Here is a 144179-nt window from a genome sequence, read left to right as displayed (position 1 = left end):
AGTGAATCTTGAGTTTCTCACTGATAATTACAACTGTGGTGGCATTTATTTGTGCTCATCTTGTAAATAAGATCATTGCGACATGACTTGAATGCACCAATAATGTTGTGTATGTCTGAAGCTATATATGTTAGAGGAAGGACGACACCTCATAAAATAATGTTTTAATGAAAACAATTTTTTTAATTTTTTATTAGTAGGTAGTAACTGTTTAATAAACAGTTGTGAATGCAGTCATGGCTGAAGGGGTTGTAGGCACCAATAATGTGCTTTAACCAATTACATTCACCCAGTATATACACTCACCGGCCACTTTATTAGGAACACCTCTACATCCATGAGATTATCTATTCAGCCAATCATGTGGCAGCACTGCAGTGCATAAAATCATGCAGATACAGATCAGGAGCTTCAGTTAATGTTCACATCAACCATTAGAATGGGGAAAAATGTGATCTCAGTGATTTGGACCGTGGCATGATTATTGGTGCCAGACGGGCTGGTTTGAGTATTTCTGTAACTGCTGGTCTCCTGGGATTTTCACACACAACAGTCTCTAGAATTTACTCAGAATGGTGCCAAAAACAACAAACATCCAGTGTGCAGCAGTTCTGTGGATGGAAATGTCTTGTTGATGAGAGAGGTCAACGGAGAATGACCAGACTGGTTTGAACTGACGAAGTCTACGGTAACTCAGATAAACTATGGGGATCATGATTCAGAGGTTGCATTTTTGCTTTAAAATTACACTTTTACTCCACTGATGGTTAGGTTTAGGGTTTGAGGATAAAGTTTTTAAATTAATTAATTTACTTTTATTTTTTGGATTTTCTCCCCTTTTCTCCCCAATTTGGAATGCCCAATTCCCAATGCGCTCTAAGTCCTTGTGGTGGTGTAGTGACTCGCCTCAATCCGGGTGGCGGAGGACGAATCTCAGTTGCCTCCGCGTCTGAGACCGTCAATCCACGCATCTTATCACGTGGCTTGTTGAGCGCATTACCATGGAGACCTTGCGCGTGTGGAGGCTTCACGCTATTCTCCACGGCATCCACGCACAACTCACCACGTGCCCCACCGAGAGCGAGAGCCACATTATAGCGACCACGAGGAGGTTACCCCATGTGACTCTACCCTCCCTAGCAACCGGGCCAGTTTGGTTGCTTAGGAGACCTGGCTGGAGTCACTCAGCACGCCCTGGATTCAAACATGCGACTCCAGGAGGATTTGAGGATAAAGTTAATAAAATATGCATTCCTGTTGATTGTCTTTCATCATTTACAACTTAAAATACAGCTTGCTTTTGGCGCCACTCTCTGGACATTTCATGGTAAGCACAGACCGATTTGAGCAACAGAAATTTTTACCTCCTGTCGCCAAATTCACAGAGAGATTTTTAGTGAAATGTTACAGACAACTAAGGCCACGTCCACACACACTTATATGTTTAGTTAAAAAACGCATTAGTTTGACTATGTTAACACCTCTCTTTGACACTAAAATCCTCCACTCAATATGGAGAACTTCGAAAAAACCCATTACTGCATACTTTGGAAAACGTTGATGTTAGGAAACTGATTTACATAAATGATCTTTTGGAGTAATTAGATCTTATGTTTTTACGCAATAAAATGTATATCTAGGCCTACAATTTGAAGAAATATATCAGATGTTACACATAAAACACAGAAGAATTTATTATGGGGGCATTTTTGCCCCCAAATTTAGCATTTCGGAGGCATTTTTGTCACTTTTGGTGGTATTTTTCCTTCAAGCCCCTGTTAATTTCCACCCCTGGTGTGGATGTGGTTTAATTGTCCTGTGCGGTTTCATTCACATAGCACAGTTTAACAAACTCACTCTCAAAATGCAAGTGTGAGTCCTGAAAATTCACTTCAGTTACAGAAATGAATGTATGTGTGAATGTAACCGTATTCAACACTCTCAACCTCTTGTACCTGATTGCTTTATAGTGAGGCATCATTTTTTACTGTGGAATTGTGAATGAGAAGTAAAAAAACACAGAATTCAACATCAAACCCTATTTTCACCCCCTCAGTCATCTTTTTATCCCTGTATGCATTATAAATATTAAGTCTTTCACTCTGAATATTCACTCCAGTGTGTCTTTCACTCTCTGGTTTCTCTCAGTCTTTTTCTCTTCTCAGTGTGTTCTGTACCTCAATCATTGTGTTCCCTCTCAGGGTTATTAATAGAAGCTCTGTTCTCCTCCTCTCTCTCTCTCTCTCTTTTATTTTCTCCCTCTGTCTCTCCACCCCCACGTAACAGCACTTTACGCCGCTGCTGCGAGCACACACACATTCTCATCCCCTCACATCCTGTGCGATGTATTCTTTAGGAGTACACTTACACATAACCCCTTATGTCACCTAATTTCTCCCCTCACGCTATCTTTCTCGTTTTCACTAACACCCACTATCTGTTCAGAAAAGAACATACAGTCGAGATTTGTCATGACATCATGTTGAGTCACACAGCTGCTCCAAACTGTACAGAAAACCTGCAAGTAAAGATAATAAAGAAAAAGAAAAGGGGTGTCTTCAGTTTTATAATTCAACAATAATTCTTGGAAAACACTTCTGAATATAACACTACTTATTGCTTTCATAAAATAGTTGCTATAAAATTATTATGACATTTTACTAAGCTAATTCATTAAGTGCCATCCTTCCACTAGAAGATACTGTCTGTGACATGTACACTAAAACAGGATGTTGTTCCTACATTAAAAACAGCTACTGTACAGAACTGAACAGAAGGCCCATTTACAGGCGTTTTAACTCCCATACATACACCACTGCTAATATTAACACAATCATCTTAGATTCTGCTAGATTAATCTGATCAGTCCATTGTTTAAAAAACTGACATTGATCTACTGCATGAATAAGGAACTAAACTTCGCAACCACTCGAGTCGCATTCTGATATTCTTCTCACCGCAATTGTACAGAGTGGTTATCTGAGTTACTGTAGACTTTGTCAGTTCAAACCAGTCTGGTCATTCTCTGTTGACCTCTCTCATCAACAAGGTGTTTCCATCCACAGAACTGCCACTCACTGGATGCTTTTTGTTTTTGGCACCATTCAGAGTAAATTCTAGAGACTGTTGTGTGTGAAAATCCCAGAAATACTCAAACCAGCCCATCTGGCACCAACAATCATGCCACGCTCCAAATCACTGAGATCACATTTTTCCCCATTCTGATGGTTGATGTGAACATTAACTGAAGCTCCTGACCCATATCTGCATGATTTTATACATTACACTGCTGCCACACTATTGGCTAATTAGATAATCGCATGAATATGTAGGTGTACAGGTGTTCTTAATAAAGTGCTCAGTGAGGGTATGTATCTCAAATATTTCACTTTACTATAGTAGATTTTTTTTACCAGTGCCCAGTCTACTGTCTTTGATATCACAGTTCAGGACAGTCTCTAGAGAAGGACTGGGCATGTTCTGGTTGTGCCATAAGCCAATCAGCATTGATATTACGTAATTTTCCAGCATCTGAAAAGTAATTAGTCACATGGCATTTTACTCTAGTGTTTGGCTCAAAAACACCTGGATGTGGAACTGCATGCCAATGAGCAAAGCAACCGCTATTAAGGTGACAAGGCAAATACACGGCACTCATGACACAAGAAGCACCATAATGGTCTGTGTAGTGCATGTTTACATTTCCAATAATTAAAAATAGTGCAGATGGAATGCAAGAACACTTTAGTGTCTGATACACTCTTTCTTCATTCTCCACTCATAGCTGGAAAGAAGGTCGAAATAGTGTACTATTTGTGAACATTCTGACACTGGCCTATGACTTCATGCCTCCTTCTATGAATATTCAACATGAGATCAGTAAAACAAGCTGTTTTAACTGCTCAATGATGATTGAAACTAAGAAATATGTCTTTCTATTCCTTCAGCCAAAAGTTACACAAATGCAGGTATTTCCACACCTCCTCACACACTCATTCTCGATGTGCACATCAACTGTTGTTGTTTCCACCTTCGTTTTCTGTTGTTTAGCAGCGATTACATCTTGCACCTCTTCGTGACAGCAACGGTGCAACGGTGTGTTGCCACCTTGTGTAGTGTAAATAATTTCAGGCACATGCACATACTGCACATTTAGGGTACGAGTGGTTATTAAAATCGGGCCGCACACGTTCATTGCTCGAGCGCTCTGCTGATGACTACATTTGTGTCACGCGTCCTGAACGCAGACACTGAAAGTTGAAACATACTCTACACGTGCTTTGAATTGAGCTTGGGTGCAAAATGCATCTGCATGCACGTACTTACATAGAGAATGTTTCGGCCTTTAGTGTTCGTGTCTAGTTTATACTTTGGGTTTACATTGTGTTTCATTGTGATTAGGCATGTGCCGGTATCAAATTTTCATATTGTAATAATTGCTGAAGCTTTTTTTTTTTTTTTGGCTGTATATGGTATTATCATAGTATTGTATTACATTTGTTTATTATACCATTTCAAATTTTATTAATGTCCTTATTGAAAAGTTTAATTGCTTTTAAAACACCAAATTGTGATTTACATTTAAAAGATCACAAAGAAAGTAACTTTAAAAAGAATCCTGCACATTAAAGAAACTAAATGAACAGTTCAATAAATACACAAATAAATAAAATAAAAATTTAATACATTAATATTTGAAAATAAGTATAAAATGAAGTGGTCACTATGTCTTAAAATAATTCCACACTTAATAAATATATAAAGGGATAAAGGGTCAGAAGATGAAGACATAATTTTGTTCCTAATATTTCCCACTACATTTAAGCAGGCTCGAATAACCCCACTGCTGAAGAAACCCGCACTTAATCCCACACAAATAGAACACTACAGACCAGTCTCTCTCATCCCATTCATGGCAAAAGCACTTGAAAGGGCAGTTTTCAATCAAATCTCTGCCTATCTCTCACAGAACAAGCTGCTGGATGACAGTCAGTCAGGCTTCAAAAATGGACACTCCACTGAGACTGCCCTGCTGTCCGTCACGGAGTCGCTGAGACGGGCGAAAGCTGAATCCAGATCATCCGTCCTGATTCTGCTGGACCTTTCTGCAGCCTCTGACACAGTCAACCATCAGATCTTACTCTCTACCTTCTCCTCGCTGGGCATCACAGGAACAGTGCTTGACTGGTTTAATTCCTATCTCTCAGGTAGGTCCTTCAAGGTAGCCTGGAGAGGTGAGGTATCCAAGCCACATCAGCTACTTACTGGGGTACCTCAGGGATCAGTGCTTGGGCCACTTCACTTCGCTATTTACACAACATCACTGGGACCCATCATTCAGGCACATGGTTTCTCTTTCCACTGCTACACTGATGACACGCAACTCCACTTGTCTTTCCAGCCCAATGACACCACAGTGACTGCTCAAATATCTGCCTGTTTGGCAGACATCTCGGCCTGGATGAAGGAGCACCACCTGCAACTCAACCCAACCAAGACTGAACTCCTTGTCTTTCCAGCCAACCCTGCTGTTGAACACAACATCACTGTGCAGCTGGGTGCAACTACAGTAACGCCTTCCAAAACGGTCAGAAATCTAGGGGTAGCCATCGTTAACAGATTAAATTTCACAGACCACATCTCAAAGATTTACACTCTACAATATCAGGAAGATAAGACCCTTCCTCTCTGAACATGCTACACAACTGCTTGTCCAGTCATTTGTCATAACTAGACTGGACTACTGTAACGCTCTCATTGCAGGCCTCCCTGCATGTGCAATTAGACCCCTGCAAATGATCCAGAATGCAGCAGCACGTCTGGTCTTTAATGAACCAAAGAGAGCTCCAGCATACCTAAAATCATTTCTGCAGAGCTTCGCGCCCATTAAAGCCAGCGGTCAGCTAAGGAATGTCGCCCCTTGTACCAACACAAAGAGGCACCAAAACACTTTCACGGACTTTCGGCTTCATTGTGCCACGTTGGTGGAATGACCTTCCCAACTCCATCCGTGAAGCTGAATCACTTTCTGCCTTAAAAAAAACTGCTAAAAACACATCTTTTCCATGAGCACTTAACCAGTCACTAAAAAAAAAAAAAAAAAAAAAAAAAAAGGAATTCTTGTTGCACTTTAATCTGTTTTGAATACTACTATTCTGATGCTAGTGAAACTTTGCCTAGATACCTTTGATAATCTTGTTACGATAAATTTTCCACTGAGCCAAGCTGTTAGAAGACACACCACTTGCAATAGATGTTTTCTTTAATAAACAGTTTTAATGTCTATATTTTAATTGCTTGTGTCACTTATAGAACATCAGCGAGGGTCAAAAGAGAGGGATGTAAATTCTGTTGATTATGTTACTGCCCATTATGGAGTATAATATGCCTGGTTACTTTCTAAGGTTTGTATGTCTTTGAGTTGAATTGCTCGCAAACACATTAGCGAGTGTTTGACTGACGTTCTTACAATTTCACTTGCATAGTATGCTACAGTATAAAACTGGTCACTTAGGAATAACTTTCCAAAGCAAATAATTACTTGCATTTGGTGCTTAACGTGTGTTATTTTTGGTCCCTGGCTGTGAATCTCGTGGATGAAAGCTACTGAAAGATTTTAACAACTGTGCTAATAGATCATCTAGATTTTTTTCATGGTATTTTTAAATATCCACAATAACAGAACTGTGCATGTTAATTATCATGGTATACCATATTACCAAATACCGGCACATGTGTGATTACGATTTGTCACGAGACACGTGAGAACCAATGCTGTTTGGCATCACTGATGTCAAATTTGGTGCTTCTGGAGGCATGTGAATGAACTGTGAATTAGATCTGAGAGCTACCAATATGACACACAGGAAATCGGCGTGTTAATTGTACGTTTTTCTACCTAAAATCGGACTCAATGTGGGAAATTCAATGTTGAAAAATGCCGCCATGTGGCAAATGTTCATGTCCTGAAAATGATGTGCCCGTACCATGCCTTTGATGTCACATGCCTTTTGATCTCCAGCTAGCGAAATACTGCATTGGTTTCAGTAATGTCATGGTTAAGCCCAAAGTACACTTCGATCAGACGCAAATGCTAGGCATCTGCGTTCAGGGTGATTTTGGTCATCAATGAGTGCTCGAGCACTGAGCATGGCAGCCCAATTTTTCTAACCGCGAGTACTCTGAATCCACAGTATGCGCCTGGAGTTATTTGCACTAATTAGTGGGTCCACAAGGTGGCAACACTCACATTTGAATCATTGCTGTCACAAAGAAGTGCTAGAAGAAGATGTAATCACTGCTAAACATCAGGAGATGAAGGTAAAAACAACAACTGTGGATGTGCAAGTCAAGAGTGTGCATGGAAGGAGGTCAGGAGATACTGTACCTGCATTTGTATAACTCAAATCTGAAGTACTATAAAGACATATTTATGGGTCAAAACTCCAGAAGAGAAATAGTCCAGTATCTCACAACAATCGTAGCATGCATGCGCCAACCCTGCCTGTGTATGAGCTTACAGTCAAATGAAGTATACTCTGAAAGGCTAGCATTCGAATATACGCAGAAGCTAAGTGTTTGCGTCAAAACCAAAGTATAGTTTGGGCTTTAGGTTTAACGTTAGGCTTAGGAGCATATTTATGCAAAATCTTACACGCTGTGCCTTTCACGTCACATAGTTGCAAAGGTGCATATGACTGTAGTTTCATCTTCAGCCACTTGGGGGAAGTTCGTAAAATTCCGACAGCATCAACATATTTTTGTAGACTAATAGGACGAAACAATCGACCCCTTCGCAGATTTTCCCTCTGATCAGTCTGGAACTACGACAGAAAGGAATTGTTTTTTAGCAAATACCAACATAAATGTCTAGCTGTTCCTTACTCAAAGCTATTGTATGGAAGATAAAGTCATACAGGTTTGAAATAGCATCAGGTTAAGGAAATTAAGGCAGAATTTTCGTTTTTGGTTTATTTCTTCAAGATAACTATGCGTTCAAATCTATTCTTTGGTGGAATTGTAAGCTTCAAGTTTATTTCTATTAGGGGGAAACTGGTATATTGGTTTCATCTTGAACTTAAACAGGATGATATGAGACATTCAAGAAAAATCACCTGTTATATTAATTGCAGCTAGGCACAGACAATGTCCAGGAAATGGAAACCTAATTGCAATTGCTCTTTATATCCCTTGCTTCCTTGGTGTTGTACATCAGTTTCCATACTGTTACCCAATCATCCTCTTTGTCTTCCCTCCCATGTACTACTTTGTAAGTGAAGATAGAGACTCACAGCGGGTGTACTCTAGAGACAGCAGTTAATGAAGCTGAAGTCTATACTCATCAGCCGTGAAGCCAAGCACTCCCACACAAGGGACGGAGAGATGGAAACAAACCTCCGCCGGGAATAACCAAATGAACGAGATGGAAGTTTGTCTTCAGCACTGATCTGGGACCATCTTGCTCTGTTCAGACCAGAGATGTAACTGTTATAGGAACCAAATTACTGGCTGCGGATCAGTTGGAAAAAATTACAGAGGGTAGTTGATGGAAGGGAAAATGTTTGCACATGGACGTCACAACATGGATTAATGAGGTCAACAATCTAACATGTAAGCACCATGGGTAATTAGTGTAATATTATCCTCTTTCCCGTATGTTATCTGTGGTTTGCACTTTCTGTGAATAGGGTACAAAATACACCACAATTGGTAAGAGGGTTGCAAGTAACATGGTTTCAGATTTAGCCTAAATTAATCACTAACCAAATGTTGGTTTGTAGCAATTGGTAACTTTTTTGTTCCATAAATTAAATAAAAAATATTTAATCATTTTCTTATAGTAACTTTGGTAATGGTGTTGAGCTTGACAGATGGATTCAACATTAAAAACTGATAAATGTAATGTGATTCATTACTTGTCTTCTTGTGTTGTTACTTTCTGGGTCTCAGTATTTTAAAGCACAACAGTCTGGTTCCGGAAGTAAAAATCCCTTTAATTTTTTTCTATAGGCAAACTGATTTTAACGCATAAACCAATAAAGACAGAACTAACGAGAGCTCTGAGGTTTGCATTCTATGTTATATGCTTCTGCTGAGGCCATCAGTCTGCATTATTTAAATTTCATTGTTCAAAAATTGTGTTAAATAGCAGAATTCCTGGTGAAGAACTACACGACCCGTAATCCTGAAGAGAGATCCACCAATCAGCAAATTGTGACAAACAAATTGCGGCAAAAGATCTCTGCAGCGACCGCCCACTCACATGATGCACTGGAGTCGCTCTCCATACACTCATATATTTGTATGTATCTAAATGTTTTACAATAAAAGTAAGATATATTGTTTCTATACTTCTAATAAAATACTTTTAATCAATAGTTTTATATGTTTCCATCAGTTTTAATTTGATTACGTCATTTGCAATGCTTCACGGGATTGTAGTTCCCATTCCCTCATTAAAGACGTTTAGTACACACTCTTGTACCTTTGTCTTTTTGTCAGACTTTCGAAGTTTGTATTATTGTGATTCCCCCTTTGGAGCTGGTTGGTTATATGGTTGCTTTTACGAAAACACTATGGAAAACATAAATGGGAAAAATGCTTTACGAACCAGGACGGCTGAAAAAATTAGTGAAAAAGTTCTCTATCTGCTCTATATTACATTTTGGTAATTTAAATAAAGTTCATACATTTGTTTCTACAATAATTAATTATCAACATATGTTAAATGACATTGTATAATTGTAATTGTCAGACAAACCTGTTTGAACTAAAAAAGAACAACAACAACAAAAAAAAACACGTTGGTAGCAGTTTTGTAAGCAAGTTGCAGCAAGTTTTATTTGTGCAGATTGAAAAGAACACAGGGCTTTTTAAATGCTGTAGCTCTCACTCCTCCACACATAGAGTACAGTAGTTTAAAACACAAAATACAGGGTTCAGCACCTCAAAAAGATAATTTGTCACACGCATTTCCACATCCCTCTCCAGTCAACAAGAATATACAGTGAAAGCAGCTACATAAACCCCAAAAGTAGACATGTCCCCATCTTCACCCTTGAACAACCTCACTATGAACCCAAAACAGAAACTTATTTTTTCATTGCAGATACTCAGTCAAATTTAAACATGACAAATGAGGGCAGATTACAATGTGAATGACGTCTATCTTGTTCAATCTGATCAGCCTAATGAGTACATTTAATTAAGAAAAGTCATATACACTGCAGCCAAATTCAGACCCTGTTGAAAAGACCACCTTGCAAGCAAAGACCACACTGTCGAAAAGGTCACCAGTATATGTTGTGTTTTGGGCCACATCCACACTAATACGTTTTTGTTTGAAAACTCATGACATTTCCACACTTCATTGTTTTCCCAAGTATGCAATAATGGAGAGCGTTTTCGAAAGACTTTTCAGTAGAAAGGAAACCGATCTAGCATGGATGAGTGGTGTAAAACTGGCGAAATTAATTGCTTATTAAACATAAGCATATTAGTGTTAACGTGGCCTTGGATGTTGAAATAGTCAGATCCCTACCAGGCTTCTTAACTAGATTTGTCAGCAAGCCACCCTTGGTCAACAATGCTTGGTTGACCAGCATTGTTTGCTAGTGAACAACATGGCTTTGCTGGTCCAAAAGCTAAATCAGCACTTAACCAGCATATCCCAGCTTTGACCAGCACTGAAATTCAAGATGGTCTAAATTGGTCTTTTCAGCAGCAGAGTGCGTAATCCCGTTTGGTTATGTACAGGAGTGGCAACCAAATTCATTCCTGAAAAATTCATGAATTTGAATCAAATCTGTGACATGAACTTTGAACCGAATAACTAGTTGTTAATGCATCAACATCACTTAAACAGTTGACATACTGTAAGTCATGTTTCCAGCCAAGTTCCAAATTAAATTTCAGAGAAAAATTTGAATATCGCAAAAACGTTTTGCGAAAAACGCAGCGTTTCCATCCCATGTGTTCAAGAGAACAAAATCAAACAAAATTACTTGTGGATTAGAACCTCATATTTGCTTGCAATCAGCAGCAGATGCTTTTTATCTGGTAATGAAAGTGTGTCAAGGAAGTTCTGGGAGGTAACTTTAGCAAATCACTTTCAAGATGTGTTTCCATCATAGTTTATGTGCATGTCTTCTTATCAAATGTATGCATCTTTTGGAGATTTTATTCGCATCTTGACATTTTCATCCACAATTGTTTATGTGAAAAATATGTAGATGGAAACCCAGCTACAGTCATATCAATTGAGGCTTCAATCATTTACATGTGGTTGTCACTCCTGAAACTGCAGTGTGTACATGGCCAAAGAACAAAAGTTATTTAGGTATTATATTTGTCATACAAACAATAAAAGATACTGAAAAAGTTGCAACCTGGTTTGTTTACAAGGTTCGGCTGATGTTTAGGGAGCAGGACTGGATTAGGGATGCATTCGATGGCGTTTCTGGACTAGTGAACTGTGAACAGTGAATTCCCTGCAGTGGAAGCGGAGGTCTGTTGCTGTCTCTGGCACTTTGCCGATGCTCTCGTCTTCTCGCAGCATCACCGTTATTGCTAAAGTTTCTAGCAGAAAATGAGCAAACACTAGCTTGTCTCCTCTGCGAGCCCTTCTCTAACCTAAAGCTGTAGAGGTTTAGACACATGCAAAATGTGGCTGTAGTACTACTTGCACTCAATGAATGGCGAGGCTCTTTTCTCGGTCAGCCAAATTCGATCACGGTTCATTTCTGAGCACTTAACCGGATTAGCTTGCGATGAAGAGTGCGAGGGAGGAAGCAGACCGTTGAAGAATTGGAACAAGACCGATGTCAATCACTTGGGTGTTGAAAAGAATCACACTTTCAATGGCTATTGAAGGGTTTCTGAAAACACTTACACTGAGATATGTCATATAGTAGGTTATTAGTGTATCATGTTTTAAGTAGATATACAGCTGCATGCTATCAGCTCCAATATATAATACTCTGTTCATTTGTCTCTAATATTGAGTTATATAATTTTCTATTTGTAATACATGATCTATGACATCAGTACAGACCACAGCTGCATCATATACTCCATCAAATTCTAAAACAGGCTTTGAAGTCTCAGTGAAGTTGACATGCCATACAAGAGAGATTGAGGATCGAAATGCCTTAAGGGGACACAAAATGAGGCCATGCTTAAAATGGGCCACAAAGAAGGATAGAGAACTAAAAAGAGTTAATGACAGGCAGAATCAAAAGGAAAAAGGTGTGACTTGACAAATGATTTAAGGGAAGAGGTGATGATGACTTTTCCTGAACGACCAAAATATAGTTCTCAGCTCTTTTGGATTTATTCCAAATCATTACACTAATACATTTGTTGATGACAGGGTATAGCAGTCTTTGACTATGTAAATCAGCCCAATGAGTTTTGAATAATGAATAAACTTTCATACCAAAGCTGAGTTTAAGCAATGAGACTTTCTCCTTTAAATAGAAAAGAGGTTACATTCCAATGATAATTAATAGAGCATTAATTAGTTTGAGACAAGAGATTGAAGTGCGGATAGAGGGCTGGCTTTTCAGAGCAGGTCAGTGTGTCACATGCGAGGGGAGGGATGCCTGAAATTTGTGCAAAGTGGATTTAAATTACTATTAATGGCTAATTATCTTGTGCATTTTTGTTTCCTCCTCACATCTTGCCAAATATTTCTCTTCTTTGATCTCTCCATGTGTCTCTCTTGAAATCAGAATTGGAGTTCTGTGGCTTTTAGTTCATGTCTGTTAGCTTTCACGCCATCTGCCATACTAGCGTACTCCTAAAAGTCGACAAAACAAACCTTAAGCAGATATTCACATTTAAAAAGTACAGTGTTTCTCTTCTGGGAAAACAGATCACAAATATTGATGACATCATCTTGCACTCAGGGGCGTATCCAATTTTTTCATCTAATCAAATGCTCTTTAGAATGATAATGCTCTCTAGAAAGACGTGGTTGCTAATACCACCTGCTTCTGGCTAGCAACAGCAAGTAGCAAATTCCAGTTAATGGCTATAATGAAAACTATATGCTATTGGCTATTTTAAATTAGCCACTTCTTCAGTCGCTTGGTTCTGGAAGTATTTTTCCCATTTATTTTTTCCATACGGATTTCAGAAAACCTGTCATAAAAGAGTTGTAAGCCATGAACCAAACCAACCAGCTCCGAGGTGAATCACAATATAACAAATTTTGATTTGAAGCAAAACATATATTTGAAAATTGGACAAAAAGACAAAGATACAACATTGTGTACTTGCCGTCAATCATCAGGGAATGAACTACAACTGCGAATAACCTATTCAAGTTAAAAACTGGGGAAAATATAAAGCAATTTATTAAAGTCATTGTTTATAAGTATAGAAGCAATGTATTTTAAGTTCACTGCAAAATATTCAGGTATCTCCTAATAGGTTAATAGCAGTCGCTGCTGAGCTCTTGTTTGTCGTGATTCTCTAATTGGTAAACCTTTTCTTCAGCATCAAAGGTGGTGCAATTTCGCAATGAAACACACATTAAAAAAAAGTTTAAATAATGCGGACAGAAGCATATACCATCGATTAGCAAATTTACGGTAGATCTGTCTTCAAAGGTTTATAAGTTATCGTCAAGAATCAATTCTCCTATAGAGAAAATGAATGGGATTTTAACTTGAGGAAGAACATTTTTGCATATGTCAACACTGGAAAGAAAACTGTGCTAATCATGCGACGTCATAGGCTCTTGAAATCTGTAGTTACACATCTACATTCGCAGGAAGTCAGTCATTACCGCATTTTCACCTTTGCGCCAGTAATCTCACATTACCACCGCTGTAACACTATAATGTACTCTGATCCTGTCAGATGACTGCTTGAAACTGATCAATGATTTCATTGCAATGGCCACTCAGCATTTGCTCTACCGATTATTTTGAACAGATGTGCCGAGGAGATCGAGATCGATCACATTTCATCTTTGGCCTGAAGACAAGGACAAGGTCAAAGTTTCTTGCTAAAGACTACATTATGTTTAGATATTCCCTCCATTAACAGCAGCATTTATCCTTCGCTGCAGACTCATCTGTCATTTAAAGAATTGTTTTCCATCAGGTTCTCTTTACTCTTGTTCTCTCTGCTGTTGTTGTGGCCACAGGTGCATCAATAATTCAATTTGGTAAGGAAATTGTATCCCTTTAAGGTTAAGGTTATTTTGACTATAACTGGGCACCAGGCACTTGTCTGGATTAATTGATTGTACTAGTGATTGTAAGTTGTTAGGTACAGAGATGTCCCAGAGGAAAACTGTTTTGCTTGGAGGTCACTTGTCCATAGTTTTCAGAAATGTTTCATTTACAGTAAGTTTTAACTTGATCTCAGATGATTATCTAAAAGTAGACTCAAATGGCACAATTGTTGAAATACAGTTAGAATACTGAATTATAAAATCAATGTGGATAGTGTAGTGTTAATAATTTGGTTTTGGGAGAATTTGAGGAGAAAACTTTGTGTTTACATTGAGATCTCTGATTTTGATGGCAGACTTTGGTACGAGGGCAAATCTGAGCAAAGTTTGAGACATTGTTGAGGTCTCTTCTGAAACTCTAGAAGAGACGCATGTGAGAATACTCAGGTCTTTTTCTCTGGAGATACAGGTTTTCTATCATGATTGACACAAGACCAAACCGGAAAACCCAAATTTGGCCCATACTACAGTCAAAGCCACAAAGAGAAACAGACAAAAAGAGACGAGGAGAGCCAAAGAAGAGAAGATGTGATCAGAAATTTGCAATGTGCTTTTCTTATCTGGTCATGTGCTGTGTTAATTTAACGGTGGTGCTGTGCTTACTCTATGTGTGAGAGAAGAAGATATTTTCTCAGAATGGCTTTTTAAATGGGACATAGATAAAGCAGGAAGGTTTGGGCTGTAGATACATGGTTTTAGGAGCAGCAGAGGGGAGACTAGATATGTTTCATGCTTGATTAAAGGTTATGCTTCTCTCTCTTTCTACCCCTTTTCACACTTTCTTCCTAAATCATGTGTAAGATGTCCTAGTTGTTCAAGTATGTCTACTTCTTCTTCTTTTGAAAGCGTCTGAACTGATTCTGAATGGCGAGGGCTGCTTTCTCCGTCTCGGGGGCCTCCAGGTCGATATCGACCTCTTCCTCCTGCTCAGGTTTTCCTGCAGAGTCAGACACTTTCTCTAAAACAAAACAAGCAAACCGCCAAATTAATCAACAAAAATCAAGAAACCAATTTATAAACAGGATTTATACATGTTCTGAAGGAAAAGTCACCACCATGGTGCTAGGGTGTTGTGGGTTGTTGCAAGGGCATTGCTAGATGGTTGCTAGTGGATTGATATGGTTTTTTGGAAGGTTGTTAGGGTATTTCCAGGCAGTTGTGGGTGGTTGTCATTGTGTTGATATGTGGTTACTGGGGTGTTCGGGATGGCTGAAAGGGCATTGCTAGGTGTTTTCTAGGGTGGTTGCTAGGGAGTTACTAGGCAGTTGCTAGTGAATTGCTAGGGTGTTTTCGAATGTTGCCATTGCAGTTTTTAAAGCTTTGCTTAATGGGTACTGGGGTGGTCTGGGTGGTTGCTAGGGCAATGCTAGGTGGATACTAGTGCATTGCTAATGTGTTCTGGGTGGTTTCTAGTGTATTATTTTGTGGGTGTCAATTGCGTTGATATGCATGAGCATATTAGGTTTTCTAAATGTTTTTAGAGAAGTGCTATTGTATGCCGAAACTAGTTAATTGCTTGAGTGTACAGGATGGTTGCCATTGCAATGCCATGCGGTTACTATGGTGTTCTGAGTGGTTGTTAGAGCGTTGCTGTGCATTGCTAGGGTGTTTTGCGTGGTTGCCATTGTGTTGCTTTGTGGTTACTGGGGTGTTCCTTGTGGTTGCTGTGGCATTTCTAGGGTGTTCTGGGTGGTTGTCATTTCATTTCTATGCAGTTGTTAAGTGTTCTGAGTGTTATAGGAGCTTTACTTGATGGTTACTGGAGTGTTCTAGATGCATGCTTGGGCAGTGCTACTATAAGCCGATACTAGTACTTTGCTAGGATGTTCTGGATGGTTGTCATTGTGTTGCTATGTGGTTGTTAAGGAGTTCTGAGTGGTTATTACAGCTTTGCTTTTTGGTTACTGGAACATTCTGGGTGGTTACTAGGGCAGTGCTACTGTAGGCTGCTATTTGTGCATTGCTAGAGTGTTCTGAAAGGGAGCAAATGTATTGCTAAAATATTCCGGGTTGTTGTCATTGCATTGCTATGCGGATGTTTTTGTGTTCAGGGATGTTTTTAGAGTGTTGCTCTGTGGTTACTGGGGTTTCATGGTGGTTTCTAGAGCAGTGGGTGGTTGCCAGGGCACTGGTGGTTTCTTGTACAATGCAATAGTGTTCTGGAGGGTTGCTAGGGTATTCCTACTATTTTCTGGGTGGTTGCCATTACGTTGCTTTGTGGTTACTGGTGTGTTCATGGTGGTTGCTATAACATTTCTAAGGTGTTCTTGGTGGTTGCCATTGCATTGCTATGTGGAAGTTAAGATGTTCTGAGTGGTTATTAGAGCTTTGCTTTGTGGTTACTGGGGTGTTCTGGGTGGTTACAAGGTCAGTGCTACTGTAGGCCGAAACTTGTTCATTGCTAGAGTGTTCTGAATGGTTGCTAATGTATTGTTAAGGTGTTCTGGGTTGTTGTCATTGTGTTGCTATGTGATTGTTAATGTGTTCTAGGATGTTTTTAGAGTGTTGCTTTATGGTTACTGGGGTTTTCTAGGTGGTTACTAGAGCAGTAGGTGGTTGCCAGAGCACTGGTGGTTCCTTGTACATTGCAATGGTGTTCTGGAGGGTTGCTAGGGCATTTCTACGGTCTTCTGGGTGGTTGCAATTGTGTTGCTATGGTGTTCTGAGTGGTTTTTAGAGTGTTGCTCTGTGGATACTTGGGTGTTCAGGGTGGTTGATAGGGCATTGTTAGGTGGTTGCTAGTGCATTGCCAGGGTCTTCTGGGTTGTTGTCATTGCGTTCCTATGTGGTCGCTAAGGTGTTCTGAGAGTGTTTTTTAGAGCATTGCTTTGTCAATACTTGGGTGTTCTGGATTGTTGCTTGGGCATTACTAGGATATTCTGGGAGATTTCTAGTGTATTGTTTTGCGGGTGCTAGGGTGTTCTGGGTGGTTGCCATTGCATTGCTATTCAGGTTGCTAAGGTGTTCTGAGTGATTTTTAGAGTGTTGCTTTTGTGGCTAATGAGGTGCTGTGGGTGGTTGCCAGGGCACTGCTGGGTGGTTGCACTTGCATTGCTATGGTCATCTTGGTGGTTGTCATTACATTGATATGTGGTTGCTGAGGTTTTCTGAATGGATTTTACATTACTGGGATGTTCTGGGTGGTTTCATATGCATTGTTTTGTGGTTGCTAGGGTCGTTTGGATGGTTACTAAGGTATTACTAGGATGTACTGTGTGGTTGCTTGGACAGTGGTAAGATATTGAGTGGTTTCTAGTGCATTGCTTTGTTGTTGCTTGGGTGTTTTTGAATGATTGATAATGTATTGCTAAGGTGTTCTGGGTGGTTTCCAGTGCAAGGCTATGCAGTTACCAAGGTGTTCTGAATGGTTGTTAGAGTGCTGCTGTGCAGTTGCTAGGGTGTTCTGGGCATTTGCCATTGCATTGTTATGTGGCTGCTAAAGTATTATGATATGTTTATTAGAGCGTTGCTTTGTGGTTACTGGGTTGTTCTGTGTTGTTGCTAGGGCAGTGCTACATGGATACTAGTGCATTGCTATAGGGTGTTCTGGATGGTTGTTAGTGCATTGTTTGGCAGTTGCTAGGGTATTCTGAATGGCTGATAAGGTATTGCTAGGGTGTTCTGGATGGTTTGTAGGTAGTTGCTAGCTGAAGTCAACAGAGCCCACCCCTATGTCTCTATGATATTTTGGTCTTTAAGGGGTGTTATGGGTTACTCTTTCAATGTAAGTTGATGGTATTTTGTGGGAATTGTGTTGATTTTTGTGAGTTATACACCAAAGATAAATAATTAGGGGTTGAAATTTATTTAAATAGCTAAACCTAAGTATAGCAAACAGGAATAGTGATCCTTAGCAAACACTGCTGGACTTAAAATGAACAGTAATATAAGTGTGAGTCAAAGCCAATACATCACTCCACATGTGCAGAGGGACAAGTTGAGAGGCAGACAAACCTTTGTTGTCTGTGGCGGGCGTTTGGCTGCTTTTGGGCTCCCCTGTGTGTCCACGCTGGAGGAGAGAGAGAGAAGGTCAGAATATCACACACCAGCAATTTACTGTCTGCTTTGTGCTACACACGTTTGTTTGAGAGAGAACAGCAAACACACCCAAGTGTTGCCCTCTCGATGCTCAATAATGCCATTGGTTCTGCAGAACGTTTTTTGACATACAATCAATAATTGAGCAAACACAGCCCGCAGAGCCATGTTTAAATGAATAGTTCACCCAAAGATGAACATTCTGCAATCATTTATGCACCCTTGTGTTGTTCCAAACCTTGTGTTGATATTTCTTATCATATATTAAATCATATTTGTATCATAGCAGTGAGTTTGTGAGTCTTGAGAAAGAAGTTGAGCTGATTGTTCCGAATTGTGTGTATTACATAAGTACACACACTTTAAAGTTTGCATGTTTAAACATATAGCATGGTCATACAAAAACACACACATAAATCTAGACATGCACACAGAAACACACACACGCAAACATGAAAACACATATCATGATGGCAAACGCTTTGTGACAAGTGACCTAATTTGACGATCTCCGTTCTTCTCTCTCTTCTCGTCTGCCTGACTACATAATGCTACAGCATAAGATAAGACCATGTTTCAGTCTTGGAATGATAGTTAAGGTCATGATTACATGACACATCCCATAATAGGGATCAATGGACTAGTTGATTAGTGAGATCAACTAGTACCACCAGTGGTATGTGGAGTGCTCCCATTTGGGCCCTATGATTTCCATTATGCATAAAAACAGAATTAACTAGTAAATGCGGAATGTCATGGAATTTAACATTTTTGGGATAAAATGAAATTACGAATGCACAATTAATTACATTTAAATTTGTGATATGTCTTAGTGTGATGATTAAACCAAACTAAAAAGGCTGCAATTAAATACAATAAATAAACAGTCTGTATGTGCTGCACACTACAAAGTGAATGTGTAAAGCCAGCCGCTCATACTCAAACACGCATTTTAAGCATCAATAGCGCTGTGTGCATAATAAATGACAGAGAGCAGAGCGCTTATTAACTATGACAACTATGTTGTCACGGTACCAAATTTTCAGTAGTCAATACCAGTGAAATTTCACGGTTCTCGATACCAATTTCAATACCACAGAAAACATGTGCTAATATGATTATTGAACACACTCCTTTAGCCTAAAGTTAAATTTCAATGCAGTGCTTGAAGTGGAAGAAAAAAAGTGCAGGTACTCTCCTTGTTAATATTAAACTTGATTTTTTTTTGGGGGGGGGGTTAATATATATAACATTTTCAAGGTCTGGCCGTAAATTTCTTCTTAAGATATGGCTGAAGAACAAATATGACCATACATCCTCAACTAACAAATAGGTTTTGATTAGCTTTACTTTGAAAATAAAAACAAATGAAGTAGGGTTATAGTTTATGAAAGCTGAGAAAGATTATTTAGATCTGCTAAAGTCTGTATCTTTGACAGTATCAACACACATAAGAGAACAATGGCAATCTAATGTAGAACTGTCTTTTTAAACAAAATAAATGTAGCCTAAAACTGAAAAAGAGCATTATGTCTGTTTTTCCTTTTTAAAATGTTTATTATCCTCCTATTCAATAAGGGCAAAATTTGCCTTCCTTATCCTGCACACATGAATTTGCACACAGGAGCCAGATACTTGTGCAGATAATAATCAACAGAAACGGTGAACAAACTGATATGATGATGTTCAGGATTGTGAACGCTAACACACATCAGTATTCAACTAAACACTGTAAGGATTTATGCATAGGCAAGTTCAGTGACACTTTACAATCTATTTACGAGCACTACAGAAAAGATGGAGAATAAAAGCACATTTTCCTATGTATTTTCTTTCAAGGTTCGTGTTTCATCATCGTTTTGCCTCTTGTGAAAAAAGGTTGTGCATATGAGCTGACATTACCTCTGTAACAGCTTTTTTTTAAGTCTGTAGTTTTGACCCAGCAGCTAAGCAATTTGCCTAAATACATTTGAGTGAATAAGATGCGATAAAATGTTCTCACTCAAAAGTTGCTGGTTCATGTTTTGGAGAAGTGTTCCACGTGTTGAGTGTTGTTAAACTCACTGCTGAGTTTTGCTCGGAGAGCATTTGGAAGTTTACTGCGATTTTATCAAAATAATTGGAAGGTCAGATAAAAGTGATTGGCGGGCCGCATCAAATCAATGACTTACATTAAATAAAGACATTACATCGTACCGGGAGACTCAGAGAAGTGGTGGTACACAAGAAAAACAGCCAGTACTCTGTAGAGTAAATTATAGAATTTAGAAGTGCCGCCCCACTTCAAGCACTGTTTCAGTGTAAATAATAAATGAAAAGATATGCATGTTTCCTTCAAGTGTTTCTAACACTTGTTTGTTTTTAAGCAGGGCCCTACTGAAATCTGTTTTATTTTTTTCCCCAAATCCTTTTTTCCTTTTTTTATTATTATTATTATTATTATTATTATTATTTTCCAGAATTCCATGTTTTAAAGTTGTTTCATTTCAGTTTCCTTAAACTTTTAAAAACATTTAACAAGTAAAAAATAGAACAATTACTTATCAACATACCATTGCATTTTTTAACAAAATTTTATTCAGTACAAAAGCACTCTTGCTTGTGATATATTGCTTAATTTTGTTATTATTACAATCATTATTCTTTAATCATTATTTATTATTATTATTATTATTATTTCTACAGTGGGTATTACATTTTACTATACAGTTATAATATATTTCTGTTGCCATTTCTTCAATTTCAGGCGTTTAACTTTTATTATGAATCATACTTTTATTTTGACATGTATTTTTGACGGAAGTTTAACATCTCCAGATAAACAGTTCGCTACATGGCCCAGTGTGATCGTTAAAGCACAAATACTGATTTAATTATATAAAAATAATGCTTCAGAGTGGATTAGTGCTCTGCTCTGTCATCTTATACAATGTGAATGATTCTCATAGTCTGTGGAGTTTCCAGTGTATGAGCAGTCTGCTTCACACATTCATTTAAAGCTCATGCAGCTCATACAGACTAAGATTGCAGCATTTCACGGTTTAATAATCACACTAGGACATATCACGGTTTTAATTTGATTAGTTGTGCATTTCAGTGTTAAAGGAGCAACAGAACACACGCACAAATAAGCCTGTGAGCATTTGAAAGCAGTCGAGTGTCAGTAAGACCGAATCAAGTCGGTGCTCGGTACTACCAGTGCTGTAGAATCACTGGTATCGTTACATCTTTTTTATTTTAGTATCGACTTGGTACCAAAGTATCGGTACATTTGACAACACTACTATGAAGTGCTCAGCATATGGAGACTATATATCTGTAGAATTAAACTGCAGCCTTTTGCGGTTAAATAAGCACATTAGGCCATATAATAATAATGAAATGGTATGTTGAAAAATAATTGTTCTGTTTTTATTTTATTAAAATTCTATTAATTCATTTGATTAGACAGTATTTTGATGATAAAAATTTTATTAAACTTTAAAACACGGAATTTGGACAAATAAAATGTCATAGCATGACATAGCATATATATTTATAACATCATAGCATGACGCCATCCACTGCGGCATCCACACTCAACTCACCACACGCCCCACCGAGAACGAACCACATTATAGCAACCACGAGGAGGTTACCCCATGTGACTCTACCCACCCTAGCAACCGGGCCAATTTGGTTGCTTAGGAGACCTGGCTGGAGTCACTCAGCACTCCCTGGGATTCAAACTAGTGAACTCCAGGTGTGGTAGTTAGCATCTTTATTCACTGTGCTACCCCAGTCCCCCACTTCAATGTGTTATTGATAATTATCTGAATAAACTATTTTTACATCAAGTAATACAGTATAGTTCATATTATTAATTAAAGGCTGTTTGTGGTTACTAGGCAACATAGGAATTTTTCACATTAAAGGAACATTCTGGGTTCAGTTCAATCGAATAAAGAAAATGCAAAAATCTGTGTTCCAGTGAGACACTTACAATGGAAGTTAAGGGCCATCCTGTAAACATTAAAATACTTCAAAAGTATAGCCATAAGATGTAAACAATATGTGTTATCATGATTTTAGTGTGATAAAATTGCTTACTTGCTTTTCTGTGTAAAGTTATATGTAATTTTAAAACGTTGTTGCCATGACAACACAATGCCGTAAACCTTTAAACTATCGTTAAAATGCTTATTTCAAAACTTTAAACTTTACAACTCAAATAATACACATTTTAATAGAAGAATGAATGTAAAAAAAAGTGATTTTATAAAATTATAAGCTTCACAGTAAGGACGCACGAGTCAAAAAAAATTTGTAGTAATGAACATAATGTCGCAAATGCTGTCAACTGAGCTTAACTTGTATTAAACCCAGAATATTCATTTAATACAGAATATGCTATGCCAGGTGTGTCTCTATAGACACTTAACAACAGCTTCAAACACAGATCATCCAATCAGAATTCACGGTCAGTATAATCTGTTTTATAATCAGTGATTTACAGCATTTCAGCATTTTACTAGATTACAGAGTTTCCTAATGAAACGTCGTCATGATAACAAAGTTGTAACATATGGATATAACTTACACACTAAAACGATATTATCACACTAAAATCAAGTTAACACGTATAATGTTTACGTCTTGTTGCTATACTTTTGACACTGTATATTTGAACATATATATGGGCTGGTTGTTTTCACTTCCATTGTAAGTCCCTTACTTTTAAACGCAAGTTTTATTATTTCAAATAAATTAGGGACGAGTTAAAATTATATATATATCTACTGTATAAATTTTATGGTAATGTTGTTGAAGTGAAAGCAACAGTGCCCTCCCACTTTTTCAGCCGTCTCTGTTTCGGACGTATTTTTCCGATTCTTTTTTTCTCTCCATAGTGTTTTCATAAAATTCTTCACAAAAGAGTTCTAAGCCACAAACCAAACCAACCAGCTCTGAGGTGATTAGTACTATTACAAGCTTTGATTTGAAGCAAAAAAGACAACATTTTGAAAATAGGACAAAACAACAAAGGTACAAGATTGTGTACTTAATATACTTACACTATATTGCCAAAAGTATTCGCTCACCCATCCAAATAATTGAATTCAGGTGTTCCAATCACTTCCATGGCCACAGGTGTATAAACTGAAGCACCTAGGCATGCAGACTGCTTCTACAAACATTTGTGAAAGAATGGGCCGCTCTCAGGAGCTCAGTGAATTCCAGCGTGGTACTGTGATAGGATGCCACCTGTGCAACAAATCCAGTTGTGAAATTTCCTCGCTACTAAATATTCCACAGTCAACTGTCAGTGGTATTATAACAAAGTGGAAGCGATTGGGAATGACAGCAACTCAGCCACGAAGTGGTAGGCCACGTAAAATGACAGAGCGTGGTCAGCGGATGCTGAGGCGCATAGTGCGCAGAGGTCGCCAACTTTCTGCAGAGTCAATCGCTACAGACCTCCAAAGTTCATGTGGCCTTCAGATTAGCTCAAGAACAGTGCGTAGAGAGCTTCATGGAATGGGTTTCCATGGCCGAGCAGCTGCATCCAAGCCATACATCACCAAGTGCAATGCAAAGCGTCGGATGCAGTGGTGTAAAGCACTCCGCCACTGGACTCTAGAGCAGTGGAGACGCGTTCTCTGGAGTGACGAATCACGCTTCTCCATCTGGCAATCTGATGGACGAGTCTGGGTTTGGCGGTTGCCAGGAGAACGGTACTTGTCTGACTGCATTGTGCCAACTGTGAAGTTTGGTGGAGGGGGGATTATGGTGTGGGGTTGTTTTTCAGGAGCTGGGCTTGGCCCCTTAGTTCCAGTGAAAGGAACTCTGAATGCTTCAGCATACCAAGAGATTTTGGACAATTCCATGCTCCCAACTTTGTGGGAACAGTTTGGGGATGGCCCCTTCCTGTTCCAACATGACTGCGCACCAGTGCACAAAGCAAGGTCCATAAAGACATGGATGAGCGAGTTTGGTGTGGAAGAACTTGACTGGCCTGCACAGAGTCCTGACCTCAACCCGATAGAGCACCTTTGGGATGAATTAGAGTGAAGACTGCGAGCCAGGCCTTCTCGTCCAACATCAGTGTCTGACCTCACAAATGCGCTTCTGGAAGAATGGTCAAAAATTCCCATAAACACACTCCTAAACCTTGTGGAAAGCCTTCCCAGAAGAGTTGAAGCTGTTATAGCTGCAAAGGGTGGGCCGACGTCATATTAAACCCTATGGATTAAGAATGGGATGTCACTTAAGTTCATATGCGTCTAAAGGCAGATGAGCGAATACTTTTGGCAATATAGTGTATATTACTTAATGTCTTTAATGATTGAATAAACTACAATCTCATGAAGTACTGTGCATGACATAATCACATTAAAAATTATGGAAAAATATACAACTATAGATTTGAAGTTATTGATTGTAAGTATAGAAACAATATATTTAAATTTTAATGCAAAATATTTACATATTCGCTCACGTCATGTGAGCGGTCGGTCGCTGCAGATCTCTCTGGGCGCGCTTTGTTGGAACTGCGTTTTTCTCCACCGAAAATGAAGACTTTCAAAAACACTTTCCATAACTGCATACTTTTGGACAACGATGACATTAGGAAACTGAAAACAGAGTTTTCAAACAAAAACTGGTTAATGTGGACGTTGCCTTTGATGTTCTAATTTGATCGAAGGTGGTACTTGGCATGAAAAGTTTGAGAACCCCTGAACTACTTCATCTAGATTATTTATATTTTTTTGCAGCTTTGTGTTTTGCATTTTTAAGATGCTGTGTCCAGTTACAATTAGCCCAACTTTTAAAAACGCATCTTGAGTTCTGCTGATTGACATCTAGAACATCCCCTAATAAGCATGTATGATCTGTGAATATATACTGGGCTTCCTTAAGCCTTCGGCATATTTCTGTTTTGGTGTGAACGCTTAGCCTGTCAAAGGATACTCCATATAACTGTGCACATAAAGAGGTGGTTGGCGCATGCACGTTACAGCTGCTTTGAGACACCAGACTTTCTCTTCACAAGTTTAGACCAAAAAAGATGTCTTTAAATTCCTTCAGACTCCAGTTATACAAATGCAGGTTTTTCCAGACCTCCTCACACACACGCTCTTCACTTGCACATCCACTGTTGTTGTTTTTACCTTCATCTCCAGATGTTTAGCACCGATTACATCTTCTTCTAGAGCTTCTTTGTGAGAGCAACGGCTCAAAATGTAAGTGTTGCCACCTTGTGGACCCACTAATTAGTGCAAATAACTCCAGGCGCATGCACATTCTGCGCATTCAAAGATGGGCGGTTATAAAAATCTGGCTGCATATGTTCAGTGCTCGAGCACTCTGCTGATGACAAGATTTACATCACACTAAGCGTTCACGTCTGACCGAAGTATACTCTGGGCTTCAACCTTGTTCAACTCTGTGTACACATGCTTGGACATTGTATTTTGGCTTTGCTATATGCAACGAATAATTCCATTTCATTTAAACCTACTGATCTCTGTTCAGGAGACTCTGTGCTGTCAGTAAAGAGTTAAACTTTCGTGACAAAACAACATGGCGCCGATCACAACGGAGTTTGTCTTTGGGAGAAATGCCAACAAAACTACATCTGTTAAGAAACCTCATTAAGTTTTTATATTGAATCCTGTCTGGGTCAAAAGATTAGAGTCTCTGATATGTCATTTTTAAAATTCGAGCGATTAATGGAGGATTTAGCTGGATTTAATGGAGGAAGTTCGGGAATTGAAGCTCATAATAAAAGAAAAAGATCGGAAGATCTAGGATCTGGAGAGGAGGGTGGATGAGTTGGAAGGATGTAATTATAAGTGGATTAGAAACGAGACATCAGACATATGCTTGGGCTACAGCTGGACATCATAATACAGAGGACGCAACAAGAGAGTTGATTTCTCTGGAGCAACAAGTAACTCAGTTTTTTGAAGGACATAAGCACTGAAAGCAGCACAATAGCTGCCTGTCACACGCTTCCAAGGAAGAACAGAATAACAAAGCCAGATATAGTAATCAGATTTACAAACAGAAAGAACAAAGTGGATTTACTGAAACACAGGACTGCCGTTTATCTTAATGAGCACCTCACAAAAAAGATTGCGGACATTACAAGGCAGGCACGTATCCTAAACAAAATTATATTCAAGGAACATGGACATGGAATTGTAGAGTATGGATACGTCCGATTGGAGCAACAGTGCATGCACATGCGATTATGGTAAAAGAATCAAAAGATTTGGACCCATACAGATAAGCTGAAGATGTCTGTCATTGCCCACATCACAAGGGGAAAAGGGCGATTGGAACATGAACAATGGTTGATGGTGAACCCATATGCTTCTGATATTGAGCACAATAATAATAATTATTATTTTTTTCTCCTCTTTTTCTCCCCAATTTGGAATGCCCAATTCCCAATGCACTCTAAGTCCTCGTGGTGGTGTAGTGATTCGCCTCGATCCGGGTGGCGGAGGACGAATCTCAGTTGCCTCCGCGTCTGAGACCGTCAATCCGTGCATCTTATCACGTGGCTTGTTGAGCACGTTACCGCGGAGAAAAAGCTCGTGTGGAGGCTTCACGCTATTCTCCGGCATCCACGCACAACTCACCATGCGCCCCACCGCGAGCGAACCACATCATAGCGACCACGAGTAGGTTACCCCAACGTGACTCTACCCTCCCTAGCAACCAGGCCAATTTGGTTGCTTAGGAGACCTGGCTGGAGTCACTCAGCACACCCTGGATTCAAACTCGCGACTCCAGGGGTGGTAGTCAGCGTCAATTCTCGCTGAGATACCCAGGCCCCCCGAGCACAATAATTATTTTGAATACTTTAATATGACACTTGAAGATAGGTATCACATGGAGGGACACAGTGTACTATATAGACAAAAGGAAGAAGATAATAAAATAGAAGCATTCAAATGTCTAAACTGCACGATATGGACAATAAAAACCATTAGAAAAACCATTAGAAATGTCGAGATGGCAAAAAGGATGTATGAAACAGAAAATGATTGAGAGCTTGAAGAAAACTTCTTTAAGTTTAACAACAGTGACTGTAAGTACTATACAGAAGATCAATTTAATGATGAATTTAATGTGGACGGATTTTTGTCTGTCATTCATTTCAATTGTAGGGGTTTCTATATGAATTTCTCAAGGGTAAATGATTATTTGAATCAACTAAAAAAAAAAAAATGTTTTAGAGTAATAGCAGGATTAATATAGTAAATTATTACAATTAAATCAAAGTGATATGAAAGGCACATGTAGTGATAAGTAATGCAGGAAAATTCGCTTACCCAAATTATTTTGTTAAAGATGACAATACAATAATATATGATTTGAAAGAGATAGCAAATGATTTTAATGAATTTTTTGTGAATATTGGGCCAAAGCTGGCAGAACATATACCTAAACAAATGGCAGAGGATGAAATAGAGAATCATATTGCTGATAATATTAATTCTATGTTTCTTAGAGGGGTAGAAGAATCAGAATGTATGAATTTAGTAAAAAAATTGTAAAGAAAAAAAATCAAGAGACTATAATGAGATAGATATGTCACTTATAAAGAGTATAATAGAATTTATAGCAAAACCATTTACGTACATATGTCATTTATCATTTCAAACAGTAACGTTTCCAGATCTAATGAAAACTGCAAAAATTGTTGGTCGGGTGACACCCATGTTTTTTCAAATTACAGACCTGTGTCTTTGCTACCCCAATTTTTCAAAGTACTAGAGAAATTATATGTTGTAAGGCTGGATGAATTTATAGAAAAATATAAAATCTTAAGCGATGGACAGTATGGTTTTCAAGCCAAACATTCAACTGAAATGGCATTAATGGAATCGGTAGAGGAAACAGCTACTGCAATTGCTAAAAAGGAATATGTGGCAGGAATATTCGTTGATCTAAAGAAAGCATTTGATACCATAAATCTTGAATTATTACTATAGAAATTATATAATTATGGTATTAGAAGTATAGCTCATTCATGGATATCAAGTTATTTAAAAAAAACAACAACAACAAAAAAAAAAAAAACAGGTACCAATACGTTAGTTTAAATAACACTGTTAAACAGTTAATGCAGATAAAATGTGGAGTGCCGCAGGGATCAGTTTTAGGTCCAAAACTATTTAAAAATGAGTAGCCATGCAAACCCTAAACCAAACAGCTATTGTTGCCAAATAATTTGAAAAGAACTGAAAAAATGGTTTGATATAAAAAAAATATCCTTAAATCTTAGAAAAACAAAATACATGATATTTAGTAATAAAGAGATCAATAGAGATAAAAAAATATTAACTGAAAAAAAAATTGAATAAGTAAAATAAATATAATTTTTAGGAGTTATAATTGATGAAAAACTATGTTGGAAATCGCATATTAATTTAGTAAAATCTAAGGTAGCAAAATCGATTGCACTTCTGCATAAAATGATGGATACACTCATCAAATTTGTATTCTTCAAAAGAAAGCAATACGAATTATTTATAGAAGTAGTTATAGAGAATCATCAAATCAATTATTTGTAAAATTACATACATGTGCATCTCAATAAATTAGAATGTCGTGGAAAAGTTCATTTATTTCAGTAATTCAACTCAAATTGTGAAACTCGTGTATTAAATAAATTCAGTGCACACAGACTGAAGTAGTTTAAGTCTTTGGTTCTTTTAATTGTGATGATTTTGGCTCACATTTAACAAAAACCCACCAATTCACTATCTCAACAAATTAGAATACATCATAAGACCAATAAAAAAAACATTTTTAGTGAATTGTTGGCCTTCTGGAAAGTATGTTCATTTACTGTACATGTACTCAATACTTGGTAGGGGCTCCTTTTGCTTTAATTACTGCCTCAATTCGGCGTGGCATGGAGGTGATCAGTTTGTGGCACTGCTGAGGTGGTGTGGAAGCCCAGGTTTCTTTGACAGTGGCCTTCAGCTCATCTGCATTTTTTGGTCTCTTGTTTCTCATTTTCCTCTTGACAATACCCCATAGATTCTCTATGGGGTTCAGGTCTGGTGAGTTTGCTGGCCAGTCAAGCACACCAACACCATGGTCATTTAACCAACTTTTGGTGCTTTTGGCAGTGTGGGCAGGTGCCAAATCCTGCTGGAAAATGAAATCAGCATCTTTAAAAAGCTGGTCAGCAGAAGGAAGCATGAACTGCTCCAAAATTTCTTGGTAAACGGGTGCAGTGACTTTGGTTTTCAAAAAACACAATGGACCAACACCAGCAGATGACATTGCACCCCAAATCATCACAGACTGTGGAAACGTAACACTGGACTTCAAGCAACTTGGGCTATGAGCTTCTCCACCCTTCCTCCAGACCTTAGTTTCCAAATGAAATACAAAACTTGCTCTCATCTGAAAAGAGGACTTTGGACCACTGGGCAACAGTCCAGTTCTTCTTCTCCTTAGCCCAGGTAAGACGCCTCTGACGTTGTCTGTGGTTCAGGAGTGGCTTTACAAGAGGAATACGACAACTGTAGCCAAATTCCTTGACACGTCTGTGTGTGGTGGCTCTTGATGCCTTGACCCCAGCCTCAGTCCATTCCTTGTGAAGTTCACCCAAATTCTTGAATCGATTTTGCTTGACAATCCTCATAAGGCTGCGGTTCTCTCGGTTGGTTGTGCATCTTTTTCTTCAACACTCTTTCCTTCCACTCAACTTTCTGTTAACATGCTTGGATACAGCACTCTGTGAACAGCCAGCTTCTTTGGCAATGAATGTTTGTGGCTTACCCTCCTTGTGAAGGGTGTCAATGATTGTCTTCTGGACAACTGTCAGATCAGCAGTCTTCCCCATGATTGTGTAGCCTAGTGAACCAAACTGAGAGACCATTTTGAAGGCTCAGGAAATCTTTGCAGGTGTTTTGAGTTGATTAGCTGATTGGCATGTCACCGTATTCTAATTTTTTGAGATAGTGAATTGGTGGGTTTTTGTTAAATGTGAGCCAAAATCATCACAATTAAAAGAACCAAAGACTTAAACTACTTCAGTCTGTGTGCATTGAATTTATTTAATACATGAGTTTCACAATTTGAGTTGAATTACTGAAATAAATGAACTTTTCCACGACATTCTAATTTATTGAGATGCACCTGTACATTGAAATGTAATAACCTTGTAGAATATAAAATTGTTCAGATTATGTATAAAGCTAATAATTGTTTATTACCAAACAATGTACAAATAAGGTTGGTTAAGAGACAGAGTCATTCAATAAAGGGGGTGGTGAAATTAGGTGTTTAAAGACTAGATTGTGAAGTATTTTTGGACTAGAAATGGATTAAAGTGCATTACTAAGCGGTGTTATGTGTCTAGGTTTAGGTTGCTTAAGTGAAGGTATATGTGGTATATGTTGTTTGCATTAATTAATTAAGTTGACGTTGTTCAGGTACTGTTAAATAGTCACCTTGCTCATTAATTTCTGGATTTTTAAAAGGACTGTAAATGTGGACAATAAAATAAGATCACAAGATTGTATAATTTTAAGGTAAGTAGGGAAGGTATAGTAAGCACTGGCTTCAGCCTTTCACTTGTTCAGTACAGACAGACAGCACACTGGAGGTTCAGTCATTCACTAAATAGGGAGCAAGGGATCATCCTATAGCTCTCTATGTAGCTAAGTGCATTCAATCCAAACTTCCTATTTAAAGTTCAGTTTCAGACTGCAGATGATGTTTGGATCACTCAACATGTTTGACAGACATGAGACAATGATAATCAGTACATAGATTCAGAATTTATAATGTATCATTTTATTTTAACATGGTTGGCAGTGATTGGATGATGCTGGACATTACTTTGAATCAGAATTAATTATGCTAATTTCTGATTGGTAGAATGCTTCAGCACTGGCTATCACTTGTTTGTTTGACAGTGCAAAGAAAGAACATTGAGATTTCATTGCCAAGTATTTGTGCTTTTCCCAATACACATTGTTCTAAAGCAGCTTCACAGAAAATCCGCTGCAAACTCTGTAACGTCTCAAAAACATGAATAACAAACACTCCTGGAGACATAATTTATAGACTTTCTATAGTTTGGTATTATTTAAAATGTCACAAATGAGTCCAGCTGTTCACATATGCGGACATCAGTTATTGGGAAAACGATTTGTTCTAGAATTATTTTTTATTTTTTTCATGTTTATTAGGTTCTACTAGTTACAAATCAAAAAGGGAAATGGAAAATGCACACAGCAGTCACGCTCGGGTCTCCGGAGGTTAAAAACACATTTGTTGTTTAACAGATCCCTAGTGTTTAAGTGTGTGCGCATGTGTTCTGCTCCGCAGGCAAAATAGACCAAGCCTAAAACCACCTCTATTAAAGCATCACTCAGAAACATGAGTCCTAGTCTGCCATAGTGTTATGGAGGGTAAAAGAAAGAAAGAGAGAGAGGTAAAGACAGAGAAGAAGAGATATACAGACATTGGCCTCAGGGGATTTAACTGGCCTTTCCAAGTTCATCTTCCTTAAAGCATGCGAGAGTCTATTCCTCTCTTGACTCTCAACTAGGGCTGAGCGATATTTATATCAAATATTCCCATTATATTTGCAATGATTTTGCTGCAAGTATAAAATTAAACAACAATGTGAATTGATTATAGTAATGGGCTTTTAATTTCAATGATTTGTTTGCGTCATCTCTCAAAAATGTTCACGGACATCCCTGCGTGCATCGAAACTAAATTGTTCCCATTATAATCAATGAAACTGTGGAAGTGCCACCATGTAAGCTACATAGCACAATCTATACCATTGCACGAGATGTATCATGTATATGTAGCCCTAGTTGAAAATACGGTTCTTCTGAAAAACATAAATAAATCAAAAAGCACCATTTTAAACCATTTCAGAGCAAAAGGCTGAACAACATCAAGCCCTTCTCTCAAGCCATCGTGGTCAGTTCTATAGAGGAATATCACGGGAAAGAGGAACAGAATGTACAGAACTTAGAGACTGAGTCAGTGATGTATGTTGCCAGTCCTCATCAACGTCTCTGCAACATTGCCAAAACGTTGCTCTAGTGTAATGTGACTGCAGTCATACTCTGTAGGAAGCAGTAAACCCCTCTAATGTGTTTGTTTTTCATTCTTCCCCTCTATCTTCCCCCCTCTCTTTCTTAGCCTGGAGGGACGGGAGTTTATTCGCCACTTTTTCCTTCCTATTTAGAAGCAAGACAGCGGAAGAGACATCTATGGAGCAGCTGCACTGGAACGAAGAAGCAGACATCTGTGTTTGGGGTGAAATGTGGCTGAAAGACGAGATGAATTAAATGAAGAGTGAGGGAGAAGTCTCAAGGGATGGAGGAGGGGAAAAAAGACAGAAAGAAAGAGAGCAAGGTCACAGACAGAGTGAAAGAGAGACAGGAATGAAAAAGCAGCCCACGCAATTAGTGCCTTCGCACCTTGCCTCATATCCATTCACTCTTTTCACCTGAATGTCTAAAGCTTCACAACTTTATATTCAGATATTCAGTAAATATTCACCAAATATCACTATGATTTTAATGCATTTTTTTATTTGTTGCCTAAAGAGCGTGCTATTGCTTTGGGATCCTCTCTAGTCTCGCAACTTGCGAGTATGAGAGCTTTAAGACAAAAATGTTTTGATTGTGTCTCTGAGTTAACCTACAGTAGCAAAAACAGAGCTAGGGTTGATAAGTTCAATTCCAGTGAATCAGTTCAAATTGTTCATTTCAATGAATTGGAAAATCTGAGACAAAATCAACACTAATCTGTTTTAGTTTGAAATCTCCGTTTTCAGTTTCCTAACATCATCGTTTTCCGAAGTATACGGTTATGGAGAGCATTCGGCGAGGAAAACGTCCATCTAGTGTAGCTGAGAGATGTAAACGTAGCAAAATTAATACGTTTTTAAATGAAAACGTACTAGCATAGATGTGGCCTAATTCAGCAATTCGTTTGCGTCATCACTCAATGAGTCTCCACATGACATTTTCATACAATAAAACGTTATCGTAAATATTGCTGTTAATTACTATGTGTTGTTATATTGGTGCATATAAATGAAAATTAATAAATAGAATTCTTCCTGAACTAAAAATTTTTACTGTTTTAGTTCTTTTCAAATTATTTGGCAACAATAGCTGTTTGGTTTAGGGTTTGCACGGCTACTCATTTTTACTAGTTGAGTAACAGCCCAGAAAAGTAGCTTAGTACTTGGTTACTTTGTGGGTCAGTGTTCACCTTATGTAAATGACTCAAAGGTTACATTAACCTGTTGTGGGGGTTTTTCGCTGTTTTCCACATCTTAAATCCATTAATGGATCATTCCAAATGATCATCATTTTTGAAGGTAAAAAAAAAGAATGAAAACCATTCAAACCATAATGCATCAATTTTCATTTTAAACATCTTCTACCGAGTAATTCATCTAACGATAGTCGATAAATGGTTCCTCCGATTGAAAAAAAAAATCTAAATTTTTGGCCATTTCAGAGAAAATGTCATGGCTTATTGTCTTGATTTTTAATACATATATATCAAGACATATACTGTATTGAACATCATCAAAAGGCTAAAAATAGGGCTGTCAATTTAAAGTGTTAATTCATTGTGATTAATTATATAAAAATAACTATATAAATTATAATTAGTGCTGACAGTCGATTAACATTTTTAATCACAATTAAATCATTAAATCACACGTAATTTTTTTGTAGTTAATTGCGATTAACCGCAGATTTTGAAAATGTTGAAATATGATACCATATGGTACTTCTTTTCCTGTCGAGTGTAAATATTTCCATCTTAGGAAAGAAAACAAAACAATATGCAACAGAGTATTGCTTTATTAACATTTTCCAAACAAAGCATTCCACAGTATAAAGATAGAAATTAGTGCCCGACCGATATATCAGTCGGCCAATATAATAAGAAAACTTTATTTTAGAACATATAATGCAGAAAACAATGCTTTAGAATTGGTGTCATAGTGTACTTTGTCCATCAGAGCGCGATTGTTTACAGAGCTGAGCCGACGGTGGCAGAGTTCAGCGGTGTCATCACGGTAAATTGTTAACTAGTCTGTTAAATACATACTGGAAACTTAATAAACAATGACCCCATCATTTTCCCATTTCAGTATTACTAATATAACGTTAACCCTGTCCCTGACAACCATGTTACTCATGTCTGTTTGTCAGTGCAGTCAGTAATGTAACAGATTGAAAGGTAAACATCAGAGCATCTTTTTACAGCTCATCAGACAACGGTGCGGTGGTGGATTGTGTCTGTTGAGTGTTGATTTCATGATATGTTGTTACCTAGTTGGTGAGACGCAATGCTGGAAATTAAATAAAGTCCATCTTTTACTCTCCGTGACAACGAGCTTATAGCTAACTAGCTAACCACGTAGCTACTTTCATTGTTGTCAGCTGAGTGGAAGCTAATGTGTAAACATGTATTCACCAGACTGTTTTGTTCAGGATTCACAGTTTGGTACCCCCTACAACCGAACAATTCCAGTCGTTGGCATTTATATAATGTAATATTTAAAAGTCTGGTTTTCCACCGTTGAAAGTTTCCCCTGAACTTGTATTGCAGAATACGGTATAACACCGCTGCCACTGTTTATCTTGACTCGGCAGTATTAATATAGTCAGCATTTGACTGATACTAAACATATAGTACTGATGTTTATTAAGCTATTTATTGTATTTGTATCTATTCTTTATTTTAATGGTCAGCATTTGACTGATACTAAACATACAGTTTAGCGTCAAACGGCACTCTAAACTCCACGCTTGCAGACAAAAATGTCTCATTCTGCATTTTGGTGATAATTAAGACTTGGTGTGCTTCTGTGGTAATTAAAATGAGCCTTACATAGGTTCCATCTGGGCTTATTTATTATTTCTCCATCATTTTATCACTAACAGGGAAGCGCTGTTTGTGGTGTGCACATCAGTGTTATGACTCCAGGCGGAAACATTACAAAGGTTCCGCCCTCCCACAAAGTGTTTATACTGGTTTATGTTGTATTAACGGTAAATGCGTTAATTGCGATTAAGAAAAATTAACATGTTAAATTTTTTTAATTAATCGTATACGTTAACGCATTAATTGTGACTACTCTAAAAATAAAATAACATAATAATCATGTCCCCGGACATACCATTCCTACCATCGGAGCAATTGAAGTTTGATGTACCACCTGTTTTCAGTAGGGGGCAGTAAGTGAAACTCAAGCTGTTTAGGCAACGTGCAGTAGTGATGGGAAGATCGGATCATTTTACTGACTTGAATCTTTGAGTCTCGTTCAGCAAAATGAACAAATCTTTTTTCAAGCCATTTAGTTCATTTCATTCATTTGAGCAGAATTTAATGAAAATGTTACATTTTCAACAGCCAAATCCCCCCAACACATCTACTTACACAAACTTTGATTATAGTCACAATAAGGAAAAATTGATAATGCAGCCAAGGACAAATTATGAGAAACAAATGATTAGTTCACCTCTGGAATCTTCTTGTCGGAGTCGTTTGTTCTTTTGTCACGTGACAGCCATATGTGCATATATAGTGCTGTATAGTGCTGTCACGTGACAAAAGAACGAACAACTCGGACCAGAAGAGTTGAAAGGTGAACTAATCATGTCTGTTTCCTGTACAGCGCCTATGCGGTTTTCACAAAACAAACGAACAGAGGTTGCGCAATGCACATGCACTGCCAACACAAAATGAACGAATCACTCTCTGAGACTACTCGTTCTTCTGAGTCACATAAATGATTTGTTCAAAATGAACGAATTGTTCATGAACGACCCATCACTAACGTGCAGCAGCTGTACAGACAACAAACCACACTCAAGCTTGCTTGACACTAGCGACAGCACAAGATGTGTACGCATTCCTGCGTTCAAACACAGCTGGACGGAGCACAATGCAGGGATCTCGTTTTTCTAAGTTTCAATCTACAGTACGTTCAACTTATGTTCGACCTAAAAACTTTGTGTATACAATGCGATGCGACCAAAGTGAGACAGTCCAAAATCATCCGTCTGACGCAAGTGTACATTTAAGCATCCTAAGAAAAGCCCCTATAATAAATCTGTCTCGGACAGATTGACAAATTCAAATGCAAAATGGATTGCATTGGACTGTAGACCAATGATAGGCTTATGATGAATGATATGGAAAATAAAAAATGCATTGCCTTCTAAAGCCACTTTTTGTATTGTCTTATCAATGCTTTACTCGTCTGCCACATTAATGTAATGCAATAATGATAATTATCTGCATTATTATATTTATAATATATTACATTTACTGTATAATTATATAATCATTCTTTTTATTTGCGGGCCTTTCTCAGCAAATATTTATATATGCGATTAATCGCTAATAATTTGATGAATTAATTGGCATATCATGTAATTAATTTGATGAAAAATGTTATTTGATTAAAAAATATCAAGATGTAGTTTTTAGTTATATTGCCCAGCCTTAATTCAGTCCTGCTTCTCGCTTTCAGTGCACGGTTTACCTTTCATTCTCTTTCTGCGACTCAGCTGATTCGGTAATAAAAATCTGTCTTGTTTTATTCTGTGAGAACTGCAGTTGGAGAACAGGTGAATTGATGGAGGGAGCGTGGAACAGAGAGCGAGAGAGAGAGAGAGAGAGAGAGAGAGAGAGAAGCCTATGAGACAGAGACAGATTGCAGCATTTAAGTGCCGCCCCAGGGAGCTGCTGTAGGTGGAGGGGGGCGGGGGGCAGAGGGAGATCGAGCAAGAGAGAGACAGAAAGAGAGGGAGACAGAAAGAGAGATCAGGAAAACCTGCAGAAGTTACAGTTGATACAAGCACTATGTGTGTTTTTTACCACCATGTGCTTTACATTTCTGCACCATGTCACATTCTCTCTCTCTTTCTCTGTTTGTCTCTATCCATCTCAGTTGCCACACAACACGTTTAATCTGAGCTTTAATTATTTAATAATATAATCTATTAGTGATTGACCGAAGTGGGCAGTATGACCAAAATCTTAGCCTATTTCATGGTATGATTATCATATACTGTATATTACAATATATTTATTTTTGGTTGTAAATGAACCCTAAAAATAATGGGATGGACACAAAACAAAGGATAAGATTATTCATAAATTGAAATATATATTAATGCACTAAGTTGTGACAATCTACAACATGCCTACATTGGACGTGAGCATTGCAACAACTAAACTGCTCCCATTATAATCAATAAAGCTGATGACACATTTCTACCATCGTGCAGTATATACCTTCATACCGCCGAGCTGAAAATGGTTTTGCATTGGCTGATACCGATAACTAGAGAGCTGGATGACTGATGGCCTAGAGGTCTGCTATCTGACCCAAGCACAACACCTGAAAACCGCCGGGTTCGGGTCGTTTTTTTTTTAAGTTACTTTGTACATTTTACGTAACCCAACTTTGGGTTGGGTTTGTAATTAATGAAAACGATGCATGCAAACAGATGTGTTAGAGGCTATTCACATCGAACAAGTTTTTGATTGTGTCTGCGCTTTTGTTGTTTTTCTATGTAAACACATGTTGGAGGGTCAATTTTTTAAAACATATTGAAAAGACACCTGCGTTCTGTTTCATTCGTTGCGCTGAGTCTAGCTTTTTCAGCGAATGTGTCACAAAGATATATTGTTCTGAAGAAGTTCAGGGTGCAAAGAGGACTTGATGTGACTTTTACACATGATTCCAGATAGTTCTTCAACTTGTTAAGTTTCAGCATTTGATAAATGATAGCCAATGCTTTTTTTGCCTTTTGCTCTGGTGTGCTGAGAGGCTGCCATGCCTTGTTAAAAAGGTGCATGTTTACAGTCACTATACTGTTGCGAATTTTGCCTGCTAAGACAAGAATATGTATAGTGGCCAGACTGATTAATTCGCCAATTTAAGATTATCCGATGTCCAGTTGTACCCGATAATCTTGACCGTTTGATTTCAGCTCTTCTGTTTACGTCTCATTGTTTTCTTTATATTGTATTACATATCCTATCTATCAGCATTATATCGGCCACCATGCTCCCTAGATATCAGCTCCATCCATTTAATTATAATAGTCCACTACTAGTAAGAACGTAAATGTAGACTTAGTGTCTTCTTCAGGATCAAACCTCGAATGAACTGTAGATCTATGGATCTGTACCCACACGAGACCAGGGGTAGTGATTTGTGCCACCTGTCATCTCCGTTATTCTCTTCTACTTTTACACTCTACTCATTTTACAAAACATGGATTGTCTTACTGCATGTATCACACATGAGAATCTGTACTTACATGTTGACAATGGTATTCTGGGTCATATACACTTATGCAAAGTCACATGTTCTTGAGGTGGCTGACCATCATAAATAGCTTTGAGCTGGTGTCACTTTGGAATGGCACATCAATGTCATGCTTACAGCCATGGAGCCAAGCTGGGAACTCACGAAGCAATATGCCAAGTGTTCGTCAATCAAAATTGTTTCGTTGATGCGATTGGTGTATGTTGTCAAAATATGACCAATTCATCATTAAGATAGCGCTCATACAACACACCTCTAGAGTATATGAATGGTAAGACATTCAGCTTTATGCGGATCTATATACCCAAGGTTCAAATCAAGTTTCAGTTGTAGAAAACAGGAAAATCACTTCAGAGAAAATGTGCAGTTGTAAGCTACACTGATAGCATCACCCAGACGTCTATTTGATGTGTGTGTTTACATCTGGAAGACCTATATTTTAGTTTGTTCATGCTCAACATGTCTAAAAGACGTTTCCTCCCGGATGTTAGTAAGACATTCATCAGATGTCTTTGAGACGTTTCTGTTGGACCCTTTTCACATTTCCGCGATTGTGAAGCAGAAGTCGTTATAGTTGGGTAAACTATGGCAGCGATCGGGAACTACAGTAACAACCAGTGCCACTACAGTGTTCCTATTTGCACAAATTCTAAAAGAAAACATCCGGATTTGTGTTTCCATGAATTTCCAAAAGATGCTGAACTTTGTACGGGCTCGGTGGGCTCAGGCAATTAAGTGTGAAAGAGATTACTTCTGGAACTGTAAAACGCTTTGAAATCTGAGCTGTACCGTCACGGCTTCATTGGAATGATTTCACATCACCGACACGAGAGTTTGTGTTTGACAGGGTTAGAAGTCAGATGGAGCGGGATATGGGTCTCTCCACTCCTTCACATCCTGCGTCACCCTCCATCAGGTATTAGTTTCACCAAGTACAACTCATAACAGATTTGATAACTGTGCCCTCCTTTTTGCATTTTTGACAGATTTGTGCCTGCTGATTTAACACACAACCTCGTACAATAGTTTATTTTTATCGACTTACCTTCGTATTCATGCAGATAACCCTTGAAAAACAACTTGTAACCTTTTGTTGAGTTTAAATTTAACTATTGATGGACGTTACAGTCAACTTCTCCAGATGTAAATGACTGTGAAAACACATACACCTCTGCAGCGACCACAGCTGCACTTAACCAAATATGACGACTTCCGCTTCGCTAACGCGGAAGTGTGAAAAGAGTCCATTTAGGATGTTTGTAAATCTGATGTTTAGCAGATGTTAATTAGAATTAGGGCTGCACGATATATCGCATTTATCAAAATTTACATATATATGCATATCGCAAGGGCTTGTGATAATACTTAAAAAAGTAATCTTTAGGGGCCTGGGTATCTCAGCGAGTACTGACGCTGACTACCATGCCTGGAGTCGTGAGTTTGAATCCAGGGTGTGCTGAGTGGCTCCAGCCAGGTCTCCTAAGCAACCAAATTGGCCCGGTTGCTAGGGAGGGTAGAGTCACATGGGGTAACCTCCTCGTGGTCGTGATTAGTGGTTCTCGCTCTCAATGGGTTGCGTGGTAAGCTGTGCGTGGATCACGGACAGTAGCATGAGCCTCCACATGCTGTGAGTCTCTGCGGTGTCATGCACAACGAGCCACGTGATAAGATTGACAGTCTCAGAAGCGGCTTGCGATAATACTTAAAAAAGTAATGTTTATGGCAATGCAGATTGCTGAGAATAAACTTTGAGCGTGATTGTCACTTGGTGTGCGTGCCCGCAGTGTGCATAGGCACTGATACAAAGCACAAAATATTACCTGTTCATTTTCTCCATGTCATTTCAACATTAACAGATTGGGCGATTACATTAGAGTTGACACATTTTATTAAGTTGGATTGTATCTTTCAAGATACCCTTTTTTTCATGCTATAAGTTGGACAGAGAGAGCGCTGTGCCCCACTCCATTTAAATGGGTCGTTACCGTGATCTGTCACACATCACTAAAGAGCCTCAAAACAACATTTATTGTTGTATTTTGTGATAAAATTGACATAATGCGATAGCTGAGACTAAAATGTTTCTCGAAAAGCCACTTCTGACTCAAATGACGGGAGCGCATCACAGTTGTGGAAATGCAGCTAATGGTAAAACAGTGTACACGTCTGGAACAAAAGACAACTATAACTGTGATCTCTGGGATAGAAGTCCTTCTCCCCCTCCCAATAAACTTCAGTATATTTGGGTGGTGGGGGTTCCAATGTTTCTGTGCTCCGATGACATCATCATGGGATTATTGCATGGCATATCGAATTATCCAATTACTTATTATTGCACATCACATTTTTCCTCCATATCCTGCAGCCCTAATTAGAATGTGATGCTTACCAGATGAAAAGATCTAAAACAGACGAGTCTGAGATGTTAATGTGCTATATGGGAAATGTTCGACTGTCAAATTAAATATGTGTGACTAATTAAACCAGTAAAAAAAAAAAAAAAAATGTAACTGACAAATGATGTTAAAGAGAGTTTTTCTTTTATTTTTAATAAATGTAAACTTTTTCCCTGACTAGGTTGTCAGAGCTAACGGCTGACTTGAGTCAGCAGATACCCTAGGTGACACTGCTATCAGTTTACTCCATTTAATGCATCATTTACATTACCACACACCTTTCTGAACATAGTAGAGTGAAGTGTCTCCAGAGACTTCTTGAATTACTGTTGATGAGCAAAAGTTTACCAAAGCCAGCAGAATGGTGGCAGTAATAATGTGTATTTTGGTTTATTGTGCACATGTTTTCTTTGTGTTACAGTGATAAAAAGACTCCTGAAAGAGGTGATGAGTTGTGTAACAGCAGCGATCAGACGCGTTCATCCCGCACAGCTCCTTCACAGATGCGGAGGATGGGGGTGGGGATGTGAAGTGCAAGGCAGCACTGCTATATTGAGTGTAAAGATCACTTATACAAAAACCTTCTTATTTTTTCTTTATATTGTATGAATTGTCGCACCTGAGGACACATTTTCCCGTAAACTAGACAGACACAAAGAACCCTACAGGAGACTTACCTGCAGTCACTGATGCATCTCCTGCAAAGACAAGCCCTGTAAGTCATTCACACTCACCTCGCTCATCTTGACAAAGGTGCAGTGGAGTTTAAAAACGCTTTCTCTTTCTCTCTGGCACTGGCTGCCCTCCGTCTCCCTCTCCCGCTCTGTTCGTGGGTGCGAGTATTAAACGCGGCGCGATGCGCAGTGAACGGACTGATGTAAGAAATCCAGCGGCTCCGAGCGACGCGGCGCGTGCAGTGGAGAGCAGTGCGGCAGTGTGTGTGTGTGTGTGTGTGTGTGTGTGTGTGAACCCCCTCCTTCCTCACCCTCCTCTCTCTCTTCCCCACTCGCCCACTCACACTGTATAGAATATAGACTACATATTTAATCAATCACTTGGTCCAACAGAGCAACTTAGTCTGAGAAAATGTATGCTATTTACTTTCTCTATGCATGGTCCTGACCTTATTGTGCACGATTCATTGGTGCACCATATTCCAAATAATAATACAAATGTATATCTTTGTTAACTTTATCAAAATGTCTTACACCATTTTGGTAAGCTGCCTCACTTTTCCTGATCTAGTCCTGTTCTACATTTGTTCTTGTTGAATATCCCGTTTCACTTGAAAACATGTCACTTTAAGGAAGTAAAATGGATTGCAAGCAGCGTTTCGTGACTTTATTACAGCGTAACAGTATGGTTCCGGAAGTAAAAATCCCAGTCATTTTATTCTATAGGCGAACTCATTTTTAACGATAACTTATAAAGCTTTAAAGACAGACCTACCGTGAGCAATGAGGTTGCTAAATGATGATGTATGCTTCTGTTGAAGCCCCCAGTCTGTGTTGTTTCAACGTAATTTTTTAGTTATTGTGATTAATAGCAGAGTTCATGGTGAAGAACTACACTATTCATGATCCTAAATAGAGATCCACCAATCAGAGAATAGCAGCGAACAAAGTGCATCAAAAGAGCTCTGTAGCGACCGCCCACTTCCAAGAAGTATTGTGAATGATGCAATCGAGCCGGTCTCCCTACAATCTCAAACTGCTTATATATTTGTATATATCTAAATATGTTGTGATATACCTATAATCAGCCAGTTTAAATCAATCGTTTGTATTTTTCCATTGTTTTTCATTCATTACATCATTCGCAATACTTCATGGGATTTTTAGTTCATTCCCTCATTAAAGATTTTAAGTACACAGTCTTATACCTTCTTCATTTTGTCAAAATTGTAAAAACTGTTTTGCTATATATATATATATATATATATATATATATATATATATATATATATATATATTATTATTATTATTATTATTATTATTATTATTATTTATTTATTTATTTTTGCAAAGATGTTTAAATCTGCAAACATCAGCATATGATGAAATACAAGATTTGTAGCACCTCTGTATAGTCTCTAGAATAACTGAGTTGGTCTATATAAAGCAAATGCATCAGGCAGCTCTCACAGTCCTTTTGCTTGACACAACACTCAAATGTGGGATCCCAGTTTACCAGTTCTTTGAGAGTAAACGCCCTCCTCTGGTCAAAACAAGTCAAGTCATTTTTATATGTATGGCGCTTTTCATAACACACATCATTTCAAAGCAGCTTTGCAGAAAATTATGCTGTAACAGAAATTGAAGCCGTAATGTCTTAAAGTCATCTGAAACAAAAAGAATTTTTTGGTCTTTAGACCCCATTGAGCAAGCCAAAGGTGACTGTGGAAAGGAACATAAAACTCCGTAAGATGAAACTGATGATGCAGTAAAAAGACATTGGAAACTCATGAAATGCTTCTGAAAGGAATTTTATTCTGCTTAGATTGGAAGTTCAGTGCCCCCCGGCCCTGCATACACACACATTTGGTTACAGCAACAACTCATCGCTTGGCAATTATGTAAAACATGACACAAACACTGCATTATTTCAATGTTTTTATTACCTGTTAGTTAGTTAGTATGTTTCAAGAGCTCACTCTTCCACATATGTCAGTTATGCGGTTCTAAACGAGAAGAATGTCCAGATGGGCTGGCTTTGTAGCAGAATCTAGAGGGGGGCTAGGGTGGACATTGCCCCCCTAAATTTTCCCTCTGTTACCATTTCGCAGATTAACTGTATTTTTTATTAACTGCACTAATTACAGTTTGTGAGCTCGCAGTTGCTCTCTGATTACACAGGTAGAGAGAGAGAGAGAGAGAGAGAGACTCAGCACTGCATTGGTCTTACATAGGGGTGTAACGTTACACAGAAGTCACGGTTCGGTACGTACCTCGGTTTTGGGGTCACGGTTCGAAACGAGTTCGGTACAAAAGGAAAAAGCAACAAATCCCAAATGGTAGGTTTCTTTTAAAGTGCAAATTAAAGTTTGTTCCACCTAGCGGCATTTAGTCCCCCTTGAGGTAGTTGGTACAGTACAGCCTCCTTTAGTGTATTAAGCACTAAGCAGTAAACAGAATGCACTTTTGCATAGGCCATATTTTTTTCTAAGGTTGATAAAAAACAAAAGGTATTTGGTCACAATCAGCTACAAAACTGAAAAGCATCTCTTGTGTTATAAAAGTACAAAATAAATAGAATAATGAAAAATAAAACTTGCGCATTAGGAGAAGCCATTCTTGTTTTGGGTTGGTGCATAGATGGTCTCTTCTTCTTCTGCTCTTCTTCCTGTTGTGGCGGTTAGCAAACAGCATTGCATTACCGCCCACGCCCCCTTCTGGATTGGAGTGGATCGCCTGTGACTGACTCAGATGTGTTCTTCATCTGACTGCATGCACCGAACCGTGACATCACTACCATGACGGTTCGGGACAAATACACGTATCGTTACACCCCTAGTCTTAAAGGAACATACCCACAAAGCATTACAAGTGGTCATGTCCTCTGACATGAGACATGAGGGACTATGCAGTTGAGACTGTCCTCATGTCATGTCTGTTGGAGGCTGTTGACAGAAACTCTGACATGGAAAGGGATCTCCATTCCTTGATGTTGTTGAAACAAGATTTTCATTGTCATCCACAGTTTCACCTAGCTTCCACTGTTCCCTGGAGGACTGTTTTTTAAAGGCTTTTGTGGCAGGTGACATGCCCAAACCAGGCCAACTTGAGTCTTTTCACAGTTGCCAGAAGCGGTTCCTGAGGGCCGACCAGGGTGTTCATTCTGCTCTGCACAAATTCATTTGTCTTGTGTTAAATAAGAGATGAGGAGCAGCTTCCTTAGGCACTTGGTCTCGAAAGTCGGGTTTGTCTTCTTGGTGTCTGCCAGGAGGGTCCATTTCTCGTACCCGAAAAGAAGGATGGAAACAACGAGTGACTTGAAGAGCTTGTACTTGGTCAGAAAGCCGATGGAGTTGCTTTTCCACACTCTGTCTAGTCTGGCCATTGCTGCCATAGCTTTGCTGATTCTCATTCGTATCCACCACCCATAAGGTCAATGTCATCAGCGAAACATAAGTTGCAGATGGGCCTGCCATTAATAGAGATGGAAGTATGATGGTCGTAGAGGGTTTCCAGCATGAGTTTCTCCAGAACAGCTTGAAGATGACAGGGGACAGTAAGCATCCTTGGCGAACACTGACTGTTGTCCTAAAGAAATCCCCCAGCTGGTTATTTTGGAAGACGGCACTTCTATCTCATACAGTGCTTGAATCAGTTGTACTAGTCTTTCTTCGATGTTAAAGTCTGTCATTTCCAGCCACAATCCATCATGCCAGACTCTATCAAATGCCTTCTTGAAGTCTATGAAGTTGTGGAAGAGTTCTCGCAGATACATGTGGTAAAACTGTGTTATTCTTTGAAGTACCTTGGAGTACCATGATAAAATAGTATATGAATACAAAGTGACTATTTGCATTAAGTGTAAACAGCACCTGCCACACAGCGCAGCTATTTGCACTCTCAATAGTCTGGTGAAAACACAGAAATTTAAGACATACTGCCCCCACTAGTGTCGCTGCAATGGTGTCGGGTGAAAAGACGGCATGGATGTGCTTATTTTTCGTGCATATCAGTAACCTTATAAAAGCTGTTTTATTCTACATGGAGAGGGTCCGCACATGGGGGCTGCCATGTTAGAATCACATGACCAGCTGAATGCTACTCTCTTAATCTCAGTAATCGTCCTGTTATTTGACACTTTCACTCATTGATTAAAGTAATCATGGCTGACTGTGAATACAACATTTCTACAATGGCATATGAAACTGAAAACTGTTGATTTTAAATTATGCTGCATCCAAGCCATTAGGTGTCAGTGTAAGTCCAAGATGACACAAACACAAAAGTTACTTAGTGCACCTTTAAACATGGTTTTACTATAGTAATATTGTAGTAACCATGTTTTAGGCGGAAGCCATAGTTTTAATGTGATTAACCATTGTGTTACTACAGTAATATGGTGTTAACAGAGTAACCATGTTTAATTTTTTGGTTACTATGATTTTACTACAAAATACCACGGTTATGCTATGGTTACTATAGTAAAACCAGGGCACATTTTTGTAAGGTACGGTTAGGGTTAGGGGTTGGTGTGAGGTGTCTGTGGGACTCTAAATAAACAGTAAAGCCACTATACTGTATGTTAGTATTTAATTAGGGGTGTAAATAGTATCTAACACAATTTGCACTTAGTGCAAAGAAGATTCCTTTTGTTGCCATTTACATTTAGTGTAACTACCTCTGCCTTTTTTACTCAGTTATATTACTGGCTCTAAATAATTACTTTAAAAGCGTAAAGCAATGTTTACTTTTGAAACACTTGAAGGCTTCATTGTTTTAATTAAAATTGTTAATATTTACATTCATATTAAACTTTTTAAATAATAGTATGTTTAAAAGCATATTTCATTCTTAATTTATTTTTCTCTGGTTGGGGTGCCGTGAAAAAACAAACCAACCAAAAAATAAAAAATAAAAACATTAAGGGGGCGCCGTACACTGTAAAAAAATGTCTGTAATTTTTATGGTAAAAGACTGTAAAAATGCTACAGAAAAAAAAAAGTTAATTGATTAACGAGTATTAAATGTAAAATATACAGTAATTTTTTTTTATATATTTGAAAAGACAGTGTAGTAGTTTTTACAATAAAACGTAAAAATTGCATTTTTTTAGATGTAAAAAGTCTGATTTTCCTCTATAATTTATGGTAAAAATTTGCATTATGTTTAACAAGAGAGTACATGTACATTTTATAGTAAATAATTGTTAAAATTACAGTAAAAAACAATAATAGGGCATTCCCAGAATTCCCTGCGTGACCCATCATATTTCATTAAATTTTATGGGAAATATTGCGGATTTAGGCATGGGCGACATGGGCAGTTGCCCAGGGCGGCATCTTGTAGGGGGGGACAAGAACGGCACCTGTCAACAACTTCGGGGGCGTTCTCATTTACAATCATTAACAATAGGTGATTAACAATACCTTAAAGTAAAAAGCAGATTTTTACAGTTTCAGAAGGTTAATATCAAGTTTATGAAATTTTTTACTATAAATTTAACAGAATTTATTCTACAGTGCCATCGTGGTCATGTAAATTACAACAGTTTTAAACTGTAAAGTTGTTTACAATTTTACTGTATTTTTTACATAACTATTCTGGCAACCACAGCTGCCAGTATTTATTTATTGTTTGTAAAAAAAAAAAAAAACAGGATTTTTTTAAGTGTAGTATAAAATAGTTTAGGAACCACTGCTATAAAATGCTAATTGTGAAAAAGGTCTTTAGATAAAGAGCTTGGTCTCTGCACATTTCTAGAGCCTTTTTGACTCTTTTGGATAGACCTGATTAAGGAATATATTTCAATAAATTGATTGAACTTGAAACTACCATCACCACAAGGAAATTATGCCTGCAGAGCTTATGCCCCCCAAGATTTTTGAGCCTCTTTGATCATCATTCCAATAAGATCTTATAGTCTAAAGCAGGTTTGTGTGTGTGTGTGTCTAAAGCAGTTTTTGCCTACATTGTAAAACCTGAAATCACCTACATTGTGGGGACTAGCCAATTACAGTTTTATTTCGATTCTTCATTCAGCCGTACACAATGCAATAGAAACGTGTTATTTTGGCATTATTTCTTGTTCCAGGCTCTTTTTATCTATTCACATTCAATTCAGACTGCAAGTTCACAACTCCAACTCGTGGTCAAAAGACTATACTTTACAAGGCAATGTGGTTGACCGGGCGCGATCTGATCCAGAACGCACAAAAACGAAATATACCCGGGACTTTAGGCTTCTAGTCATAGGGATAAGGGATAGAAAATACCACTAGCTCAATATAAAAACTGAAGTCAAAGGAAAGTCCCCATCATGATAGAAAAACAAAAGTGTGTGTGTGCATGACTGTCAATATGTATTACACAATTTATGTTCTAGAACAAGACGTCTACAGTATATTCTAAACATCTAAGTATCTTAAAGTAATGTGTACAACAGACCATATTTTACTCATAAATTCAAAACTGCCATTATAAAAATCTAGAGGAAAATCAATAGGGATCTTATGGTGCATTTAAGTCATTTACAAGTGAAGCGCACATGAACGCCACCCCAAAGTCATAAATAAGCCAGAGGTGGGTAGAGTAGCCAAAAACTGTCCTCAAGTAAAAGTACCAATACTTAAAATAAAACAAAAAATATTCAAGAAGAAGTAAAAGTATTACTGTTAATAATTACTTGAGTAAGAGTAAAACAGTTTCCAATTAATTAGTTTATTAGTTACTTCAGTTCTGATGATTCATTTTAACACCTTGCGTGCATGATTCATGTGCATATGTCATCCTTTATACCCACAGTTACAGTGATAGTTTAAAAATTAAAATGATGATATCATTTATTAACCCTCATGTTCTAAACTCATATGACTTGAACACAATGAACAATGATGAGATGTTTGACATTATTTTATCCTCAGTCACCATTCACTTTCATTGCAATTTTTTTCTCATATTTTGAAAGTGAATGGTGACAGAGGATGTCAGTATCTAACATTCTTCTGACCACCTTGTTTTTAGTTCCAGAGAAGATGTAAAACAACGAGACTGAGTATAAATGATGACAGAATATTCATTTGTGGGTGAACTATCACTTTAAGGATGCGTGACAGATTGGGTTTAAAGATTAGAAGTTTGGAAATGTTCCTAGCAGTTATTACAGAATGTCTCACAGGCTCAATCATATTATTATGTATAATACTGTATATTCTTAGTTATGAATCAAAGCAAGATCATGCATTATAAATGCTACTGTCCCTAACTTTTTAAAGTCCTGCATGCATTCTTAGTTCAGTATATTCTGTGGCTTACAGTATATACAGTGACAAAAGCATTAAATCATTAATTATGTGCAATGAAAAGTTAAATTGCATCTTATCTTTGTTTTAAGAGGCGCGTTTAGCCTTATTTCAGTTCAGTTCTTATTTCTGTTGTCCTTAAAGGAATAGTTCACCCAAAAATGAAAATTATCTAATTATTCACTTAACCTGATGCCATCCCAGAGGTGTATGACTGTCTATCTTTAGCAGAACACAAATAAAGATGTTTAGAAGAAGATAGAGCTCTGTCAGGTCCTTATAATAGAAGTACACGGGTGCCAGCACTTTGACGGTCCAAAAGTCACATTTAGGCAGCATAAAAGTAACCTATGTGACTCCAGTCGATCAATGAATGTATTAAGAAGCAAATCCATAGGTTTATATAAGAAACAAGTCAATAATTACATTTTTTTAACTTTGAATTGGCACTTCCATCCAGGTCTCTGATTCTGTTTGAAATGGCTGAACTCTCGCGTGACGTTCGTTCTTCTGTTGTAAATAAGAGTCGCTTCCGAATTCTTGCGTGAACTCGCTGATGCGCTTATGTAATGCTTTGCTTCAGCTGCTTTTTAAAAGTTAATAACATTATAATTATTGATGTATTTTTTACACAAACTTATCGATTTACTTCTGAAGACATTAACTGATCATCTGGAGTCGTATGGATAATTTTTATGCTGCCTAAATATGCCTTTTGGACTGTCAAATGGCTGGCACCCGTTTACCTGCATTATAAGGACCTGACAGAGCTTTATCTTCATCTGTGTTCTGCAGAAGTAAGACAATCATACACATCTGGGATTGCATCAGCGTAGGAGAATAATGAGATAACTTTCATTTTTGGGTAATCTATACCTTTAATTTATATAGATATGAAATAATCATTCAAATTTAATTTATGGAAGAAAAAAAATGACACTCTTACATAGGGTCTCTAATGACCCTATACAATTTTTGTACTTAAAACATTAATGTTGTGGCTGATCAGTGTATGTTAATATAAAGAGTAAACACATTTTATCAAATGTACATTATTGTATTTATTTGTTATACTTTAGTATCTTTAATCTCCAATACAAGATGGGTAGTGTTTTTGGGTGCATAGCGCCCACATCCGACCAAATTATCATAACCTGCATGTTATAACCGAATAATTAAATCATCCACAGAATTATCATTTTCACTGTGTGCAGTCCCCTGAGTTAAAATAATATCACCTCAGTGAATTATTTAGTAAATGAAGAATTCTTCAGTTTAATGGCAAAATTCTGTATAAATATAAATAAAGAGTATATTTTAAAATGTATCTGCATGTTTTGATTCTCTATATGTTATTAAGTTATTTTAATCAAATAATGAAAAACAAGTAATTTAATACATTCAGTATGAAATAAAACATTGCAGGAGTGAAGGAAGCAGTAAACTCCCAGCTCGTACGTCTTCCCTGTGGTGGATTATGGGAAATTAACCATCGTCGAGTGTATGTCGAATGTACACTCGAAATTAGAGTGCACTGTGGGTAAGAATGAGTGAATAAAAGTAGGGAACGAGTGGCTCACTCAGAATTCAGACACTCCTATAAAATGGTAGACACCCAAAAAAGTGCACTATATAGTGGATAGGGGGTGGTTTCAGACACAGCAAGTGTTGCGTGACCGGGGTTGGTGCCCTACACAGGCTGCATACTCTGCGTTTAGAGAGCGGCGGTACTGCTGTACAGAACTAATGATCTAAATTATTTGGACTCTGAAAACTGAAACTACACTGAAATAAGAATCCACGCAGGACTTTAAAAACTATGAAATAGGTATATGATCTTGCTTTGGTTTATATTTCAGCATTATATATAATGTCCCTGTGGGGGGAACTGTGTTCACATTTTCACTGTAATAATTACTAGAAAGGTTTCCAAACCTTTATTCTGATTGACAAGTTCATGCAGACCTGAGAAGAGCCCTTAAAGGGATAGTTCACCCAAAAATGAAAATTCTCTCATCATTTATTCACCCTCATGACAGATGTGTATGACTTTCTTTCACCTGCTGAACTTAAATTAAGATTTTTAGAAGAATTTCAATGCAAGTGAATGGGTGCCGACAGTTTAAAGCTAAAAAAATAATAATAAAAAATAAAAATAAGTCAGCTTAAAAGTAATCAATAAGACTCCAGTGGCTAAATCAATACCTTCAGAAGCGATGTGATATGAGAATGTGCGGATGAGAAACAGAAACAAATCACTTTCACATTCTTCTTCTTGTGTTTTTGGTGATTCACAGATCAATATTTGTCATTTTTTGCTAGACAGTCTTCTCCCTGTCCTGTCTAGCAAAAAATTAAAATATTGATCTGTTTCTCACCACACCTATCATATCACTTTTGAAGACATGGATTTAACTACTGGAGTCGTATAGATTACTTTTATGCTGCCTTTTTGTGCTTTTTGGAGCATCACAATTTTGGCACCCATTCACTTGCACTGTACTGAACTACAGAGCTGAAATATTCTTCTAAAAATCATAATTTGTGTTCTGCAGAAGAAAGGAAGTCATACACATCTGAGATGGCATGAGGTTGAGTAAATGATGAGAGAAATTTCATTTTTGGGTGAACTATCCCTTTAAAGTGATAGCTCAGACATAATTTAACATTCTGTCATCATTTCCCTACCCTCGTGTTGTTCCAAACCCGTGTGACCTTCTGTATTCTGTGGAACACAAAATATGTTAACGTCCATTATGTCATTTGTGAAAATAACGAGTTACTCACTACTTAAGTACTCTTTTAATTGTACACTTTCTTACTCAAGTAATTATTTATGTTAATACTTTTACTTCTACTTATGTAATTATTTTTTAAAGTAATTGTACTTTTACTTGAGTACAGTTTTCGGCTACTCTACCCACCTGTTTATTGAATTAAAACCAGTAATGTAGTGACAGTAACGTCCCCCATTTCTTTCTTTAAAATTTCTTAAGAGTAAAAATTACCCACATTAAACCTACTCATAAAATGACATTTTCTCCAAAGTAAATGTAATACTCAAGTAGTACTCAAGTAAATGTAACAGAGTAAACGCAGTGTGTTACTACTCACTTTTGGTCGTGTGGGAGTGGGAAAGTTGGGATTTTCTTCTAGCCCCGACTTTCCTAGTTGGGGACGTGTAGATTTAAGAATCATGGTGGAAGCAAATTGTTAGGCTATTTGTAATAATTCAGTTTACTTGAGGATTTTTACTGTGCAGTTTAGTTTGTAAACATATTTTATAATATTAATGAAGAATAACTATAAAACTTGCCAGAAAATAAGACTTATTTAGCTGGTTTATGCGGCTGGTTTATTGTCCCCATCCCCACATTTGCATAACAGCCCAGTAGTTGGAAATATGCACAAAGAATGCAAATCATCAAAAAACAGAAGAAGAAGAACTCTTGTGAATGTGCATAGAAGAGCTGATATTGATCTGTTGAGTAAATATTGATCTGTTTCTCACCTACTGCTATGATATCACTTCTAAAGACAATAAATCACTGTATGGATTACTTTTATGCTGCCTTTATGTTATTTTTGAAGCTTCAAAGTTCTAGCCACCATCCACTTGCATTGAACTACCACTACAGAGCTGAAATATTTGTCTAAACATAATTTTGTTTTGTTTGTGTTCAGCAGAAGAAAGTAAGTCATGCACATTTGGGATGGCATAAGGGTGAGTAAATGATGAGAGAATTTTCATTTTTGGGTGAACTATCCCTTTAACAGTGATCTGCCTACTTGCTCATGGTCAATAACTCCTGCAGGGAATAGAAATACTGTTGGTCCTGCTGCCCTCTGCCAGCAAACTACTGTTACTGCAGCTGCTAGAGACAACTATAACTTCTACCACTGTAATGGCAGCATCACCCCACAGTACATACGGAAGCAAAAACACTGACAAAATGAGCACTAGCAGAATAATCAAACTTAGTACAAAGATTGTCCCAAAGCGGGGTTACCATTCATCCTGGAAAACCTGGAAAAGCTTGAATTTTGCAATGCAGGTGTCCTATCATGTAAAAGTCACGGAGAATGAGAAAAATACCTACATGTCCTGGAAAATATTTATGTATAATAAAACTGTTTGGCTGTGTGTCTAACATTGTTTTTGTTACATGCACAAAACATGGTAACAATCGGGACTCTGGATTTGATTGTCAAATACACAGATTCGTATAGCTTTGTCACTGACGGTGGCTGCACATTGTGAAACTATGTCAACAGTTGACTGTCATGACTGTCTGCTGTCATCTCTGCTTTGCTCCAATGAAACAGTTCTAACATTGCTGTTGTATTAACTACAAAAACATTTGAGTTGTAAAGTAAACCATAGACAACGGTCGATGGTCAGACTGCTGATTTTGTGAATTAATTTTCAATTAAAAATAAACGATCCAAGTCGGCTTATGCAGTGGTTACCACATTTATGGCTCTATGATTTCTGTGATGTGAAAAACAGGGATGGAATCACTGAATCCATCATGAAAATGCCATTAGCTATAAAATATTTGGGACGAAAAAGAATGTATGAATGCACATGTAATAAAATTAAAATTGCAAAATATCCTAGTGTGATTATTAAACTGCAAAAGGCTGTGATTTAATTAAATAGATATATAATCTGCATGTGCTGTGCGCTTCAAAATGAATGTGTGTAATGAATTCAGCACAAATAACCTTTCAATAACCACAACATACATCATGAACGCTTGTGTGTTTTTTGCTTAAATATTACACCTGTTGGGCACAGAAAATGTCCTGGAAAATTGTGCCTTGAAAAGAGTGGGAACCCTGCAAAAACACATACAGTTCTAAAAAATAAACCTGGAAAGTAATTAAAGAGATTTAAAAACTAATTACAATCACATTGCTGTTATCTGAAATTAACATTGCCACCAGTGAAAACCAAATTATTTTTATCGAACATTAACATTTTTACTAGTTCTATTTCATTTTTTTGATCTCAAGAATGGACAGTTGCATTAGTAACCATGTAATTATTGATATCAAAAATGTCATTTTTACTGGTTAGAAGTGATTTGCTGATATGTGAAACTGGAAGTTCAACTAGTAATAAATAAAAAAAAAAAATTCTCCCCTTTTCTCCCCAATTTGGAATGCCCAATTCCCAATGCGCTCTAAGTCCTCGTTGTGACGTAGTGACTCGCCTCAATCCAGGTGGCGGGGGATGAATCCCAGTTGCCTCCGCGTCTGAGACCATCAATCCACGCAGCTTATCGTGTGGCTTGTTGAGGGCGTTAACGCGGAGACTTAGTGCGTGTGGAGGCCTCACGCTATTCTCCACGGCATCTGCGCACAACTCACCACACGCCCCACCGAGAGCGAGAACCACATTATAGCGACCATCTCGAGACTCCTGCGTTCTGTTATATGCCTTGCACTGCCTTTATTGATTTTAGCGCAAGACTGCGTTCGGCCTAAATGGCCCCTAAGCATTGCCTTTTTTTTAATTTATTTTTTTACTGATGACTTAACCTCTGCTGTGGCTCTCAAATATGGTCGTCATGATGATATAGATTGGTTCTCGAGTGTCTTGTAATCAAACATCATGGCATCACATCTGCACTATATTTGAAAGCTATCGTATGGAATCAGAAGACTATAACTATATAACAGGCACAGGCGCCGATTTATGTTTCTGCAGATGGGTGCCCTGATGACCAATCAGGGGCAGATTATGACTGGCAATCATGTCCTTCTTGTGTTATGTCTGTTTTATAGTTGTAATGTTAGGGCGCAGTGTCTGTTTCAAACATGTATATTAAGGAATGCAGACTGCCATGCCTACGTTACATTTGCCTTGTGCATTCGGTTAAGATTGTCTTTGGTGGTCAGATTAGTTCATTGCTGCTGTCCATTCCAGATGTTCTGAACTGTAGAAAGAGTGACGTAGTATAACTAGTAAATTGCAATCTTTCTTTTTCTTTTTGTTGTATGCCAAAACAAGCTCTTCTGGCACTATGGCTCATTGTATTATTTAATGCACATAAACATGCTCAGCTTTTTTATTTTTCATTTTATTAATCTTTTATTTGTGTGATATGAGCAATATTACTGTCCTGAATTTACTGTGACATAATTGTTTCTATTGACTGGTGGGTTCTAAGGCAACAATTTACATCTATAAAATTTCTGCAACATTACACTCACCCGTACAATGTGTATTTGGGCACAGCGTTTAATAATGTGTATTATAGACATTAACTGATCGATTGGAGTCATGTGGATTACTTTTATGCTGCCTAAATGTGACTTTTGGACCGTCAAACAGCCAGCGGCCTGATGGCACCCATTCGCTTTCATTGTATGGACAAACAGAGCTGAAATGTGCTTCTAAAAATCTTCACTTCAGTTCTGCTGAAGAAGGAAAGTCCTACACATCTGGGATGGTTTAAAGGTGAGTCAATCATGAGAGAATGATCATTTTTGGGTGAACTATCCCTTTAAGCTGTAGAATAGTAAAAAGTATTTACACATCTGAAAATGTGCACACTTCATACTTTAAGTGGAAATATCAATGTGGTGAAAATGTATCCCCAAGTACATGTTTTCGTAAAATACGCAAACAAGAATGAAATATAGCAGGAACACACACACACACACACACACACACACACACACACACACACAATATTGCACTAAAAGAAACATTGTTTTGTGTTTTATTTATTCTTCTCTAGTGTTTTATTTCTCAATCCACAATTTCATATTAGTTACTACTATGTTAGATCAGCTTCCCCTGACATCAATAGCAGTCAGCTACTGAAAAGATCAAACCCAGACCTTCCCTCCGTCTTTCCCCTTTCACTGGAAAAATGTGGAGGAACAAAATGCATGATGCACAAATCTTAGAAGAAAAACAAATGTGAACAGCACATCGCTGTTTGGAAATACTTTTATGCAAGTGGTACTTATTTCACAGTGTCAGTATATTTCAACAAAACAACATCAATGCACAGACACATACAAATAAACACAAATAAACAAACTATTGCCCTGATCCCTGTACACAGTTAGACCATCCTAAAGAGTCGCATCTACACTGATGCAGATGTATCGCTATGTAGGGAGTGATGGAGAGAAGGTACTGTGGTTTGATCTCTTGTTAGAAACACAACATGTCTATTTCTATCTGTACAACATTCAAGAAACACATTTTGTTTATGTTTTTTTTTTCTTCTGTTCACTGTTTTTTTGTTTGTTTTTTTGTCATTTTTCCATAAATCAAAAAGAACAATGGTAATAATAATTATGAGCAGAAGAGCTTGATTTCATCTCATCGGCATCAAAGAACATCATAGAAATTAAAATAACTTCTAAAAAGGCCTCACAGCTAGATAGTGTGTAAGCTTTCTGTGGTACATAAGCTAAAGGGAAGGTAAAAAGCTGGACACGAATGATGGAATGACGGTAGTTAGAATGAAATGAAAATGACCCCCACATCTGACATCTCAACAAAACGGAGAATCAGAGACAGAGAGTAAAGACAACAGTTTACCAAAGAACACAAAGAGATACAGTAGGGGCTAAGTGCTTTTGGTGAGCTTACAAAATTCTTGAGGAAGTGCTCAGGACAGAAGGCACAGTGGCTTGACTGTTATCTTAAACGAACACCACATCAGGGGCTAACAAATTCATAATGTATTTTACATACAAAACAAGAACACAATAATGCATGTTCAGCAAAGTAAGGCCAGCCTCTGCCAATAACTGGACGAAAGTGCCGCCTACCCAATATTGTCTAATGATACAAATGGGATGGAAATGATTGGGATCCAAAAGTCTGAGACCACATTGAAAATCCTTTTAATTTTTAAACCTAAAAAAAAAATGTAAACAAAAAAATGGCAAATGTACTACTTTGTACAACAGGTCAGATTTCCTTGCTTTCACAGAAGCACACAAAGATGATCTTTGTGAAATGATGCTTGGATAACAGGGATCATCAGGTTTTGCACTTGTGGAGTGTGTACCAACTCAGGAAGAGGAATATACCAAAGACCAAGACATTCTGCAATTCATTTTTCAATTAAACATTTCACTCAAATTGTTATGCTGATAATATGATTCCAAATCTTACCGAAGCATTTTCTCTAGTGGTCTCAGACATTCGTACTCCACTGTAGACAGACAAGGACGAGTAGATCAACCTTTCTATTATGTGCCAATTGAAATTCCACATAAAAATGCAACACGATTACATGAAATAAAATTTGGCAAGCAGTTCAGTCAAACTGACAATGCTGATATTGTGACACGTCTTGGACATGATCTCAGCATTAACTTATAAATATATTTTCAATCACTGAAATTGTAAGATCCTCAGACAACATTGATTGATTTGTTGATTAAAGAATATACACATTGTTCAAGGGATAGTAAATTGAACCGGAAAAAAAGTACATTTGGTCTACATTTAAAGACAAAACCAAAGCTAGTTTGGGAAGAAAAGAAACTTTGCACAGTGCTCTTAAGACATTCTAAAGCAGTCTTCTTTCATAATTATTATAATACTTATTACTATTCTCCATATGCCTTTTCCATTAACACTTCTTAAAAGGAGAACATATAGTTTTTTATTTCTTTTTTTGATCACTTTTCTTTACAAAAGCTACATATTTTCTACTGGGATGTCTGAATTTGTTAGTGTTTTTTTATTTTATTTTAATTTGTTAGATTTAAAAAGGTCTACTTATCTACAAAAAAATGACATATACTGAATATTTTTCTTTCTTTCTTTTTAGCAGAGACCAACTTTCCACCCTCTCTCTGATCGTTTGAGAGTCACAGATTTAACAGGAATAGGAATGATATATTGCTGAGTCTCCTTTTGTAGATTGTGATTTGTTTCAAACCCTGAAATTTACTTTCCAATGTAAAGGTGGTCCGGTTTCCACCTGAAAATCCTGGTGGTATTTGTAATGTAAACACTTACGTACAGCCTCCGTCAAATGGCCAGCTGTTCTACCATCGTTTCATTCACAGCAGACATAGTCACAAACTGCCACCATTGTGTTACAGAACTCTACGATCTAGTACAACTATACGCATATATACTGTATATATTTACTGTAACTATATTCCTGTGTTGTATGAATCTGCTAAAAACCATTTACATCAACAGGCACTGAGAGAAATAGCATATAGAAGAGGCAGACTCTCTGTTTCATATAATATCTGAAGAAGACCCATTGTTACAGACTGGCAGTGTGAATATCTGGTAATATAATCTTTACTCTGTCCAGTTTTTGTTAGAGGTGAAGTACCATTCAGTTATCACAGCATTCTGTTCAAAGTCTGGCAGGTGCATGGTAAGAAGTGTGGTCACTCCTTTGGTTTACCGAAGAAGTGCTATAAGATGACGTTCACATGAAAGTAGGACAAACCCTCTTACCAGCATAATAAGTGGCCCTTTTCTCCATTCAGCATTCTGTTCCCTTTTCTCTCAGCATTAATATATTGTAGTGATAGTGTAAGGATAGTGTCTCTTTTTTGCTTCTTTGTTCTCTCCGGATTGACATTCCAGGTTCATTTGGAAAAGAGGGCGAGAGTAACAGGGAATTTCAACTGAAATAGAACTTGGCAATTGCGATCACTGACAAGACAGGAGAAAGATGACAGTGATCAAAAAGGCCCCAATACTCTTTCACATGCACGCTTAAGGTACGGTCACATTTACCTTTGCACAGCGAAAATCTACAGGTGAAGTACAAAGTCATCTCAATGGGAATCCACAATATCTGGAATTTTCTGTTGGCGAAGAATTTGCCTACACGAAGTTCAAGTTTGGTGAACTTTTACACGTGAATTTCCATCACTGAGCAATAGGAAATTGCTTAGTTTGGCAGTGACCTCTACACCGTGCAAAAGTAAATGTGTCCACGCCTTTAGACTAGCATACGATATTTGATATCTCTGTGTGATTGCGAGTCTTTGTGAATGTAGAGGTAATTGATCACTAACCAAGGGGGACTAAAGTATGTATGATGGGAAAGGCTGTACTTTAAATACTTTTGAAGGTTATTATGACATACTGTTCAGTATGTTAGCATTGCAACTGTTTTGCCCTTGGTTGGAATGATATGAGGGACCCTGGACAACTCCCAAATATTTCTCTACGTTTTTTTATTCTTCCTTTCCTCCAGCTCCGAACACATCCATTCCCTCATTAAGTGTTATTTCCCCATGATACCATCCTCCTCCTTAGGCAGATCCTCGGCCGCGAGGTCTGGTGAAAGTAAGTAAGCACTTCCGCTCTGACGCTGGGGTAAATTTCCAAAGCTTCCATTTGCTTCCAGGTCATTCTCCTCCTCGTCCATCTCCTCATCTTCCTCATCCAGGTCCTCTCTCATTTTAATCCTCTTTTCTGTGGTTCCCACCAGTCCTTGGACCAGTTCAAAGTTGTTTTCTGTTTCCCTGTTCTCTGGGCTGACTCCATTCTCAGCTCTTGCCTTGGATGAGACCCAATCCTCAGGGGACATTATTCCATCCTCTACACTGAGGAACTTCCACAATGCCAGTGGGTCACGGTCTGGCCCAGGCAGGGTCAGTCTTGGAGAACGGTTGGCAGAACTGACAGGGGTGCCCCTCTTGCGGCGAGACTTGCTGGTATGATTAACCTGAAGGTGCATGGCCATCAGCTCAACAGAAGAGGTTCGGAAGGGACAGAAAACACATTGATTAAGGATGTCATTCCCTCCTTTAGAGCCCGCTAATGGCCCACCTCCAGGACTAGTTACTGGACCCTCATCTTGTAAAGGGCGACGGGAAAGGTCAAGTGGTTCAAAGCCTCCTTCCTGAGAACCACTGGAAGTGATCCCACTTGAAGTGTACCCATTTACACACACCATGCGACTTGTGGTAAGAGGTTTCCGTCGGGACACTTTGGGCATTTTGGGAGGTGGGGCCTCCCCTGTCCAATTTGCTTTCAGACCACCAGGGAAGAGTGCTCCCATCATCCCTGACAAGCTGTGATACTGACTCTCCAAGTCTGCTTCTCTCTGATGTCCAGACGAAGAGCCATCCTTCTCTGAAAGGCCTGCAGCCCATGACTGACCGTTCCTGGAAGAAGAAGCCTCTCTAGGAAGCCTCCCAAAAGAAGAGTGGGACATGGAGGGGAGCCGACGCTGTTTTTTGGCCCCTTCACGAGGAGAGCCAGTCAAACAGGGGAGGCCAGGTGAAGGGGAGTTGGGGGATGTTGCCATAGCATTCCTTTGCTCACGATGATGACGCTGTAGGTGGTACTTGAGAGAGCCAGACTGGGTGCCAGCATAATCACAGTGGGGGCATTTGTATGGTCTCTCCCCTAAGAGAAGGTATATATGGCACTTGTTAAGTATACAGATTTTTAGGGTACATTTTTTTCCTATACATTAGTATCAAACTAAAATGTAATTTTAATAGCAGACATTTGGCAAAGAATGACATTGCATTGTTAGGTAAAAGAGGTCATTAGAAAAAATGGCTGTGGAAAGTAATTACAGTGGCCCCAAAAAGTATCTGGACACATAGAGCACTGTTTCATAATCTTGGTCCTTGGGACCCATAGCACTATACATTTTTGTGCTGTCTCAAATGGCATGAGACCGTAGAGTGCCCCAGTTGTCATGTTAGGGTTCAAAAGGTTGTGCACGAGCCCCTCATTTGTGCCCTTCAACGAAGTCCACACAGATGCTGGCTCTGCAGCGATCTATGCTCAACAGTCCATGCTGCTAATCCTCTTAACCAATCACAGCAGACTGGAGTTTCATGCCGGAAAAAAATAATGTCGATGAGACGATATCAAGTGTGGATTATATACTGATTTTAAACGATGGATCACTTGTTTTTCTTGTGTATATAGAGTAACCCAAGTGTGATGTGTTTAATTGGTATTCAGTTTTCTAGAGATGGGATTACTCATTTTCAGTTTGAACTGAATAGTTTTTTTCTTGGGGAAGTTTTACGTTCATAAAAGAAAGTAATTTTAAACTAAACTTTAGTTGTTGTTTCAAAGAGGATTTTAGAATTATGAGTCCTACAATATTAATAAAACAGAGAAAAATTTCCTGCACACTGCAATGTCCCTTACATTTATTTAAATAGCAGTGTCCAGTGTAACATATATACTGTATATATATAGAGAGAGAGAGAGGCTACCTGTTGAAGTGTGGCTGTGTATATGAAATAATTAATTAAGCAAAACATTGAACTTCTAAGCACTTCTAAGCACCAGCCTGCAACCATCCAGGAGTGTAAGCTGTGTTAATTTGTTCTCTAAATTTGTTGTTGGTATATGTGTATATTGTTTTTACATGGTTCTAGATTCAGTTTTGTAATGCTTTATTGTTGTGTTGCTTGAAATTATTTAATAAAAACAAATATCCAGTGAGTTTAAAGTTTTTCCATTACCCTATCAATGGCAACTTTTTCTAATATATATATATATATATATATATATATATATATATATATATATATATATATATATATATATATATATATATATATATATTTTTTTTTTTTTACAAATTGTTGTTGGAAAAAGTTGCCATTGATAGGGTAAAGGAAAATACTTTAAACTCACACTTGGATCCAGTATTTGTTTTTATTAAATAATTAATAAACAAAAAAGCATTACAAAATGTAATCGCTGCAACACACACACATCGAGTACACATCAAAGTACCATACAAGTAGTACAGATAAATGGTGCACTATATTGCAATTCTTCTAAAACCATATTTGTGTGAGGAATAGGCCAAAATTATTTCAGTTGTTATTTGCTGAAATATTTTCATTTGCACTTGTGCAATGAAATTAATAGTGCACAAGGCTTTTCATTGTAAGGAAAAGAGCAGCTTAAACATTCTTCAGAACATCTCCTTTTGTGTTCCACAGAAAATAGAAAATCACATAGTTTCAAACAACATGAGGGAGTAAATGATGTCAGAATTCAGCAGAATTTACTCTGCTAGGGCTGCTAGGAACTTAAGGCGATCTGACGTCATACATCCACTAAAAACAGCTGGTTAAAAGTCATTGAAATAATGGCTAAGAAAAGCTAACTCTTCTGAGAAAAGGTCTAGCATAACCTGTTTGCAGCTGTAATTTGTTAGTCACTCTTTGAGGCCATTGCATGTGCAAATGTTGCAGTTACACAGAGTAATAGATAGATGGCAGTGTTTGTCACCATATGTAACATCAGGTGTGGTTCCCAGTGCAATACAGCTAAATTGGGGCATTCCATCTCTCATCAACCGTGAGAGCTCTTTTTTGTAGAGGACATTTTGTAGAAGAACCAGATAGGCAGCAAATGGCTTCAATCAAGCTAAACCAGAAGAATTATCATATAGGGGTATGATAAGAAATATAATGAATATAAATAACAGTCATAATTTAATAATAATACCCCACCACAGCAATAGTAATCATCATAATAATTTCTCTGAGATGTCACATACACAGTGTAAAGCTAAAATACTTCACACAAATGGACATAGAATGCAATATATAACATCTAAGATAACACAAAAATGCAGGTGTCTGTGGTGTCTGTATGTGCAGATGTTCTGTTCTTCTGGTGTATGTTTGTTGGCCTTACCGGTGTGAACACGAAGGTGCACTTTAAGGTGATGGGAAGACCGGAAGACTTTACCACAGTAGTGGCAATCCTTCATCCCTGTTCCCCGAATGCGCTCTCTAGGAGCTGAAGAACCTGAAGAGGATTGTCCCCTCAGACCATTCTGACCTGTGGATAATAGGTATAATGAATAAAAATCAGTTGCTACACTGTTTGACATATCTGAGAACAATCCTGCCTCTATGAAACATAGGGAGGACATGCTACAAAACTAACAGCAGTGAACTCTTTACAAAAAAAAAAAAAAAATTCATGCAGTGTAAAAGCATGTGAAGGATTGTACCAGATCAGAAATATTGTCCTAATAAAGTCAGCTCTTTTTGATTATGCTGGTTGATCCTTACCAGAGAGATGTGACAAGACAGAATGGAAGCTTCCAGCTGTCCCCACTCCTGATGGGAGTTGCTTTAATTCCTGCCTCCTGTCTTCATTGTCACTAACTCTGTGCCCCACTCCTCCTGTTACCTGAGCCTCACTGACTTGATTTATAATATCCTCCTCTCTTGATGTTTCCCCTCGAGCACTTTGACCTTTCTGTGGTTTCTGGACATGGACACGGGCATGAGCAACCACCTGCTGAAGGCTTCGGAACATCTTTCCGCAATCTGGACACTCCCAGGGTGCACTAGAGGCCTCCAGTTCATCTCTAGAACCCAGTCCACCTAGGTAGGTCCTCATTTGTTTGGCTTCTCCAGCGACTGTGCCTCGTGAAGAAGAAAGCTGATGGTGCGAGTGGGATCGCTGCTGCTGTTGGTTTTGATGTGCTGCTGCCAGACTGCGAGCAACCAGCTGCCACATTGCTGCCTGGTCTGCGCCTTCTGCTGTCTCACCTCCCCTTCCTCCTCCTCCTACTCCATTACCCATTTCTGCAACCTGTGCCACTGCCTGAAGGCGCTCCATGCAACTTCCATTGCTGTTGTCTTTGGGTAATCCCAGATAGCCCAATATAGATGATTTACTCGAGCCTGCAACACCACCATCTGACCTTTCTGTGCGACTTCCTGTGCCTCCACCACCTGCCATACTGCGAGCCAGAAGTAAGTTGGAATACAGGGCCCCCAGCACTTGTGTGCTTGCAGGACCTTTGGATTGATCAGATCCAGAAGGCCCCAGATTTCCCAAGCCAGCCTTGAGGCCTAGCTTATTGAGATGTACCTTCATGTGGTTCTTAAGAAACCAGGGTTCCTTGAAGCCGCGGCCACAGACCTGGCACTTGTGGTCCAATGAGTCCTTGTGCTTCCGCATGTGCCCCTTCAGAAACCAGGATTGAGTGAAACGCTGGCCGCATGTCTCACAGCGGAAAGCTGGAACGACCGGTGTTTGTGAGAGAGGCGTTTCTGGCGGTGCAGTTACAGGGTGAGAAGGGAAAACAGTTGCTGCTGCAGGATCTTCAGGTGGGTGGCTCTCCTGCAGATGGGAAGCCAGACTTTCTTCCTTACTGGCAGAGAAGGGGCACATCGTACATTTGTAGGGGTTGTGGAGGATCCGCACGTGACGTGCCAGCTCTGATGCTGTGCGGAACTTACCCTTACAAGCATGGCACCGGAAGGCAGAAGCAGCTGTGGAGGGGGTAGTGTCCTCCAAGTGGGCATGGCCAAGTGGAGAGAAGGAAGTAGAAATTGGTGATTCCTCTGTTAGGGGTGGAGTTAGTGCTGTGGTTCCTTCAAAGAGGAACTGAGGGCTGCTAGCAGTGTGAAGAGGTTCCTCTGGAACCATGTCTTCATCTATATTCTTTTGTAATAGCCCAGCTAATGGACTCTGTTTCAGACCAGGCTCTTTGCTGTTGAGATTCTGGATTAAACTATCACTCACATGGTTCAGTTTGTCATGTGTAGTTCGGTAAAGAGCTGAAACCCGACGGTCCCTGTCTAAACTGTGAGCTCGAGCATGCAGAGAAAGAATACTCTGGAAGCGAAACCTCTTTCCACACACATGGCATGGGAACCTTAGGGCAGGCCCAGAGGTGGTCCCTCCTGGCATAGCCATCCCTTCATTGTTGAAAAGCTGAAGATCCAGTTCATCACTGCAGGTGGTACTCTGACCAGAGGATATTGCCTGCTCCAGAACTCCAAAGCCAGGGAAAGGTGCTAATAGTGTGGTCGGAGGGCTGCCTTCTGATGAGGGACTGCGAAGTTCCAATTCACCAGGAAACAGCGCCACAGCTAGGGTGGGTGATGGGGGTGTTGACAACTCATCATCCTCTTCCTCATCTTGTAGGCTGGCACCAGGAAGGGGGCAGGGTGACACCGGGCCATAGAGTTCAGTTTGAGGGCTGGATGGGGTAGATTGAGGACTCTGGAGTAGGCCTTGGGGACTGTGGTCCAGGGAGGGCATTGAAGGAGGAGACATTGGGGGCTCACAGGAAAGAGCCAGCATACATTCTGGTGGGGAATCCATAGTCTGAGAGAGAAAGTAAGGAAAATAGAGAAAGTGATTAGATAAAAAGATAGATAAACCCATATAAGTAAAATGTACATAATGCCTCCCATCTTTAGACTGTGTGAACTCACCAGTGATGTGTCTATGGCATGCTTCACTTCCGTGACTGAGAGAGGGTGCGTTCTTTTGGTGGCAATCTGCCTGACCACCTCCAACAGTCCCCTGTCAAGCACAACCCAGAATAAAAATTAGCACACACGCGTTTGTTCCTGTGTACGGGGTCGAAGGGCAGAGCAGGACACAGACTTTCCCAAACAGGATGGGCGCGAGATGTTTAGACTTCCCCACACACCCTTCCTGCACATACACTTACAGTAACTGCTTAAATCAGAATAACAACATGCATACACCTTAAAACACAGACATAGATAGAACTGACCCCAACACCTTTATCCCATGCCTCACTCCCCAAACACATAATCCATTGACAGAGATAAACAATCCCATTAATGCACACATGCATACATTGCGCAAGTCTACAGGTTGTGGGAAGACAAGCCCAGGCACATGCTTCTTTTAGAAATGACAGTAAAAAGGATTTCATTGATGATTATGGCAAGACAATCTGCTGAACATCTGTAAGGGCGTCTGTATTCTTGAATATGTGTCACCAAGCTTGTGTTTGTGTGGGCGTTTATGTGGCTTTTTCTGTATTTACTTCTGTGAACAGACTGAACTGTGTGCCTATGTCTGCATTTGGATTTATGTACACAATCACGTGTTAGTGTATCAGTGTGTGTGAAAGCATGTGTATCTGTGACATAAGACTTGGACGAAATAGAGGCTAAAAGAGCCAGTTGACATTTTAGCTCTGCCGTGACTCACAAGGATATCAGACTGTATCAATCATACTGCCCCCCTCCCCTTCTTTCTTTCTTTCTTAATCCCACCATTATTGTCACTCGTTTCCCCTCTATCGTCTCTCCTCCATAGATTCTTATTCCACCCCCCTCTTTTCTCCCTCATGTCCTCCTCCCTCTGTTCTTCACTGATTTTCTTTCATTCTATCGTTCTCTGTCTCACTGCAGCGGTGCCAGTTGGCACAGTGCCAGGGAATGCTGATATCAGCTGGTAGATTGGGGCCTGCCAACATGGCGAAGAGAAAAGAAAGAGAAGAGGCAGACAGACAGACAGGCGAGAAAAAAGAAGAATGGGTTGGGAGGGAGGATAGTGGAAAGAAATAGCATAAAGAACACAAATATGCTCTGAATGAAGCATATTTGATGAGTAAATATTTCAAGAAGGGGGACAGAGTGTTCTGCACTGCAATAGAGGATCGAGCTATCAGTTTGGTCTGCTGGCATTATTATCATATGAATATCGTCATGGCAATGCACTGTTCCGCCTTGACAGATGCGTTCATGTCCGACCAACCCTGTCACACCACTAAAGCTTCTCCAAATTTGGATAGATGGAGAGAGTGATAAGGTGCTAGACAGAGGGGGGAGGTGAGACATGAAGGCAGCGAGTGATAAAACAGCATGCGCAAATAATGCATGTACACACACACACACACACACTCACTCACTCACTCAATATGGCACCTAGTCACTGGATGATTCATGCATGCTAAACACCTTTGTCTGAATGGCCACATGTAACACTCCCTGTACAAGCACACACACAAACATCCATGCACACACTTTTTGTGGCTTCATGTGACACATGCAGCCAAATATATAACTAATTCAGGCTTTGCATGTAATGGAATGAATATATATTTTACAATCAAAAGAAAGAGGAAAAATAGGCTACTGCCAACTGGAACGACTGTATGTAACATACTCGCTCAATTCAATTAGTTATTAAAATAATTTGTATACATTTTATACAACTGTCAGAAAGTCAGAATTTTCGGTAAACAATATGATAACAACTACCTTGTTGCATAGAAACATGTTACTATACCTACATTTTTGCTAAATGATTTTTACGTAGCTCATTGTACGTATCGCAGCAGTTTACTAGTGAATTAAACACTAGAGGCGCTACAACAATGACTTTTATGTACTGTACCAATGCTTTTTTCCTTTCTGCTCTGGTGTGCTGAGGAGCTAGTCTGCCTTGTTAAACAATGTACGTTTACTGTTAATGTTACTATACTGTTACGAATGTTGCCTACGATGCTTACATAACAAACAGCCTAAAATGTGACAGTACAGGTCGGGTCGGGTTTGGGCTTAAAATCTGATGGTACCGGTCAGGTAGAGTTGGGTCACACGGTCTCGGGTACAGTTTGGGTTCGGTTAATTTTAAGGCCCTTGTAGACCTCTACATTGCACTTGCAATGCAAAGGTACGAGTCCCGAAGGGCACGTGGGTTGACAAGTGAGCTGGAAGTGTCATAAAAGGTCGACTGATTCTTCTATTATCTAAGTGTCACTAATCAGTTTTATTGAACATTTATTACACAAGTACTTAAAATATGTTTGCATTTCCAATAATAATAACATTTACACTACACATCCTTATAAAAGCCAATTTAACTCAAACCTTTTATAAAATCTCTATGAGACTGAACTAGCACTTCTGTCATCTTTCACAAAACTGAGCTATTTTCCTTGCTGCATTTCTTATTCTGTAGCCTTGAGCACCTGAAATAATGTGTCACGCCTTTGGTGCGAGGACACACAGCATGGGCCTCCAACAGTGTAGCCATGTAATGTATCTAACGGCTAAGTAGAGATTGTTCATACATACACAGAGAGTTTAGACACATATGGCCTTCGAAATCTAGTATGAAAGAGCTTTTTCTTTGATAAGTGAAGAGAGAGATACCAGTTGCTCAGTGTATGAAGTGTGTGTGTGTGTGTGTGTGTAAGGCATGAACTGCACTTTACCTTTCTTGTATCTCTGGGAGGGTTTTCTAGGGTCTGCGTGTGTGTATGTGTGGAAGTCTGGTTTGTTGCAGACATACAACAAATCCCCGTAGACGAAATTCATTTCCTGTTTCTAACCTTGGCCTGAACTTAATCTCTCTTAACACCCCCCCATTCTCCCTGTTAGTCAAAATGTGCACAATCCACCCCCCCACAAACTTCCTTTTTTTTATAGTCAATATTCAAATGTCTCTATTTCCGCAACCTGTTCTCCTATTTTTAACCAAATTTGTTTATCTCTAAGATACTTGCTGAGATTTTAAAGAGCTAGTTCAAAGATGCTGAAATGAGAATCAGCATGCACATAACATTTCGATCCTCCCCGTTATACCCTAAAACTAGAGATGCTCTGATCAGGATTTTTACAGCCGAAACCGATTACCGATTTTCTTGTCATCTGATTGACCGATTCTGATCCCAGTTGGTTATAGGCAGGATTAAAGTAATCCACACGACTCCAGTGGTTAAATCTATGTCTTCTGAAGCAATATGAAAGGACTGGGTGAGAAACAGATCAATATTTAAGTCCATTTTTACTATAAATCTCTACTTTCTCCATCAATTACACATTCTTCTTCTTGTGTTTTTTGCGATTCGCATTCTTTGTGCATATCGCCACCTTCTGGGCAGGGGGTAGAATTTTTAGTAAAAGAGGGCTTAAATATTGATCTGTTTCTCACTCACACCTATTATATCACTTCTGAAGACATTGATTTAACCACTGGAGTCTTTTGAACCTTCAAAGGTCTGGTCACCATTCACGTGCATTGAAAGGACCTACAGAGCTGAGATATTCTTCTAAAAATCTTCATTTGTGTTCAGCAGAAGAAAGAAAGTCATACACATCTGGGACGGCACGAGGGTGAGAGAATTTTAATTTTTGGGTGAACTAACCCTTTTAACTGCTGAATCAAGTTCTGCCAGTTTTAATATGCAACCGTGATGACATGATAGTGACCATGTTTACATGCACGTAAGAAAGGTTTATTCCAGGGTTTTTGCAGAAAGCGGCATTTTGAAATGTAATGTAAACGAGAACGCCATTCTCTTTACATCATTTAAGGGATTAAGAGAAAGCGGTTTCTCCCGGAGAACCGCATTAGCTAACGCATTAGCGACGTTCTTATAGGTTTTTGAAGAACGTGCATGTGCGTTGAACAGACCCGATACCTAACATCATGGGATGGAGCCATACATCATATCAACAAGTCAACCCAGCGGAAAGAATTCAACATTTTTGGGAATACAGTGGGAAAAGCACATGCACTATTAAATATACCCATTTATAAACACCAATTTAAAATACCGACTCCTGTCCCTCACGTCCACATATATGCACTCAAGTACATTGGGGGAATCCCAGAGTTTGATGTAAGAGGGAAATCCCACTATTGCAGTACAATTATGCTGCAGGTCGCGATAGAAAGTTAAGGAAACAAACAGCAACAACTCTGGAACATCTGGAAATAAAGTGAAGCAACAGAGAATAAAACAGCAAGTCTTCCTTGGATCCCATGTTTGTTATTTACACAAGCGTCATGGGGAAATTACGTTGCTGTGGAGAAAGCTGATTACTGATTGAGCCGCATGTATACGGGAGTAAAGAGAAAGCTGCAAGCACAGTGCATGTAAATGGGAACGCCGTGGTCACACTAGGTGTTGTTTAGCGACTTGGGTGGTCAGTTTATTATTACGTTCGATTCATAGGAAGTGAATATCGGCCGATACCGATCAGTGGCCGATCGATTGGCGCATCCCTACCTAAAACAAATCTGTTATGACAGTCAAACTAAGGCCATGTCCAAACTAATTCATTTCGCTACGGTTACCACTCTCATCCATACTAGAATCCAACACTTTGGAAAACAATGACAGTAGGAAACTGAAAAGGAGGTTTCAAACTTAAAACGGATTAGTATGGATGTGGCCTAAATCAGTAGGAAAACAAAGAGTTAAAATGTATACGTTAAAAAAGCGTCTGCCAAATGCATAAATGTAAATGTAGATCTTCTAAAGAATAACATACTTATCAAATTCGTTCTCAATCAGAGGTGTGAATATGTTTTGTTTGTTTGTATTTTAAACCACCCAACGTCTGAACCAGTGAAATGAGCTGTAAGGTGTTTGGTACGTGCAACAAGTGCACAAAGGCAGTGTGCTGTGCAGCAGAAAGTCTGCCTTCTGGCATCAAAGCACAGGGAGTATGAACGATATCTGCATGAATACTGGAACGGGTCAGATTCTTCCAATATTCATCCAGACAAATAAATGCTTTACAATCTGAGTGAATGACTCTGGGATGTAGTGATGCCATGAGGCAGAAAACACTATCAAATGCATAAACATCCTGTTGTCACTTAAATAACTAGGAGAATAATCGTATTTCCTGCATGCAAGCTTATTCTTTAAGAGGGTGAAGTGTTAAATTAGAGAGAGTTTCACAGGTCCTAACTTAAAGTGGTCTTAAAAATTATTCTGACATGTTAGTCACACTTACAATGTCTGCACGTCATTGCATTAAATAACAAAACAGCAAAGCTCTACAAACAAATGATGCTTATAGCTTCATTTAACTTCATTTTTAAGATAACTGGTGTCAAGGAGATTTTTAGTGGTCAGTGCTCCTCAAGTTCACACAGGTGTCCCATAGCAGAGTTTAGTACAGGTGTAATTCATCGCTTTAACTATGGACATGTTCCACTACCGATGAGAACCAAAAAGTGTCACAATACTTTGTCTTAATTTTATCATGTAAAACCCTTTAAAACTGTGTTTGTGCTATAGTTTTATTTCAAATAAATGCCACTTGCTTTGGTATTTTGTGCCATCTAATGCCAATCCAATTCATTCATTCATACATTTTTATATGTGGCTTAAAGGGATAGTTCACCCAAAAATGACACTTCTCTCATCATTTACTCACCCTCATGCCATCCCAGAAACATGGCTTTCTTTCTTTTGCAGAACACAAATGAAGATTTTTAGAAGAATATTTCAGCTCTGTAGGTGCATATAATGCAAGTGAATGGTGATCAGAACTTTCAAGCTCCAAAAAGCACATAAAGGCAGCATAAAAGTAATCCATATGACTCCAGTGTTCAAATCCACATATTCCGAAGTAATCCAGTCGGTTTTGGGTGAGAACAGACCAAAATGCAACTCCTTTTTAACTGTAAGATTTCAAGCTCGATTATACTTCCTATCGATATCCAGAGCATGCGTCAAGCACTAGGAAGTGTAATCGAGCTTGAAATCATGATCACCAAGGAGACTGCAGATGTCAACATTTTAGTCTGTTCTCACCCAAAACAGACTGGATCGCTTCAGAAGGCATGGATTAAACAACTGGAGTCGTATGGATTACTTTTATGCTGCCTTTATGTGCTTTTTGGAGCTTCAAAGTTCTGGTCACCATTCACTTGCATTGAGATATTCTTCTAAAAATCTTCTTTTGTGTTCTGCTGAAGAAAGAAAGTCACACACATCTGGGATGGCACGAGGGGGAGTAAATGATGATGAGAAAATATTATACCCCCGTGCCAATGGCCAAAATCCTTTCACACGCAAGGTATTGCAATATATAAAGTTTCTTTTGACGGGGAGATGTATTTTAGGACATTAGATGACCCGTCCATCTCTTATCTGGAGAGGAATTTCCTCGTGTGCGTCAGTAACGCGCAACCATTTTCAGCTGCCTTCTCTCTCGCGGCCATCTCAATTAAAAAGCCACATTAATGAAATAAATAAACAAATGCGCGCACGTCGTAAAAACGCGCTGAACGCGCACAGTTAATCCACAGCATATAATCGCAGTTTAAAGAAGCAACAGCGTCGTTTTGAGCAAATCGGCGCAGTCGTGTAGTTTTTAAGACGGGATGTTGTGCGCCTCCGTGTCCCGCTCCATTTTCTTCCTGATTTTCTTTCAACAAAAGAGAAAGGGAGGGGAAAAGGACAAGCGATCAGGGTGCAGCTGAAAAGTGCCATCATGGGGCTTCGTCTTGCAATCCAGTGCCAATCTCGCCACCGTCATCACAAAACGAAACTTTACGCTTTCAAGGCCGTTTGCAAAACTAGCAGGCTTTACCTTGTTGAGCAGCGCGAGCGGTTTAAATGAGGAACGCGCATCTGTGAGGTGACGTTAGGACACGCCGAGTGTTTCTGTCCATCGCGAAGCTTTCGTGTCAACTTCAGAATCAGTGCGCTTTCTTTGCAATATGTGCCAAAACGATGCAACAGTTTTTCTCGAGTGTAAAACAAACGATGTATGTCCCAATGGATTGGCATCGAGATTAAGTTACAAATAAAGCAGCGATGCATTCAACTTCGTTCAGCAGTGCGTTAGTGCAGTAATGGTGAGCTAGTTCGATACAGACGCGGTGTGAGGCACTCGAAAAGTTCAAGCATGATCGGAGCATCGAGTTACTGTTACTTCAGGCCACTTTTTCACACTCAGAAAATATGCATGGCCTTTACAAACGAAAGGGTCTCGCATCTGTTCCACAGACCGGCACGAGACAAAAGTGATCAAGTGCGTACTGTATGTGCGGGAACATGCATGATGTGCACTTACAGAGACACACGAGACGCAAGTCAACATGTCCTGATGTGGAAGAAACGATGCGCGGTGTAACGGCGATGACCGCGGCATGCATTCTGTGTCAGTGGCTTTGCATTACCCGGATCAGCCCCCCAAAAAGTCGTCGTCGGATATTTGTTGTTTATGAAGGCAACAACAATCGCTCTCTCGATGTGTCTAAAACTGTCTACATGCTGCCAAACCCGCGACCAATGTGCATCCGTTTAATCGTTGAAAAAGAAGAGCAGATTAGGTCAATTATTGTCAATTAATCCGATATTTTGTGATGAAAGTAAGGCTGAATGTACTTACGGGAGAGGCGGCGAGGAGATTAATGACAACACACGTCATGATTACGTTTCACTTGAATTAAATACATTACGAGTTAGGGAAAAAAATGGAAATCGGGGGTAGTTGTATACAAGCATACGCCGATGCCCCCCTCCCTTCTGCCCTCTCTATCTTCTCCTCCCTCTTTTTTTTCTTCCAAAGATCCATTTATTGTGCAGTCGTGAGTGAGTGAATGAGAGAGAGGCGGAGGCTGCAGGTTGCAAATGTCATTCTAATCGCGCAGGCACCATTTTAACACGATCTATAGATTTGCGGGATAGACTTTGACACGCCGCGCGCGCCCCGGAGACAAAACAGTTCCGACACGAGAACTTACAAATCATGTTAGTGCCCTGAATGCCACACAAGCGTCTTTCTTCCCAAAAAGCGTTTGGGAAGAGCCTGACATTCAATGTTCACCAGAAAGCGCTTGTGGAGTTTAGCCTCAGTTTTCGAAGATAGTTGTGATTGTGTCTCGCGCGGGACGTCCCACGTGGGAGCTGCACAGGTGCGCGCGTGCGGTTCAACGTCCCTACTACTACTGCTATTGTACATCTACTCAAATAGTCGTTCTTTCTTTCTTCACCCAGACATCTATTTGATGTGTGTTTACATCTGGAAGAAGTATTTCCTATTGTGTTTATGTCTCAGATGTCAATTAGACATTCAGCAGATGTCTTTGAGACGTTTATATACAGTGCATTCAGAAAGTATTTTTGTGCATTTTTTACATTTTATGTTGCAGCCTTATGCTAGAAATATATTTTTTTCTCACATCAATCTTCACTCCATACCCCATAATGACAAAGCAAAAACCAGTTTTTTGATAACTTTGCAAATGTATTAAAAATTAAAAGCTGAAATATCACATTGACATAAGTATTCAGATCCTTTGCTATGACACTAGCTCAGGTGCATCCCATTTCTCTGGATCATCTTTGAGATGTTTCTACACTTTGACTGGGGTACACCTGTGGCAAATTCAATTGATTGGATATGATTTGGAAAGGCACACACCTGTCTATATTAGGTCTCACAGCTGAAAATGCATATCAGAGCAAAAACCAAGCCATGAGGTCAAAGGAGCTGCCTGCAGAGCTCAGAGACAGGATTCTGGGGAAGGCTACAAACAATTTCAGCTGCACTGAAGGTTCCCAAGAGCACAGTGGCCTCCATAATTCTTAAATGGAAGAATTTTGGAACAACCAGGACTCTTCCTAGAGCTGGCCGCCCGGCCAAACAGAGCAATCGAGGGAGAAGGTCCTTGGTAAGAGAGGTGACCATGAACCCGATGGTCCAAAAAACGCTCACAGTGAAATCGTAAGGATTTGTACCGCACTTGTATGAATTCGTACAACATTCACTACAGCTAATGACATTGCTGGACATCGTTTTCATCTTATACGTGACAATAACTTGCTTTCTGTCACAAATAACAGCTTTCTGTCATGTTTACACACTCTACTAATCAGTTAGGTTTAGATAAGGGGTTTGGGTAAGGGGATAATATGAATTAGCGTGTCATTAACACCTTGTGCGTGGAATTCGCACTTCCGCATTACATATCCGGGCATTTGTACGTGATGAAATCGTATGAATTCCTATAAACGAAACCGTACTAAATCATACGAAATAGCCAACTCGTACAATATGTACAAATTTTCGTGAGATCGGTTTGAAAGGTCACTCTGGTTGAGTTCCAGAGATCATGTGTGGAGATAGGAGAAACTTGCAGAAGGACAACCATCACTGCAACACTCCACCAATCTGGGCTTTATGGCAGAGTGGCCAGACGGAAGCCTCTCCTCAGTGCAAGACACATAAAGAAGCACCTAAAGGACTCTCAGACTGTGAGAAACAAGATTCTCTGGTCTGATAAAATGAGACTGTTTGGCCTTAATTCCAAACATCATGTCTAGAGGAAACCAGGCACCACTCATCACCTGCACAATACCATCCCAACGGTGAAGCATGGTGGTGGTAGCATCATGCTTTGGGGGTGTTTTTCAGCGGCAGGGACTGGGGGACTGGTCAGGGTTGAAGGAAACTTGAACACAGCAAAATACAGAGATATCCTTAATGAAAACCTGGTCCTGAAAATGGCTGTCCACCAACGGTCCCCATTCAACCTGACAGAGCTTGAGAGGATCTGAAAAGAATGGCAGAAAATCCCCAAATCCAGGTGTGCAAAGCTTGTCGCATTATTCCCAAAAAGACTTGAGGCTGTAATCGCTGCCAAAGGTGCTTCAACTAAGTTCTGAGTTAAAGGTCTGAATACTTACACTATATGGCCAAATGTTTGTGGACACCCCCTTCTAATTAATTAATTTGGTAACTCCATTAAATCCAGTAAAGGAAAATCTTAATGTTCCTTTACGTAATGGCTTGGGCTTTGTGTGCCTCCAAATTTGTGGCAACTGTTTGGGGATAGCCCTTTTCTGTTCCAGCATGACAATGCCCCTGTGAACAAAGTGAGGTCCATAAAGAAATGATTTACTGTGTCTGGCGTGGAAGAAATTGACTGGCCTGCACAAAGACCAGACCTGAACCCCACAGTTCATCAGTATCAGTTCCTGACCTCAAAACAAAAAAAAAAAAGAGTAGCCTAATCTAGAGGTGGAACTAGAAACACACAATGCACAGTATTCTTCTTCCTTTTTCCCCCTTCTTTTCCTGTGAAGCGTTTGATGTTAAATACTAGTTAAACTGCTAAATAATAATAACACCAACAATAGTAATAGTAGTAGTAATAGATAAATAAATTAAAAAAATAAATAAAGTGATGTGATGGTGATGTGGTGTGAGTGTCACTGCTGGGCAGTGTTGTTGCTACTATCTACCATCAATAAATAAACATCAGTAAATTACTTAAATGTCTATAAACCAACAAACCAGTTTATATAATACTTACAAACAGAAAATCTTTAAATGGAGTCAAATCTGCTTATTATCTTCTCCATATTTGACCTGAGATTTCCCACAAACACACAAATAAACACTTTACAATAAGGTTCCATTAGTTAAATGCTGTAAAAAGATCTTGTTCATTGTTTGTTCATGATACCTAATGCATTATGGAATGTTTACATTTTGAACCTTATTATAAAGTGTTACCAATTAATCTTTGATTTATATCTTTACAGACAGAAAACCTTATACTGTATGTCAGACTCAGTTTCATTGATGTTATTGGATTCCCATGTTTGAGTGCTTTTTGCCTGGTTCAGAGGTCGTATTTTTGAGAGTTTGTATGGTGAGGTTGATTTTTAAGGGGTAAAACTAGAACACCTTTGACTGTCCGTTCACTTTGTGGGTTTTGGCAGTGAGCGAGTGAATGTGTGTTTGTGTTTTGTGTGTAGTGTCTGATACAGTCATATCATCACCCACCCCCAACACTTTGATTGTCTTGTACGCCGCAGCACAAATGCACCAATTAATATGCAGAGAGTGAGATGGAGACAAAAAACAAAAAAACATGCAGGGGGGGCATGGAGAAGAGGAAAGAGGGAAAAGGGGGAGATAAAATGACAGATGAAGAGGAGGAAAAGAGAGAAGATATAGGAGCTGATCTGAGGGGCAGATGAAATCTGATAGATGTTAGAGAGAGAAAAAGAAAGAAAGGGATGGAAGGAGAAAAAAAGAGGAGGGGGACCAACACTGGATCAATACGTACATATTTAGACAAAGATGGAGGGATCGATTGGGTAAGGATGGAGGGAGAGAGGGAATGAGAGGAGAGGGATTAAAGGGGTGGAGTGATGTGGCATTGGCTGCTGTCTCTTTGTCGCAGTGTCAGGGTATTGATACTGTAATATCGCCATGACAATGGCACCGTGGCGACGGCCATGACGACGCCTGGCAGCACAATGCAGCCGCAGTACTGAGGGCAGTGAGGCATTACACACACGGCAGAGCAGGCCAGAGAGAGAGAGACAGACAGAGAGGGCAGGTGCATGTCTGCTGCTTTCATGAATGTATATGGAATGACTATATGTGGTGCACATGGCTATTCCATTTCTGGTCTGGACTGTGAATTCAATTTTTATATACACTGTATATATGTATGTATTTATATTATTACGAATAGAGTTTATTGAAATGAAGCTATGACCAAAAAGGGCTTGTTTTCCAACAACACACAAAACCTGTCAAGAACATGTCCAGGTCATATTTCAGCCCAAAATTAAAGAAAGGAATGTTTCTGGTTAAATACAAGTTAGGCTCAGTCGACAGCAATTGTAGCATAATGTTGATTACCACAGAACATATTTTCGACTCGTCCCTCATTTATTTAAAAATTGAGGTTACAGTAAGGCACTTACAATGGAAGTGAATTGGGCCAGTCAATACACTTTAAAACACACGTATAGCCACAAGACGTAAAAATGATGCATGCTAACATGATTTTAGTGTAATTAAATTGATTATAGGGTTTACTGCCATTGCTTCATCATGGCAAAAGCTGTAATATTAGATATAACTTTACACTGATAAGGTCACTGATACAGGTCACATTAATATGTATAATGCTTACATCTTATGAGTTTACTTTTGAAACTGTGTATTTTAAAATTTATGGTAGGGCTGTCGATTTAACAACATGTTAATTAAGGGCGATCAATTATCTAAAACAATAACACGTTAAAAGAATTAATACAATTAATCATGCCTCCTGACCCGTACATAAATTACGTAATAAAAGAACGTATTTTCCACGTCAGCAGGGGGCAGTCAGCGCACCTCAACAAATCTCACAACCAGCGCAGCCACACAATGAGAGTCGCAGCTCTTCATGACAGCTGGACGAATCACAACAGGATGCAGGGATCTCAAGACGAGATTTTCAAAGTTTCAACTACTTTTTAAAAATTATTTTATTTTATTTTATCCCCTTTCCTCTCAATTTGGAATGCTCAATTCCCACTACTTAGTAGGTCCTCGTGGTGGCACGGTTACTCACCTCAATCCGGGTGGCAGAGGACAAGTCTCAGTTGCCTCCGCTTCTGAGACCATCAATCTGCGCATCCGCGGAGACTCACAGCATGTGGAGGCTCATGCTACTCTCCACGATCCACGCACAACTTACCACACGCCACATTGAGAGCGAGAACCATTAATCACAACCACGAGGAGGTTACCCCATGTGACTCTACCCTCCCTAGCAACCGGGCCAATTTGTTTGCTTAGGAGACCTGGCTGGAGTTAGTCAGCACACCCTGGATTTGAACTCACGACTCCAGGGGTGACTGTCAGCATCAATACTTGCTGAGCTACCCATGCCCCCTCAGATTCAACTACTTTTAACTTGACACGGTGTCCTCAAATGGGGAGTTTATGACACTGAAAACCAGTGAGACATTCCAAAAGCATCCTTAGGACGCATATGTACGAAGACCAAAAATTTTAAGCAGACCATACAAATCACAAGAGCGTGTCCTGTGAGAACAGGACAGATTGACAAACTCAACTGCAAAATGGACTGCTGTCAACTGTAGGCTTGCTCAATGATATGGCAATAAAACAAACAATAGGCCTTTATTGTCTTCTAAAGCCACTTTATGTATTGTATCAGTGCTTGTCTGCAACGATAATGCAATATATTTAATTCTGAATATCTGAATTATTATATATATATGGCACAGGAATCAGACACAGAGGATGAGCTGAATCAGCACAGCAGATGGCAGTCCAAAGTTACTAAGTTTTTTGTACTTAATCAAGAATGAACAAAGTGACAATGATGACAGGTTGGTGTATGGAACTGGTGTAACTGCGCAAACTAAACGATTCGAAATGGTGACGTTTATTATGCAATTTCTCTGTATGTAGCCTTGAATAGGTTAAATAAGCTTCAAAACCACAAAAAGACACTTGTAACTGAAAATATGAAAGATACATACACACGATAGATCATCCAGTGATGGCTAGACTAAATAATCTTTATCCTTTGAAAATGATTTGGGTTGAATTTAATGGACAATATGCGAGTTCCGCTCCATCGCACTGCAGAATTTTGATGCTCCGCGTTGGCAGTGTGTGCGTACCTTTGCAGAAAATAATTGTTAGGAATTTTAGAACGCGCATCGTCTGCCAGGTGTCCTGGGATTAAATATGACCAGGACATTTTCTTGGCAGGTTTCTTGAGAATCAGCACCCATATATAAATATAACTGTAGTACATTAATGTTTACCGTAATACAATACTGCATTGAAGTAATAAGAATTACTGCTGAGAATGATAGAAATAAAAAAAATAATAATAAAAATAACATGTCCAGAAGCATTATGAAAATGCTAATTAGTTAAAATGTACTTAATGTACTTTTTCTTTAGATTTAGTAAGATTTTGTTAACTTGATCATGTTCTCTGTCATTAGCATGCATTTTACTTTATCTAATTTTCGTCTTCATCGCATGATCTTGAGAAGACAAATGGCTGCTTGTCAGCACATAAGTCAGTCTGAGTGACCACCATCTCTCTCTCTCTCTCTCATGATGTATGCTTCCCCTCGCTCGCCCCATCCCTCCTTAATATGATGTAAAAAGCTAATCGTATGCAAATGTCTGTTGTCCCGGTAACACGGCCGAAAAATCCCTTTGATGTTTCACCCAACTCATTCTCTCCACGTTCTCTTTGTTCACCAGAGTCTCACTGCCTCCCCCCAAACTCTCTCTCTAATCCTCACACTATCTCTCTTTCTCACTTTCTGCTCCCCATTTCCCATTAAAACCCATTCTCTCCCTCTCTTCACATTTCTATTAGACAAAAAACTTCTCTGGCCTCAGCCATACCTTTCTCACACTCAGTCTGTCTCTCTCTCTCTCTCTCTCTCTCGACTTTCCCCCTCACTCGTCTCTCTCATTCTTTCGTATCCCCTCTCTGTGCCTCTCCGTCTGTCCCTCCTTCATTTCCCATCATACCATCAACTGTCTTTGGCCCCTTTTTCATCTCTGTCACTCCTCCCTCTCTCTCTCTCTGCACTCTTTTCATCTCTTCTTCTTTCAAAAAATGCAATCCCTTCTGTTGGTCACCGAGTGGCTGCCATTTCCAGAGTGTCAGTTATGTTGTCAAGTGTCTATCCCATAATGCTCTTATATGCACTAAATGTCATCGAGCTGCAAAATGGCTGCGGGAAGAAAAGGGAAACAACTTCATTTGCTTCATACTTATCATTATTCACACAAAGGCAATTAAATCAGTTACAAAGTTAACATGGTTAAAATGTAGCATGCAAACATCATACATTCATACAAGATGAGGCTTATAAAGACAGCTTGTTTCTTTGGCACACAGTCCTGTTTACAATCAAAACTATGAATCACGCCAAGGTATTTATGGTTTGGAGAGAGTTGGATCGTACACACGCCCCGCTGCGGAGAGTATTTTTGGCCTGAATGTGGGTTTAGTGCTGTAGATACAGGACATTCCTCCCACAGTTGCGCAGGTTTGGGCGATCTTCACTTTTTGAGTCCTACACTCGTTTTAAAGCGATCCATCTTTTTCAACAACAGGATTCATCTTCTGATGTACATAAAATTATGGAGGAAACTCAAAACATGAAGCAACAAACACACACAAAATACTGTTTTTAGTAACATGGCAGTCCAGGCTGCAAAAATCATTTCCTTACTGTGTATTTTTGTCTAATTAGAAATGTTACTTGAGAAGCAGAATGGTATAAGATAATAATACTTGTTTTCAGAGAAATGTAACAAAAATTGGTGGAGTTAATGCTTACAACAAGAAAAGACTACTTGCCAATTGGGGAAGAAAAATAAAATGGTTCTTTCTTTGAATCGTGTTTTCTTCTTCTTAGCCAATTATCAAATAGCTTTTTCTTGTCATAAGCATAAATGTTACTACATTTTGTTAGATCTCTCTAAAAACAAGACAAAATCCAGGATTCCCATCCTTTTTAAATTCCCATGACTTTTCCCGATACATATTTTTCAAAGTCATTTTATTCTGACCGATTTGCAAATCATTTAGACAATTTCTGATCCGTTTCGACAATTCATCGAAAAGAACGGACTCATAAGAACAAATACCTGACAAATTAGACATTACTATGGATTGGGAGCATGTTTTACTATACACAAGAGTAATATCTAACCGATTTAATATTTTAGAGCAGAGAAAAAAAACTGAAAAATACATACAAGACCTGGAAAACACTATTTTAAAATCCCCTGACATTTCCAGGTTTTCCATGACTGTGGGAACCCTGAAAATATCTTAAGTAAATATATATTGTTTTAAGAATGCTTAGATATTTTTAATGGACAACAAGACAAAACTACTTAGTATTAAATTATTTGTTTTTTCTTTCGCAGTGCAGAGGAAAAAATGTTTGCTCTTTAATTGTTTAAGTTCTCAGTTGTATTGACATGCTTCTTCTCAAATGCCTTAGACAGAGAGTCAATTGTTGACATACAGGAAGAGCATAGCTCAGATAATTTGGTCTTGGAAGAATCTGATGAGTCCAGATTGAGATCTCTTGACTTTTGGTTGAAGACTTTGGTATATTGGCAAATCAGAGAACAGTTTAAGACATTGTTGAAACTTTCTGAAACTTTAGAGGAGATACATGTGAGATTATTGGGGCATTTTTGAAGAGAAACATCTGAGAAACATTCAGGACCCTATTTTAAGACCACAACACTAAAAAAATAAATTTTCTTACTGAGTATTTTTGTCTTATTTTCCAGTAAAAATATCTAAACATCCTTAAAAAAACAACAACAACAAAAAAATAAAAACTTGAGAAGCAGAATGGTATATCAAGTCTTGTTTTCAGAGTAATCTTATGAAATTTGGTGGGGTTTATGCTTAAGACATGAAAAATCTATTTACCAATGGGGAAATAAAAATAAACTTGTTTTCCCTTTAAATCTAGCTTTTCTTTTTACCCCATTGGCAATAGTTCTTGTTATAAGCATAAACGTTACTAAATTGTCTTATATTACTCTGAAAGCAAGACAAAATATATTGTATAATTTTGCCTCAAATGTAAACTGATCTTATTTTCCAGTAAAAGTATCTAAACACATGTGAGATTACTGGAGACTTTTCTTCAAGAGAAGAATTTTGAAATATTCAGCCAACATTTTTCTCCATTGAATCTCGAATGTAAGATGTCTAGAAGCAACAATTGAGATATTCAAGAGATTTTATGTATGATTTGTCTTTTTTTTTCTACTAGAGCATCAGTATGTTGAGCTCAGTGAACAACTTGACACACTCTTTAGCTTGAGGAGAGCATCATTGTTTTTGCCTTTTATCAGTAAAAAAAAACTTACAGTTTCCAGCATCTAAAATATGTAACACAAGACATATGACTTGAAATAAAAGCTTATAAAGGAGGATTTTCAGACCTCATAAATTCAGAAGTGGATTACAGTTGCTTGAGTCAAAGCCGAAGTCAGTTTTTACTCGGTTGAACTCAAACCTTTGAGTAGATTAGCGTTCCAGCATCTAATACTGTGTAAGATTAAGACTGTTGTTAATGGAAAAGCCGAAGGCGGAGTTAACTAATTACATAACTCATAAAACACACCATCCATAACGTCTCTCTTTTGAAATTCAGGTCGGGATTTAGCTCTCTGATTGGCCATGGCAATAAAAGACAGCTGGTGCTTAACAAAACTCAGTGTTTTGGAGAAAGAAGAAAACGTTCCCTCTTTTTCAACACTGCGAGATGGAGATGGGCCTCAGCTGAAATACCAGATGTGTCCTCAGCCAAAAACATACAACAGTCCAAGTTTCATATACAAAACATGGTTTAGCTCAATAGAACTTCACAAAGTGCCACTTGAGATAAGCTGCAATCAGAGGAAACTATCTTTAAAAAATATTCGCTAACAGAAAAACTGCTACTTGTAATAATTCAAGAGTTTGCGTTATGCAAAATCTTGCAGAACACATGACAGTGTTTTTGGTTTGGATTTGGTCCATATTTGCAGCAACAGCAGAATTAAATGTTACAGATCAAGCAATAACTTTATGAAGGTCCATGTAACTGCTGTATGAAAGAGCACATTTGGTGAACAACATGAGCATAGCTCACAATTTAAGCATTTTGTTCATCACTTCAATCTTACTGTTATACAAAGACAAACGCACACATATATTCACCGTAAGTCAACATGAAATGGCATAAGCAACCCATTTTACTTCTGCAATGTGGACATAATATTCAGTGAGAAGAAGATGTAGGGCACTTTTTATCCATTGCAAATTGCTTGGAAGGTGAAAAGTGGGAGAAACATGCACTGATAAATTGTGCACAATAAGACCAGGAAGTCAATTAAGAAAGTAAAAAGGGTCCATTTGATGTCATGCTGACTTTAATATCAACGTTAATCTGTGAGTAGTTTCAATTGTTCCACTGCGCATTGAGTCAGTACCTGAAAATTAAAAACAGCAAATAAATGAAAAGCCGAGCTCCAGGCTTCAGTCTGCAATACTGTATTCCTGCAGCTTTGTGCATATCATGGTCGAGTTTATGTCCAGTTGTCCCAGTTGTATATATGTGGAAGCAACAATCTTGTGTTGTAGATGAATGAAACTGCACCCGTTTTGTCTGAAAAGTAGGAAACATTTCATTAAAATGATGTTGAACAGCAAATATTCTTCAGCAAAGTATACTGAAAGCAAAGCGTTTAAAGGTGCACTAATGAATTTTTGTTTGTTTTGCTGGCTCATTTGACAGTGGTCATGACTCAGGGTTCCCACTGTTTTCTTTTTCTATTACAGATTTATTTTTAAATTATTCTGATTCAGACCAATTTGTTAATGAATCATACAGACTGATTTGTGTGCCAGCTGTTCCATCACTGACCCAAAACAACAATTCCCCCACAAATCGGGCATGACTATGGCTTCCGAGCAAGTTTTAGGCACTGTTCACACCAATGTTTTTCTATGTAAACGTGCATGAGATGGATGTCATTTTTTCCACGTCTCACACAGGAGTGGTGAATTTTTTAGGCTGCACCCACACTAATATATGCATTTTTTTAAACTCAGTTTTTAGATTCCTAATGTCATTTTTTCTCTAAAGCTCTCAAAGAGTAAAATACAACCAGCCTATTTGTTTTACTCACAGACAAAAAATAGTGAGTACTAGCTAAGTGTATGTCTTTGACAATTATGTTGGTGTTGCTTATATGCCGTGTTTTTGCTTATAACTTTATGAAAAATAAACGGAACATAAAATAGGTGATTATCTTTCAAATGAGCCCACACACAAGGTAATTGGATGCATAGATCATTAGATAATCCACATTAAGCACAATATTACATATGACCACCAGGAGATGGCGCCAAATACATAGCACAGACTCAATGATGACTCAAATGACACAGAATGAAAATCATTCTGTGAAATCTCATTACTAAAATCATGTCTGCATGCTGTACAAACCTTTAGTCATTGTTGTGTTTGCATGTGTAATTAGTTCTTTTGTACAATTATTATTTTTTTTTTTTTTCGAGAGACTTTTGGACACATGAAGATGTTTTTGGACACTAGGATAAATTGTTTTTGTAATGTTATAACTTTTGATTGCTTTGTCGTATCAACACAACATTTTTCTCAGATTCATTTGACATGATTGGGAACAAAACAAAAGCAGTTTTTGGAGCCACCTTCTTTACACCCAGAGATATATAAATGTCAAATCAGCAAAACAAGAAAAAATAAAATATTTGGCTTAATTTATTTTTTATTTTTCAGCAGTTTCTTAGGCTGAGAGTCTCAGAATGTATCATAATCTATATAATTAAAAAATGTTTTTTCTTTGTTTTTTTGGGGGGTATACCACTGAAACAGGAAATCTTCAAAAACACCCTCAGAGCGCAACAATTTTTGTTCTCTTTTTGTTGTTGTTGCACAAACACATGCTCGGTGAGAATGACCCTCTACTCTACACAAGAGCAAAATAGCTGATTAGATATTTTTAGAGCAGAGGCAAACTAGAAAAATGTACATTAATGACTTTTCCAGGCCTGGAAATCCAATTTTTACAATTCCTTGATATTTCCAGGACTCTGTGGTCTTTATACTGACATCTATTGGTAAGTATGCAACATTACACGATTGTTCAGTTCCTGACGCCATTGTATAAATACCCTTTTCACAAATGTATTTGTCAGCAATGATTCATTTATTCGCAACTGAAAGTGACAGAGGGTTTACAAAAATAAAGCAAGTAGCATTTGGCTAGTCATGTGATCTCTTCATTTTTTAGAAATGAAACTTTTCTAAGGGGATCATGTCACAATTTTCCCCTAAGGTCCACTTATAATGCTAGTAAAATCACAATTGAGTCTGTCATGAACATTTTCCACAATTCCTCTGACCCTTAGAATAAAACTTGCCATTTCTTGACTAAGACTATGAAAATGCCCTCTTTACAAGTAATATTCAGATTAGAGGGATGCATTCATCTGTATGACATCACAAGTCATTTTTGTAGCCTAGTTTCATAGTATGATGAACTCTATATCTCAAAAATCAAGGAACATTAGATTTCTCACGTTATCATAAAAAGAAAAATACTTAGTGCACCTTTAAATGGCCTAAAATGTCCATAAAATTTAAGACTTACATTTGTTTTTTTGGAGAGATATTCACACAGAGGTCGATGGTGAAGAGTTCTAGAAAAACAAAGATACATATCATCACACTTAACTCTACTCACTGTGCACTTTGTGTGTGTGTGAGACTCACCTGAGTGTGTCCTGCTTGATTAGTGTTTCTCTTTGAATCTCTTGCAGAGGCGGGCGAGTCGCCCTCTTTCAGGCTGCCCACAGAAGATGAGTCTGAACAGCTGCTCTGAACTGAGAGAAAGAGTAACAAAATCAAAACATCTTCACAGATGCCCGTACACCTAACGTGAAGGTTAAAGTGACATCTGGTGGACGACAGCAGTATTACATCCCCACTATACATGCAGTGAAAGAAACAAGAGCACAGATGTGTCATTCCACATGGGGTATGGTCGCAGGTGGAAGCATGCATGTACTTTAACATCAAAGTAAGTTACTTGTAGTTTGATGCAAATTGTTCTCGGCAGTTTTATGGACTATATCAGTGTTTTTTCAATCCTGGTTCTGGAGTACCCCAGCCCCAACACTGCACATTTTCGATGTCTCCCTTTTTTTGACACACCCGATTCAGGTCATGGAGCCTCTGCTTACGAGTCAGGTGTGTTTGATTTAGGACACATCTAAAAGGTGTACTGTAAGTGGGCCTCCAGAAACAGGATTGGGAACCACTGATACAGTGAGTGAATACATTGTCTGTGCAGATGTAAGGTGTAATATGTGGTAAATATAGCTGGTTCATCTTATACTGTATATATAGGATGTGTTTTAGTAAGGTAGTTAACCCATTTTGTGAAGCGGTTCAGTTAACTGGTGTTAAAGCAGGGAAATCCCCAACATATTATGAGTGGACTGTTTAAGTTAAAATCTTTTTTTAAAGAAATATCTATAAAGAACATTTTCTGCAACAGTATGTTCTAATTCAAATCTTTGCTTATCATCATAATGCATCTTTTTCATCACGTCTTTGTTACCGTTGGCAAAATCAAAAAACCCTTCGTCAGTAATTTTATTGATAAGATCAACACTAGACGACACTCTGAATTCCTCTGAAAAGAGAGCAACTGAATCCCTTCATGAAAGCCTCTACAACAAAACCGTTGGCGAATGGGTACATGCGATGGTCACTTTAAGGAAGCATTTTCGCCATTTATAGTCATGTGATCCTGTTTGGCGCATCCTTATTTTGAAAATTGCTTGTTTGTTTGTCATTGCATCACAAATGCCATGGATTTGGCTGGACTCGGAAAAAATTCCCAGAGTCCTAAAGGCTCGAGTCCGAGTCAAGTGCGAGTAAAAATGCATCCGAGTCCGTGACAAGTCCAAGTCCGTTAAAACTGGTCTCGTGACTCGGGCTCGAGTACCCCAACTCTAGTACATGCGATGGTCACTTTAAGGAAGCATTTTCTCCATTTACAGTCATGTGATCCTGTTTGGCACATCCTTATTTTGAAAACTGAGGTAATTTATTTAAGATGTTACTTGGGATTAAAACCGTTTCACCCTTTAATATGTGACCCGGAACCTCATTCCACCCCCTGTACCTCACCCATTTTTTGGAGTAACAATAACTGCTTAGTTACCAAAAGTGTACAAACAGTAATGCCCTGTTCCCTTAGGAGAACACACTTCAAGGGGTCTGCTTTGGAGTGAGCAGGGCTTACAGATGTTCCCTTTCAAATGGACACTGCTACTATAATGTTCACTTATATTCTGGGACCTTAATAATCCCTATAATGAAAATGTCTTAATTAAAATCTAAAGACAGAAAAGGGTTAGGTAAGAGTAAGATTTATGGGTAAGTGTAAGATTAGGGTAGAAAAGAAAGTGTTATAACAAAAGAAGTCAAAAGGAAGTCTGCACCATGACATAAAACATACGTGTGTGTGTGTGTGTGTGTGTGTGTGTGTGTGTGTACCTCTGTCGTTTAGGCTGAAACTGGAGTCCAGCTCTGTGATTTGAGCACCAGTCACATCCAGTAGAAGCTTACTGGAAACTCCCATGCACAGAGACTCCTTCAGACACAACTCTACACACAAAATACTCACCATTCAGTTGCTGTATAGAAAACACTCGACATTATGGTTAATTAACAGAACTGAATCAAATGTGTCGTAATGAGGGTAGTTTAAAAGTTTCATTTCCATAAAGAAATGACAAAAGTGCAAATCAACATCTTAATAACTTACATACAGTAGTTTTTCATTCCCCGTTATTAATTAGTCATTAATCACAAATTGGCCTTTCCCAAAAACTGCCCCTAGACAAGTTCTGCTGGAGCAGATTCCACAGCAAACACACACATACACTGATCCCTAATTAAACTGCCTTTTAGTGTTGTTTTAATTATCTATAAATAACTGGGTCAATAACTGCAGCAGTTGTATTTAAGAGCTCATTAATTAGGGAGGATGGGCACTTAATTAAGCAGAACTTTGTGGTTTTTAACTAATGGATTTGAGTCAACTGCAAACTCAATCGCAAACAAAAATGATAAATTAAATTCAAAAACTGCACACAGTAGCTCAGTTCCAAAACCTAGTAAGCTGCCTACCTAGACAGTATTTTAAGAATCATAGGTGCGCTCTCAATGCAAAGGCGTTTCAAACGGTGTGTTCCAAACAGAAGGCAGCAAAAAGCCTAATTTATACAATGGAAGAAGACAAACTTTTTTAAAGAACACTTGGCGAACGAAGCCTGAATTTATACTACACGCTACGTCGTTTTAAAATTAGTTAATTGAGGGTGACGTCACGGAAGGCTCTCCCGGTATTTAACGAAATTTTCCAGCCACGAAGACAGCAGACGAAGCAAGAGAAATATCAACTGTAAACAAACACATTTTTCATGTAGTATCGATAAAGCTCTAAATAATTGACTAATAATGGACTATTTCACCCAATATTTTTGTGCTAAATATTTTTGTTCTTATCCGCAAATCATGTCGTTAGCTTAGCAACATGTGCTAATGCGAAAACCATACTGGAAACCATTATACTTCATGTTAAGGACACTATTTGTGTAGCTATTTAGTTCCTTGCTATATAGACCGTTTAAGATCATTCACTTATGAGGTTTAACGATGCTTAGGATGCTCCCTTAGAAGGTAGCTGCCTATGTAGGCAGTAAACAGCAAGGAACCTCGCTAGGTTTCGGAACAGAGCTTTTTCTGTAAATACATTTGTGTTTTTTGAATTTTTGCTTTGAAATAAAGATCACTTTGAACTCAGTCACCATGCAATTAAAAGAGAGTTCTCTGAAATATTATACCACAATAATAGATCGGAAAGATGATTTCAAATAATAGTGCAGCAGTCTCCACAAACAATTGTACAGAGAAGTAAACATGGTAAAAATACAACACATAATGACTTTGTGATCACAATTTCTGTTCATTCAGTAGTAATAAGTGCTGATTATTTCACTGATTTACCAAAGCGGAATATGTAGTTCAGCTGGATATCTAGGTTACTTGTTAAGCCTGAAAAATACTCTACACAAGTACGTGAATGCAGGCGCTTCTAGCTACCCAAGCTCAATTTCATGTGCTATTGTGAACCAAAATATGTCAGACTGCAATTCATAACCCAAAAAGTCAATATACTTAAAGCAACTTACCTGAATATTAACTGTTTCTATGGCACAAACTTTATCTCCCGCTTGAGTACCAAGGTTTCTTACCGCCACAGCAACGCAAGCACTTATGTTAGTATTTCAACTGGATCGCGCATAGGTAATGTGTTGGCCATGCGATCAGGTCTGCATTTGCGTACTTGTGTAAAGTATATTTCTGGCCTTAGTTCCTAAGTGCCCCAAACAAAACTGTGAATATATTTAAAATAATGAATGCCACAAACCTTGCAAACTTTGACAAATCCAGAGATTATTTCTCATTTATCATCATGGCACCTTCTTTGTTACTGACTTACTTTGTGATTTCGCTACCAGGTTTACGCCCAGAAGTTGAGTAAGCACTTAAGCCAGCACTTGTCATTTTTGGACATTCTATGAACGAGCTGAGGGTGGTCTGTGGGTGTGTCACCTGAGGCTGAAACTAGAGATGTAAAAGTGAGAGGTGAAAGACTCTGACCTGTGTTATGGATGGCATGATTCCAGAGCAGCTGTGCGATGTCATGAGTCCAGGCTTCTCTCTCCTGGACACTAGAGGTCTGGAGAGTGAGACAGTCCCTGGTTCGAGATGACTGTCTTACCCACACCTCAAACTTCAGTCCGTCCTCACCGACACTCTGAGTGAGACCCATCTCACCGGTCTGTGGAGACAGCCAGAAGGGGTGATGTAGGACGGACTGTGTAAATCTCAACAGCGAAACCATACTGTAGTTCACATGATCCGTATCCCAGTCGATTAGGGTGCAGTCCGTGGATATGCACCTGAGTTCAGAAAACAGTGTTTGCACCAAACAAACAAACTAAACTTTGACATTAAATGAACTCAGATGCACACCGGAATGCCATACTGCCATACTATTTTTGGAGTACATATATACTGTATATATTTTCCAAAATGTATCCATGCAACTGTTGAGCAACTGCCATCGAGATGCTAACTGCTTTCTCCAGGTATTATAAACTTCCTTGGATCGGAGTGCTAAAAATATTTTTTTTTAGTAAGGCTATCACTTTAACGTGTCAATTAAGTGTGATTAAATATTTAAAAAATAATGCATTATAAAAATTGCGCTGTTAATCACACCGCTGTACAAAGGAATTTTCCTCCCAACAGAGCTTGAAGTGACAACTCAATGTTAGTCTTAGTCAGCAGGGGGCAGTAAGCGCAACATGCAGCTGTAATGACAACAAACCAACAGCTGATCACAGCGTCATAAAAACGCTGAAAATCAGTGAAAAGTGACACAACCGCACCGAGATGCACCAGAAGCGTCCATCTGAAGCATCTGTACAGACAGAAAAAGCAAGAACGTGTCCTATGAGAACATCTCGACAGATTGATGAGCGCAGTTGTGAAATGGATCACTGTGGACTGAAGGCCAGAAACAGGCTTATGTTCAATGATATGAAAATAAAACAAACAATTTATTCACTTCTAAAGCCACTTTCTGTATTGTCTAATCAAGTCTTTGAATTATCAGAATTATTATTTTATATTTATGATTATTTATTTATATTATCTTTATTAGAAAATATTGATATATGTGATTAATTGCGACTGATTCGATTAATTAATTGGTATATCATGTAATTAATTTGATTAAAAAATGTCATTGATTGACAACTGTAATTTTATTTCCTGGACACCAATCGCTAAATTAAACATGCAACTTGATGAGGTCATGTGACAACAATGTAGCATACTACATTGGTTTGAAACATTTATTGGTACATAATGCATACTGTTTCGCATACTATTTAAAAAAAAAACTGTATGCAATATGTACTGAGTAGTGTGCAATTAGCAGTATACTAGAATTGCACTCCGAACATAATCTGTATGTGTGTGTGTGTGTGTGTGTGTGTGTGTTGCGCATCTCACAATTTGATATGAATCGTGATACTTATGCTCATTTAGCACTTTATTAGGTACACCTGTACATCTACTTACTCATGCAATTATCTAATCAGCCAATCATGTGGCAGCAGTGTAATGTATAAAATCATGCAGATACAGGTCAGGAGTTTCGGTTAATGTTCACATCATCCATCAGAATGGGGAAAAAATGTGATCTCAGTGATTTGGACCGTGGCATGATTATTGGTGCCAGACGGGCTGGTTTGAGTATTTCTGTAACTGCTGATCTCCTGGGATTTTCACACACAACAGTCTCTAGAATTTACTCCGAATGGTGCCAAAAACAAAAAACATCCAGTGAGCGGCAGTTATGTGAACGGAAACACCTTGTTGATGAGAGAGGTCAACAGAGAATGGCCAGACTGGTTCAAACTGACAAAGTCTACGGTAACTCAGATAACCACTCTGTACAATTGTGGTGAGAAGAATATAATCTCAAAACGCACAACACGTCGAACCTTGAGGCGGATGAGCTACAACAGCAGAAGACCACATCGGGAACTTTATTAGGACACAGCCCTAATCAACGGCCCTCATGTTGAATCAGAAATATCCTAATTACGAGTTCTGAGCCAAGCAAAGCAATATTTACTGGTGGGAAAATCGGAATTCTAGATGATACCCGAGCTGCGACGTTGGAAAGGCATGCCATCATAAAATGATTTTGCGAAATTATGTCAATTTCAGTGCTTTATTTTAATAATATTAATGTGTTATATGTGACAGAGCTTAGAGTCAACTAATGTAAAGCAAATTACCCTTCACGGTTTGTTTTAGAGAAAATAATTACTAATTTGTTAGATACCAAGCATTAATAAACCATACAGGTATTTGCTTATGCTTAAAAAGTAGAGCTTCTGCAGTCGTTCGTTGTGTATTTCTTTTAGTTACGGACTTGAATGCATGTCATGTCGCAATAACAATTTCCCAACTTGAACATAGGAGCTTCAGCCCATCTGGCACCAACAATCATGCCACGCTCGAAATCACTGAGATCACATTTTTTCCCCATTCTGATGATTGATGTGAACATTAACTGAAGCTCCTGACCCGTATCTGCTTGATTTTATGCACTGCACTGCTGCCACAGTGTACAGGTCTTCCTGATAAAGTGCTCAGTGAGTCTATTTGCCTTGATGTACATCTGCATGTTTGAGAGTTAGCTGGTGTTTGTGTACCTTTATGCTGTGTTTGAAGCTGTACACGCTGTATCCAGGGCTGGGTGTTTTGTGTTTGGTGAAGATGACATAGTTCTGATAAAGGAAGATGTTCCTCACACCCATCTTCTTCCGTCGATTTCCACCACACACACACAGCTCACCGTGACGCACCAGATCTCCACGCTCCGCCAATGGTATCTGATACACACACATGCGGCATAGCACAAAAATCACTGTGTATTGCATGCTTTATAAAACTGTCACAAAATGCCAATACCCACTGTGATTACTGCAATGCAAAAAAATCTATATTATTATTTAAACACCAGGTACTGTAGTATTTGTTGCGTTGCCCTTAAAAGAATAGTTCACTCAAAAATAAAAATACAGTAATTATTAGCTCACCCTAATGTCACTCCAAACCCATATGACATCATGACATTTGGATATGAGACACAGTGAGAACCTATGAGGATTGATGTTATCAACGTAACCACCATATTTGATGTAAATGCTTTATTATTGATTTAATTTGAGAGTGAATAAGGACTTAAAGGGGCATGACATGAGGAATCAAATTCTCCTTGATCTTTTGACATATAAGAGGTCATTGTACTATAAAAACATATTGTAAGTTTCAGAACTGAAAATTTCCTCCTTAATAGAAAAAGAGCATTTATTTAAACCAAGCTGCAAAAACGGCTCATTTGTGGAACTTGTAACGTCACAAAGACCAAATACATCTACATATGAATGCCTCTTCAGCAAGACATCAATGCCTATTTTTCGTCATTGCACAGGACACCTTCATGTGCCTATCTGAATTTAAATATTTTTCTACATAAACGTTCAAGCTTGACAGATCAGAGTAACTATTCAATTTCATTAAATGACAAATAAACATTAAAAACATACTATGTGTGTTCCTCTGAAGAAAGAAAATCATACGTGTTTGGAGCAACATTAGGGTCAATAATGACAAAATGTTCATTTTTGGTGAACTAGGCTATTCCTTTCATTTTTGCTGATTTTAATAATCCCCCAAGGTTATTTTTCTCCATTAACCAACATCTTAATGAGTTTTGTGTTCCTTGCCACAGTCGCCTTCAGCTTGCTCACTGTGTCAGGATTAGCAGAGAATAATCAGGCTCAGGACCCAAATGCAGAGTGAAAATAAACAGGGAATTTATTAATACAAAATAAATAAAAAAACAAACCAAAACTCCCACAAGGGGGAAAAACAAACATAAACTACCCCAAAGGAGGAAAAGGGTAATCCAGGCAGGCGCAGAGGGAAACAGGACTGACCAGACTGAAACAGGAACCAGGTAGGGGAAACAGAACCGACAGGGAATATACAAGACCGACCAACTGAACATATTTGGTGGAATAACTCTGATTTTCAATCACAGCTTTCATGCTTCTTGGCATGCCCTCTTCCAGTCTTTCACAGTGCTGTTGGGTGAATTTATGCCACTCCTGCTGCAAAAATTCAAGCAGCTCGGCTTTGTTTGATAGCTTGTGACCATCCATCTTCCTCTTGATCACATTCCAGAGGTTTTCAATGGGGTGGTCCTCCATCCACACCTTGATTGACCTGGCTGTGTGGCATGGAGCATTGTCCTGCTGGAAAAACCAATCCTCAGAGTTGGGGAACATTGTCAGAGCAGAAGGAACAAGTTTTCTTCCAGGATAACCTTGTAAGTGGCTTGATTCATTCGTCCTGATTCCAGCCTTGCTGAAGCACCCCCAGATCATCACCGATCCTCCACCTGGTCATCTAATGGTTAGACGGATACCTGGAGAGGCCTTCAAGCTACAGTGTCTCGCACCCACTGTGAAATTTGGTGCAGGATCGGCTACTTAGGACCTAAGTATTGAGTTATTATCGATACCGAGGTACCATGGCTGGTATCGTAACAAAGCCAAAATTAGTAACCCTACTAATATATATATATTATAAGCTCATTTTATTTATTTGTTTTACTTACTATTGATTGTTTATTTTTGATAATTTTTTTGATGTTGAGGAGAAATGTGTCCTGGACATGTTTTAATGAGATTCATCCACCCCGTTCTTACAATTCAATTCAAATGGTGTAATAACAGTGCTGCAATAACAGTGCTTTTGTTGCATTTCTACTTGCATCTGCCACTTATCGAGTGCTAATTTCGGACCCTTATTGTAGATTCAAACAAGTCATGTTCACTTATGAACAATCACCATATTGTCCATCAACAAGACACTGAACCTCATGTTACTGAACCTGCAATAAGGGTACTGTAATCATCTGTTAAATGACCTGGTTTGTTTTTAAATGAGGCCACATGAAGCTCAATTAGCAACCTGTTGACCAGCAGGAGGCAGCACTGTTCACACACTGTTATTCAGAGGTGTTACTTGGATTCTCACCGGACACCCCGTGATGACATCACTGGCTCGCAGATCCTCTCCATGCCTCTGGGCGTGTCTTAGAATAGACAGGGCGGAGTCAGAGGTGGGATTGAGACCGCCCAGTTCCTCTAGTGTCTGACAGTACTGTTCCAGTCTCTGAACGGGGGCCGAGAGACACTGAGGAAATGGAGGGGCAGGAACAAGAGAGGAAGACAGCTTTGACTGCAGAGAGAGAGAGAGAGAGAGAGAGAGAGAGAGAGAGAGAGAGTCAAATCCACTGGCCTGAATCACTGGTAATGTTAAGAATGGGAGTTTACTTCTAACTAAATACTGCACAGTTTATACTGTAATGATTTTTTATAGTAAATATATGTGAAACACATTATCCAATGTTACATGTTTTGAACAGTAGTATGCTGAATTGTTGTCATATTATCTTACAATGAAATTGCATGTTTAATTTAGTGAATGGGGTCCAGTTTTCATTTTAGAAATAAAAACAGGTATTTTGCATTTTTAATTCAATTTTCTGTAAAAATATCTTAACTATTGGCAGTCTAATCCAGCCAAATTATTCATGAGTTTATTAATTAATTAATCAGTCATTGGTTTCTTACCCTAAAGAAGTCAGCAGCCTGGCTGATTAGCAGCGCGTCGGGCTCGGGTCTCATATGGATGTAGTGGGAATATAACAGGAACTGATCCTTCTGTAGGACAGAGAGCCAAATAAGGTTCTGTGTATGTGTGAAATCAATAGCATGCTTTTCCATGTATTAAAACATACTGCATTTCACCTGAATACATGCAAACATCTTCTTCATTCAAATACATGAATATGCCAAAGCATAGTTAGTTAATTAAAGGGATAGTTCACCAAAAATTAAAATTCTGTCATTGCACTCATCCTAATTCCAATCCTGTATGACTTTCTTTCTTATGCAGAACATCTTGGTCCATCATTTCAATACAACGGCAGTACTGCCTCATCAGCCCTATCCATGCGACCAACTTTTATGCTATTCGACAAAAACATGTCTGTTACTAGCCACTGGCTAGTAAATGTTCAGATTTCACTTGCCAGTTATTGAGTTGTGTAGTGGTGAAAGACATCAGAACAGCGATCCTTTTACTGTATGAAAAGCTGGCGTCTTTACAGCGTGTTTTGTCTCATGAACGCGGACCCTGAAGGAAATTGATCTTATTTGGCTGCAGTGGGTCCTGAGGTGTTGTGATCATGCTGTCACTATCGCTTTAGTTGAGCCGTGATATGTCATAACTACATTTACATTGCAATTAATGACGTCAACTTCTCCACAGACTGTTTTCACAACATTCTCTGTTTTACAGCATGGCTACAGACTGATAACGCGACTGTTATTGGACGTCTGTTGGAAGGTGAAAGTGTTGCAAAACTTAAGAGCTTGTAGATTTGAATTTGAGAACTTGTAATAAATATTTTTACACGTAAGTCAATACACATTATGCAAATAAAAGTTTCCTTTTGGCTCGTTCTGTGTATTTTGTCCAAAGACGAGATCCACACACTCCATTTTCATTCCTTGTCTCTTTTATTATAATTTCTGTTATTTACAGTCAGTTGGTGATCAAAAAGTAAAAAACAAAACAAAAACGTGTTAGTGTGCATTGAGCTAATACAACTGTAAACATTTGCTCACAGAGCTGCCGGTTCTCTTAAAGAGACAGTATCATTTACAGGTGCATCTCAATAAATTAGAATGTCGTGGAAAAGTTCATTTATTTCAGTAATTCAGCTCAAATTGTGAAACTTGTGTATTAAATAAATTCAATGCACACAGACTGAAGTAGTTTAAGTCTTTGGTTCTTTTAATTGTGATGATTTTGGCTCACATTTAACAAAAACCCACCAATTCACTATCTCAAAAAATTAGAATACATCATAAGACCAATAAAAAAACATTTTTAGTGAATTGTTAGCCTTCTGGAAAGTATGTTCATTTACTGTATATGTACTCAATACTTGGTAGGGGCTCCTTTTGCTTTAATTACTGCCTCAATTCGGCGTGGCATTGAGGTGATCAGTTTGTGGCACTGCTGAGGTGGTATGGAAGCCCAGGTTTCTTTGACAGTGGCCTTCAGCTCATCTGCATTTTTTGGTCTCTTGTTTCTCATTTTCCTCTTTACAATACCCCATAGATTCTCTATGGGGTTCAGGTCTGGTGAGTTTGCTGGCCAGTCAAGCACACCAACACCATGGTCATTTAACCACCTTTTGGTGCTTTTGGCAGTGTGGGCAGGTGCCAAATCTTGCTGGAAAATGAAATCAGCATCTTTAAAAAGATGGTCAGCAGAAGGAAGCATGAAGTGCTCCAAAATTTCTTGGTAAACGGGTGCAGTGACTTTGGTTTTCAAAAAACACAATGGACCAACACCAGCAGATGACATTGCACCCCAAATCATCACAGACTGTGGAAACTTAACACTGGACTTCAAGCAACTTGGGCTATGAGCTTCTCCACCCTTCCTCCAGACTCTAGGACCTTGGTTTCCAAATGAAATACAAAACTTGTTCTCATCTGAAAAGAGGACTTTGGACCACTGGTCAACAGTCCAGTTCTTCTCCTTAGCCCAGGTAAGACGCCTCTGACGTTGTCTGTGGTTCAGGAGTGGCTTAACAAGAGGAATACGACAACTGTAGCCAAATTCCTTGACACGTCTGTGTGTGGTGGCTCTTAATGCCTTGACCCCAGCCTCAGTCCATTCCTTGTGAAGTTCACCCAAATTCTTGAATCGATTTTGCTTGACAATCCTCATAAGGCTGCGGTTCTCTTGGTTGGTTGTGCATCTTTTTCTTCCACACTTTTTCCTTCCACTCAACTTTCTGTTAACATGCTTGGATACAGCACTCTGTGAACAGCCAATTGGCAATGAATGTTTGTGGCTTACCCTCCTTGTGAAGGGTGTCAATGATTGTCTTCTGGACAACTGTCAGATCAGCAGTCTTCCCCATGATTGTGTAGCCTAGTGAACGAAACTGAGAGACCATTTTGAAGGCTCAGGAAACCTTTGCAGGTGTTTTGAGTTGATTAGCTGATTGGCATGTCACCATATTCTAATTTTTTGAGATAGTGAATTGGTGGGTTTTTGTTAAATGTGAGCCAAAATCATCACAATTAAAAGAACCAAAGACTTAAACTACTTCAGTCTGTGTGCATTGAATTTATTTAATACACGAGTTTCACAATTTGAGTTGAATTCCTGAAATAAATGAACTTTTCCATGACATTCTAATTTATTGAGATGCACCTGTAAGTGCTTGTTATACATATCAATGTAAACTCGTACAAGTGCATATAAACAAACATGTAACAAAATGTAGTTATATAGTAAGTGTAATAAATGTGTAAATATAAATATTTAAAGGGACAATCATACATTATTTTGCTAAAAATGTGAATGACATTTTTTAACAGCTTGTTAAACAGCTTGTATCATTACTATAAATGCAATTTCATGACATCATATAAATTGATAGATTGTTGAATTTGTGCTTTTTTAAAAAGTTAAAATGTGACTGAAATGATAAAAAGCGAAATATGAAATAAAATGTACAATCTCGCACACTATATTGCGTGGAGTCATATGAATACTTTATATATGTAAAGATGCCCCCTTCTCGGTTTGCTTAATATCTTTTTCAGTTTTCAGTTGCATTACACTTACATGTCATCAAAAGTCTGGCGAGGGAAAACAAACATATACTAGACAATGGCGATTCTTTCTCCAAGTTGTTCGTAGAGGGTTGCTACTTTAAAGATTAAAAATGACCCAAAAGTATAATAAAATTAGTGCATGAAGCTCCTTTGGTTTTAATAAACAACAACCCGGAATTTAAGTCATTTTTCAGTGAAAATCTTGACGTCAGTTGCGCGTTCATGAGTGCTATGGGAGAAGCTCGTTCATAGTGGCGCAAGCGTGTTTAAGCAAGAACCTTCTTGTTTAGTTCTACTGCAAATGACGGTCTGCTATATTCAATAAAACATATTCTTTTGTGTACCGCATAATAAAGAAAGTCATACAGGTTTGTGGGTTGAGTTGTGTTACTCACGTATTTACTGAAGCAGTCGGTTTGCTGTAGTGTCTGTGAGAGAGCGCCCTCCATGGCAGGCAGCAGTAACTGCGAGTGGAAAGAAGAGAGGCTTTTCCAGTTACAGAAGAGTGACTCTGTCTTTCCTCTCAGAGCTGACGGGACATCTGAAGATTCCAGCAGAGGCAGATAATTCTCCTCTACACCTTTAAGAACAGCTACATACTGCCTCTCTGTGCTGAGCAGACGACACCACTGTAAGTACAGCTTACTGTGATAGAGAGACACAAAGAGAGAGAATGTCATTACACTTAAACTTGTGAACAGAAAAATACACTCTACCTGCATGGACATGTCCCGTTCACATCTATTGTTCTTTATGGCATCATATCATAGTTGTTTTAAAAGTCCACTTATAATGTTTGTCAATGTTTCTTGCACATTTTCCACCCTCTCTGATCCTTAGAATGAAACAGGAGATGCGTTTACTGTACCTTTAAGACTTTTGCTAAAGCCCTCTGCTATGATTGGCTAATCTCCTTGCATGTGAAATGCAGGTTTGCTGTCAAGTCCACAATAGTTTTTAACTGCCTCATCCTTCAATAACAGTCTCTTTGTAAATCTGCATGGGGCTGTGTTTCCATCCAACTATCTTTGTGCAAATTTTAAGAAAAACTAAATGGGAATGTTATATTAATATCTGAAATATTACACTCATTCTGCGGCGTTTCCTGGCAGCATTTAATAAAACGATGTACAATCCTTCCAATAGTCTGTATGCAACTAACCCCCAAATAAGGAGGTCATTCAGCTGCTCAATCATGACAAGGTGGCCTCCCTCAAGAGAATGCAAATAAGGTAGTGGCTGGAAACATGCAATGATTTGCATTTTCTTTTGTTGAATTTTTAGAAATGCACTTAAAAATTCAATACATTTGGATGAAAACCAAGCTATTGCAACAGATTCATAAAACAGTCTGTGCTGAAATGTGCAGCTCAAACAGTTCTGATCAGACTGAAATGATTGGGAATCTAGTATATAAACTTCAGCCGCTCTTTTCGAACGTTGCGATTCTTCATTAAGATCTGCAGAGTTGTAGGTGCTACACACAGCAAGAAAAAGCACGCTATCTTCTCATCTCTATAGGTCTATACAATGCAAGTCAACAGGGTCCAAAACTATGAAGCTCAAAAAAGCAAATAAAGGCAGCATAAAAGTAACATAAGTCTCCAGTGGTATCTATATCTTCAGAAGTGGCATAAGAGTTGTGGGTGTGAAAAAGATCAATATATAAATCCTTTTTACTGTAAATTCTCTTCACTGCCCAGTAGGTGGCGATATGCATGAAGAAGGCGAATCGCCATAGACAAAAGACTGATTGAGAGAGCTGTTTGAAAGTGGAGATTTCTAATAAAAAAAATAGGACTTAAATATTGATCTGTTTCTCATCCACACCTATCATATCACTTCTGAAGATATAGGGCCCTATTTTAAGAGTGCAAATGTTAGGGGGGGCCTGGGTAGCTCAGCAAGCAAAGATGCTGACTACCACACCTGGAGTCACAAGTTCGAATCCAGGGCGTGCTGAGTGACTCCAGCCAGGTCTCCTAAGCAACCAATTTGCCCGGTTGCTAGGGTGGGTAGAGTCACGTTGGGTTAACCTCCTTGTAGTCGCTATAATGTGGTTCTTGCTCTCTGTGGGGCGCGTGGCGAGTTGTGCGTGGATGCCGCGGAGAATAGTGTGAGCCTCCACACGCGGTAACGCGCTCAACAAGCCACGTGATAAGATGCGCGGATTGACGGCCTCAGATGCGAAGGCAACTGAGATTCGTCCTCCGCCACCCGGATTGAGGTGAGTCACTACGCCAGCACGCGGACTTAGAGCGCATTGGGAATTGGGCATTCCAAATTGGGGAGAAACCCCCCCCCCCCAAAAAAGCATGCACTAGTCTAGGCGTGAGTGGGTTTGGCGAAATGGCTGGATCAAGTCTATTTTAATTCTGAGGTTCTTCTCGCACCAATGATATAAACAAAGACAGCAAGTTGGTAGTGTAAATGGACTGTATGCAATGAATTATAAGTATTCTCCATTAAATTATTATTATTATTAATCATTTTCATCTACTGACACACAAATCATTGGTAATATTAACAGTATTTGTATCAGCATGCACTTCACTTCTACCGGTCGATTTAGATTTTTTTTTAATAATTATTAGTCATTTATTGAAACATGAACAAATTAAACCAAATATATTTCTAAATTCAAATTAACAAAACAAAAATATAATAAAAATAATGAAGTGAAATCCTACTAAATCCAAACATTTTACGATGTCCAACTGCTTCCACCGGCCCCTTTTGCAGTGGCTTAAAAATCACTATGATAATAGGTGGAAAATTACTAGTCAAAATTAAATCAGAAATACAAATGTAAATATACAACAATAATAATAAAAACATAACAATAAAATGAATAATAATAATTGGAAAAATAAACCATAAACTCTATAAAGTTTTTTTGTTTCAACAAACGTGTTCAACAGCGACTGAAGGGACATTATTTATGTTCTGTACTTTCAGGATTTGGACATGAACTTTATTACCACCTGCTGGAGAAATCTCCACACTGCAAATGCAGGAACTTAATTCAGACTTTGCACTGAGATAAGAGGTGGTATTGAAAGGTCTTAGAGCAATGACATATTTCTCAGGAAAATCTTCATTAACATACAATACACCCACAGTAGCGCAAACACCCTCCCACGCCCACTTGCGCTGGCACGATAATTGCATTTAGAATTAGCATTCTCACGAAAATTGGATAAGATGTTGCACACGGTCGTAGTGGTCATGCGCACTCACGAAATTAGAGCCCATAGATTTAACCACTGGAGTCTTAGGGATTACTTTGGTGCAGCTTTTGTATGTTTTTGGAGCTTCAATGTTCTGGCCACCATTGATTTGCATAGTATGGACCCACAGAGTTTTTCTTCTAAAAATCTTAATTTCATCATTTTGATGGCTTAACTATTATTGTAGAATGTGGAAAATAGTCATTATAAAGAGTGTGTCCAAACTTTTGAGTGGTAGTTTAGTCACTCACACACCTTTGTGCAGTCACTCCGGCTCTCTCCACTCCTGTCCCTCTTTCAGTGCGGCTGAGCAGCACATGTTGACGTGTGAAGCCTGTATGATCTGCCACCTCTTTACTGCTGACCTCCACTCCTCTGATGAGCACTCCTCCTCCTCCAACTCCTCCAGCAGAGTCCTTCCAGCCCGGAACGGCCGCTGCCACCCCTGTCATGAGGATCGGGTCTGTCAGCGCCCGGCGGCCCAGCCACGACAGCGGAGAGGACTGGCCTGAAGCAGACTCCATGGGTTTAGTCACGGCAACTGACCGGCGCGGGGCGAGAAGAGCCTGAAGGTCAAAACTGGGGTGACGCTTGCGAGGGGGTTTGGGTGGGAGAGCAGTGTCTGTGGGCTGCAGCACAACAAACACCAATAATTGGAGGTCAGTATTTGTTTTAGTGTACATATAAACACAGAGAGATACTGTGATCTACAGTATACGTACTGGAAATGGGTCATTGCTATCATGTTGCTGATGTGTTCTGGGAGGTTACTAGTGATCGCGTAAGCCTTGTTTATCTTTGACGCAGCCGCTTGTTCACGAGGCGTTCGCCTGGCCTTCGCAAAGCTCCATTTCACGCGGCCGTGCACGACAATTTTTTTTACTTTTCGCCCTTTGTACACTGCTTCCAATGGTGTTTTGGACAAATTCGACAAAAGGGGCAGAACAGATGTTCCTGCACTTTTAAACCAGCCTCAAACTACTGTTAATAATGCATCTTGTGTTTAAATGTAACTAGAATTCATACAATTATTTTAAATGTAAAAGTCACCACCTTTGCTCTTAAATGTAAAAAACTAGTGTCTTTACTCTAACCAAAGTGCTTGCGTTTGGCCACAGACTGACATTGTAAAGTTTACTACTGGTTCATAAGTGGTTTTTTTTTTACCTCTTGAAAAAGACCAGCAAACATGTGTTATTATTATAAAACCTGGCTATATAAAATTCAGCAAGGCACTTCTTCACTGCAGTTTCTTGCTGGATTAGCTGATATTTTCTCTGCACTGCCATCTGTCATTTCGAGAAGAGTGAAACCGCAGCACGCATCAGGTATAAATGCCTCGGGTTGGCGAAAGCTGCGTGCGCAGGACGCGCTCCAGTCTCAGGAGATTATAAACAAAGTCTAAAGAGGGCACCCCCAACTCTCTATGATATTCTGGTCAGTCAAATAATAGCAATAGTAATAGTGATGCTTGTTTTAGCAAACGCCGCTTTCATGAAATAATGCTACATAGTTTCATGTCCGGCTTGCTGTAAAAATTCATGACAGATCACATGACTGCAATCCAATTCTCCTTCCAAAACCCACTTACACTTTTCTTGGAGGGATGCAGCAGGTTTTGCAAAAACTTCCCTCCTCCTGGATTCACTCCCTCTTTCTTCTTCTCCTCTCCGATCTTCAGAGTCGAGCAGTTCTGCGGCCGGAAGAGAGACGCCAGCGAACCCCATGACTGCATTCCGCTCTCTCCCCCTCCTCCAGGGCACCAGTCCGGCTCGATCTCGCCCTCTAACTCCCCCAAACTGGACATACTGGAGGCAGGTGTCTTCCCTCGTCCACCGGAGTCCGGGTCCTGGGCTCCTGATGGGCCCCTCTCCGCCTGCAGGATTCGGCTCTTAAATTGAGCTAGTGTTTTCTGATAGCGCTCCAGAGTCTGCGACCAGAGCTCCAGCAGAGCCCCTCCGCCCAGATCCAGTGCAAGAGCGCGAGCATCCTGGAAGCGGGATGGAGGGATGGGAGGGAGCGAGGAGAGAGGAGAGGATGAGGAAGAGGACGGAGAGGAGGACGACACCACATCACACCACTGAGATGCCTGCAAGTAAATATTAGAGAAAATATTAGTTTTGCAAAGAAAATGTAATATGTTACAAAACTAATTTCAAGCATTTAAGTAAATCATAAGAAGGATAAATTTAGGCAAGTGTGTCTATAATTTGGGGACTGGTTGTGTATATTACAACATAGTTATTTTGGCTGGAAATGCAGTGGAAAAATGGTTTATATTTTAAATAACCATGTAGTAATGCCTATCTTTTGGATAGTCCAGTGAATTAACCCTTTAAGCTCAGATGTCAAAATATGAACTTGTCTTGACCATCACAAAATATGTATCGTTTGAAAGCTTAGAAGCTCTACTTTACAATGCATGTAGGCATTATTACCAAAACTGAACAAATGCTTTGAAATTTGCAAACAAATAAGAATTGTTACGGTTTGAATATTAAAAAAATAAATAAACAAATTGCACTGTACATATTATTGCTATCAGTAAAAACATCAAACTGATCAAATAGCCATGTGTCGTGTTGATGGAATACAATCAGCTTATTTGTTTTACTCACAGACAAAAATATAGCGAGTAATAGCTAAGTGTATGTCTGACAATTATGTTGGTGTTGCTTATATGCCGCGTTTTTGCCTATAACTTCACGAAAAATAAACATAAAATATGAAAAATGAACATAAAATATCACATACCATTACTTAGAGGATGTGATTATCTTTCAAACGAGCCCACACACAAGATAATCGGATGCATAGATCATTAGATAATCCACATGAAGCACAATGTTACATATGGCCACCAGGAGATGGCGCCAAATACATGACACAGACTCAATGATGACTCAAATGACACAGAATGAAACTCATTTAGTCATTGTTGTGTTTGCATGTGTAATTAGTGTAATTATGTACAATTGTTATGTTTTATTTGTTTGGAGAGACTTTTGGACACTATGATAAATTATTTTTGTAATGCGATAACTTTTGATTGATTTGTTGTATCAACACAAAAAAATTACAATATACAGTTGACATGATTGTGAACAAAACAAAACTTTTTCCAGAGCTACCTTATTTACACCCAGAGATACAGTATATAATGTCAAATTAGAAAAATAAGAATAAAAAGTAAATTTTTGGCTAATTTTGTTTTTCGTTGTTTTTTTTGTTTTTTTGTTGCAGTTTCTTACACTATTTCCTAATTTTTTTTTTTTTTTTTTTTTTTTTTGTTTTCTTTACAATGATACAAAACACTTTTAAAATGTTTTCATGTTTCTTAGTCACTTTCACATATAAATAACATAAAGCAGGCCTGTTCACTGATAACCACGCAAATATATCTCACAGTATAAGGGACAATGAAGTGACGTTCATTATTTTATTCGGATCTATTAAGTTATTCAAAAATACATGAAAATAAAATTCACACAAAACAGTTACTTGAATACACATTTTCTATAGTATAAACATGCTTTCAATTTCTTATTTAAAAGTCTTTTTTATATTTTTTTAAGTAAAAATTGTCATATGGTGTAACTGTCCAGAGATGCATGCAATTAATTAAAGTTACATAGGCTATTTTTTCTTAATCGCGATTAACGCATTTACCATTAATAAAGCATAAATCAGCATACACACTGGTCGGAGTAGGGAAGTAGTAGAGTATTGGTCAGCCCCTTCAGAGAAGGGGTGACATAAACTGAGACGGAAACGTTACTCAAATTATGAAACATTCTTTCCCCCGTTTTTTTTTTTTTTTAACAATGTATGTGCATTAAATAAATAAATGCATTCAAATTCATACATATACAACTTCAAGAAGAACTTCAATGTAATGTAGACCATAAATATCTTTGCATTGTTCCTGTTTGAGTGTAAGCAGTCCGTGGTCGCCAATCAAAACCGCTCATAATTGCACTGTAGTGCTACGTCTTGTTGCTGCGTCCCCCTTCACAGGAAATTTGTAATGTTTTTTAATTCATTTGTATTAGCAGAGTGACAGAAAATCTGACCAATTAAATGTATTACTTTCACCTTGGGGGTTGGGCGTCAGCAATCTGCACCTTCAGAGCTCCGATGAGGAGGTGCTATACTTTGAACGCAAGTCAGGAAAGTTTCCCTTCCTGCAACTGTGTTTCCGTCTCTACTTGAGACTATGATGAACAGTGGGACATGTCCAGCTAAAGGCAGAGCAAGCAGTCTCAAATCCATGGATGATTTACAGCGAAGAATCCAAATGTCATTATTTTCTTCAAACCAACGGACTAATTGATAACTTTTCTCCGCTGTGCGCAATCTTAAACTTTGTTCTCACAATCACCATGTCAACGGACCTTTTAACACAATTTGTTGTACAAAACAAGCCCAGATGGGACTTGTTATAGAAATCAAGTACTTTGCAGCCTCTGCAATGCACAATTTAATTACCACAAGCAGGTTAAGTCTTAACTTTCACGAAAATGCAGAACGAGACCTTGTTAGCCAGCGCTTTTCATGTGGAGTTCAAAGTATCACTTTTTTCTTTCAGTTTGTCAACCTCCCATTAGACTTTGGGAAATGTTTCATGCTACTTGAATAGGTGATATTTTAGTGCATTTCTATCTTTAAACTCTAGAAGGCTTTGTTTGGAAAATGTTAATAAAGAATTATTGTTACATATTGTTTTGTTTTCTTTCCTGAAAAGGAAATAAATGCATTTTGATAGGGGGAAAAAAAAGTATATATAGTCAAATTTCGGAAATGTGAAAATATGTGATTAATCGCAATTACCTATGAAAAATTATGCAATTAATAACGATTAAAAAAAAAAATCAATCGACTGACAGCACTAATAATAATTCAGAAACGTTTTCATTAAAAGGTGACATTTTTGAAAAAAAGAAATGGCATGAGTAGTTTGGAATAATCTTTTATAATAATTTCTTAAAAAAATAAAAAAATAAACAAGACATCAAAGTCAGGTAGTGTAACAAACATGTAGGTAGCCGTTTTGTTGTCATGTGACAAAAAAAAAAAAGAGAAGACCCCTTTAGACCACCATGACTGTGTGAAGTGTTTTTTTGTTTTTTTAATATATATATATATATATATATATCAGGTATTTGGACATTTTAATGAAAAGGCCCATTTTGTTCAGGTCAAATGAAGTAACCCTGAGAAAACTTCTTAATATTCGTGACCTGAAAATGATAATGAAAAAATGAAAAAATGAAAAAAATGATAATGAAAAATAAAAACAAAAATAAAATAAATGAATTGAAAAATATGTTTGAAAACTTTACTTGATGTTACGCCACTTGACATTTTATCATTTTTTAATTTTTTATCAAAGTCATTAAATCAATGTTTTAGAAGATCCTATAAATGTTTTTAAGATATAAAAACAATGTGGACACAAAAATTACATTTCTACGAACTTGACACGTGTTTTAAACACATTTTTATACCCTCGGACAACCTTATGTTAATGTTATGTCAATGACCCATAAACATTAAAGCAGTTATCAGTTGACACATTTCAAATATAATATACTGTAATCCCACACAGCCCAACAGCATGTGTATGAGTGTGCATTTACCTCAGTAAGTGTGGACAGCAGTCTCTGTGTGTTGTCCAGCTGCGTCCAGCAGTCAGACAGGCAGTGAGACATGTCTTGCACTTTCTCCCTGATTGGAGGGAGTTTATCCAGCACTGCCCCAAGACCAGCCCAGTCCAGCTCAGACCAGCTCTCCACCTCTCCCAGCAAACCCAGAGTCTCACTGTTAAGCTCCTATGAAGTACAAACACATATAAATGGGGACATATCATAGACTTCCGTTCTTTTTATAAGAAACTAATTATATTTACTATATACTAACTCTAACCTAAACCAAACCAATAAAGAAGTATTTTTGTATATAATATATCATTATGAATAAGCATGCACATGCGCCCTATTTATGAATGTTTCGAATTTACCTTCATACACATGTTTAACTAACAAATCTGGGATGTACTTAGTGTTTGTGAATCCAGTGGAACATTTTTGGAAAAGGTCCAAAGTACTCCCAATTTACACAAATATTTACAAAGTTTCATGAATGAGGCCCAAAGAGTCCAACACAAACTCACTCACCATAGCAGATCCTCTGAGGCCCTTGAACTTGTGCTGTTTGAGTGACAGTCTGCTGAGCGACAGAGGAGGATGTTTATAGTCCTCTAACTGCTCCTGCACATGCTCAATCTCCCGATCACACTGAGACAAACACAGAGAGAGAAATAAAGGAACATAAATCAGAGTGTCATATGTTATGTATTCATTAGTGCAGCTGATTATGTCAACAATTTGCATTAATATTCACATTCACCTTGTCCAGTCTATCAACAAGTGCAGCCAATCTCCCCAGTGCTTCCAGGTCACGACTCCTCTGATTGGACACACGCACCAGGCGGTGAAGCGCATCATCAACGCTTTCATACAGGTTAGATGTCACTGCCAAAGCAGCCCTAGAAAGCAAAACATTAGACTTCAATCAGACCTACATTTGCAACCTTTTTCAGTACATATTTCAAACGAACACTATTAATGTCCTGAAGAGACTAGATAAAAGTCTTCATTTAGCTGAAGACTCTTCAGGAAAAAGCAGGATTCATTTTTATAGCACAAATAATCCACCTCCAATATTTCTTATTTATTGGTCTTCATTCATACTTGCAGTCTGGTGATCGCTGCGCCAACCCTGACGTCCCATTGGCCAGACCTGCCAGCCAAGCCCCGCCCCTCTGCTGCAGCTCCGTCAGCCGTTGGTCAGTGAGGATGCTTGTCATTAACTGTCTGTGTTTGTCAACACTGAGGGGAACATTCTAGAGGTGGACACAGAATTGGGCAGTCTCATAAATAATCGGTCAAGAAATAGTCTGCAATGGACAGTTATAAAGGGGTCACTGACAAATAAGGATGCCCAAGTTGATGAAAAGGAAAAATCTTTGTGCCACATTCTCAACCAGAACCATTAAATACCATTGTCAACCAAAAGTTTTGATTTAAAGTCACATGGTATAACCATCCAGTAACATATTTTACTTAAGCTTACAAACATTTCTGAATCATGAATATAATGAAGTTTTTGAGATTTGACAATCTCAACTAGCTTGTCTTGTCATTAAAAGGTCAAATTGTCTCATATTTTTAAGAGTTTCCCTGCATGTTGGTTACACCACACCGACTTTGATTTGGAAGGCAAAAGTTGTTCTAATATTAATAATGTTTTAAAACAAAGCAATAATAAAAGATCAAGCTACTCAATACATGCTAATACAATCTACTCAACTTTGGCATTTTTAACTTCATGCCAGAATTACAAAAACATCCAAAACATGTTCATCTTAGAAAGGGTGTATTTAAGTCAGTATTGTTGTTTTTATATGTTTTGAATAAATTATTAAAAAATAAAAAAATATATCTGCCTTATTTCATTGACCCAAATGTTTGCTTGTGTCTAATAGAGATAAATGAATAAACAAATATCAAACACACATATAGATTTAATCATAAAGTGAACAGCAAGTCATCTTGCCAACAACTGCTGTATTACCTTAATGCAGTCAGGAAGTGGTTCCGAGTCCATAGACTGTAGTGCGTCTCCCAGCAGTGTGAGGGCACTGTCACAGCGCTCCGTCAGCTGTTCCAGACTCTGTGAAGAGAAGCAGATAATGAGCTGCAGCTGAGGGTCAGGCATGTGGTTATTCTTAAACATCTATATTTAAGTTTATTGGTGCTCTTAAAAGGTCTAATTTAATTCTGTTTCAAAATGTAAAAGAGGTTTTGTTGTGGCAAAGTTTCTAAATGTGTTTAACCAAAGTGCTAAGTTTACACACCAAAAAGCCACGAGTTCTTAATTCAAAGATTTTTAATTTTATTGTATTTATTTATTTTTAGCAGTCTTGGTAATTTAGTTTATTGACAGTACAACAGTGACTGGCCACTTTTTCAACAGAAGTATTTTTTACAACGTAATGTTTTGTTACTACGTTTGCCTGCAAAATAGATTAATGTAATTCCTAATTTCCTGTCCCATTCTTTGATTGGTTGATCTTGCTGCAGGATTGTGGGTAGTATAGTATTTTTCTAGGAATTAGGCATTTTAACACATTTTGTTAAAATGATGTTAAAATCACATGGACTTATGGTTTCTTAGTAATTGCACAACCCGATGCACATTACGCATTTAAAGCAGCATTTTTTTATATTTTAATAATTTAGTGAAATGTAACTTATTGCACACTTTACAGCAATTTGAACTTCCATTTTTCTTAAAGGTGCACTCAGTATCATTTGTCTTTGTGTCATCTTGGACCTACACTGACACCATCATTTAAAATCAACAGTTTTCAGTTTAAGATGCCATTGTAGAAATTTAGTATTCACAGTCAGCCATGATTATTTTAATCAGTGAGTGAACGTGTCAAATAACAGGACGGTTACTGAGATTAAGCGAGTAGTATTCAGCTGGTCATGTGATTCAAACATGGCAGCCGCCATGTGGGGACCCTCTCCATGTAGAATAAAACAGCTTTTATAAGGTTACTGATATGACTGGAGTCTTCATTTTAATGTGAGTGCTCATGATTTCCTACATATATTGCAAAACTACAATTCACATCTTCAGGAGTTAAAAATTATTATTATTTTTTTTTTTTAAATAATAAAAAATTAGTATATAATAAAAAATATACTTTTTCTCTCCAATTTGGAATGCCCAATTCCCAATGCGTTCTGAGTCCTCGTGGTGGTGTAGTGACTCGCCTCAATCTGTGTGGTGGCGGACGAATCTCAGTTGCCTCCGCATCTGAGACATCAATCCGTGCATCCTATCACGTGGCTTGATGAGCGCGTTACCGGAGACCTAGCGCGTGTGGAGGCTTCACGCTATTCTCCGTGGCATCCACGCACAACTCACCACGTGCCCCACAAGAGCGAACCACATTATAGCGACCACGAGGAGGTTACCCCATGTGACTCTACCCTCCCTAGCAACCGGGTTCTAACTCACGACTCCAGGGGTGGTAGTCAGCGTCTTTACTCGCTGAACTACCCAGGACCCCGAGAACATTTTTTTTTAACTTTATTTATCTTAAATTATATTTGTCCCAGTGCTTGTGTTTAAAGGAACAGTTCACCCAAAAATGAAAATTTGGTTATTCACTCGCCTTAATATTGCTCCAAACCCGTTTGACATTCATTCATCGGTGGAACACAAAAAGTGAATGTTTAAAATTATAATAAACTCCATAAATCAAATATACCATGTAAGTCAATAACATCAAACCTCATTGGTTCTTTCTGCATCATGGACCAAACTTCATGACATCACATCACACAAGAACCATTGAGGTTTGACTTTATTGACATAGCTGGCAAATTTGATTGACAGAGTTTAGAGATTTGATTTGAATGACTTGAACTTAGTGCATGAGTCATATCGATTAATTTTACTGTAGTTTTATGTTGTCTTTTTTTCGAGCTGGACAAACCAGAGTCACTATTTACTTTCACTATATGGCAAATAACACCTGTGAAGACTTTATACAATTTATCCTTTTCTGTATCAGAGAAGAAATTAAGGTGTGGAGCAACTGCAGGGTGAGAAAATTTTCATTTTCATTTTTGGGTGAACTATTCCTTTAATTCTGAAACACCTTAATTGCCCTCGGGACGAATATAGTTTCAGGCCATCTTATCTTATTTGACATACCAAACTCAGCTTATGGTAGGTCTGTCTGGAAAGGTTTATACATATTTAGCACTAAAATCAATTTCTCTATAGATATTTTAAATGGGATTTTTACTTCCAGAACCCTAATGTTGAGCTTTTTTGCCAAGTCATTTCTTACCATTCTGAAAGCCAGCCAGTCAACCTGTGAGTGGTTAAAATCTCCATCCATCTCTCTGGGCAGGTGCTGCTTGTCCACAAACTGCTGAAGGATGCCAGTACCTCGCACAGTATGCACCTGAGAGACAGTTAAATCACTGTTAATGTAGCTAATGAGTGTTATCATCTACTGCAATGCTTGAGCACCAGTCGCAGTATTAATGCTCTCGCAGGAACTGAAGGAACTCTCTGGGGAGGCAGAGGAGCCGGCAGAAAGATAAGCCTGTGCTGCCAACACACACTTTCTCATCTCTGCGAGGTACTGTAATTCTCATGAAATGTTAGCTTTCTATGTGTTTGTGAAAGAATCCACAAAGAGGCAAATGAGCAGTTATATCTTCTGTTTTATGTGTTTGTATTGCAGTGTTACGAAGTATTGTTCTGTATTATTTGAGAGGATACCATTGGGGTGTTATTCCACTGTTGTTCCATCAGTTTCAACTCTAGAATAACACCCAATTGGCAATCAGTTTTAACCAACATTTTTAATATTTTTAATATATGCTGTATATACAGTTTGTTATACATTTTTATATATTACTATATAACTGTTCCGTTGAGCTATTATCAGTTTTCTATTTTAGTTTCAGGACCCAGAGACCAGTGATGTATTTGTAAAAATAATAATGACATTTTGGAATGAATCAAAATCATATTTTTCCCTCAAATTTTTTTTATATGTTCCTCGGAAACCCAAAAGTCAGATATTATGTAGCTTAACCCCTCTGCTGTATCAAAGAAATGTTACTGTATCCATTGTAGTCTCTGTTCAGGGTAAATTTGACCCCAGCAAAAACACATTGTGGAAATAAACGGTAAAATAAATGGAAATAAACAGTATAAAGAGTGAACTGCTACAGTACATCAGTCAGCGAATCATAGCATGTGAAAATTCATTGGTCTTTCTGACCCTAAACAGAACATGAGGGTTCAGAATTATGACTTCGGTGTATGATTATGCACCTCTATTCCATCCAGACAGGGCTGAATTGATTCTTCTTGTTCTTCAGTTAGAATAAGAACCGAGTCAAGTCCTTCTGACACCTGTCCCTGTTACACATAAACACAAACAAAACAAATTTAAAATAAATTCAAAACACCCATCACACTACAGACACACTCACTGCACCAACTTACCTTGAAAAGCTTCAGTGCAGAGATACATAGTTCAGACGGGGCAGACTTTCTGCTGTCCACTATCACAGTAAGGCCCTTCTCCCTAGCCATAGGTCTGTTACCCCAGAATAAGCATAGCACAGAACACACATTAGCCAAGAAAGGAAAAGGTCATGAGATAGTGCCCTCTAGTCTGTAGTTTAACTAAAGGCAGGGATTTTAACCCAGAATATGAAAAGACCTGGCCAACTTCAACTTTGGCTCATTCAATATGACTGTATTCTCCCATACCCTTTTTACCACCGAAATGGTGCTGGTGACCTCATTTTCACTGACTTGGGAGCCAAATGATAACATAACTGACTACATTACAAACAAACCTTGGGCAGAGCAATGTAAATAGCTTTACTGATTATGGAAGCAATAGGAATTATTGTTTTTCTAAAAACTCAAGACCAAAACCACCTTTCCTGTTATGGAACAATTTCAGATCAAGAGCCGGCACCCTGTCGGTGGAAAAGGAGCACCAGAGAAACCAATGCATGTGACACATGAAGGTGTTGTGAATGGTGACACTGATGGAATAACAGACCTGGTGATGGTGTAATAGCAGGACAGCACTTTGATCATTTCATCTGTGTTCCAGCCATCATCTGGGAGGTGACTTTCTGTAACAACCAATGCTCGCCCCAGTCTGTCCATAGTACCTAATTTAGAATAAAGAGAATGGTATAAATTAATTATAAAAATGACAGATAGCATGACAGATGTATTGGTAACCATTAAGACCAAGACCATTTACCTGTTAACATTAGTTTTCCTGATTGCAGGAGATTGAAATCTAAGTCTCGAAGGTAGGGAGGAGGGCCTTTTAATTCCAAGTTAGAGGCAGATATCGATAATACCATTTCCTTGGGGGTTTGGTCAGAAAATGATGTGCCAGATTTGCTTTCTGTAATACATGATGAGTTTGAATGGGAGTATAATTGAATATAAAGTAAGCAATGATGGAACTCACTTGATGGGAAGCCATTGATAAGCACTGATCAGAACATACCTTTGGCATCTGAATTTGCATCGCTTTCTGTGTCAGTGACTGGTACACAGTCTTTGCTAACTTCTGAAATCTGATAAGCCCCCTCTGGTTGGCTAGAATGGTTGTTTGATAATTTGGTTGAGACACTTGGGGGGGCTGCTTTGGTCTGGTTCTTGGAGGCTGTGTGGTCACCCTTTCCTTTTTGTTGGTGACAGCGATTGGATTTGACTTTCCCTTTGCCTCCTTTGGCTTTCCTCTTCCTCCTACAGGGAGACAAAGGAGTGATTTTAAAATATTTTTTTGTGTTTACTGTGGATGTAATCACTTGTATTCACTAACAGGTGGTAATGGATACAACAAAGTGGTACAAACAATGCACTTTTTGGAACATTACACATTCAAGACTATACACGTGGCCATACCTGGGTGCTCTGAATCCTCCAGTTTTTACTTCTTTTCCTCTGGGACAAACACAGTTCTCTGACTTCCCAACATGCTTTTCTCCTGTGGAACTCACACTACCCGATGGTGGCAGACTGTTATCTGTTTTCTGATCTTTGGTGTTATCTTTGTGTTTGGTTTTGCTTTGATCGCAATGTGATGTGTCCGACTGACTTCTCAGGCAAGTATCTGGGAGCGGCATCTTGCTTGTCCCAGATCCACCAGCCAATTGCCTGTTTATTTTTTCTGTTTCCCCATGAACAGCCAATGGGATGCCTTCATTATCTGAACCATTGGTGGGATTTACTAATGTTTCAACTTTACTTCCTCTATCTAAAGTGCTGGCCAATGTTTTATCATCACAAATAGAGTGTGATCTTTGGTTGTGGTCCTGTTGTCCCTCTTCAAGATTCTCTGCTTTGTTCTTTGCCACATCATCAGTATCTATGGAACATCGCCTGCTGGAGCACCTCCTTTTCTGACTCTCCTCCCAGGGCAGTGTACACCCAGCCCCATCTCTCTCTTTTCCTACCCCAGGCCTCCTCTCCTTGCCCGGATTGTCCATACAAAGTGCCCTGCTTTCCAGACCTACTAGTTCTCTACCACCTTCATCAAAATCTTGGAATGAAGGGGGATATGAACGCCTCTCACAACCCAAATCGATGACACGTGGCAGGGGCCGTAAGCTAGCCAAGTCCCTGCAAGACCCGACACCAACCTTTCCATTGTTGTTGCTGTCCCTTCGTACCAGACCTCCAGCCCTTCCCCCAGGTTCGGTTCTTCCAAACCCTTTTGCTTTACCTCTCCTTAGCCGGATTGCTTTACCCCTTCTACACATTGGCAGTGATTTGGTCTTACATATCCCATGCATCTCCAGATAGCGCTGTTTAGGATCAGCACCGCCATCAGGGCCTCCTCGAGGCTCTAGCAGCTCAACATAATCTCCAGCGCCATCAGCTACGAGGTGTTCACTGCTTCTGCGCAGGCGTTCTAATGCAGTCTCAATCTCTGCCTCGTCCCCATCTGGAGGCAAGTCATCCTCTTCATCCCACGACCAGGAATCATGCTCTCCAGAAGAGGAGCCCCAGCCAAGGCCCAGACCCCCTGAGGGGTGGGACAGATCAGTCAGATTAGGATTGTTTTGGAGAGGGTCAGAGGGATTATGCAGGAGTTTGGGGTAGACCACCTCTTCCCATGGAATACGGACCACTCCGTCACATGTACTCACCAGACATGTGTCCAAACATCCTCCACCTACATGGTAAGAGAGTGAGAAAGTTAGAGAAGAACTGAGAGAGAGGGTTTCTGTGCATCACACGTTTAGGCTATTCCCGCTATATTAAGGCTACACTAAACTGTACTGACAGTGCTTTAGGAATCATGAAACACAGAACATAAGGTGAATTCAATGCCCCATCCATTTTAAGGATGAAAGGTGCCCCGTAAGTTCTGTCAAAATAGGTTGAATCGTAGTATTGCCATTTGATAGTATTATCCCATTTTTTCCATCATGTTTTCTCTTACCTTCTCTCTTGCAGCCACGTTCCTTGTTGATGCAATGTAGCCACTCCACAGTGAACACAAGCGGGTGCTGTGACTCTGGCACTAATACCTCCTGTACATTTCTCCCGCCAAGTGCGAGGCACTTAAGAGCTAGGCGAGGGCAACGTGTCGAGAAGGGCACCACCTGTAGGTAGAAGTCTGTACTACGCAGGAGTCTCCAATCCAAAGTGGACAGTTGTACTACCACCTTCTCTCCCAAACACAGCGGCCAACCAGAGTGCAAGAAGAGGCAGCCCAGATACTGAGACTGGCAGAGAGAGAAAGGCCCAGTTTACACATATGAATCTGGCTTATAAACAAAAACACACCTTACAACATACAGCACTGTGCATCAAACAGTGGCAAATACCCAAGGACTCATTTCTTGAAAAGACCATGTGGAGTGGTGGCAGCGTAGTTGACCAAATGATTTGCATTTAAATTTACACACATTTACATTAATATTCTTAGCAGGTGCTTAGAGTTGCTAGGACACAGCAAGGTGTTTGTTAGGGCTTTGTTAGGTAGTGCTAAGGTGTTTTGAGTGGTTTTTAGTGCATTGCTGTGCAGTTGCTATGGTGTTCTTGGTAGTGGCAAGGGCATTGCTAGGTGGTTGCTTGGTTGTTGCTTACTGACCTAAGTAAAAAGAGCTCACCTCCAAGTCTCCGTGATATTCTTTAGCACACCAAAATATTTGTATTTAAATTTACACATGCACATTTATGTTCTTAGTAGATGCTTTCTTAATTAAGCAGTTACCATGTCCTAATCAGGCACAATGCATGATACAGTTGATCTGCTGACACTAAAAATGAAAATGCTGCTCAGTGAAACGCAGTCACAGGCAATCAGAACATACTGTGTTTGATTATAAATATACAGTTCTGTGGAGCAGTATTTTGGACCAATGAGATTTAGCTATAAGTAGGGCTACCTAGAGCAATGCCAAAAAAATTTAAACCAAGTGACTTACAAAATCTCAAAACATTTTGAATTCGTTTTTATGGGGTTGCACATGGCTAAGACACAGTGTTACAATGCACAAATCAAGTTAATGGCATATATTAGGAAAAACAGCTGAGAATGAGAAATGTAATTAAACGCTAAAAAGTATGTACGGTTGTTAGCAAATTCTTGGCAGTTAAAGGCTAACCTGCTACAAGTAATTTGCTATTCTGAGATCCTCCATGAGAAAGCTTTTACTTACCTTGCGATCAAAAGTCTAAACTCCGATTTGTATGCTCTCTTTTAAGTGTACAAGCCCAATTATCCCTTGACATGCAACCCCATAGTCCGTGCCCACTCACAGGACCATGATCATTATGTTAAGGAATCCACACCCCTTCTTCATCATCCACCCCTTTTCTCTAAAGCTCCACCCTCTGTTTTATGGTCTGTTGTTTATAGTCATTTTAAAAGATACAAAATATCTCCAGCATGTCTAAAGAATGATTGTGAAGTCGTATTCCTTATTTCTCCAGTAAACACCCCTCCCGTGTTCCCTTTCTACAACTTTCTCAATGTGCCCCAGTGTTTTATACATCTATCCCTCCCCCATTTCTCAACCCAGTACTCCTCCAGCCGTTCTCATGCCCGAGTCCTCTCTCTGTCTCTCACACACACATATGGTAAGAATTACTCACATGACTCAGACTGAGGCTCTTGTCCATGGCAGCTTCTCATAGCGACAATAATAACAAAGTTAGTTGAGAGTGTGTGTGTATGTGTGTAGGTAAATGTCATGTGTTTATTTATGCCCCTGACAACCGTTGTCACCACCACCATCGACTGAGGGAATCTATGACAGTGAGTGGAGAGAGAGAGAGTCACCCTCATACTGAAGCATTATCAGGTAAAATTAATTAACAATACATGCCAAACGTCCTGTAAATTAAGGAATCCTCCCATAATTAAGGGAACAAATTGCGTTCCGTATGAAATCCATCTGCAATGCCGTTTGTCCTGTATTTTAGCGTCACACAAACTGCTGAGAATGTTTCACAAATCGAGAGAAATGGTCCTGAAACACACACACCTTTTGCTTGAGTTGTGTGTGATAGCGGATCTTTACACGGACACTACACTTGTCAGAAACGGCTGGGGGAAAGTGACAATCAGTGGACGTCTTCTGTCGTGTTTTCTGTCAGAAGCAAGATAATTTTGTCAAAATCATATAGCATTCGAGTGCATGTTAATTGTTTCCCACCTTTGGGATTTTAAAACACCAGTAAACGCACCTATTCATGACATGCCATTATATTTTATTGCATATGTCAGAGCTCGTTCTGGAAGAGTGAGAGAGAGGTAAGAAAAACTGCATTACTGCATTCATTCAAAATAAAAGTACAGTATGGTTTAGTTAAAACACTTAACATGATTTTCTTACATTTCCCTTATGATAAACACTATTTACTGCCAAAACAACGACACTAATCCAATGAGAAATGCACTATTTTCATGTTAAGCGGTTTCTCTCCCTTTCTCTCTTCTTCCTGTTCGTTGAATTAAAGCATTTTTCATATTAAGTTTAGTAGGGGACGTTCACGCTGAATGTGTTTTTACCTCCGTCCAAGCTGTTTTTCAATGTAAAGCAGTGTCTCGCACAGGAACACCTGTAAATATGGCTCATTCCTACAATTCTGTGTCATTTAAAGCCCCAAGTGTGTGTGGAATGTATATTGTTTAATTTCACCCAATTACAAGTAGGTAGCCCTACTTATAGTGAAATCTCATTGGTCCAAAATACTGCTCCACAGAACTGTATATTTAAAATCAAATACAGTATGTTCTGATTGCCTGTGACTGCGTTTCACTGAGCAGCATTTTCATTTTTAGTGTCAGCAGATCAACTGTATCATGCATTCTGCCTGATTAGGACATGGTGACTGCTTAATTAAGAAAGCATCTACTAAGAACGTAAATGTGCATGTGTAAATTAAAATACAAATATTTTGGTGTGCTAAAGAATATCATGGAGACTTGGAGGTGAGCTCTTTTGTTACACACTTCTGTGGGCTTAAAACATAAAACACTGTGTCACTTCCTCATGTCCCAAAACTGCACATCAAACATCTTTGACAAAAATAAATGCTAAATCATTGGATTTCTGTTTTTCCCCACATACAGTTAAGAGTTTAGCGTTACATTCTCTCACTAACATGTATTCGTTTGTGGTAAATGTGTAATTTTAACACTGATGGTGGAGGTTTTTTGTGTGTCCCTGTTATGTCATGATACTATGACCTTTCACTGAAGATATATGTTAGGAAATGACATCACACACACTGGTGGACATCAGCCATTCTGCAAAATTACTTTGAGTTATCTGAAGTTTATAACTCTTTTATTTTATTTAAGTTTTCCTTTATTTTGCGGTGTTAGTCGTATGTGCTCAAGCATAACATGTCCACCCTATTATGGGAAGATATATGGAAAATTCATATAATTTTAAAATTTCAAAATACAGTATTTATGTTAACAGAAATAAAATCATAAATATGAGTTTACAAATATGTTTCTTAGATATCAATCACAGACCGGCTCATTTATCCACTGAATGTCCACCCTGATGCTGCCCATTTAACTGGATGGACATCTGAATTTTTTTAGTAATTTAACTTGACCAGTGTGACTAATACAATCTTTAATATGTCCCTGTAATGATGAAACATGAAGAAACTTGTATGTTTTATTTATCAAAAGTTTTAAAGCCTAAATGACCCATTTACGATATGTACAGAGTTGCAGTTCTGCAGCTCTCTATACGCAGATTATGCAGTCTACAGTAACTGTTAAGTACAGTCTATAGTAACAGTCCATCCCCCTTCAGACGAACAGGGACTGGGAAGTAGTAAACCACTTTTTTTGGTTGGACTACACCACTGGTTGCCGGTTTCTAGGGTATTCTAGTTGCTAGGTGTTTGCTATGGTGTTTTGACTGATTGCTAGGGCATTAATAGGTGTTTTCTAGGGTGTACTGGGTGGTTGCTAATGTGTCCTGTGTTTGTAGCGTATTGTTATATGCTGTTGCTAGAGTGTTCTAGGTGTTTTCTAGGTTGTTGCTATGCAGTTGCTAGGGTGTTCTGGGTGGTTGCTAGAAAGTTGCTATGTGGTCGCTAAGGTGGGTTTTGGTATGTTGCTGTGCAGTTTCTATAATGTACTATAACTAGGTGGTTGTGAAGGTACTCTTTAAAAAAGGTGGTTGCCTACTGAACCAAGTCTAAAGAGTTCACCACCAAGTCTCGTAGATATTCTGGTCCATAGATATGTCTTGAGTGCCTTTAAAAAAATCTTTGTTTGTGTTCTGCTGTAGAAAGAAAATCATTCAAGTTTAACATGGCATAAGGGTGAGTACATGATGAGAAAATGATCCTTTTTGGGTGAGATATTTCTTTAACAAACACCAAAATAGGTGAACACTTACACATGCATGCTGCTGCAGTCTGTGCAGAAGGTGTTTGGCAGGAATGAAGAAATCCAGCAGATACCTCAAACTGTCATGCTGATAGGTGGACTCGAGCACAGAGAAAACCTGCAATGCAACACATAAACTCTGTCATTTCAGAATATTTTGGACAATTACAAATTAAATCTAGAAAAGGAATATTCTTCAAGATAAACTTTGAATGACTTGCATGAATTAAGTCTTGAAGTCCAAAAGTTATTTAGGCCTTTTACAGTTTGAAGAGAGATTTTAGATATAGAGCTACATGTGTTCTGAATAGTCGTTAGGGCATTGCTTAGTGGTTGCTAATGTTTTTAAGAGGTTACTAGGTAGTTTCTGGTCGCCTGCTAAGGTGTTCTGGGTGGTTGCTGGACAGTTGTTAGTATTGGTATTAAACAATACCAATATGTTGGCATGACAATAGTCTCACCTGAGAGAGCAGAGGAGGAGCGGTGCTTTCAAAAGGAGGATAGAGAGAGGAGAGTGCCCCCTGCACGCAGTCCTCGACCGCCTCTGAACCCTGAAACAGACAGTTTATATTAACACAAGCTGACAGAGACCATTCACATGCATCAAAAACACTATGTGTGTGTTTAAACCTGACAACCGACAGCTTGATCTACTCTTCCCCCCCACACACAGACTCAACTTCCTGTTTTATGTTCCAGGGAGCATCTAAAACTTCCTTTGGGCCATATGGTCATCACAGCCTTTTCAGAAAGTGTGTTTATTGGCTGGTTAACAGACACGTACTACTTTTCCAGTAACAAGCTACTTTTTCAGATGAGTGGCAGTGTAGCACGACAAAATGCTACAGCAGGGCTCCAGACTAAAAAAATGACTAAGGAGCCATTGGCTCCTAAACTGAAACATTAAGGAGCCAAATGGCTGTTTTTAGTTGCCAAATCACAGAATTGCTCGATTTAGATAGAAAGTTGACAACCCATTAATCTGAGGTTTAATAAACAGTATACAGTTTATAGTTGAGATGATAAGTTTGCATTCTTTTTTGTCTCATAAATGTTCACACCCCTTTTATAATTTATACAAATATAAGACATAAAAGATTTTTTTCATTTAATACTGCTCTTCACAATCTACATTACAGATAATTACATAAAGTATAATATGCATATAGTAGTGTTGTCTTCTTGAGCATCAATTAATGTTTTCACCTTGTGTAATAGTTGTGAACAAGTCCCTCAATTGTCCTAAGTGTCAAAAGCTTGATCTCATATACACACAAACATATATATATATATATATATATATATATATATATATATATATATATATATATATATATATATATATACACACAGTATATACATTGTTTTACAGTATTGTCTTAGTCCTTCTTTACTGTTACCGGATGGCCCAGACAAATTGAAAGAAATCCCAGATGCAGTTTATTGTGCTACTCCAATCCAAATCAATAATTACCAGGAGAAAAAAAGTGGTACACAATATGGGACTTTTAATTGTAAAGAAGCCCGAAATACACATGGGACTTTTATTTTGAAATGTCCGCATTCCCAGTTGTGAGCTCACTTACGGCTGGTTGCTGAGAAAGTGAATCTGATTCAAACTGCTAACCCTCAGTTCTTTTCGGGTGATTCATGAAAAAGATCCAGTTCAAAAGAATCATTTGGTCACGACTCTCTCGCGCTGGGTTTGTTGTTGTGTGCGGTGCAGCGAGCTCATCAGAAACAGAACGGGTGAAAACCAGCGCGAGACACACTGGTGGTGCGCGCTCAAAAGATGTATTCAATAACTCACAAGATGATATCTGATGAAACCGCATATGAATGCACACAACCCGACTGATTTTAGATTATAGTCGCAATACATTATTTTTGGTCGCATTTATGACCATTTTAGTCGCAGTCTGGAGCCCTGCATGCTGCACTAATGCAGATTATAAAATTTGACTCCAAAAGAAATAAATTGTCATTTTGAAACATATGTGTAAAATCATGACCCCACACAAGTGATGAAGACTCCAGTCATATCAGTAACCTTATAAAAGCTGTTTTATTCTACATGGAGAGGGTCCGCACATGGGGGCTGCCATTTTAGAATCACATGACCAGCCAAATACTACTCACTTAATCTCAGTAACTGTCCTGTTATTTGACTCACTCATTGATTAATCATGGCTGACTGTGAATAAAACAACGCACACTTCTTATTACATTTGGACAGTTCACGTAAGTTAACAGCTTCAAAAGAAATGATTCACAGATTCTAGTTTTTGCATAGAGGTACCTGTGTGGCATTTTATACTGAAATATTTAGTTACATTTTGACGTTAATTAGCGATCGACTAATCATCGGTTTTATCGTTATAAAATCGCAATTACACTACTGTGCGTTCAACAGGAAACAGCTGTGTTCACCCTTAAGTAATAAGAAATGTGTAATTTACTTATTTCATACATTGACCATGTTAATAATTTTAAGTCATTTGCATAACAGCTGTCCATGCTTAAAGGTGCTGTAAGTGATTTTTTTCATGTAAAGGTATGCAAAACAATTCCTACTCCCTGAAAGATATCAATGAAATAAGTGTTGTGAGATATCTCACCGGTCTCTGTGACAGCACTAGACTTTGTAAATAACAAATAAAAATGTGTCTGCGGACAATGACGCTTTTTGCCTGTCAATCATTTTGCGCGTTCTCATAGTGTTGTAGTTGCAGCGAATTATTGAGGCTTAATGCCACTTTTATGCCATGTTGCTCATGACAGTTGTCAGCTGAGGGTGTTATTTTGCTGCTGTTGTTTTTGACAAGAGCTTTTGCTCAGTGTTGGTCTAAATAAAGCTCATTTGTTATATTTGGAGTGCAGGGTATGGAAAGAGGGGGCGTGGCTAATTCTACAGCTCAATTTGTGGAAATTCCAGAAGGGGTACAATCGCTTACAGCACCTTTAAGTGTATTCATGCTCAGAATTCCTGTGTAGTGTTTTATGCTTTACAGTAAGCTCAAAACAAAGATGAATGTGGAAAAATTGTACAGTCCTAAAGTCCAAAAACCTTAAAACTGTTATATTAATTACATGAAGCGAACTGGACCAGTGTGTGCCATTAAAAAGGGTTGAATTCTTGTTGCCTATGTGCATTAAGTCTCATAAACCTGTTTAATGGTTGTTTAAGTACAGTATGTTTCAATAATTAGGCTACCGTGTGAAGCCAGAGCTTCCTGCTGTTACATTAACATACACTGTAACATTTTCTTACAGCACTGGTGTGTAATGTCTGTGCATTCACTTTACTGCTGGAGAGGTAAAAACACTGTACAAAATAGTGGCAAGTACAGTTAAACAGCTGTCATGTAATCTAGGCCGAAAAAAGCATTAGCAATAGTCAAAGCTTAGTAGAAATGGACTACATGTAACATGGATTATGTAATCAGATTACCAAAAAATCAAGTACTTGTCATTTAATAACATTCTTTCAGAAGAAGGGGTGGGGGGGTCAGGGACTGACACATAGCAAATTGTTTGATTTAATGTTTACTATTATTTAATGAAAATAGTGTAATACGCCTAAAATTAGATTCATCGAAACATGCAATAAGTCATCTAAAATTATCCAAAAGTAATCAGATTAGATTACCTAAAAAGTATAATCTAAAATATTATGTTCCTGATTATAATTTTAGTAGTGGAATTTGTAATCAGTTCCAGATCACATTTCAGAAGAAATCTATTAATGAATTAATTATATTATTAATAGCCTAATTATTCTGATGTTAAGAGCCCCGAATGGTTATTACACTTTTTGTATTTTCTTAAAATGTATTATTCCAATAAATTTTGACGTTCATTTAGCCTAAAAGTTGAAGTGTGTCATTTCTGCACAGAAATTGCTGTTGATCGAACAAACAGTTAGTCCCGCCCCCAACTCACCCCATTGGTTAAATCAGTGTTGTTGTTTCGGGATGGAAGGGCCTCTCAAAACAAAGAGAACAATTTTTAAAAGCGCCAATGAGACACAGTGTTTATCGTTTCTGAAGAATTCATCCTACGAATGGATTACTTACTGTATAGTTGACTCTGCATAATAAGCTGGAATAGGAGAAAGTATTTTAACATTGAAAAAGTTGCATACTACAGGTTTAAACAATGCCGAAACCTTTTCAAACACAAGAATAGTTTAAAATAAACCAATACATTTATGCAAAGTTTCTAAATACAACATAACTAAACTATGATTTTCATATTAATACAGTAATATGTATTATATATTATATTAATTATATTATTAATTTAAAAATATTGATAATTTATATTTGGAGTTTATTGTTGTAGTCTACTGATTTTGTTTAGAAAACACCCCTATTTTGGCGCATTTCAATTTCATAAACAATTCCATCCAATTAAATTATGTAATATTTAACAAAATGTATAATAATAGAAAAACATATTTTATTAAAGATTACTCAATTAAATTTGATGACATTTTGTTATGAAAATGAAATGCGTAAATCTTAATATTATTAAGTGTGGCTAACTACTATTTCAAAAGAGTATCTACATTAAATCATGAGTATATTATAACTTGACAAGCTACAGTTTTAAAATAGCTCCCCAACACTGATGTGCACATACACACGAAATCACTAAGTAGAATTAATTAAAATAATTCCTGAATCCATTCTTACCTAAATTGTTGCATTTAGGGCTGCCCCCTAATAGTCGACCAAACGTTAGTCGATGAGAAGTGTCTTTTGATTGGTCAGTCCACAGCAAGTGGTGAAGTCGCGCAGACAGTGACGGACAGACATGATCGTTTACACAGCTGGTCCATGCGGTAATTAATTATGTCGGGCAAGATATTCAAAGTGTGGGATCATTTCGAGAGGGTAAAGAATGACCTCAAGAAGGTGACATGCAAACTCTGCAGGCAAATGTTCGCCTATCATTCACTGTCCTCAAACATGGCTTATCATTTGAAACATGTAAGTAGCCTAACGTTGGCCACTTAGCATGGCCGCTCGCTCTAACGTTAGATAACCTAGATAGATATGCGCTATTAGGCTTATCCAAGTGTTTGTGGGGAGTGTGGAAGTTAAATTAGTACCTCACTTTCTGCATGTTTAACTTAATGTGCATTTCTCTCTATAAATGAACAAAATGTTCAGACAGTCTCCTTGCTGGTTTTTCCAACACATTCAGAATCATTACTGCTTTTGCCGGTGTTGCGGTGGCTCGCTTCATGTGTGCGCTTGTAAAATGTATATTTTAAAGGCTCATTATTACGGTTTAGTATTTCTCTGTAATGTAGAACAGTGTTAGCAATGTTACTTATAACATTCTTTCTCAGCCCTGGAGCTCAAACCATTTTCTGATGCCCCCCAAAATATATATATATTTAAGTAATTACATTGATATCATAAATGTGCGAAAACTAGTTGACTAATGGCTTAAACTAACGACTACTAGTCGACTATGAAAATCTTTGGTTGGGGACAGCCCTAGTTGCATTGAATTGCATGCAGTAATGTACATATGTATATATTTTTAAAAAATTATAATAATAATCAAAATGATTTACTCAAAAATGTGCTCTCCTCGTGTTTCATGAATGAGGCCCACCAAGTGATCCTAAGAAACACGAGTCGACCAGTAAACATCCACATATGATCTCATACATGATGTTTATTTGACTGCTGCTGTGTCGTCATAACAACCCCGAACATTTTCCTCTCATTGCTTTTTTCACTCACTGTTTCTCTGTCTTCCCCTTTCCCTGTTTAAACAGTCCTACTCTCTGTCTCACTCACTTTAACATCCACTGCTGTCTACCCCTAAATAACATCTGACAACAATTATGCCGAAGCCTCTACACAAAACACATATTATGCTCTCAGAAGTCTCCCACTCATTGAGTAACGAGGAAAAGAAACAAAAGAGAGAGGGACGTCTAGGGAAAGTGAGCCAGGAAGGCCAGAAAGTTTGGGGTGGTGGGGAGGGTGAGGAAAGAAAAACAAACGGAGAAAGAAAATGGCAGGAAAGAAAGTCAAATGAAAAAGAATGAAAGACAAAATGAGGAAGAAAAACGGATGATTATTAGGACTGAAACGGGAGGGTGGACAGATCACATGAGGTGGATAACAGCACACTGTCTGGACTATAAATGCTGACAGTTAAGTTACCCTGGGTCAGCGAAAATGGCTAGATCTTTCCATATACAGTCACGCAATCATATACCTGTACGCTCTTGGAACTTTATTTTAAAACTTGATCATGAATGATCACAAACACCATACAGTCAAGATGGAAAGCAAGAAAGTAAAGTACATTTAAAACGCTCAATTTTAATCTGGCAGATTTTGACTTTACTGGCTTTTGCAGAAACACAAATGTGTGACAGTCCTATGTGGGGACCAATTATTAACTGTCATTTTTTTAAAGTTAAAAATGTTGGAATTAGTGATTAGTTTTTCACACAATGTATCGATTCACTTCAGAAGACATTACTTGATCGGTGAGAGTCATGTGGATTACTTTGATGCTGACTAAGTGTGCTTTTTGGACCATCAAAAATTGGTGTCCATTCACTTGCATTGGAGGAAGCTAAAAACCTGAGATACTTTCCTAAAAATCTTAAATCCTGTTCTGATGAAGAAAGAAACTCAGAAACATCTTGGATGGCCTGAGGATGAGTAAATGATCAGCATATTTTCATTTTTGGGTGAACTATTCCTTCAATAATAACTTAAGTTTCCAATTGAAAGAATACAGAAATAGCGAGTAACTAGTAATATAATAGACGTTTACTCCCCAATATTGCATTACATAATACACATTTAACATGTATTACACAATAATAATAATAATTATTATTATATTGGAATTCTCTCATCATTCACCATCACTGTTGTTCCAAACCATACAACTTTTTCCATGCACCACAATTAAGGTGAGTTAGACAGAATGTTAGCCTTACACCCTGTCTACACCAGGCACGTCCGTTGATGCTATGTGCCGCAAAAAGTCCCATGCAAAAAAAAACTCTCAATAAATTACGCATTTAATTACACTCATTGGATTAAAACCAGTAATGTGACAGCAGGAACGTCGCCCATTGTAACGAAGTAAAAGTAAAGAGTAAAAAGTACACACAATTAAACATACTCATAACAGTGTGTGTGTGTGTGTGTGTGTGTGAGCGCACAAAGTTCTGCAGAAGGTTGATAAAGTGTTATTGTTATGATCTGTTTTATGAAACTTGTGTAATCATGAGACAATGATACACAGCAACAGCCCGACCTTGTGCAGGTTATAACCCACATTTCTGCTGGGTTTTTTTTTCTGTGTGTGTGTGTGTGTGTGTGTGTGTGTGTGTGTGTGTGTGTGTGTCCAGTACGTTCAGCCGGGGCTGGCGGTATGTCATTCTTCTACTCAACTTCCTCTTTTTCTCAGCAGTGCCTAACGAAAGAGTCGGACGACAGACAGAGAGAGAGAGAGATATAGATTGTTTAAGAACAGAATGATAGAATCCAGATGCAGGCATGCAGGCAGATGAGAGACAGAGAGATAGAACGGGTGAATGAAAGAAGAGAGGGATTCAGCTGGAACTCTCCCCTCTTTCTCAGACACATTTCACAATGAGGAACTTCACCCCACAGAAATGTCTGATCCAGCAGTTTCTATTGCCTTAAATCATAAACTAAGTGATGTCTGGAACTGGTCTACAGGCAAACAGTCATCATTTACTCACCCTCATGTTGTTCAAAACTAGTCTGACTTTCCTTCTTTCATGGAACACAAAAAAAGATGTTAGGCAGAACGGCCCTGTTTACACCAGGTGTTCTGATACGTTGTGGACGATCTGATCACAAGTGGACTGGTGAGACACATCACTGTATACATCTGGTCGTAATATGCTTCTCTTTTGACCACTGGTGTTCGGCAAAGTTGAATCTCTTGTTTTAGCGCAGTGGTTGATTGACAGGTGAGAAGGACTTCAACCTCACCCAAAACCGATCATATCACTTCAGAAGACATGGATTAAACCACTCGAGTACCTTTATGCTGCCTTTATTAGGGCCCTAAGATTTCTGCGATGCATGCAGGATCCAGTCATAAAAACAGAATGAACTATAAAATGCGGAACATCATGGAATTTGACATATTTGGGATAAAAATTACTGTTTGAATGCACAATTAATCAAATTAAAATCGTGATATGTCCTAGTGTGACGATGAAACCATTTAATTAAACCAACCTTTTAATAAACGCATTAGGCCATATAGCAAACTGCTTATCTGGAGATGAGAAACTGTCGTCAAAGTAAAAGTGATTTTCTGATTAATTTAAATAAATGCGTGAAATGTAAACAGTTGCAACAGCAATATATACTGTATAGTAAACTGTAATATTCAATGTCCTTAAAATAATAAATCAATAATAATTATATTAAATTTAGGCAATATCTCACAAGCAAGAATAAAAGTTTTCATCAATGCTTCTGATTAATACTGACCAAAAAAATGAATAAAAGAAATACAAATAAAACAAAAATAATTCATGTTGTGTTTTAGATTGTGCTGTGAGGATCTGTCAAGTACTTTGTTTGATGAGAAATAATTGTTCTGTTTTCATTTGATTAAAAATCTATGAATTCATTTGATTAAACAGTTTTTTTGATGATAAAATTGAATTAAACTTCAAAAGTTTAATGTCTCTGTGTCTCTGTGATTTCAGTACATCCAGTAAAGTTCACAGAGAATCCACAGGTGACCTTTGACAACCAGTCAAAACACCACATCTACTGTTTAATCATCTGAAACCTCACAAATGTCTTTGAAATATGTTATCTAATTCAATTCATATATTGTTGTGTAACTTAAGTGTCCAAATACTTGATGGGGCCACTGTAAATGTGTGTGTGTGTGTGTGTTTCCATTGCTCTCACCCTCTCTCAACTGAAAGTGAATAATATCTCTTTCTCTCTATTTCAGGTCTTATGTGGAAAATGCAACATCATCCAAACCACCATCAATGTCTTTTCATTTCTCAAAATAAAACAGCCGTCTCTCTCTCTCTCTCTCTCTCTCTCTCTCCATCTTTCTCTGCCAGACTGCTCCACCCTGTCCCACTCACAAAGACACACACAACTAAACTGCATCTTCACACACATGAACACTTCAGTGTTCTGACCTCATTCCCAACACTATATCACCTGTCCAGTAATCTAGTATGTTCTGTATTGTAATAATATGTGTTTGTTAAGCGGTGAGTTCACATGAGATGAGGGGCAATTCCTCATCCTCACCACTGCTGTATGTATCCGCATGGTTTAATGTGGCATGTTCTTCAAACATTTTTCAGAATTATTCTGTCAGTGTATTTACGTGGCTCATGCGTCACCAGTTTTATTGTTCAATGTTTTACGGACATCGCCACTTTTCGTTCAAACAAAGAGTTCAAGTCCTCTCGACTCTGTTCTGAAATGAGTCACTGAATAATCTCGGAGAGAAAAGTCTACATTGAGTTGTGCATACAGAAGTTAAAACACTCTTTACTCGCTGGCACTTCTCGTGTTACTCATTTGTGAGTCGCTTTAGATAAACGCGTGAACTGAATGAACAAATGAACTGAAGACACTCACCATGACTTCACTCGGTCATCCGGACTACATCACTCTTCATTCTGTTTCTCAACATCCACAAACAAACAATCCCTTTTACTGAGATTAAACCGTCGCCTCAGAGTTTTGTGACAGTGTGAAATCCAGGAGTCTGATGGTGGAGAGAGAGAGAGAGAGAGAGAGAGAGAGCGTCACTCCCATCTGCTCCACAACACTACAGTGAGTTTCAATCATTCCACTGTCACTTTCTGCCATCAAAACTTTTCCTTTGCGAAATAACATATACACACCAATCAGCCACAACATTAAAACCACCTGTCTAATATTGTGTAGGTTCCCCTCGCGCCACCAAAACAGCACCAACCAGCATCTCAGAATAACATTCAGAGATGATATTCTTCTCACCACAATTGTACAGAGCGGTTATCTGAGTTACCGTAGACTTTGTCAGTTCGAACCAGTCTGGTCATTCTCTGTTGACCTCTCTCATCAACAAGACATTTCCATCCACAGAACTGCCGCTCACTGGATGCTTTTTGTTTTTGGCACCATTCAGAGTAAACTCTAGAGACTGTTGTGTGTGAAAATCCCAGAAATACTCAAACCAGCCCATCTGGCACCAACAATCATGTCACGGTCCAAATCACTGAGATAAAAAAAAAAAATTCCCATTCTGATGGTTGATGTGAACATTAACTGAAGCTCCTGACCCGTATCTGCATGATTTTATGTCCTGCACTGCTGCCACATGATTGGCTCATTAGATAATCGGATGGATGATTGTTGGTGCCAGACGGGCTGGTTTGAGTATTTCTGTAACTACTGATCTGATTCTGAGATGCGGGTTGGCACTGTTTTGGTGGCACGAGGGGGACCTCGTTTTAATGTTGTGGCTGATCGGTGTATATATTTAATTTTTATACTGGCGGCCAAAAGTTTGGAATAATGAACAGATTTTGCTGTTTCAAAAGGAAATTGGTACTTTAATTCTCCAAAGTGGCATTCAGCTGATCACAAAGTATAGTCAGGACATTACTGATGTAAAAAACAGCACCATCACTATTTGAAAAAAGTAATTTTTGATCAAATCTAGACAGCAGCCATCACTCCAACACCTTATCCTTGAGTAATCATGCTAAATTGATCATTTGGTACTAGAAAATCACTTGACATTATATCAAACACAGCTGAAAGATATTTGATTCGTTAAATGAAGCTTAACATTGTCTTTGTGTTTGTTTTTGAGTTGCCACAGTATGCAATAGACTGGCATGTCTTAAGGTCAATATTAGATCAAAAATGGCAAAAAAAAGAAACTGCTTTCTCTAGAAACTCATCAGTCAATCATTGTTTTGAGAAATGAAGGCTATACAATGCTTGAAATTGCCAAAAAACTGAAGATTTCATACAAAGGTGTACACTACAGTCTTCAAAGACAAAGGACAACTGGCTCTAACAAGGACAGAAAGAGATGTGGAAGGCCAGATGTACAACTAAACAAGAGGATAAGTACATCAGAGTCTCTAGTTTGAGAAATAGACACCTCACATGTCCTCAGCTGACAGCTTCATTGAATTCTACCCGCTCAACACCAGTTTCATGTACAACAGTAAAGAGAAGACTCAGGGGTGCAGGCCTTATGGGAAGAATTGCAAAGAAAAAGCCACTTTTGAAACAGAAAAACAAAAAGAAAAGGTTAGAGTGGGCAAAGAAACACAGACATTGGACAACAGATAATTGGAAAAGAGTGTTATGGATCTTAACCCCATTGAGCTTTTGTGGGATCAGCTAGACTGTAAGATGTGTGAGAAGTGCCCAACAAGACAGTCACATCTATGGCAAGTGCTACAGGAAGTGTGGGGTGAAATGTCACCTGAGTATCTGGACAAACTGACAGCTAGAATGTCAAGGATCTGCAAAGCTGTCATTGCTGCACATGGAGGATTTTTTTGATGAGAACTCTTTTGAATTTATTTTCAAATTGTAATAGTCATTGTCACGTTATTAATGTCCTGACTATACATTATGATCAGTTGAATGCCACTTTGGTGAATAAAAGTACCAATTTCTTCCCATAAGAGCAAAATCTGTACATTATTCCAAACTGTATATAAACCATTAGCTAATAGAAACACATAAAATTGCCTCCATCTGGTGGTCAAAAATAGGTATAGATTATAAGAGAAGTGAAGGGATTAGTGTAGAGGAAGAGTTCATCCAAAAATGAAAATACTGTCATAATTTACTCACCCTCGAGGTTCCAAACCCGTATGACTTTATTCCTTCTGCACAACACACACACAGAAAGAAATAGAAGAAAGGACCCAAAAGTACAATAAAAGTAGTCCATGTGACACGTGTCATATTCCAAGTCCTCTGAAGACATACAGTACAGTAGGTTTTGGAGAGAAACCACCCAGAATGTGAGTGATTTATAATCTGTTGCACATTTATTAGCGCTATAAGAGAAGCTCCTTCACAGTAGCGAGCGTACGCAAGAATATGATATACATGAACTACTTTTATGATACTTTTAGATCCTTCTTAAAGGTTTAAAGTGAATCACTATCCACTGCCATAGTATTGAAAACAGGGACAGAAATATTAATTAAATATTTTCCTTTTGTGTTCTGTATAAGAAAGAAAGTCATGCGGGTTTGGAATGAAATGGGGTTGAGTAAATTAAGACCCCTTTTGAGTGTGTGTGTGTTTATTGCTATTCCTTTAACATCAAGTTGCTGACGTTTTTTTGCTATTCCTTTTCAACAGTTGTACAGATTCAAGGTGTCATTAAATACCATATCCCATGCTTTTTTTTATTTTTATTTTTTTATTGCTTGTTTATTTATTGATTATATAATAATAATAATAATAATAAAAAATTGGACCCACTTTATGTTAGGTGTCTTTAAAGGGATATTTCACCCAAAAATGAAAATGTTCTATATGGCCTGCGTATGGATGATGGGTGAACTGAGTGGTAGGACCCACAGTGGTAGGGTGAGTATGAAGGGAAATGAATGGAGAATCACACAGAATGGGTTGAGATCAATTATTATTAAGAAGAATTATTGGTGGCAATCATTAAAAGAAAAGTTCACCCAAAACTCAAAATACTCTTTATCATTTACTCACCCTCATGCCATCCCAGATGTGTATGACTTTCTTTATTCATAACACAAATTAAGATTTTTAGAAGGATATTTCAGTTCTGTTGGTCCATACAATGCAAGTGAATGGTGATCAGAACTTTCAAGCTCCAAAAAGCACATAAAGGCAGCATAAAGTAATCTATAAGACTCCAGTGGTTTAATCCATATCTTTAATTATATGATAGGTGTGGGTGAAAAACAGATCAATATTTAAGTCCTTTTTTTTTTACTATAAATCTCCACTTTCACTTTCACATTATTTCAGTGTCTCACCCAAAGTGATTGTTTCACTTCAGAAGACATATATTAAACCACTGGAGTCATATGGATTACTTTTATGCTGCCTTTATCTGCTTTTTGGACCTTTAAAGTTTTGGTCACCATTCACTTGCATTGTAAAAAAAGCACCACAGAGTCTTGAATATAGAGGGTGAATTCAGGGGAATTGGGGGCACTTTTTAACATTGAGATTTATTGTTCTTGATAAACTGACACACACACACACACACACACACACACTGTCAATATCAAATTCAGTCTCAAACTATTTTTTAAAATGTTAAAATCTCTTAAGGGCCAATAATTGCCAATGTTGTGATATTGTGACACTGTGATGCTGTTTTAGTAATTTTCCAGATTTTGATAAATGCTTCAGTAAGATTTGTTTTGCCACAATGGTTAACAGAGAACAACACTGTATACAAACTAGAAAGATTGATAAAACCGTTGAAATGTCTCCATCTGGTGTTGGAAAATAGATGTAATAAGGACAATTTTGGTCAGCATTTATTCACTTTAGTTTGTGAAATTGGTTGATTTATATATGCTCACAAACTAGGAGGAACTTCTTAGCGACATCTTTCTGTTATTATATCACATGTACAATGCTAAATGCCTTAAAGGAGTTTATATTACTCCAATCACATTTTCCTTGATCTTTGAAATAAAACTAAAACATTAAATGTACTATGAAAACATACTGTACCATTCAGAACTCCAGTCCGATAAGACCATTAGTTGAAAAAAAAAATGTCTCTTTCCAAAAGCATACAATACTTTCCAAAGTATACAATGTGGACAAAAAGGATGTGGCTAAATGTGCTTTTTTTTTTTTTTTTTTTTTGGTCCCAAAGTGTATAATATGGCCTTGTATAAGTATACAAGAAATAATTACAAATAATAATAATATGGTTGTTTTGATTCAAATTAATTTTGGGTTAAATGGCCCTCACACTTGGGATAAAAGACTATAGTGATCTAGTGTAGATGTAGGGACAAATGTTATAAGGCAAAATGTGTCAACTTATGTGCAAATACTTTTGAGACAGCACTATGCTTTTTTGAGTAACAAATTAAGATCATTCAAAATAGCCACTTTAGAAAAGGGTGCACAATTTCCTGTTTATTTCAGTCACATTTGGCATTTCATAACATCTCAAGGATTCCAATAACCAATGACATTTTTCTAAAAAAAAATTATAAATCAAATAAATAATTCTCATTAGCTACACAAATTTGCAACTTTTTTAAAAGTTATGAAATGTTAGATCAAATGACATCAAATTCAACCTGTACATGATGATCTCATGGATCAGGAATATTTTGCAGTGTGTAGTGACAAACAGGTGTTTATGAAAGTACTGTGGTGGTTTTTGCTGCTATTTAGTGTTTGGGGGAAAAATTTAATCAAAAGTGCCTTTTACCTGTTGTACTCTATATTATGACCTAAATGTAAATATTGTCAAAACCTGCTGACCAGGCATTTAAAGGTGCAGTATGTAAGATTCAGAAACCCTTTTTATTAGTGACACCTGTGGCCGTTAAGTGAACTGCAGCCAGCTACCTTTGCTCTTGCTCCTGCACACACTCCACAGAGATGCGAGCATCGGCCAAAACAATGACGTAACGTACAAAGAGACTGAACGTGATTCACCGACATCATGCTGACAGATGAGGTAGCATAATTAAAATTACACAGTTATGATTGTTTTACTAAAACTACTTCAGATAACATAGCATACTGTTACACATACAGGTGCATCTCAATAAATTAGAATGTCGTGGAAAAGTTCATTTATTTCAGTAATTCAACTCAAATTGTGAAACTCGTGTATTAAATAAATTCAATGCACACAGACTGAAGTAGTTTAAGTCTTTGGTTCTTATAATTGTGATGATTTTGGCTCACATTTAACAAAAACCCACCAATTCACTATCTCAAAAAATTAGAATACATCATAAGACCAATAAAAAAAACATTTTTAGTGAATTGTTGGCCTTCTGGAAAGTATGTTCATTTACTGTACATGTACTCAATACTTGGTAGGGGCTCCTTTTGCTTTAATAACTGCATCAATTCGGCGTGGCATGGAGGTGATCAGTTTGTGGCACTGCTGAGGTGGTATGGAAGCCCAGGTTTCTTTGACAGTGGCCTTCAGCTCATCTGCATTTTTTGGTCTCTTGTTTCTCATTTTCCTCTTGATAATACCCCATAGATTCTCTATGGGGTTCAGGTCTGGTGAGTTTGCTGGCCAGTCAAGCACACCAACACCATGGTCATTTAACCAACTTTTGGTGCTTTTGGCAGTGTGGGCAGGTGCCAAATCCTGCTGGAAAATGAAATCAGCATCTTTAAAAAGCTGGTCAGCAGAAGGAAGCATGAAGTGCTCCAAAATTTCTTTGTAAACGGGTGCAGTGACTTTGGTTTTCAAAAAACACAATGGACCAACACCAGCAGATGACATTGCACCCCAAATCATCACAGACTGTGGAAACGTAACACTGGACTTCAAGCAACTTGGGCTATGAGCTTCTCCACCCTTCCTCCAGACTCTAGGACCTTGGTTTCCAAATGAAATACAAAACTTGCTCTCATCTGAAAAGAGGACTTTGGACCACTGGGCAACAGTCCAGTTCTTCTTCTCCTTAGCCCAGGTAAGACGCCTCTGACGTTGTCTGTGGTTCAGGAGTGGCTTAACAAGAGGAATACGACAACTGTAGCCAAATTCCTTGACACATCTGTGTGTGGTGGCTCTTGATGCCTTGACCCCAGCCTCAGTCCATTCCTTGTGAAGTTCACCCAAATTCTTGAATCGATTTTGCTTGACAATCCTCATAAGGCTGCGGTTCTCTTGGTTGGTTGTGCATCTTTTTCTTCCACACTTTTTCCTTCCACTCAACTTTCTGTTAACATGCTTGGATACAGCACTCTGTGAACAGCCAGCTTCTTTGGCAATGAATGTTTGTGGCTTACCCTCCTTGTGAAGGGTGTCAATGATTGTCTTCTGGACAACTGTCAGATCAGCAGTCTTCCCCATGATTGTGTAGCCTAGTGAACCAAACTGAGAGACCATTTTGAAGGCTCAGGAAACCTTTGCAGGTGTTTTGAGTTGATTAGCTGATTGGCATGTCACCATATTCTAATTTTTTGAGATGGTGAATTGGTGGGTTTTTGTTAAACGTGAGCCAAAATCATCACAATTAAAAGAACCAAAGACTTAAACTACTTCAGTCTGTGTGCATTGTATTTATTTAATACCCGAGTTTCACAATTTGAGTTGAATTACTGAAATAAATGAACTTTTCCACGACATTCTAATTTATTGAGATGCACCTGTACAGCTACATAATACCAAACTATACCAGACAGTTTACTGTTGCACTATTGTATGTTTTGTATGTCATATGTTGTACTACGATCAAGAAACCAGCGTATTTGCTTAAATTTATCCTGTATACCTGACTTTTAGTATAAAGAGAAGATTGTTGAAATTATTTGAAAGTTACGAAGCAAGGTAGCTTGCAATTCGTCAGCGTTAGCAGACAAAATCAAGTTAGCTAAAATGACACAGATCAATCCTTATGGCACTATATTTCACATGCTTTGCAGTTATGTAAGCTTACCTGTCCAATAAGAAGAACGACAATTCAGGGTCAGTTTTGATCCCCAAAACCAAACGAAGATCCCTCCAGGATCAAATGCCCTGCCGATGTTCAATCTAGTTTTCGCTCAACCAAGATCAAATTCCCGCTTAGCCAGATGGGATTCAGAAGATACATGTTTTTGTTTTTTTTTGTTTTTGTTTGGCTTACTCTGAGTTTGTGTAGGAGTCAGTGTTGTGATGGGAGCCGGATGTTTGCTGGATTCCATCTCTAAGATAACGTTACCTAGTGTTGCAGTTTGTTGTCACTGTTTAATATCGGAAGAGAAGCACTGAGTCAAAGCTCTCGGGAGTGTGCATAAACATCACATCCTTTGGATTTTCCTGGCAAAAGCGACCCTCTCCCTTCGCATGAAAATCAGTCTACAGGCTTTAATAGGCAACCCAGGAAGTCCGGGAAGGGCTCAGTTTTTAAGTTGCGTTACAAGCCGTTCACACATTGGTAAATTGTTACATTTTGCACCTTTAATGTGATACAGATGAATAGTAATCATTTTAAATACTATTATGCCAATCAATAGTTTTTAATCTTACTATGATCTCTTCCTGTACTTTACATTAGAAACATTTCTGAAAATACAGAATTAGATAGAATTAGATGGAGTACAGACTCTAATGCTTATAATCTCAAACACATGTAAGCAGTTATGCCTCTTTCATTAACAAGAAGTGCAATGCTATTCAATTATGGCAATACAATTATGACAATAATGGCAATACACATATTGTTATGATATAACATTGTGATGGCTTTATTAAAGACCAGTAAATATAGGCTAAGCAAAACAGATTTGAATTATAAACTTTGAATTTTTTAAAATATAAAACACTTCAATACACAACACTTAGGGAAAAAACATACAAGTACAGCAATAAAGTGTTATGATTGTATTAACTAGAACATTTCAGTTGCGGTATACTTAATGATTTTAAAAACTTTTTTTTAATCTTTGTGATTAGGGCTAGGTTTAGGTTTAGAGTAGGGTTGCTGCAGGACTCCAAATAAATACAATAAACACTGTGCTGGAAGATGAGTCACAATGAGTTTTGGACACTTTGATAAATAAAAGTCCACTTTAGGAACCATTGTTCTAAATGCTATATCTTTGGATTACTTTGCACTATAGATTTTTTTTCCTGATATATTTGACATGTTGGAGAACAACACCAATGTTAATTTAATGACCTTCCATTCTTACTGTGTAAAAGGTATAATGTCAAGCATGAATAATAACTTTAAAATGTATTTTTAGTGCTCATGTTTTGTGTGTTTTATCAGCAGTGTTGTATCATGAAAGACTCTGAGCGTGATCCAAATATATTTTCATCCAATTTTGAAAGGTTTTCTAAAAATTGATACCTTGCAATTTTCTATTTATTTATTTTTATTTTTTTGAGTAATAAGCTCTTTTGGGTATGCCATTACATCATGAAATCCTTAAAAATCCCTTCAGGGTGTAAGGGGTAAAGACATGAATTTAGAAATATGATTGTGAGGAGGTTCGCTGGGTGGGAAACGAGGAAACGGGAAATGTAGGATTTCAACTCAAAGGTAAGACTTTTATTTAAAAAAAACTCAAAAATAGCTTTTCAGCACAATACTCATTAGATCAAAATCATAACTCAATTCAATCACTTTATATCTGGTAGCTCTCTCCCCTGGTCTCTGGCGTGGCTGCTCTTTATGACTCTCACCGATGCTTACTGCAATTAGAAACAGGTGTTAGTCATTATTGGGCTCAGGTATATACAACCTTACCGCTTTCTCTCTCTCCGGACGAACGCTCGACCACGCCCCCGCCACCACATATCCCCACTGCCCGACTCAGGCCGGGGAGACATCCGGTCTGACTAGCCATCTGCGCTCCCAGTCTGTGGACCACCTCGAACTTAAATGGCTGAAGAGCCAGATACCACCGGGTGATCCGCACGTTGGTATCTTTCATGAGGTGGAGCCATTGGAGTGGGCTATGATCTGAACAGAGGGTGAAGGCCCACCCCAGCAGGTAGTTGCGGAGAGTGAGGACCACCCACTTGATGGCAAGACACTCCTTCTCAATGGTGCTATACTTAGTCTCCCTCAGTGAGAGCTTGCGACTGATGTTCAGCACCGGGCACTCCTCCCCCTCCACCACCTGTGAGAACACGGCCCCCATCTGTAGAATGAAAGGGGGAGAGAAACTGGGTGAATGTAAAAGCAACCTCCCACAAAGTGCGGCTTTCACCGGCGTAAATTCACCGGGTCTGGAGCTCCCTTTTTAGTGAGATCAGTCAGCGGGCTGGTGATGTCCAAATAATTAGGCACAATAGCCATATAATAGCCAGCCAGCCCCAGGAACTGTCTCACCCCCTTTTTTGTCTTGGGTCTCGGGCAGGTTGCAATCGCTGCAGTTTTATCAATTTGGGTACGCCCCTGCCCATGGCCCAAGTGGAACCCCAGATACCATACCTTCACCCGTCCAATTAAGCATTTCTTAGGGTTTGCCGTGAGTCCCGCCCGTTGCAGTGACCTCAGAACTGCCCTCAGATGCTGCATATGCCGCTGCCAATCATTACTGTATATAATGATGTCATCCAGGTAGGCAGCGGCGTAAGCAGAGTGTAGTCTGAGGATTTGGTCCATGAGGCACTGAAACATAGCCGGGGCTCAAAACAAACTAAACGGATGCGTCACAAATTGGTGTAACCCAAACGGTGTGGAGAAAGCCGTTTTCTCGCAGGATACTGGCGTTAAGGGGATCTGCCAATAACCCTTTGTCAAATCCAGTGTCGAATAAAAGCAAGCGGTGCCCAAGTGATCGAGCAACTCATCAACACGAGGCATTGGGTAGGTGTCAAATTTAGACACAGAGTTGAATTTCCTATAATCCACACAGAACCATACTGACCCATCACTCTTAGGGACTAGAACAACCGGGCTGGACAAATCTCTGTGGGATTCCTCAATTACCCCCATATCGAGCATTGCATCCAGTTCTTCTTAAACTATTTTTTTTTGTGCTTGGGCAGTCGGTAGGGACGGCTACGTACCACTAACCCTGGCTCAGTCTCGATATGGTGTTGGATGAGGTTCGTACGACCCGGTAGATGAGAAAACACGTCTGCAAATTCCTCCTGCAACTTGGCAAACTCTGTGACTTGATACGGTGTGAGGTGGTCTCCCCAAGTGACCGGGGCAATATGATTGGATTTTGTGTTCACCTCCGGACCGAGCTCCGCCCTATCCGGAACTACCATAGCCAACATCACAGGAACCGCCTCCCTCCACAATTTCAGGAGGTTGAGGTGGTATATTTGACGTATATATATATATGGTCCCTGCTACTTGGCAAGTAATTTGGAGCTCGATGAGGGAAGTAATACGAGCACTTTGTCTCCCAGTGCAAACTCACGTAGCCGAATTCCCCTGTTACACAGTTGGCTTTGACATTCCTGAGCTCAGAGCAAATTCTCCTGTGTTGGTTGCCCCAGAGTGTGGAGTTTTGCTCTAAGATCAAGAACGTACTGAATTTTGCTTTTACTGGTTGAAGGTCCCTCCTCCCAAGTTTCCCATATGATGTCGAGCACACTGCGCGGGCACCGCCCATAAAGCAGCTCGAATGGGGAAAACCCTGTGGAGGCTTGCGGGACCTCTCGCACTGCAAACAACAGGGCTCGAGACATTTATCCCAATTTCTAGCATCTTCATGTATGAACTTACGAATCATATTCTTCAGGGTTTTATTAAATCCCTCCACCAACCCATCTGTTTGCAGATGGTAAACACTGGTGCGAATCGATTTAATACCCAATAATTAATAGAGTTAGCGGAGTGTCCGTGACATAAACATCGTGCCTTGATCAGTGAGGATTTCTTTCGGAATCCCCACTTGGGAGATTATTTTAAAGAGTGCCTCCGCAACACTGCATGCTGAGATGTTGTGCAGAGGCACTGCTTCCGGATATCGTGTTATGTAATCCACCAGAACTAGGACAAAGTGATGTCCATGTGCTGTCCGGTCCAATGGCCCGACGAGGTCAATGCCAATTCTTTCGAAGAGGACCTCGATTAACAGAAGGGGGCGCAATGGCACTCTTGGGGTGGCCGGTGGATTCACCAGCTGACATTCACAGCATGCCGCACACCACCTGCAAACATCCCCGCGAATGCCCGGTCAATAAAATCGAGCCATTAGTCAGTTCAGTGTTTTCCTCACCCCTAAGTGACCCGCCATCGGATTATAATGAGCCGCCTGGAATAAAGTTTCCCGCTGGCTCTGCAGTATAAACAGCTGGATTGTATCCTCTTTTGTCTGAGCATCCTTTTTATTATTGCAAAATTGGGATATGAAAGTGCAATGTTTGGTTGGAGTCGTTGACCATCAATATCTTTCACTTGGTCGAGGGCATGCCTAAGGGTTTCATCTCTCGACTGCTCTAGAGGGAAATCCCTTTTGGGAACTCCTCTAAGAACAGGAGGGGCCGAAGCCTCCCCCTCCCTCAAGTCACCCTGACGTGGGGCTGACAAAGACAGCCTCCCCGCCAAAGCATTGCACATTACACATCTAGCAGCTTTCTTGCAGGACCCATCCACACATATTCCCTTTAACACATTTTTAAATTCTGGCCAATTAGTTCCCAGAATTAGAGGATAGGTGAGGCACCTCCACTCAATGCTTTTTTCCCCAAAATTTAATAACGAGGGTCACTACAGGGTAGTCGTGAATATCCCCATGCACACAAATCACCCTCACCCTTTTGTTTGTGGCCAAAGCCTCATGTTGAACCAAACATTGGTGGATAGTGGTCTGGTTACAGCCCGTATCCACCAAGGCTTGATGAGTACTCCCCTTGACACTTACCAGTATTCTGTACACTCCGGCTCGATCGGGGGGGGGGGGTTGGGGACAACTGGCACAATAGTTGGTGCTCTTGTAGATGTTGTAGGACCTGCCTGACATGATGGATATGCTCAAACAAGGATGATGAATAAATGAGGATATCGTCTATGTATACAATGACAAACTGGTGTAGAAAGTCCTGCTGAACCTCATTCATATATAGTATGACTAGAAAACAGAGGGGACATTGACAAAACCGTAAGGCATGACCCGATATTCGTAGTGGCCGCTAGATGTGATGAAAGTGGTTTTCCACTCATCTCCCTTGCGGATGCGAATGAGGTTGTACATGCGCCGCAGATCCAGTTTTGAGTGGACTGTGAAGCCACGTAGGAGTTCAAGTGCTGCTGGAACTAGAGTTAAAAGGTATTTAAACTTGACAGTGATGACATTGAGTAAACTGTTATCAATGCATGGTCAAAGTCCTCCATCCTTCTTGGCCACTAAGAATAAACTTGACGCTGCCAGTGATGTGGAGGGGTGAATGTATCCCTGACGCAACACCTCATTCACATACTCCTCCATGGCTAGCTGCTCTGGGATAGAGAGTGGGTAGACTCGCCCCTGAGGTAGTGGAGCACCGGGCAGCAGCTTGATGGCACAGTCCCAAGGCCAGTGTGGAGGAAGCTGGGAATCCTTCTGGGGACTGAACACATCAAGGAATGTGTGTTATTCTGAGGGGATATCAAGGTTTTGAGAGATGGAAGGACTTTCGATGGTGGTGGTGCAGCATGGAATGACAGGCAATCTTTGAAACATCACTCACCCCATCTGCACACATCACCGGTGGACTAGGAGAGAACTGGGTTGGGATGGATGAGCCACGGTAGTCCCAGGATGATGTCTGCATTGGAGTTAGCAAGGATGAGGAAGGAGATGGTCTCTGTGTGGAGAGCACCTGGTTGGAGGGTGAGTGGCTCCATTTGATGAGTAATGAACCCCGAACCAATGTGTGTTCCGATGATGGAATTGATAGGGAGTGGAGTAGGGCATGAGGTCATCTGAATATGAAGTTTGGAGAGGAGTGATTGGGCTATGAAGTTCCCCGCTGAGCTGGAATCTATGAGGGCAGTAGTTTTGACAGAATGGTTAGGGCTGGATATGGTGACTTTCAGGGTGAATGACCATTGTGTATGGTAGTAAAATGAAGAGAGCTCAGCCTAGGAGGATGAACCAGGCAAGAGGGCAGGAGATGATCAGCCGCTCCACAGTACAAGCAAAATCATTGTTCTTATCTCATACTCCGCTCTGCCGATGTCAGCCATGTGGAAGTAAGCTGCATCAGTTCCTCATCCAGGGAAAGTGTTTGAGGGATGGACTGCAGTGATAAGGGTGATCCATTATCCATACGAATGGAGAGTTCAATAAACCGCTCCAGCCCCTGAGCGTCGTCCTCACCAGCAAGCTGCCGCTGTAGAGTCAGATTTAATCCATCATGGTATGTAGTTAGGAGAGCTGGTTCATTCCAACTGCTAGCCACATCCAGGTTGCAGAATCACAGGGCGTAGTCTGCCACTGAAAGGGTGCCCTGCTGGAGCCTGGAAAACTGCTCCTTGGAATGTGTGTGTATATGTAGTGTGTGTGCTGATTAGTGAATGGGGAATAGGTGTGGAATCAAGTCAGGTCAAGTCAACCTTTATTTATAGAGAACATTTAAAAACAACAGAAGTTGACCCAAAGTGCTTTACAGATCAAACAAACAAAATTACAGAGTAATATAAAAACAGATTGATTTAAATTTAAATATAAAACATAATAAAATAAAGTGGAAATAATAATAAATAATAATAAATAATATTAATAATAAAGTGGAAATGCTGATTAGTCAGTGGGGAACAAGTGTTCAATATGTGGTTCAATAGTCAGGGAAACTGGAGCGGTTGGTGTCAGAGTGAGGAAAGACCAATGAGGGCGTGACACAGATAAAGTATTAACCAGCCTGTTTTATCAGAAACAGAAACTGTACGAACATAGAAATAAACCAAGTAAATACCTAGCAAGATTAATAAATAGAACAGTATGAAGACAAACTTCAAATGCTATAGCATCTATGAAGGACAGTAAAGGTAAATGTCAGTTTGATAATAAAGGGATTAATTCAGTTTTTGTTAAATTTTATAAAGAATTATATTCTTAAAATAATTCATGCACTAAAGCAAAATTAGGTGTGCTCTTTGTTCAGATAAAATTGCCTACACTACCTGGAACGGAACATGGCTTTTTGGGGGTGATGTTACAGAAGAGAAACTCTTAGAGGCCCTTTCCTCAATGAAGGGAGTCAAAGCCCTGGGACTGGATGGTTTCCTGGTTGAATGGTATAATTAAATATTATTTATACCATATAATAATGGTATAGTTTAGTCTTTCTTATATTTATCCAACACATCCAACCTCTTCTGCCATTTCATTCCTCTGAAAAACAAAACAAAACAAAACAAAAAAAAACATTTGCACTGTACATAACAGATTTGTATTTACACTGTACAT

At 38.7% G+C, this 144179-nt stretch overlaps 2 protein-coding genes across 5 annotated transcripts; both read right to left on the bottom strand.

Moving 5' to 3' along the window:
* Positions 1 to 55736: 55736 nt before the first annotated feature.
* LOC127455996 (zinc finger protein 219-like) lies at positions 55737 to 73032 on the bottom strand. 3 transcript variants are annotated; one of them, XM_051724262.1, is made up of 5 exons: positions 72915 to 73032; positions 65220 to 65310; positions 63054 to 65109; positions 62671 to 62817; positions 55737 to 60393 (listed from the first exon to the last, which is right to left on the bottom strand). In XM_051724262.1, exons 3-5 carry the CDS (start codon positions 65104 to 65106, stop codon positions 59264 to 59266), a joined length of 3330 nt encoding a protein of 1109 aa, XP_051580222.1. In that variant the 5' UTR covers positions 65107 to 65109; positions 65220 to 65310; positions 72915 to 73032; the 3' UTR covers positions 55737 to 59263. The 3 variants fall into 3 exon arrangements, with proteins under 3 accessions (XP_051580222.1, XP_051580239.1, XP_051580231.1); XM_051724279.1 differs by lacking the exon at positions 72915 to 73032 and adding an exon at positions 72597 to 72643; XM_051724271.1 differs by lacking the exon at positions 72915 to 73032 and adding an exon at positions 67988 to 68122.
* Positions 73033 to 85544: 12512 nt separating this feature from the next.
* LOC127455988 (pleckstrin homology domain-containing family G member 4B-like) lies at positions 85545 to 129875 on the bottom strand. Of its 2 annotated transcripts, XM_051724247.1 has the most exons (26): positions 129741 to 129875; positions 120549 to 120638; positions 120098 to 120205; positions 115657 to 115942; positions 114114 to 115386; positions 113713 to 113954; positions 113458 to 113607; positions 113248 to 113362; positions 112677 to 112770; positions 112503 to 112589; positions 111502 to 111618; positions 109203 to 109301; positions 108320 to 108471; positions 107976 to 108114; positions 107744 to 107863; positions 107207 to 107398; positions 103159 to 103656; positions 101823 to 102196; positions 98733 to 98982; positions 95263 to 95352; positions 94664 to 94867; positions 92269 to 92448; positions 89633 to 89813; positions 87461 to 87571; positions 85667 to 85776; positions 85545 to 85593 (listed from the first exon to the last, which is right to left on the bottom strand). In XM_051724247.1, the coding sequence occupies exons 1-26, from the start codon at positions 129741 to 129743 to the stop codon at positions 85567 to 85569; spliced, it is 5292 nt and encodes a 1763-aa protein (XP_051580207.1). In that variant the 5' UTR covers positions 129744 to 129875; the 3' UTR covers positions 85545 to 85566. The 2 variants fall into 2 exon arrangements, with proteins under 2 accessions (XP_051580207.1, XP_051580200.1); XM_051724240.1 differs by having other exon boundaries at positions 85545 to 85776.
* Positions 129876 to 144179: the final 14304 nt, after the last annotated feature.

Source organism: Myxocyprinus asiaticus, chromosome 2 (genome assembly GCF_019703515.2).
Source record: "Myxocyprinus asiaticus isolate MX2 ecotype Aquarium Trade chromosome 2, UBuf_Myxa_2, whole genome shotgun sequence".
Lineage (NCBI taxonomy): Eukaryota > Metazoa > Chordata > Actinopteri > Cypriniformes > Catostomidae > Myxocyprinus > Myxocyprinus asiaticus.
This window is presented reverse-complemented; position numbering and strand designations above follow the sequence as displayed.

Excerpts from the sequence above, each read along its gene's own strand:
- LOC127455996 (XM_051724262.1), bottom strand. The coding sequence starts at position 65,106 with ATGGATTCCCCACCAGAATGTATGCTGGCTCTTTCCTGTGAGCCCCCA. Across the intron at positions 62,818-63,053 it reads TGTCTTGTCACATCTCTCTG|GTCAGAATGGTCTGAGGGGA; the intron begins GTAAGGATCAAC and ends TATTATCCACAG. Across the intron at positions 60,394-62,670 it reads GCACCTTCGTGTTCACACCG|GGGAGAGACCATACAAATGC; the intron begins GTAAGGCCAACA and ends ACCTTCTCTTAG.
- LOC127455988 (XM_051724240.1), bottom strand. Across the intron at positions 112,590-112,676 it reads CTGCACTGAAGCTTTTCAAG|GGACAGGTGTCAGAAGGACT; the intron begins GTAAGTTGGTGC and ends TATGTGTAACAG. Across the intron at positions 102,197-103,158 it reads TGCATCCCTCCAAGAAAAGT|CCCACAGACACTGCTCTCCC; the intron begins GTAAGTGGGTTT and ends GTTGTGCTGCAG.